The following is a 103,443-nucleotide window of genomic DNA, read 5'->3' as shown; positions in this document are numbered from 1 at the left end:
TTAAAATCATTATTTTCTATACCTATTATTTTATGTAATTTTGCATATCTCAATGCAAGATGTAATATGTATGAGGGATATAACGTTATTAATTGTAACACCTTTTCTGTACTCACATTTTGAACTAATATATTGATTGATTTGATTCCACTTGAATATAAAATCGTCTTTAACCATCATTTAAAATAAACAAAAAGTCTAAAACTAAATAGGCAATAATAAAACTGGGACATAATTTGTTAAAAAGCAGATATTGAACAAACTGAGCCGTGTTAGATAGTTTGAAACATTGACATTGTTGGACGAATATTCATAGTAAAGTGAAAGTTTACAACCGAATTGGCAAGAACACGAAATCCTTGAGTCACGAATCCCACTTTTAGATAACTATTAAAACACCATTAGCTTGACACAGAAGCGTACCTGTCCATATATTATCCTGTCAAAATATTTCGGCGAATCTTCCCATATTGAGAGTTTTTTTTTTATCGAATATTTTCGTGAATTTGTCCAATTGTTGTGGCACAAAGCCTCCACCGTGACATCTCAATTCTCCACAAAAGGAGTCATTTGTCATTGTCCATTAGAGTACATTGTTGGTTAACATTATAATATATTGACCATCGATTGCTTTTAATCAACATTTCTAGAAATATTAAATTTTGGTTCGATACATGTATAAAATTTAATATAATTAAACCGTGTATATTTAAGATTTTTATTCATATCATTAAGATAATGTTTTATTATCATTGTACATTATGTATAACTGATATAACTATTAATATGGAAACGTTTTAAGTATGATAAGTCCTTTCTAGGAGCCCTATACTTTTATTTGTGGATTTGTTATGACTTCATTAAGTGGCAAACGATATCACGTCTCATAGACAGAACAGAGGCATGAGCTGCGAAACTCAAAAGTCAAGTTCAGCTGGACAATTTGTGGAATTGAGATTAGGTAATGAGTCATTATGTTGTTAATTTCCAGTTTATAGCCCTTGATTGACTTTTACAATCTGCACGAGAGAATGGCTGCGACCCATTCTATGTTTTTCTTTCACTACCAGAACGGCATGAAGGAAAATTACATAGTATATTAAAAAACATTTTCCTCCAAGAAAATATATGATAAACTATACACGATTTTCTTTCATCTGATGCGTATTTTATTACAGCCGTTTTATGACGGATCTTGCATTGATAAGGTTTATACCCTCGAAGTCGGCGTCGTTTACTACCCCATAGTATTACAGTAAATTCCTAAAAATGGCGATTCACTGGTTATGAAGTAACGTTAATATTTATAATCTATTTTGGCTTTGTTAGCGGGTCTTTTTTTGTTACTTTTGGCAAATATCGACAAATTGACTCTGTTCTGGAAGCTGAAATGAGGAATCCGTCGCGACAGAAGAAAACCCCACCAATGAGTCTCTGGTAAGCCTACCATTTTTCGCGCCACTTTTTACGGTCCTGTACCAGTCTCAACCATCGCTTTCCCATTACCCAAACGATTTGTGTATTATTTGAGTAACGGGAAATTTCATTATTCACATTTGTGTATCAATCACGATGGATTTCGATGAAAGTATTACTAGAATATAAACCTGGAATAACAAACGTATTTTTTCATCATGAAAGTAGAGAGCAAACGAGTGTTATATACACTACATTTTTAAATTTTTGGATGGAATCCTAAAATTGTCAAAGTTATATTATTTAACTATAACGTTACATATTTCAACGATAAAGGACCGCACAGGTTATTATTTTTAGATTCTTATATTAGAGTTATTTTTAACATTATATATTACCTTAGGAATTTTGAGATAAAAGGTATTCTATGTGTTATTCCAGGTTATTTTCTACCCGTGTACCAAATTTCATAACAATCGGTAGAGTAGATAATGCGTGAAGAGGTAACAAACAAACTTATTTTCGCATTTATAATATTCGTTGGATTGGGGTTAAGTATAACGGCCGCAGAGGTACCTTTGAGGTCTGCCTCAAGGAGAACATAAAGAGACAATCTAAACAAATTTTCAAATTTCAATTTGTCTTGGACAGAGTCGGGTGGAAATGTAAGCGTTTGTCCAGCAGTGGAACAACAATAAAAGAATCCATACACATACGTGGAAACACACACGTAGACAATAGGAAGTAACAACGAATACAGCATGAAATAAAAATCGCATTGTAATCCGGTATTGGGCGTAGATAAGGAGGGTTTGTGACAAGGCAAGAATTATGTGCTCCAGAGGGCAATTTTTCTTTCCCGGGATTTATTCGCGTAATTTATAGAGGATCCGCCTGTATCTGGGCTAACCCGGCCAGCCAGCAATTAAGAATACCTACCTCTGAGTTCATTAAGATGTTGCCAATTATAATAGGTAGTATTTAAATGTTAGGTTACAACCTCTTTATAACCTATATAGTTTAGTGAATGTTTTTTTTTATGATTCACACACAATTGTGAATTATTGTTTTATGATTACTGAATACATATGATTAACTGAATGGGACCAGTAAAATCTAAAATGTAGAATAATAAAACTAAACACTCGATTTTCAAACTTACGTCTGACTAAACACTATGTTATATGACCATGGAAATATCAAGGAAAACTTTTGTGTGAATAAAAAAATATATTGATTATGATAGATAATGTTTATCTTTTTATTTTCTATCTAAATCAGAATAAGTAAACATTATATAATAATATCGTTAGCTAACTTTGTTGAGTTAAGGTTGTGTCTCCACTCTACAAAGTCAGAACAAGGCGTAAAATTTGAGTTCCTATTTAAATTTAGTTACAGAACCTTCCAAATCAGTCCGTAATATATTTTGAAATCATGCGAGAGATAACAGACACATCGAACTCGGTCTAATCTCGCCATCTATCAACTATTGCTCTCGGATAGTTGACACGCAGATTTTTTCGCCGAACGTGCCGCGCCATGAATTGTTGGCGACAAAAGTGTCTACTGGCTGCAGCCGTCGAGGACCCTGGAGCACCCGGTCCCTCCCGAACAGCAGTCGTAAATTTAGGGTTTCATAAAACCAGATCCGAGATAAGACACAGTGTGGAGTGAGCGCCCGGATCAAATGCGAACCTCGCTAGACAATAAAAATAATACTCGCGCATCTGCGGATACCATTTTACATTACAGCCTCGAAATTTGTCGTGTTTACATAAAATACCAACGCGATAACAATCTGGGACTAGGAATTGTGAGATGTCACTTTCTCGGCGTAACACTGGCCGGCGAAACGGCGAGTCTGAGCCGCTAAAAAAAAATAAAGCTGTCACGGCAGCCAACAATGGCGCATTATGATTTTAACAGTTTCTGAATTGCTCGAGTATTATCGGGCGTGTATTATTCCTTTCAGCCAGTGTAAGGGTATTTGGGTGCCTTTGTGGCTCGGTATTGACAAATAAGTAAGATTTACTCCTAAAGCAAAAATAATGGAGGATTAGGGCGGCGGTATAATTTTTTTTTCTTTAGCTTTTCGAGACGATGGCGCCAATGGTCTGATATTGCATTATACTCACGGCTGGCCTCTTGCTGTTGTTAGAAGTTAGATCAAGTGGAAACTCCCAAAGAATGGATCATGGAAAGTAGTTTGCGTAACTATCCACTAGAATGAGTTACAATCCAATTTAAACAAAAAGAAAGCGATTTAAAGAAATCGTTTCTTGTTATGAAAACAAAATACAAACATTCTAATTACTCGAAACATTCTTTGAATTTTACAGCATTGTAGAATGGCATTTGACCAGTGTAATTTTAAATTCAGATTTATAGACGTCACGTGAATTTATACCTGAAGCAAAAAACAAAAGCATGTCAGCGCTTTAACTGGCAGGTGTTCATTGACCGCTATGAATTTCAGAGAGTCACATGACGTCTACAACATTGGCTTCTTGAAATTTCTGGTTCGCATCACAGCGTATTCCGAGCACAAACGGGTTGTAGGCATAACTACGTGTCGGGGACATATATTTAAAGCCTCAGTAGATAGGGGTGCAATAATTTTGACAATGACTAGCAGCCTTACTGGGCGAGGCGTAGGCGCGGGGCGGGCGGGGCGCGGGGGGCAATCTGCGCACTAAATCACGCTACGAATAAAATTTATGGCGCCGAGATAAAAACTCGCAGCTTTTCTCTTTTACGTTCCTTCCCGCCCCGGGCCCCTCCCGGAAAATCCATAGGGATTTTTCCAAGTGTTCGGGCGACGGCGTGTGTGGGGTCCTAACGATTTTGTTTTATGCTTATTGCCGGCTATGTTTTGTTAGCAAACTTGCACTGATAAGCAGATCGTCTGCTCATTGGACGATACAAATAGTTTTTCCTTTTACATTCCGTTTTATACCTCTTGTCGCGTGTTAACCGCTTTTCCACTATTGCCATTTAACATAAAGCTCTGATGACGTTAAATAAACATTTGAATTAATTAGCAATCCATCATAGTATAGCTTGCACGAAATGAGAATAAAATTGAGTTACACGAAATGTTTGATAAAAAGTTTCTGAGGACTGAACTCCAAGTGAGCACATGCATATGCATAAATTAACTCTACAAAAATGTCGATTTGTTATCGTTCACATTGAATTTTCAAAATATTTTTGATTTTGCACGAAATAATTATAAACTGTTTTGTTTTATTTTTTAATTTTCAAAATATTTTTGATTTTGCACGAAATAATTATAAACTGTTTTGTTTTATTTAACATCAGGTATAATTATTATGTATTGAACTTTTAATAAATAGGTACCTACTTATAAGTCTTCCTAAACTTGGAAATATTCTCCATTTGACATTCTAGATGATTTGATAAATAATCAATTAGAGCTCCAGTTTCCGCACTACATTTTGCTTACACATCGGAAGCAAATGGTGATCGATGAAAACTACTATACATGATCCAGGTTGGTATACAGACTCACGTGGCTTGGCACAAGTACAATTCGAACCTGGGACCTTCCAGGTTCGAGGCAGGCCAAGTCTTAACCATTGGACCGCTTCGATTACATACATTGCTTAAAATTAAATAAAAGCTTGTAAAATTAAAATATATTCGTACTAATACCATATAAGCTTTATCATAGGATTTCTACATTTTTAAACGAGCATTTCTGCTAAGTTATATTTAACTTGGTTAATTCTTAACGAAGTGATCGTGTTTCTTATCAAGTGCCATAACATGGAACGATCGACGCCAGTCGGTCTGATATGACGATTTGTAAGCTTAATTCGATAGAAACGGTGTTTACTTTACTAAGTTTGTATTTAAAATATAAAAATATGAATTTTCGATTCGCGTCTTTGCCTATTAGACACGGTGTGAATAATTGTATGAACGCGTTTTTGGTTTCGTCGTTTTTTTTTTTATAATTATGTAAATTATATCAATAAATATCTCCTAAAATGGGTATGTAAGCAGCAATTTTTGTTATTTTAATTTACATTTCCAAAATGATTCTTACGAATTATGTTAATCATCACACATTCGTTGACAGTCAACTATAAAGATAAATTAAAAATTTTATTCTTGACTCCGTCCATGAGCGAAAATTGTTTGGAGTCCTCGACATCTTCATCTAGCTGAAATGGACAAACGGTGCTAAAAATGTTTATTGTAAACATATTAATTAGTATATTATTATTATCTCTTATTGACATCAAAAACTGATGTCTAAATAGGTAAAGAAATGGCTCTAAAAACTTCACCGCACTTTTTCTCTTCAGAGTCTATTTACGTCTATTTCATTCTAACTATTGCATCAAATTCTTGCGTTTTTACGCGATATCTATATAGTAACACAATGATTAATTAGGATTTAATATAATTTAATTGTTTAAAGTATTATATAATAATCGTCACATACAATCAAAAAACATTGATATACATATTTCTAGTTTTTTTCCAAACAATGTGAAATGCGCTAGTTTTTTATTTCGAAAAGTGTTGTGTGTACATTGCAAGGAGAAAATTTTACTGAAACAAGTTTGTTGACATTGTTATTTGAGTAACCTTTCACTTTGATATTTTAATTAACATAAATGATTTGTAGAAGTAAGTATGTATACTTATTTTACTTTCCAAATCACATTTATGTTTATTATAGTTCGCTACTATTATAGCTCTCTACGAAAATCGACAAACATTAGCAGCAGAGTGCATTTAAATGATTGAATAAGTATTTTTTTTAGTTTTTTGTATATTAAAATAATGTTTACTTACCAAGGCTGAATGAATCTCAAATATATAACTATTTTTTAGCTAAACGAACTCCTGAAAATACGTTATTTATTTACGTGCTAAATGCGTTAACACATACATTACCTTATCTTTAGAAAGACCAGTAGCTTGTTTAAAACTACAGCCGATTCTATTTCACAGTGGTTTAATAAATGTAGCAGAGTCGTAGGCGCAGAAACAAACTAATATTTATGCTCGCGATCCCTCAGGATAAGGAGTTATGGATTGCCGCATTCACAGTGCTATGTTAAAAATGTCGCTTCCTGTATTACTGAGATACTTGGATATTAAATTATCGTATTCAATAATTCTTCGGTTTCAAATTGATGACTGTTGTGGGCGTAAAACTGGTCTAGCAGTGGTGAAAAATAAGATATTTACCAGTTTACTGCTCCTACTGTTTGTACTATGTGGTTCTTCTTCTAGTCTTCGGAATATTTTCTTCTCCTTCCCTCATCTTTTATTAAAAAAGGTGCGACATAACCTTTGTCTTTTTTTCTAAAACTAATGAAAGCATGAGTGACGATGTTTTATTATTTTCAATAGATAAAGTACGGGAAAGGATTATTTTGCCTCAAAAAATACAAGGATTTTGTAGGCTACGAGTGTAATAAGAACCCATTAGAACGGCATTAATAAGTCAGAGAGCTACAATATGACAGATGTATATTTAACCAAAATAAATATTACAAAGCCAAAACCATTACAAATATTACAGCTAACGGCATACCAAAAATAACTAAAAAAGTAAAAATAAATAATTGTGGAGAATTGGTGCTCGAGATAGGTATCCAAGGATATAGCTGCGTTACGTTGGGTTAATTTCTATAAATATGCTAAATAATTTTAGACATTAATATATACCAATAATGTCTAGTAAGTAATCATACTTTGCATCAGGAGTTCTACTCAATGGGCTTAGATAAAAACTTTTATAACTATGTACATTATCATCATATTCATTTCCACACCAGTGATTATCATTATATGCTACATACTGAATGCAGCTGCTGTCATCTTCCAAGTAATACTGAGCCTGATGCACCTCGTAATGCGAATAACCACAAAAGCGTCACAGACAGATATACAAAACGCGATTGTCTTACTTATCTGTACTCAATCAGTGTTTACATTATAGTGGCGTGCTCCACGTCAAAATAATGTCCCTATTAGAACACAAAGACAAATTTTTCAAAGAAAAGAAGGCAAAAAACTTGAAAATATTCACTATGAACGCAGAGATTACTCGAGAGCAAGGCCATCTGTGGATATTGAGACCGTCTCACACGAGATAGCTTATCGCGACATCTCGACTCAGATTCTATGAAGAAGAAACGAGAGAAAAGGCTCCTATTTATAGATGTAGAACCATAGAGTTCGGCGGACCCACAATCGCATTAGTTCGCCCGCTGTCGAACACTACGATGATTTGAATTTCCATTGTTTATGGTGGCAGACATGTGTCAAAGTTCGATTGGAATTTAAATTCGGTTCCTTTGTTATTTTTTCTTTTTTTGTCGAGTTGTAAACACGATGCGGTGATGTTACAATTTGGTTACCAGCCTCTGTTAGGCTGGATCCCTGCTTCGGATATTTTTGACGTTGGTATGCTGTATGAATAATTACGAATCATGTTCCAAACGAGCCGACAAACACTACCTACTAGTTTTTCTAATGGACATACCTATGAATATACATTCTCGGAGATAAGTATCTGATTCGGGGCCGTCGTGGCTGGATGTCACAGGCACGTTTTCTACAGACGCAACATCAAAGGTAGAACATCTGCTAAATTACCAAACTCGAGCCGGAGCGGGGAGTGGCACAAAGAGGCAACCATTTTGCTCCGACACTTTTCAAAATTGGAACGTGACGGTTGCAAGCGCTCTCCGGCCAGAGACAATGACATGAAAAGGAAAAATGTAAACGGTCCTATTTTAAATAGGAGTATTGCGGCGCGTATAATTTATAACGCTTTTCACGTGCAAGCAATTTTTTTGATTGATGCTTTCACTGGTGCTACTTTTAGGCTGAGATTCGCTTGGGATTGTGTAGTGAGTTATATCATTGTTGAGGTTATGGCGGTTAATTTAAAAGTGCGTTGTTGAACCCTTTCAGAGGTATTGTATCTTTGTGCGCTTTGTACGAGAGATGGTTTATCTGCGTCGCGGGGTACATAAGTGCTGTTTTTTCATTCTGTAATGCTTTTACATTTCAAAGGGGTTAAATGTTATTCAGACTCGCTGCCCGCTTAGAAAATGTGTGGGTGTCGTGGGGACCGGGAAACAGTTGAAATATGAACAAACATCTAAATTATGTCTTGGCCCTTGCAAACATTTGGTAAATATAAAGTTATTTAAAAATAACTTTATATTTACCAACTACATTAAAAAAAATCTCATATAAAGTTATTTAAAAATAACTTTATATTTACCAAATGTTTTTCTGTAGAGTAATGAAACGTTATATTCTTTTATGACTAGCATAAAAACTAATCATATTCAATCATTAATTATTTATGAAGTAAATTATTAGTAAATATCTACCAAAATACACAGATTTGTCATTAAACCTGTGTTTGAAGTAAATATGTTTATGGAAGGCTATTCTGACAAGCCTTACCCGCATTGCCTTTAATTGTGAACACTTTAATGATTTGCAGCTGCTCCCCATACAAAATGTATTCGATGTATATATATACCGATTGTGTGAGGATTGCTGAATGTATATGAATATAATCCCTTTCATTGTAAATAGGTACTTTTCTTTAGAACTCATATATAGGAGTTAGATCTCCTTTTAATTGATTAGAAATACTCCAAAGTAAGTTGAAGACTTATGTTTTAGTATAATCAAAATTTGTTTATTTAACTTGGAATAATAAATATAGTGATCTGAATACACAATATGTATGTTGACGTCAAAAATCGACTTAAAACTAAGTCAAATGCCAACATCGACCGAAATCGAAATGCAGATGAAGATGAATATTGAGAGACCAACTAATAAGAAGCGGTGGTGCTGCAATGGTTGTGACGCCCGCCTGTGGATCGTAAGGTCGAATCCTACTATTGCCACAAGAGTTTGTATACCAATCTAACTCATGTATACTAGTTTTCATAGACTACCATTTGCTTCTGGTGAAGGAAAACATCGTGAGGAAACCTGCACTCTGGTTGATTACAACTTGTGTGTGAAATGAAGAAAGCCTTCAATTCATCATTCATTCATTTCATAGTAAACCACTCCATTAATACGCCACCACTCCACTCCGTTCCGTTCATTCCACGTAATGACCACGACCCTCAGCCATGAGGAATACTACTATGAAAAAGAAGACTAATAATTCCATTGTGCCAATACGGTCAGTAGGCAGGTATAGGATTCGGAGTACATACGTGTGACGTCATTTATTACCCGTTAACGTGTAGATAGTGCACATTAAGCTAGATTTACGGAGCAGACGCAGAATAAATCACGCAAGTCTTAGACTAAGACGGCCCGGGCTTGGGACTAAGTATTATGTTAATGCTCGAATTTCGGAGACAAGTTTGGACTTAGTTTTGTTTAAGTTAAATATGTTTGGTCAGTGCTATGTATTACTTTATTTGCACAATATAGAATACACGATAAGAATTGAATTGAATATATAAATAAAACAAATTAATAAGCATTCTTCATGTAACAAATTGGTATAAAGAGTTGTATATTTAATGCTGTGAGCATTTTTTATCTGTTAACGATTAAGAAAAAACTTCATGATAAATTTAAATCCCTTCATTCAACTTCGGATACATTAATTATTGATGTCAAAATTTATTTTAAATAATAATAATGAACTTTATTACCCATAAACACAGTAGGTACACAAATGATACAGAATAGGTATGGAGCAAAGGCGGACTTATTGCTCAGCAATCTCTTCCAGCCAACCTTTGGTTAGAGAAGAGGAACACTTTAGCAGAAGGCGGGCCCAGCATCCGGCAGATATCACAAACATAATAATAAATAGATGCAAATTGACTTAAGTAATTGGATACATAAACAAATAAATACAATATAAATAAACATACATTAACATATAAATACTTAAATTAACTCTACTATCTCATAAATTATATTTATTTAATTAATCTTTTTTTACTAATATGGCAAAAATGCTAAAAGCGTATTATACCAGTCAACCTTCGTGAAAAACTGAAAGATAATTCATAGCGATAGAAATATGAAAAAATTAATAATACTAAGCAAATATATAAGTAAACATAGCTAAATTATAACGATAGATGTAACAATAAAAGAAATATACAAACAAACAAACAAATCGGAGAATTGACAATAATATACACTCGTATATAAATGCTGAAAAATACTATCAGGATTTTCAGTTCAGGTCGATTCGAATTAATAACAGTGTTCTATTCTAACGTAAAAAGTGTTCAAAATTTTTGTTGAACTAAATTATTCAACATCAGCAGGCCTACCATCAACAGAACGATTCCAACGCAACTCAGTTCAATTTAGGCAACTAAAATGAATCGTGTTCATACAAAAAAGTAAGTAATTTGCGATGCAGGTCAGTTTAGGTCGTAAAGTGGATCGCGTTAAGAGATGATAGTAAGCCCCCTGAATGTAAGTAATGGTTATCTTCAATTGTTATGAATATTTATTTATTTTTAATTTAATTGAATGGGCATTTTTTTCAAGAAAGAATCATCTTACGTTTTATACGAGAACTAGGATTTACATATTTTCTTGTAGATTTTTTAGGTAAGCACTCTAATAGTACCTATTTATTTGAAATCATTTATTATTAAAACATAATTACGTGGCTCTACATGGGATTGGCGATCGTAAGCTTTTTATAACCTAGAACATTTTGTATTTTTTAATTTATAGGCTTAGATGATTTTATAATATGTTTAATATGTAGAGTTGTTACGATTACAATAAAGCCATAAAATTTTAAATAAGACAATAAAATATATTAGAATTCTACTCTAAATTATATTGTTAAACAGGAAAATCACCTTTGTTATGCTATTTTATTTGCTTCAGCAGACATATTCATCTTGTAGAATTGTAGAGTCAATTAGATGTAAGTTTATCTCATTGAAATACTCAAGGTCCGGCGATGCTAAAACTAACGGCAATTTCATAGCAAACCCATTATTAGCTGTAATAAACATTCTCATTTCAACCCGTTCAGAAATACAGCAATATTGCAGCGTCCCGCCGTCCATCACGACGCGCGAGCGACTGAACGCACACCACTGCACCGCCCAAAAAGAGAAAAAGAAAATTCGAAAAGAGAACACACCCATTCCGCCGCGAAACCCCGCCCGATTCGTCCGCCTGGCGGGGAAAGCCACCAATCAGAAACAGAGTGTCGCCGAAGCGACGTACGCGGCGCCGGAGACAGCCGAGCAGAGCCGAAGCGAGCGTTCACAACAAAAAGTAACATGACGGGTTTAGTGTCGGGTTGCGTCCCATCGGCGCTGCATCACGTGTCGTGTCGCCGCGTATTTTAATATTAAAAACGGACTGTTTTTGTTATTATAATTTTATTTATCATCTAATAGTAACTAGTTATACGTCGTGGCCGGTGTTCGCTCGCTCTCTGACATGAAAATGGACACGCGAACGGGATGGAAATCATGATTTCAGTGTGTTTATGCAATTGCACAGTATTTACAGTGATACCTTGTGATAGTGATCAGCTTTGTGATAACCACCCAGTAAGGACATTACAGGTATTTGTGATTTTTATTTACGTGTTGTTATATAATAAGGTTCGTGAGTTATTTTCGCGGTATAGATGTTGTAAGAAAAGTCAAGTGAGAAATGAGGAGATATATTGTGAATATTTTCAAAATTACTTAATGTAATTAGCTAAAGTAGTAAAAATATTAGGGATTATTTTATATACATAGAAAATATATTATTCTAGTAAGTTTTTTAACGATTTGATCATGACTACATTTTAAAAAAATCTCAGAATACACAAAAGATGGCCTCTGGAAAAATAAAATTATATGTTTGGAACATTAATATAGTAATACTAAATCTTCTATGATTAAACATATTTGTTTAGGTAATATATTCTGATTGTAAACTGCATTAGACCGCGCGGCGCGACTCTTACGTCCGTCGGTAGAACTTCGTAGCGTTCCAAATATTTGAAACTGGTTTCATTAAACATATCAAAAAACAATATTGTAATTATATTTTTTAACAAATATTTATTTTAAATATATTTCGAAATTTATTTGATATTAATAATTTTTTGATAATAGATCTGGCCATCATAGAATCATGTGACTAAATTTCAAAAAGTTAAATAAATATAATATGTTAGTTTCAAATTAATTAAATATAATTAATGAAACACTTCTTGTGTTATGCGTTCATTTAGAATCTTATAGGTTCATTTACATATTAATTATAAATATCGATTAAAGCACGGTATAAAAGACATAAACGGCACACGTAAAATTCACATTCTTTTTAATTACGTACAATATGAAATTATAAGTTTTAAATGGCTGGAATAAGAATACCAATTTTAGATAAATTACTTTCTTTTCTCCTCGCATGTTTCCGGTTGCATTCAAGGCTGTGACGCTCCGAAGCCCGGGTGTGTAAGACAGACAATAAAATTTTTATCGTCACCGCTGTGATTTTATATATTTTACAATTATCTGTATAGTGTTATTATATTGATGACGTCACAATCAAATTGCGTAAAGGTAAATAGGCCTACTATATTTACATTTATAAATTACTAGCGGCTCGTCCCTGGTTTGCTCGGGTAAAACCATAATAAATTATCATAATAATAACTTAAACCTTCCTCAGGAATGACAAAATCTGTTAAAAAACCCGCATCAAAACCTGTTACGTATATTTAAAGATCTAAGCATACGGAAGGACAGATAGACAGCATGTATGTATGTAGTGATGATTATTATACCAAAGACAAAGACTAAAGAGTCTGTCATTTACATTTTATCTTAAATGTATACATATCTTTGATTAAGATTGCCTTTTTAATTGTCTATAGAACAATTAATTAGATCAATTAAAACCTTTAGAATAACAACCAAAATTACATGGATTTTAAATTCATGCTTATTATTATTACCCGAAATGTAACTATTCAGGGTATTACAGACATTACTGATATTGTGATCAGTATTGAAGATATCACTTGTATAGTGATAAGTATTATTTAGCTAATAGAGATGTAAGAAACCGTAAACCTATCAATTATGGTACAGTCTCCGAAATAAATTGCCATTAGAATGACATCTAACAGATAATCACTAATCAAATTATACATTAAAGGAAATATATAATGCTTGTAACATAATGTACATTGAATGTTGTATTAATGACATAGTCTCATATAGGAACACTAGTTTGCTAGTTATATTTATTACATGCTGACATCCATAAGTTGATTTTATTACAGTACCGAATTCCATTCAATAATAGTTTTAAACTAATTTATAATCCAATAGAGTGTACACAGCCTGACATCATAAATTTATTTCAGTCTCGTCAGTCTGAATTGAACCATTTTCCGAATTAAGGGATAAACTTTTATCTAAACATATTCAAAGAAAAACAGATAAGTAAAAAATAGAATACTTACAAAAGTAAAAAACACAATTATTATACTAATTCATTATTTATATGAAAACATATTGCATATTTAAAATATTTTCTATATGATATAGCGTCACACCCCAGTTTCGCTCGGGTAAAAATATAATAAATTCTACGCTTAACCCTTCCTCAAGTTTCACACAATAATTGGATATGAAAAACGCATGAAAATCCATGTAATCGTTTTAGAGTTTATCGAGAACAGACGGACAGATGAACGCGGCAGAGGACTTTGTTCTACAATATGTAAGAATGTAAGGATTTACGAAATATATTAGTAACACATATTAATTACATTTGTCTACCTAAGAATAATATAAGCCAAAAAAAACTGTACATGTCTATGTACAGTTTTTTTTTGGAAACTCATAAACCATTATTAATACGTTTATACCCTAATGAATTCAATAAGATAACAATGAAAAAAAAAAAAACAAAAACGACTCAAGGTGACTACAATAAAAAGACAAACATTTTTTGATGATATTTTTAATGCGTATTTTTTAATTATCCATGTGCTTAAAAAGAGCAAAGATATCTTTTTCAAATGAAATCTCGTGTAAATAATTTCTATAAGATGGAAATCCTAAGCATAGAATGCGGTATTTTATGCAGCTCCTTATTTATTAAGTCGATACATGTGTAGCTGATGAATTAAACAATTTTTCTTTTATATCTGTATGGTTTTTTGTTGATTGGCGCGTTGATAGATGCAGTTATTGGTAGCTATAATAAGTTCGAAGTTATTAATAGCATTTTTTTAGTTTAATTGTGATATGCTAGATCAATTTCGGAATAATATTTTTTTTATCATTTAATAGTTTCACTAAATTGTATAAATATAATTTTAAAAGACAGAAAAAAGACTTACTTAAACAATTACTTACAATATTTAAAAATATACTGCCCATTTTCAAAATTGTCATAATGATAAAATGATCTTTTCCTACATTTATGTACCCATACATAAAGGTTATTAACTAAAATAGACTACGTGATAGGCTGTATTTACGCGATTCGTAGCTAAATATTTACATACAATAAGTACTGATCGTGCAGACCACTGCCAATCAATGTCAATGTCGCCACACTTCGACTCATATCGGCTTTTCGACGGATTTTCGTTGCCTCGATTGGCCGCCATGACAGTTCGCGTTCGAAATTTGAATGCGGACGATGCGCAAGCGCTGATTTATCCATCGATAAAGATTATATGTGTGAGTTTAATATATATATATATATATGTATATGCTTCCGTTGAGATAATAATACTTACATCCTGCTAAGTTTTTATTAATATTCCATGTTGTCATATAACGGCCGACTTGGTGTTGACGTTATAATGGTAATTACATAAAACATAATAATTATAGTTTACTTAAATATTTTTTCTATATACTAATTAATTAAAATTAATATAATTCACTTTCCATTGTAATCATAAATATATTTTTCTTTTTTACTCGGCCACAATTTAAATTTACTAAATCATCATTAAAAACAAAAAGACTGACTTAAAATCTCACCGGCCAGTGTCACGCTGGTAGCCGATTAGATAAACACCAATCAAACGCGTATTAAAAATACATTTTCGATAAGAATAATATATCGATACTATAAATATTCAATCTTCGACTCGTTTTAAAATGCATCGATCACTCCGCCGGTGATTGGCCCTGTTATGTCGAAGATTATTTTTAAGCCTTACTTTGGGACCCTTTGTTTAAATTAAGACGAAGTTAAAAAGTTAAATTTATAAGGTAGTTTAATAATAGGCCATCCCTTGCTGTGGCTTAAAGTTTTTGTTTTCTTATTTTAGATAGGCGATTTTATTGAGTACGATTTTTTTAATATGTAGAAATATGTTGATGTTATACAAGTTTAGTACCTAGTTCATACTTTGTGGTATATATAAATATATTATTACCATTGCCTGGTATGAGACTATTATGACAAATCAAATATTATAGAACTACTAAGTTCCCACAGAATATTATTTAATGTGCGTGCTCAATACAAAGTAACTAGACAAATAATATATTGTGTCTAATGTACCAAAATAAATTATTTTTTATAACACACAAGTATGAAAAGAGAAAACAACTTCACCGTAAAACAAAAACTCGAACTAACTAATAAATATAAAAAAACCCGAGTGTAACACAAATTGGATAGTCTCTACGTGTGAAGGGGCTCTTAATCCCTTTTGTTTTGACTGGGCTAAGGGCCTACCTGGGCTTTGACAAGGCACAAACTTGATCTGTCGCATTACATAGGCATTATATTAAAATTAATAAGTTTTAATGCGAGACTGATTAACGCTAAGTTAAATGTTGAGTTAAGCATTATTGAGGGCTATTTATAAATCTCAAGTTCAAGTATGTATGTAGTAAGTATTAATAAAACAAATAAGTTTTATTTCCATAATCAATATTTTGCAAAACTTTAGCATTTTTGACTCATTTGTCATGTTACTTCACTTTATTCTACCGTGTGAATAATTATCTGCCATATTATAAATATTAACCCATTTGACAGATCCGTACGCTAAGTTTAATTATAGAGAGTTTCAATTCTACAGGCATACTTTACATTGTTTTGAAGAATAGTTTTGAAAAGGAAATGAATAAGTTATCTACATTCCACTCTGTCTTGCGACGGAACATGATGGCTAGCATTCCTCAAGACAAATTGAAAAACTGCTCCAATTAGACATTAAATTTAGTTTGTGCCAGTAAGCAATGCCTGCGCGCATCATTAAAATATAAATAGTTACTTTTAATTCGAAACATATTTTTTCATATAAAATTCAAATTTGATTAAATAAATTTTCTAAATAAATATTTTCCCGTAGAATTAAAGTTACTTTCCTCCAAAGTTAATAGATCCCTAAGGTCATTATTTGGTATCAAAAACTTGATAAAGAATCAAGATAGTGTCGGACACGTTTTTTAGGTGCGACTCACCTTAGGGAGGTCTCGCGGGAATCAATTATTTTAATTGGGAGGCCTAATCTTAATAAGAGGGCCGATAACTGATCCGTTGGTTACATACTCTAACAAGATGACGTGTGTCCACTTAATTTGTTTATCTTCTGGATAAACTGCTTGTTTGAACTCAAACACTTAAACACTTTCGTTTACGCATACGTGTTTTTAGATTTGACCGTCAAACGGGTTTTCGATCATGCTGTGGGAATATGTTTAATTAGTTAATTAGATATCTGTTTGTACTTTTACTTGCTTACGCATATATCTTTAGAGCAACAGTATTTGTTATTGGGTTGTGTTCTCCTTCCTCAGTGATAATAATTATAACTAATTACCATTATGTGACAAAACAGTTGTCGCATTTTGTATTTTAAAATATTAGATTAGGTTCTTTTTATCAAATCGGCTACAATGTTGTAATCATAAATTAACTCATTAACTAATTCATAATAATCTTACCATTGTAGGGTTGTTGCTGAAATATATCAAAGTCGGACATATTTTAAAGAATGAAAAAAAGTGATTTTGTGCAAAGTTACAAATATTCGAAACGAATACTATGATAATGTATCTGTCTTATCTATAGCACGGTATAGCAACACTATTGCTAAGCTAGCGAAGAAAGTATTTTTGAAGAATATGCGCCTTATCGTTAGACTATCTTATGCGTGAGTGTAAAATTACAATGTCTTTCATTGGCGGTAAAATATTCTACAGGCTTATAGGCAATCAGTCGTGATTTATAACTGAAATGTGCTACTGCACTGACGGTGCAAGTGATGTACTCGATCTAGTGATAGCGTAACTCGATCATCGATCATTGCGAGCGAGACGTGAATCGATTGAATATGTTTTAGATGGTGACTCTGCTAGATAGAGCTGTGATTCCACCTTACAATTAAATATACCTTTGTCATATACCTTTAACCTCTCAGATCTCAGATTATGTGGGTGAAGGAATAATTAATTAATGATGTGGAGGCGTATAAAGACACAAGATTTTTACACATAATCACTGTTATTTCCATAAATTAGGAAATTGTTTTTTTAGCATTGTTAGGCTTTGAACGCTATAATAATACTCGTATCATAAGAGAAATCAAATGGCATTAGCAATAAAATAAAAGTAAAATATTTCAAGAAATGTCCAAAGTTGTTAATAAAATGACGTAATGAAATTAAGATTTAAATATTTTTTATTATAATTTTTATTCCTTTCAGCGGTGGCTACTATGTGGAATGGAATACGCGCTATGGCTTTCTTGGCAATATTAATGGAGTGTTAAAAAAATAATTAGGTAAAATAATAACATTTTTTTCATGCATGCTTCAGAAATAATATACTGTAAAAATCTTTCGTTTGTCTGCAAACTGTTTTAACAATATTTCACGACGAGGTTATCTGTTTATTGAATTTCATATTTTAAAGTCCTTCAGAAGTTATAGATAACATCGAGCGCTCAAATAAGTTAAAATCACAGATAATTCCGCTCCTTATCATCTTATCACGTGCATAACGAGGAAATCGCCTAATTTGCGATAACGAACTGATTTTGTTCGACATTTTATATGGAAGTTTTTTTCAGTCGATGGACCGATAGCGATGCGATCGGTGGTGATCGGTAATTGTTTATCTGTGCCCGAGATTTTATTATCGGATTTGTGGTAAGATTTCTAGCATTTATTTTACAGTAGCGGTGTATTGTTTTGTTTACAAATTAAATTTACATAAGAAATAATTGATAACTATTATCTAAATAAAAACATTTCTAAAATCTATATTGAATTAATTTAAGCAAATTTTTGCAACCACAGACCAAATAGTCCGACGACTTGTCGTCGGACTATTTGGTATTTTCCAACAAGTAAAATGAGCATACTCTAAATTGCTACCTATACTAACAATACTAAATGTATATATAATAAGTACCGACCAAATATTAGTCAGTTTTCAAAACTGACTACTATTTGGCCTACACCTTATCTAAATCTGTTTAAGCCAATAACGTACTTGAGATAATTTTGCGATTATATTAATTCTTTAATTCTGTTTCTATGTGAATATATTACATTTATTACGAAATTACTTCATACAAAAATACTTATAAGTTGAAAAATTAATAAGTTCTTAATTATTTTTCATTACAAATTATCAATATTATTTACTACACTGTCTTTCTTATTAATGGATAAATAGGAAACAAATTCGTCTTGCAACATAAACTAATTAATATCATTTAGAGCCGTAAATTGTCCCACTGCTGGGCAAAGGCTCCCTCCATATTTTCATTTGATTTTGAATAATTCCTATCTTAAAAGTTCCCAGTCCTTGTGGAAAACTATCACATATTATGAACTAATGTTAAGTATTCAATAGGAATTTAGATACGATTTATGAAGAACTTTAACTTATAGTGAAATAATTATGTAATTATAATTAATAGATAATTTTTACATTATTACATAAAATATACCAGTGTTTTACAAAACAGTATATGTATGGTGTCATGTGTGAGGAAATAATGATAAAAGTTAAGTTAAAAAACATATCGCGACTATTTGTCTATTCACAATTTTTGACTTATTTCTATTAAAGTAGAAAAATATTAATTGTAGGTACTTAGATACTTACGATATCAATAATACTAAGATAATTTAATTGATAATTTAAAATCAATTTGTATATCTGACACCTTTATCTAATCGGTATAATTAATCTTTAAAGTAACTTAAAATCGTTGGTTCTTTTTTATTCATTTAACTATTTATTTTACCTTTTTTTCATTTGTTATAAAATATGATATTCCGTGTAAAACATTTTCCGACGTCTTTAGACATACCTAACTAATAAAAAAGTTTAATTTTATTTATTTAATTCGGAAATAAAATACACACAATAAAATATTAAATTTTAGTTAATTATTGGAAGAAATATAAAAAAAAGCTCTTATATTACGTTAGGCCTATTTAGTTTTACATGAAACGGACATTAAGCCTACTTATTAAGTAGAAATATAAATGTACATATAAATATACATAATATATTAATATTATATAAATATAGTAATATTAAGTTAAAAGCTCACAAGTTTTAGTTAAATATATAAATTAATGACATCTCTGTTTAAACAATCAAATTAAACACGGCCAATGTTTTATTCATAAATTTTAAGACATAAATGACTTTAAATTTAAAAAAGCGTAGTGACTTTTGTAGAGCTGTATAAAACATTGTTTTTGTATTAACTGGTCGAGTATGCAATGCGATATCTTAAGTTTTAGTAACATTAGCCTCAAAGTGGGAAGTATATCTAGGCAATTCAACAGAAGCTATATTACTATCTGTCGACATCTTGAACAATATCAGATTTTTCATCGAGTGTCGAATAACCGGTCAGACCGCGACTGATATAGTACTTACAGGGATATCTTTAGTGATTTTAGTGTTAATAAAAATCACGGCTCCGTTGGCTAACAACACTTAATGTGCGCTTATCGCTTATCACGGCGGTATCGAGTGTTGTTCGCGCGATATCGCCTAATCAAATTGGGAGCGTATCGATATCTCGGACGTATTTCGATTGTGCACCACTATTATCTTAATTGATTGTCTTTTTTGAGAATATACCGACGTCAGTAATTTCTTTCGCCTTTGATGTTGCGCAAATAGACTATTTTTACTTAAATATATTATATCTTTTCAGATACATGCAATATGAACTGGTCGCCAAGGTTGGAAGTGTCGTCGTGATTTTGATTGCAAAATGCTAAGACTGAGCTCGAATAAACGCATTTAGTGACGAGCGAGAGCGATTCCCAAACGATTGACTGTTGAAATGCGGATAGGGGTGTGGACTTCCAGTGCGTGTGTATAAAAGCGATGCATGGTGTGTGAAGGAGAAGCAGCGGTCATGGATATGAGCGGAGAGGGCGGCGGAGCGGGCGCGGGCGCGAGCGCGCTGCAGCAGCGGTGGTATGAGGGCCGCGTCAACGGCAGCCCGGCCGCCGGCGACGTCACTTCGGAGGCGAATGGAGACGGCTTCTTCCATTCTCCCCTGGAGGGCGGACACCACAGCCGCGCCCGCTACTACCACCAACAAATGCACGCCCCCTATTCATCTGCTGTCAGTTCGCACGGTAAGGAAATCATTTTAATACTTTCCATGATCAAAAACTATTTTCTCAGATATCAATCTGAATTTCTGCGGAAAATGCTTCACTAGAATTAACGCAGTAATTAACTGCGTTAAGCGGATTTCTACCACCGCATGTAAAACTGTCAGAATTAAGCAAATTGCTCCCACGGCCCGGTAGTCCGTCGAGCGACGTTATCGCGCATCAGACGATATCTCTTCAAAACTCCACAATTAATTCCACGGACCCGACCAGTCAAAATCGCCATTCTGTAAGGTGACAGCTTAGGTAAACACGATCTAAAATGGGTCTCTGTCCGTAAAAAAGGAAAAATAATTCCTACTTTTTGTTTTTTCTTTTGAGGTTTAAATTTTATGGCCGCAATAAAGTTTTTCGTGGAGACAGGTGGCTCTTCTTTATATTTTAACTACTTGGATGAGCGCGCTCGAAAGTTCATCTAGAGGTAGGTTCTTAAAGGCTAGTTTTGCGTGTGGGATTCCGCGGGACGATTAGAATTTATTTAGCGGTGCGTCGGTAGTGATGTGACACTTAAGAAACTGTGTCACTTCTCAGAATCGGAACTGGGAATTGATTTCGTCGCGTTCACAGCAGTAATATGTGGTAGTTTATGTGGCGACCCGTCCGGCCCGGGTTTTGGGCTGTTTGTAAGCCTTATCGTGTTGTTACGATACCAGTGCCCGATGCTGCTACTTGTCGCTCTGATTGTATCTGGATCTGGTGAATTTCACTCGATTAGGTTACTTACATACAAAATTATGTGATACACCGATGTTCGGGATGCGATAACGTTATAAAATATAATAATTGAATATTTTCACCGCCGTTTCGTTATTAAATTTCCGTTTAAAGCCATTATTTGGATGGGGCTCGTGGAAATGTGTAGTTATTTGAGCGAACATTAAATGCTTATGTTAATTTTCTTTGTTGGATCGCTGTGTTCGCAGGTGAAGGAGTTGTAAAAAGTATTTTTTAGCGTAGTAAGGGGGTCGTAAAGTGGCTCCGATGACAACTCGTATCGTTTTCACTGCGGCCGCGACTTTACGAGCGAGCGAGCCGACTGCGACTGTCTTATTAACAACTGCATTATTTATTGTTATTTTTATAAGAAACGTAAAGGGGTTTTGAGATAAAAGAGCAAATATTACTACAGGAAATACATTATGTATCTATGAGTAGCCAGGATTCACAAGGCCTCATGTTAACTTTCACATTAACTTTTGAACTCCTCAAACTAAACTTTAGAGAAAAATAAGTTGGTTTTTGAAGCTAAATTATTAAATTAGCCATGTATACCTATGGCTAATTTATAGTATATTTGTTCGGTAACTTTTTTTATATGAGGAATATAAGGACGTAATGTGTTGAAAAAAAAATTATAAAGTTTTAGAAGAATAAATCTGGTCGACCTGGTGACGGGAGACCCTGAAACACGATCCCGGTCCGATTTGACGCCCCTCTGTAATTTACTGCTGCCCAGGGCGATTGATGACATACTCCAAATTATTTATTTCCACGAACCTCTTCTTTTAATAGCCGATTTTTATATTCAACTTCTGTAATTTACACTTCAAGTTCTGAAATGTTATACCTGTTCAAAGTGCCCGTAGAAATAATTCATTGTGACTTAAATTTCGTCGTATTTGGTAGAAAGTGAAAAACTGAGCCCTGATTTTCAAGCCTAAGACATGCTATAATTTTTCGTTAAAAAGTTGCACAGAAAGAATACGCTAAAATAGTAACACTAATATTATATAATTTATTATTATATAATAAATAATTATTAAAATAGATTTGCCGATTGTTCATCCTATTTAGCGATGACAAAAATAATACGTATTTTAATTTGATTCAAACTGAAGTCAGAAATATATATGATAAATAATTATACAAATGTATTTACTTGTAATATATCGGTTAAGGCGAAGTTCGACTTCGTACGGGCTCACCTCAAGTGAGGGCGAGGGCAACTCGATATTTCTTTATTTTGTCAGATATAATAACGAGTGAGTGCTCATCGTCACGTATTCTGATTAGAATCCTATCTCTTCGATGGCTTAAGTTTAATCATTTCGGTATTCTTCCATAATGTTATGATTCGTTATTTGAAATTGTTAAGTGTACGAATATATTTAAGAATAGCTATGCCAATTTGGTATTGAATACGAAGTAGATGATTGGCTGGCACTCTCTACATCGGTTCTATTCCGATAAATATGTATGAAACTCCATCTGAATATAAATCATGCGTGTAGAAATATATCCTGGAATATTTTAGCAGGCTAAAGTTTAATTTGTGGGCACGTTCACTCAGGACACGTCGATAAATTCACTGTTAATTAAATACAGGAGCAATAAACTTCAATTAAATGCCCAACCTAACACTGTGACCTAACCTAGAAATAATCGGGCGTTCAATAAATAATATAAAATATGTAACAGTCGCTGAGGTGCTGGATAATAACGAAGCAATATGTTATTTTTTTCTCCTCATTTGTGAGTAATTATTTTTAATATGCATACAAAATTCATACTTACCTAGTAACTATTTTATGTATTGGGCAAGAAATTTGGGGAGGCTTTTGCCCAGCAGTGGAGCTTGAATAGCTAGATAAAATAACATTGCGCTATACCTACAAGATACAGTCAAAAACATATCTACTTCCTAAAAATAATTTGTTTCTATTAGTAAATTAGTTAGTTAATGTATTAGTAAATGATTGGTTCAACTGTTAAAGTAATAAGTCTTTAGCACACACCCCCTGAAAATCTCTAAATGGTTAAATATTTTTTAGTTCTATGTATATTAATTAAACAATATTTCGCAACCTTCACTACATCACTCTGTCGGTTGACTTGTAGATAAAAGCCCTAGAATTCAAATCTGTCGTTACAAGTTTTGTTTGTAATGTTAAATAAAACTAAAAAATGCTATGTTTGCTTAACAAAAGGAGTCAGAAGAGAATTGTGAATTGTGTTTATTTTTACAAGTTTGACATCACTAGACGGCGGCGCAAATGAGACTTTTTCAATTACCGCTTTCCGTGGGTAAAATAAGTGAATGAAACTGGCAACCCGTTGTCTCGTCACCGCGTTCACATCCATTTGTGGAATTCGTACATTCCATATTTTTTACAAGAAAGAAATTGCAGTCAGCTCTGTTTCGTTTTATTCTTCTTGCTGTGCCTGTATCTGCTAGACAATTCCTAGTAATTTTTGAAATAATTAGTATTTACTTATACTGTGTAGGTATATTTATGGAAGACTTTATTATAGTATTAACAAGACAGTGAAAAAGTTATATATAGTATAGTTTTTATTACCTATTATTATGTGAAAATTACGATTTTACTTTTTTAAATATGCCAGTTACATTTTAAGACAAGAATTTGTAAAAGAATTATGTTTTATTTTATCTTATATTCATACTTCAATATGAAATACTTAGACAGTTGAGAATGTGAACCGGTTTTTCAAAGTGTCTGAGTAAACCTCTCATCATAATCAAGCTAATTTCACTACAATGTTGATCGTCGAGTGACATAAAGTGCAGTATTTATTTTGCAACCGACTTAATAATAACTTAATAGGACCACAGAAAGTCCCTAACAGTTTCATACATTGTCCCAACTGCTGATTGAAATATGAACCTTCGGCGAAGGAACGAAAGTTGAAATTTGATTATGTACCTTTGTTTATCAAGGCTGGTTATCTGATCATGTCCCGTGGATAATTATTTTCCCTTGCATACATAGCTATTATTTAATGACAATGGTTATGAAAATGCGTGCATTTGGCAAATGCATGATCACCGGTGTGTGTCGGTGCGTATGTGCGTGCGGGGTGAGCGTGTGTGCGTGCGACGGGAGCCTGAGATTGGCGCAATTAGTGGCGGGGGGCGGGGCCTGCGCTGGCGCTCGCGACATCTCCACCCAGCCAGACTGACGCACAAAAATAATGTTGCCATGAACCGTTAATTAGGTCCCAACTAAATGCAAATAATATCCCACTGGATGAGTAGATTTAATTGCGCAATTAAAAATGTCAGCTGCAAACTGATATGTGACTTTATAGTTATTAGTATTGGGCTATTTTAGACTTAACATTATCATTAAGATACTTCGTTGCGAGATATCTTGTAGTACACAATATATCACTTTAATTACATTTACGGATGTAGTACTAGATTCGTATTTAAGTGTAAGCAAAATTCCACCTATGACAATTTTCATTATACTTAATATATATATATTTCTAACTGCGATGGGATTTCTTTTATTTATTCTATCTAATTTAGTTAATTAAATAAATGGCACACACGCTAACATTAATTGCCATTTTGTAAGGCAGATGAAGATAATAAAGGGCTTGGAAATTTGTGACGTTATATGGGTTTTTCTCAATTACAAGCATTTTCCTACCAAAGTTCTTGCGATATGGCTTCAATTTCTATTCCCTACATTTTGCGTGAAAGAGCATCCTATACAAATAAACATTACTCTCAGCCCACAGCACATGCAAGCGGAATATTGGCGTAACTTTCCAGACAACAATTGGTCCATTCACTGGTTCCAACGAATCAACGATTGTAACTTGTTATACTTACTTTTAATTGGAAACATACGCGGCTCCGCTCGGAAATACATTCGCAACTTCTGGTGTTTTAATTTGTATGTTTTCGTTACATTTCCTCAGGAAAAACTTATTTTTCTTTAGTATGTGCAATAATTTGTCACTGTTTGTTGTTGATACTTATTCATAATTTGCCAGGTATAGTGGTTAGGTAAATCCTACTTAGACTTTGTAATTATTTATATGTTAATATAAGTATGAATCTTTTGATAACATATACTTACATAACAGACCTTTTTGATGTCACATATATTATCCTGATAAAATATGAAGCATTTGATTAGTAAAATGTACAATGAATTTAATAAATCTTTGAAATAACAAATCAATTTGAATTCTTTTAAATCAAAAATCAATGTTTAAAACATCTTAAGTCTGGTACAGATCCTATGCATAATGCGTATCATGCGTGCACCTTTATTGTATGGAATTATGGTAGGGTGCGTAGATGTGAGATACAACATACGCATACGCATCACGCAGACTGCGTAATAATTAATTCAACTATTTTACAGAAAAAGCTAATGTTACCACCCCCTCTTTCAATCGAGTAACATATCGAATACGATTCGAGTGAACCCGGTATTAATGGTAACTTCGTGCGCTGTCCGCAATTAGAAATATCGATTGTGGCCAACAACTGTTCTACAAAACAACGGTTAGTTTTATTGCCCTTCTCGTGTTGTTACCAACTTCGCGTTCCCTATCGATCCACGTCTGCCAGGACCATTTGACCTAATTAGTTAACTTTTAAATTGAATAGTTTGTTTTTCAATTGTCTATGCTTCTGGGCCTCGAAACTTGAAAGAACCAAACAATAGATATCTAAAATTATACATATAGACTAGATATATATATATCGAGAAAATCAGATTTCTGTGAACCGAAACGTCAAATGTATGACAAGTTCAAAAGAACAGACATAAAAATGACTATTACTGGCAGGAAGCTTGTGACAAACTCCATACACACTGGCCGGAAATATGGTCTATCAAAAGCGAGTGCATAAAAAACAAAAGAATTTCATTGCGTTCCAATCTAATCAACATTTAAATTCGCTTACATCATCATTCTGTACTCAATTTTAATACGGGGCATGCGTTCCCAGCCAGTTTTTTTTCTAATCGGTCATTATTAGGCTCGACATAAAAAAGGTCCCAGTCCACTGCACCCGACGCCGTTCACTATAGAACTTAATGTATTCATTTTGCTTTTATATCTTTCGCGTGATTAACTTTGATTGATTGCATCCAAATATTGATATTTGATATTAAAATCTGGCGACCGGCGTGCGAACGGGACGAGGCTAATCTACAATGAGAAAAAATAAACGTTTTTTCTCGTCATTTGTATGGTTATGTGAAATAATTGCGTCTGAGACATGTTTGGGAGCGCAACATTGAAATATTGAATGCATTTTGCAATTTTTGCACAGTATGTTGTCGTCACATTACCTAATTAGGTATGTGTGCAATTAGGCTCCAGTAATATTATCTTTATAGATCTTAAATTGTCGTTATCTAACGTATATATATAATAAATAATAAATATATTAGGACAAATCACACAGATTGAGCTAGCCCCAAAGTAAGTTCGAGACTTGAGTTATGGGATACTAACTCAACGATACTATATTTTATAATAAATACATATATAGATAAACATCCAAGACCCGGGCCAATCAGAAAAAGATCATTTTCCATCATGACCCGACCGGGGATCGAACCCGGGGCCTCTCGGTTCAGTGGCAAGAATCTTACCACTGCGCCACCGAGGTCGTCATATATATATATATAGTATCTCTACTTTCATTGTTCTTGCCTAGTCTACAGAATTCGTAGCCTAGATTTTTCAATTCATATCAGCATTTTGCTTGTACCTTTTTTGACGATTTCCTTTTCTGAATACATAATACCACAAGTAAATAAGCATGTGTTGTCGATTGCATTGCTGTCAAATTAGAATAATTTTTTCTTCAAACATTCTGTTGACTGAAATAAACGATATCGATCGTCATTGTCTCTGCCTAATTTAGAGGTTAGGAGGGTCTGGTTTCCGGTCGAGCGCTGCGCTGAAGATGACGCGCTCCGAGCTTGATGGATGAAGGCACAGGCATGCGGCTGCAGCGCACTTGGATTCGTGTAGCTATCTACAACAATCATTTTGCCACCGATATTTATGACATTCCTTATCTATACTACCCTATTGCCTACAACATAGAGCTCATAATAGAACGAGAGGCAGTTTTCTAACAATATCATCGGGACAGCTTGCTAGTGTAGATGAGTCGGTGGTTTTGTCACGATTTGTCATACATAGATGCGGTTATAGTCCCTCGAGAATGGCGGACCAAGCAGGAGTTGTGACGAAAATTCCATGGGAATGGTCACTGAACTGTGCGTTTCGTTTTTAATTGATTGGCTCTTGGATATTCCAATAATGCTGGCCACTAAATTTGTGGGCACAGTTGGTTTCTCGGAAGAAAAAATAAAACAGTTAGAACGCAATTTGAGCTGCTTAATCGCGCGGGGTGTAAGTCAAGTCGAAAACTGGGGCAAACGAGGTCGTGTTTTGTCGCCGTTAAAATGTTCAAAGCGGTATAAATCGTCAAGAACATGAGATTTATATTTTCATTAGCGTTTATTTTATTTAAACATTTGGGGCAGAGGGCGTACGCGTTGTACAGAAGGCTATATTCGCAGCACATTACGAGGATGAATGGTTTCCTGGCTATGATTCATTCAGCTGTATTCAGCTCTGGAGGCGAGCGACCAGCCAACAGCTATTAGCGAAATCAGTGAAGAATGGCTACTGCCTCGTGGGAAGGAATTTACGCATTTGTCTTTCTTTGTTGCAATGTCGATTTTATATAGGTAAGTAAATAGATATTGAAGAATGTTTTTTTAATGTTGCACAGAGTAAATAAAGTTTTATTTTCGTATCCCTAGTGTTATTTACTTACATCCAAGTAAATAACACTAGGGATACGAAAAGAAAACTTGCTGAAACTTTTTTTATTTATTTAGTAGAAAAATCTGAGGCAAATTTGGTTACCTACATAATGTTCTTTATAATTTTTCATATTCAAATTATAATAAAATTACACACAGCCAATATCCAGGTAACTTATCAAATTTAGTTTGAAACGAAAATCAACATGATTACAAATGGAAGCGAGCCATAAGAGAATAACGAGTGCAGTCCAAGCACCAGTAACGTAGGTAACGGAGGGCTAGACGGGGGGCCAAACTCAAGGGGTCCATCGGACTCTGTTTACAAGCTATAAATTGAACTAGCGCAAATTTCTTACACTATTACAATACAGCTACATTTATATTGACTTTTATTGATAATCTAGATTACGAGGATTTGAACTACGTCGATTACAGACCAAACGATTTTCAATGTTTTATATGGTTTATTTTTATTTTTTTACCCCGGGACCTTTGTATAGCTAGCTACGTTACTATTGAACACTGAACAGTAACGAGCAGTGCGAGTGTAGTGCTAGCAAATAGGTACAGTGACCCGCACCAGTGGCTGGCCGCCAGTAACGAGTCACAGATAATACCGGCCGGTTCGCGGGCTACGGCGCGGCGTACGCCAAATAACCGTCATCAAACCATAGACTATACTCGTATAGCTTACGTTGCCACAGATCTGATATATTATTTTAATACCTGTCTACGCAACGATTTGCGTTTCGGAATGACCACTACTGAGTGTTGTTTCATATCATTCCGGTAGGGTTTAACTTTCTTTTTATATTTTTTTTTCTCAGTAATATAACAAGGTAAGTACGCATAAAGTAACATTGTCAAAGGGTATACGGTAACGTATTATGATTTTTATTGAAAGGTTGATAAAAATATGAATGAAATATCACCGAGGAAGAGTGAAATAGGATTATATTTTGAAGATATTATCACATCGCGTCATGGTCTATGAAACGGGTATGGAAATAATATGTATTCAGACTTAATTTAGCCAGAGTTAGGATTTTCATTTAATACCTATATATATGCTTACAAGCATTAAAAAACTCTTAATAATAGTAAAGCAATAAGATCTATGAAAACAAGTTTTAGACTAGTAACTATAGTCAGATCTGTTTCTACAGCAACTGCATTATAACTGCAGGTGCACCGTGCTGTATATCACACGTAATTAACCCCTATATCCATTATCTTAGAACTGACTTTCAAATGTAGTCGAAATTCCATCGATAGGCCTACGTTTTGGACTATTTGGACTGAATCAACAAGATGTTTTGCTATAAACTAGTTTGTCTTTCGGAATTAGGTAATTGGGGTAAAATGTTTTCAATTTTTGTATATGCTAGGCGGTTGGGTCCCAGTCCTTGTACTGCAAATGAGTTTATTGGGATCGCAGTGGTTGGAGCGAATAAAGGAGCGGGGTATAGATTGGCACCACGATCGGATATACCCCAAAAAAATTATGTCTTCTCTCAAATGAGGCCCCGATCGACCAATCCGAAAAGTTATAGGGTGAGTGGACACACGATCCCAATGCACCTTTATGTACCATTAAATGGACATGATACCGCAAAACACATGCTTTGTTTCAAGTACTATATATTTATAGATTATATCGGTAAGTAGGTACATACTTTATCACTTCTGTTCTGTGTAATAAAATTTTATGGCACATTTTAAATCAAGTTCTATCTATGGTTCATTAACCATTCGTACTTAAATGCCCTAGTAAAATGCACAGGACAAATTAAATACCAATTCCGATTAAGTTATTACAAAGTCAGTAATTGCATAATTATTCCCTCATACGTACTGACGAGTCACGACGTATAGACACATAGACATACCTACCTTCATACGATAGTGTTTATTGATCACCGCCACTGAATCTAAGAGCAATAATATTGATTTCCTACTAAGTAGTAATATCCCTTTGATTTATTGAATAAGATTATCATGGTACATTTATAGTCATTACTACAGGCATTCAAATTCAAATAATTTATTCAGAAATTAGACCTTCACAGGCACTTTTTGTCGTCAATTTTTATATTTATAGTTTTTTATTTCTATATATATTTTTATATTTTCACAAGCTACAAACATTCAAAAAGTTTCAGTATTTATAAAGGACCTTTTTATTAAGTTCCTTTTATATTTTATCGATTTGAAACATGGAGTAGGCGAAATGACAAACAAAAAACGCTCTCAAAAACATTTTGGACTTTTAATTAGTTAGAAATCGAAGTTTAATTGAAAATCATTTGATAAAAGAAAGCATTTTACCTCTGCGGTATTTTTCCTATTATTACTTTGTGTGAAAATTACTATCACGTGGTGCCATAGTATGTTAGATATAAACGAGCAAATGCGATAATAAAGCCGGAAATGTAACGATCAATGTACGTACACGTACTTTTTTCAAAACAAAAAAAGGTACTCAAGTACACAAACGTAAAACAAAATTGAAACACTATTGTCAGATGAGTATCGTTCAAGAAATGGTAAATTTAAATGAATTTTGTACATGACATGATACAAATAACAATGAATAGATTTTATACAAATTTGTTAATTTTGAGTCAATGCCTACGCATTGTTTATCATGGTAATAACCATGTGATATATTTACGAGATAAAAGTGATATTTGATGATGATTGGCTGTGATCAGTGTGGTTTGTGGTCACAATTAATTTCTTAGTGACAATCAATATAGCCACAGCCGCACATTATGCGATTCCAATGATAAAATCCCACAAACTGTTTCATTGTATTTATTATATTAATTGAATGATTGCGGTTTTTATCAGAAAAATAGCGGCCAGCCCAGGCTTCGCTCGGGTAAAATTTATAAATTATACATCTAAATCTCCCGCAGGAACCACACTATCTATTGGTGAAAACCGCATGAAAATCCGTGCAGTATCGCGAACAGACAGACAGACGCGGCAGAGGGCTTTGTTTTATAATATTTAAGGATAAACGTGTAGATATGTACCACAACTACTTGTTTTGTAAAAATACCAAGTTGATCTACACTAATATTATAAAAAGAAAGTATTTGCAAGTTATGTGGGGGTTAATTTCCATTTAACCGGTAGGAAGCTACATTATTCCTGAATGACATAGGGTAACATTTTTTATCTCGATTTGCACACGGGGACGAAGCACCTATGTTTGGAGATTATAAAAAGTTAATAATGTAATGCACATCCAAAGAAAATATAAAAATAATACTTTTTTCAAATTTTCGATTATCTCTATAGCCAATATGATATAAACAATTGATGTAAGTAACTAGATGTTATGGCATATAAAGTACTTAATTATACAACACAATACAGACACAAGTGACTCACACTAGTGGCTCAAGTCTATTTTGATGACAATTAAAACTCTATTTACACAAAAGGTGTCCGTTTTAATAACCAAAATTTTTCTCTAAATTAACAGTGTTTTTATACGTTTCATCAAACGTAATAAAATTAGTCAATATCGCAAGTTATTAAAAAAGTAATATAATAATTCATAGCACTGAATGAACTTAGTTAAATAGAGGACTTATTTATACAGACGTAGATTAGATCAATTTGATATACGTAAATAATAATAATATTCATTATCTTCCTTCATGTCATGTAATTTCATCGTATAGTTATTATATTAAATGCGAATTTAGATTGAAATTAGTTCAGAATAGCTAGCCCTTTCGTATTAATTTATACACAAAAAATCAGTCCTTCGTCTACAGTATGATATAGTGTTGAAGACAATGCTATATAAATATATATTATATATAAATATATATATTATGGAGGTAGGCAGAGAGTAGGGATTTCCATTTGAAACGACTGTGACAAATCTCACACATTTCCTCTATACTCATCACTCTCTTCAAACTTGGTCTCCGGTTACTATCCACCTAATCGCCTTTCAAATAAAAAATAATTTTTTGGATAAAATATATAATAATTAATTTAAAAGTATCTTTTGATTTAGTGTGTAGTTTTGAATTGAGGCTTTTCCTATCATAATGATAAAGCAAGTATTTTATAATTGTGTACGGTTGGTTGCGTCCTTTGTCAGATAGACATTCTTGGAATATCGTTAGAAGATTGGTATTTTAGTTGCTGAGTTATGATTTAGCTAAAAAATATGATATATGACGTATTTTTATCAAAATGAAATGAATATTAATTATATCATCCGTTTATTATATATGATAAACATTGCACAGGCATACAGAAAAAAAAAAAACAAATGAAGAATGTTTTATTATCAATAGGTTAGAACATAAAAAAGGTAGGTGCGTTCTTTAATTACAAAAGTATAGATGTATAAAACAACTGTGAAGGAACGATATTTCTTGCATAAAAATCACTTCTCCATATTGAGTGTGTATGGAAGTGTGAATGTGCATTTGCGCAATGCAAGTTATGTTTGAGCACACTGTGCTACGGGCAAAAAAAAAGGTAATTAAATGCTTATTTTAAAAATACCGGAAATTATTAATTGATTTTTTGGTTAACAATAGCAAATAGATTGATTCATTATGGCATAGGGATTTTTGAAGTTAAGATGAGATACCAAAGCGCCAAAAGATTATATTTTTTGATTTGCAATTGCAAATTAAAAGTTATTATTTATAATATCTACATACATAGCCTACCGCGGGCGGAGCCGGAGCTTCGGGAAACAGCTTTTTAGTTATATGGCAGGATCGCCATGTTGTAATGGACGACTGAGTGAGACAAGTACTGGTACAAGATTATATTAGATTTTATAAATACCTTATGGCTAATTTAAGACTTCTTCTTTTTCGTAGCTTGACGACCAGGCTAGATTGAGCATAGGACAGTCAGTATCACGACCCAAAAGTTACAATACATTAGGTATAAGCTGATGCATCTAGACTACGGGTTCCTTATCCCTAGTCCCACGTGGCATTGTCCGCGGGACCTTCCTATTTTTATCCGATACCGTAATGCGCGAGTCACGAGCGGTTATGTAACCAGGCTGCTGCGGCGCCGACATTATAACCATTATTACAGGCACACCAGGCCATTGTCAAGATTGTGGGGTCAGCTACATCCTATGATAGGGCTTGTTTAGGTTAACGCAGGATTTTTGGTGAAGGATCATCGAAATATTCGTTGGTGTCATTGTCACACCACGAACCAAAGTCATTTACTCTCTTGAAGATAGATGTGTTTTGCTATAACTAACAAATAACTTAAAGGAACGCAACATTTTAGAGTAAATAAAGTGGGTTTGTCTTTTTAGGCTATAATTAAGAGACCTCTTCTCTTTATAGAGACTTTGAGATCTGTTTCATATAATTTCTTCAGACTCAGAACAACATACTATCTGTGTAGAATTGTAGATTTTCAAGAATTGCCTTGATACATTATTATATATTTTGACTTCACCATTAGGTTATATCCTGTTCTATACATGATGCAACCCTTCCACTACTATCAGTGAACGTCGCCTATCTGACTAAGCCTTTATCCAAGACAACCGAGTAATTTCACAATTCCTATAACCCAATAAATCGTTGTTGTAAAACAATTTGCTCAGCCTAGGGAAGCTGTTGGCTAGATCACGTCTAATCATAGTCGTGCGCGCAGCTTGTTAATTATGGAAATTGTGACCGCTCATATTGGCTCATATCGTGATTTGTGGAAGGTTTTGTTGTCGTGATGTATTTGCATCCTGTTGCTACTTGGAACTGTGTCAGTAAGTCAAGTTTTGAAATTCAATTTTTTTATTGTGAATTCGAAATGCAAACTGAATATGGCGCTCCAAATTCTACATGTGAGAGTGACTTTGCATTGCTTCTTAATGTAAATTAAATTAATTTAAATTTCAACCACAACAAAGTAATAGGATCAATTTGTATAAATAAATAATAAATATATTAGGACAAATCACACAGATTGAGCTAGCCCCAAAGTAAGTTCGAGACTTGTGTTATGGGATACTAACTCAACGATACTATATTTTATAACAAATACATATATAGATAAACATCCAAGACCCGGGCCAATCAGAAAAAGAACATTTTTCATCATGACTCGACCGGGGATCGAACCCGGGACCTCTCGGTTCAGAGGCAAGCACTTAACCACTGCGCCATCGTCGTATGTTGTTATAAACATCAATTTGTGTTGGTTTTGTTGATAAGACGTTTAAAAGTTACCGATATCATTGGATTAGAAGAAAATGGTACATTTATGGTCGCAATTTCTGCATCAGTGGATTAAATTATTAAATTAGAATTACCAACCGGTTATCTGAATCTGGGTGCAACCTCCAGTTGAACTTTGTAGGCCAAGTCTTTATGATTGTGCGCGTACGACCTTGTGGCTAGCTCAAACGTCCAGATTATATTATTATAGATATTAGCGGATTTAAATCGATTGCTATTATAAATCGAGTGTCGATTATATTCGATTGTGCATTTCCTATCGTATAATCTAAAGATATAGTAGTAAAAAGACAATGCGTTGGTTGCCATTAAGATATAAAATTTCAATGAAGATAAATGTCTTTCTTACAAAGGTCAAGTACAAATTACACGAGATAATATTGTTAAATTCCAAGATTAGTTAATAGTACCTTTATTTACGTTAACAGACTTATACTTTATTTAGGATTATCTTTTTTAACTGCTTAAATTTCCCACAGGAACAGTTAGGTATTTTTCCGGTGTCCTATGTCCTTCTCCGTATATCAAACTACATGTACCTATGTAATATTCAAAGCAGAATTCTTAAAATAATAAGAGTCTCCGATAAGAGTCGAAGATTCATTATGAATTTACAAGCCATTATCTCTTGTTTTATCTTCATTTCTCTATGATGTGTTGCTTCTTCTTTTTCCTTACGTTTCTGTAAATGTTGCTTTTTCTGCTGATGGACTGAAAGACATCCCTCCATGGGATAAATCCGCCGTTGCTATCAATAATTCTTTATTTACTATTTACGTATTTTCTAAAAGCAATAAATTTATAACAGACTTTCATTCTGGGATTTTTAGTAAGAACCAGTTAAATATCTCAATTAGATGGCACACAGTCCGCAGCTGTCAAATCGACGTAGTGGAAAGTTCCTCAGGTTGCGATTGCTACGCGGCCGGCATGGCAAAGAGGCTGTCCGTTTCTTGCGGTATATGGCGGCATCTTTGATCCAGTGATCACAAGTGTAGCGTGACATATCCGAGCTCGCGGTCGCGGCGTTTTTACGGATCTATGAACTCTCGAGTGGCACGATTGTAGCGTGCTTCTCTTTATAGGCTGTTTGCTCTCAGTCCGACCCTGTCAATTTTCTCTGTGACGTTTCAGCTATAGTTATTGTCAAAATTTAGGTTAAATATCGATTTCAGGAAAGTATTGCTATCGAAAACTATTAGTCTGTGACTTAGATTTTTTGAGCATATCATTCATTTGACAATTTACATGATGAACTCCATTACCATGCCACTACAAATCAACGAGCTTCATACCGCACATTGAAATTCAATAAACGATATCATGCGTTTTTAATAACAAAATAATCAACAACAAAAGCGTAAACTTCCTTCCTCATTACTGGGAACAAGGCGAGAGCGTCATCGACATAGTATTAAACAATGAGAAATTTATTAAAATACCATAACAATAAAACTCATGTCCGGACATTAGCGATGGTAAATTATTCTCCAAACGCCAGTTAATGAGAAGTGATGGGTTCGTAAGAAAATAAAATAAAAACAATGCACCCTACACGGGTTCCGATGAGGTGACTTTTGTATGCAGCGCGCGTTTCCTTGAAATTTCATGTCCTGTATGCAAAGAAATTTGTGTCAGTATTGCATCTTGGAACGGGAACAAATCCAAAATATACCTACGCGTTAGGTAATCACTAAGCAGTGCACTTCTACAGTGGATAATACAGGGCAAAACACACGTATTTAAACTGTGATCAACAAAATAAGGGAGAAACTTATCCAAATTGAAAAAAAAAACGCCTCTATCACCACCACACAGTGGTTCCATGCAGGGTACTTGCCATGCAGTAGATTGTACTATAACATTTAGACACCCGCGACGAAAGCTATCGCTAATCCCGGCTTAGTAACTTCTGTCGCAACCAAATCAGATTGACATGCTGGGAATGGGCACAGGAGGCCAAATTCAATGAATCATCTGAATTTTAATAAATTTACTGTAATTCATGGTATGGTTAAGAATTTGGTTACCATAGTCTCTCTCTCTCTCTCTCTTTCTTATCTGAGCATTTTCCCGGTTTCTTTTTCAGCCGTTGAGCATCGGAGCGTTGCATTCCTAGCCATCTTGAAGCAATCATAACCATGATAGGATCATATAATCTGTACTTGAGTCTGTACTTTCGTTGGGTAATTAACCGCATTTCCCACAGCATACGGCGCTCTCTGCAACCTAATTATGAAACTATGCAAATCGATTTGGGCTTCGCATAACACACGCACCGCGCGCTCCAATTTCCACTTCAAATATTCAAAAATCGTGTTGCAATTATTAACGTCGGAAAAAAACAGGGTTTCGCAACTCATGGAAATTTTCATTATTAAAATTAGGCCATTGCCACCGGATATGCGGCGTTGAATATTTAAACTAATGAATTAATTATAAGTAAGGAATAAGATATCATTATTTTGTTTAAAATTATTATTGTAATAAACTTACATATAGGTATGAGAATGACGCTTAAAATAACCATTCTAATAAATAAATTTTTATAAAATTGATCACAAAAGTATTTAACAATATCCAATATTATAATTATTTAATTAAAGAGTACAATATAAATAAAAAGAAGCTCAAATGATTATCGAATCGAGTATTATATTTAGGTATATGTGACAGTTAAATTTCCTTACAGATTAGACACAAGAATTTAGGAATCAAAAAAGAAGCTAAGAATCATGGCTGTCGATGACGCATAACAATCAAACAAATAAATCAAATAAATTCAATCGACAATGTGTGTGTCTTGTCGTACACATAAATTTCTAATTCCTTAACTGCCGTACACCCAAAAATATTTTACGATAGCCGCGTTTGGAATGGTAAACGATTCGATCGCACACCGCGTTGACTCTGATTGGATTATAATGCTTTTATATTACGATTCTTATTAAACAAGTGCTACTGAGCGGCGTGCGACAGGCGACGCCGGGAATAACAACTAGTGTTGGCGAACGGAAGGGCTGTCGACTCGATGACATTGCTAGGCCTCGATCGATTCGAAAACATGGTGGACTATATTTTTTATTTGAATATGATATTCGATTTGAGGTTGTCTCATTGAGTTTTATCGTCTTTATGATTTCCCAATATCAAAGGGTCAGTTTGTATGACTGTGGCGTTGTCCAATCTATACCTTACACTGTCGTGGTAAATCCAACTGGTAAACAAACAGCAAATGCAAACGACAAAGCTAATAAAGGACACATACTTGTCTCACATAATATAAATATCCATGATGACTCGAGAAGATGAAGAAGATAATATGACCATAGGATGATTAAAAAAAATCTATTTCATTCGTTGATTTAAATTCCTAATTTAAAATGGCTAATTGTCGAAAAGTTGAAGATCTTTTTTTATTCAAAAACAGGTTCTGTGTATATTTGTAATGCATAAGTGGCCATACCCTCAACAAAACAAACAGCTTAAGATGAAATGAGACTGCCAAGGTACGCAGTCTGTACATTTATTGCCGCCATAAATGCAGGACTCAGGGGCGTCGGTGCTTTGTGCACCACATCAAAATCATCATTCCAATTCCGCCTTGCATAATTCCCACGTTAGAGATGCGTATATTTAAATACATTAAGCCTTAATGTCGAAACGGGAAACTATGCCGTGCAACGAGGGAGAATGAGTGTAAATAGTAATAATACTTATAGTATTCTACAGATTTATTTCTTGAAGTTACGAAAAAGCAAATTGATGTTTCAGCACTCCGAAAAGCAACTGTTTGATTGATTGTATATTATTAAGCATATAACAGCGAAAATATCATCAATATGTTGCTCAATCTTTGACGCAGAGATTCTAATTAGGATCTTGCTACTTAAAGATTTAGAACGAATTATTTTATTTCATTTTATGTTCTCCATACCTGTGGCAATTATTACTTTGGAACAAAAGGTGAATAAACACTTTAAAAGCAAAGCGTTGCAATGTTAGGCACCTAAAATACTCGGCGTCGATACGACGATCAATAAATTAAAATTAATTCGGCGTGCGAACGGAGATCCGATACGCGATACCGACGCCTACATTTATCATTCGCTAACACGTCGGACATTCAGACAGTCACAGGATTGTGGCCTTTATTACGGAGATATAGATGCCAGTGTCCCGATGATTGAGCACGTAATGATACGGTAACAAAGGATAACACGTCTAAAGACAATAAGTGGAAGGGATAAGTTGGTTTGTATGTTGTAAAGCTGTCGACACACGTACGGCGCGACACGTCGCTCGCATGCGGATACCGCGGGTCGCGAGTCTGCGGCAGACTGGACGACGCGCCCGCTTGACCTTGAATATTCCATTCTCACGTTGCTTTTATCACTAACAGCCTTTGCCACACGTAGCCTTTATCTCATATTTATTATAATGTCTTTCCTAGACGAGATTCAAAGACTACGTTATGAAGCTAGAATCAAATATACAGTAAGGACATGCAGTCTAATAGTCTATCGCTTAAAATTCATTAAACAATTCATTGATTTAGAATCTGCGCGGGAAGTAAAATAGCTGTAACATTGTTCGTTTTTCTATCCATTTACTATCCCTAATAGATCCGGATATGTAAACGAAAAGTGAATATAGGTAATATAACCATACCAATTTTAGGGTACCGTTGTCGGAAGATATCCTGCTGTGCTCTATTAGGGTATATTACGCATATGCTTCAGTGACTGCAGCGACCCTTTCGCTGCAGTCAATCGCTTCAATTTTCGTCGCTAGTTAAGAAAAGGGAGTTCGATTCGATATGGCCACGCCTTTGAATTTTTTCGTCAAATGTAGGGCGGGCGTATGAATTGAGTTTAACAACCAATGTTGTTTAAGTTATAAAAATGTGTTATTCGATCAAATATAGTTTTAAATTTTATAAATTTTAGATTTCGCTGATTTAATTTTTGAAAAAATATTCACATATTTTTGAATTGTAAAATATTTACATATTTTTTTCAACAAATCCAAACAACAATATAACATTGTATCATGCTATGTTCTTCGTTTTTCTTGTCACTTTTTACTGAAAATCCTCGTTCAGAAAAACATTATATGACAACCAGCTGTTCATTATTTTCGTATAAAAAATTAAAAAACCAAAAAGGGGTTGTAGAAAACCGTTACAGACAGTAAACAAGACGGGTGTAACATCGGCGATTTTAACAACACTTGCAGGACCCTGTGGCGCGGTGGTGATAAGATCTCTCGCTGCATCTGCCTGTGGGTTCGATGCTCGGGGTGCCATGGGGGCCGGGCAGGGGTTCAATTCCGGTGTTTTGTTTCCGAATGACTGTGAGAACTCTAACTCGATTCTGATTGGTTTATGATTTGTTTTCATATCCCATAATTACCTTCAATTGGCCTTAATTTTTCTTATTTTCTGCACTAATGGATTGTTCAGTTTCAAGGTTTTCAAACATATATTAACAGACAAACGTACTCAAAGATTTTAAGATAACGACATGTATATCCTAATTCAATTTCAGTTTCTAGTTTTTGTTTTCTATTAACCTTTGCTTGTTAAACACGAAATCCCCAAACAATCAGGCTTAGTGGAACACCGGTATCTGGTACAATGGCCGAAACTTGCAGCCCTGTAATGAATAAAAAGCGCCGGTGGCCGCCCGGTACTGCGTTGCACGAAGCGATGTAGAGTTGACGATTTGTCGTCCGTTTTCCGCGTGGAGTTGAATTACAATTGTCGCATGAGCTAGGTTTCGGGCGCCCGTGGTAGGGGGCAGGTAGGGCATGTGGCGAGATGGTGCGATAACAGGAATTATTCATACGCGGCTTATCAGGTCCGCCATCGCGGGGGCTATTGTGAACGCGGCCTAACGCGCTAGGGGTGGCTCCCGGTTGTCGCGGCCGCTGTCAAAACGTTGTTGTGTGTATTCGGCTTAATGCGACGCAACCTGGATTGATTATTGTTTTATATCGTGCTGTTAATATAATGTCGTCAATTCATGATTTTAATTACAAAAGAAACGGCCATTTGATGTTTTTTTAAAGAAATAAGAAAGTTCTACGAAAAACAAAAAAGTTGCTACGAGGTCTACGGATGTGCTACGACGAGCGACATTTCTTTTTTACTCGACTTTTATTGATTTATATCTTACAGAATAAATTGTATGATATTTATATGATGATATATAGATAAGATATTACGATGTGATTATATTATTATCATTGATATTAATAACACATTCAAAGTTACTGTATTTATGTAAAAAATTATAAAGATCTCATGACATCACAAAGTAGCAAACTTATTGAGTAACAAACAAAATAGTATCAACAATGTAGGTATCTAAAATTTTAAGTAATTAATCAGTTTCGACGTTGCCGCACACAGTTCGTTCCCCCGCGCGGCCGGCAAGCGCGCTGTACGGGCGCCCTTGTGATAACCATCGATGGTTATCGAACATTGCGATCGACACCTGGATCGGATGATGCGGGTGTGTCTATTTTACCTATATACATGTGAGGCTTTGTGATTCTCTCTCGTTATGATTTTCATAAAACAGATAATTTTAAAATGATTTGGATCAGACTTGGATTAAAAAAAAATACTGCTTTATTTATTTTTTAAAATTGAATTTTATGTATCACAATGGTAGATCATAGAAAGAGTAATATAAAATAGATATCAATGTACAATAGGTTAATGCATAGTTATAAATAGCTTGCTAGTTTTTAATACTGCAGAATGATTTTATTAAATAAAATAGGTTTATATTACACTAAAACTCGCCTACCCTCTCTGGGAAGGCGTGATACTATGTATGTATATAAAAGTATAAAGGTGCAAAATTATGAGATTGCTAATAAAATCGTACAGCTGAGGGTTACCAGTAAGTAATAATTAGCACCCGCGGCGCACCACAGGGTGCGCAAGCGCTCCGCGACGCTCCCCGCGCTCCGCTCCTCACCCCTCGACTCACAAGCCAATCCACGCCCAGACAACTACCCTCCGAATCAAATACACCCGTACATATGTTTCCTTTCACTTATAAATAATAACCGTACATCACCAGTCAGCCAAATTAAAAAAGGGGAGCCACGTTGCGTGTCTTTAGAATATGTAAAATCATTATTACTACATTTACTTCGTTTCAAAATTAAATATATCCAGTTTATGCAACATGTTTTATTTAAGTCCAAAATAATAAATATCGCGGCAAATCCATTAAATATTTCGCAAATAATTACGCTATACAATTAAACAGTTCACCAACAATACACAGAGTACGTAAACAAATCAACATAGTGTATCATCAAAACTGACACTTCTATGCTCATAATTAATGAAATTTCCAGCTGGCCTACTGGTTTAATTGCATTGTGTTGTGACACGGCTTTTGAAACATTTTTGGAAAGAGCCAGTATTCATGGACGCAGCCAGCGAAACCCACTGAATAATAATAACCCATTATTTGTTTATCAAATATCCATTAAGATTAGAGAATATTCATGACCGTGTTTACTACGTTCGTGGATGAAGATGTCGTGTGAAAGACCAGTTGTTAGAAACAAATGATATTAATTTAGGTAAGCGCGGGCGGGTACGCAGACGCCTCCAAATTGTCCGCTTAATGACGGCAAGTTTCGATGTTTTGGACTCGTGTTACAATGACTCGTATCTGTAGATCTCTGTCAGCTGTATAATGGTCACTTAAACGCTCGTAAACTTCGAGAATATCAGGGAATCAAATGACTAATGTCCACAGAGCAATTGTGGAGAAATCTATCACTGTTACATAGAGCGTGATGATCTGATATATTTATCCATTCCCCATTTTTAATAGTATTGTTTATTGTTCAGGTCGGACGTTAAGCGGCAGCAGCGGGCAGGTGTGTCGGCCGCATTTCCACACGCCTCTGCACCCTTGGCTGGAGACGAAGGCCCTAAGTGGAGGCGCGTGGGGCGGCGGCTTCCAGCAAGATGGCGCGCCGGCCGACAAGCCCCTCTCACCTGCGCAGCACCATCATCCTCACCCCCTCTTCTCGTTCCCTCCTACGCCGCCGAAGGATTCCACGCCGGACTCTGTCGCGGCAGCGGCGCTGGGCCAACAGGACTACCAGGCGGCCGTGGCGCACGCCACAGCTATGAGCGTCGCCTTCATGCAGCAACAGCAGGAGCTGCCGCTCTGCGGGGACGTCAAGCCCATGATGGGGGCGCCGTCGTCGAAGCAGCGCGAAGGTGCGCAGCCGGACTCGTGTCCCCAGGAGTCGAGCCAGCCCTCCGGCGAATACAACGCGCAGTACAACGCCGCCGGCGGCGACTACTACAACTACCAGGGGAAGGGGTTTAGTGGGCAGCAGCAGAATAAGCCGCGGCCCAACAAGACGCGGACGAGCGCCGGTGAGTCCGCGCGGACTGCACTCTCTGCACTGCAATGCGATGCACCGACACACGCCCGCTTATCCGATCACACCACCGTTCCCAGCTTATAATTAGTTGCTGAAGAGCTGTCCCACACGGACCAGCTATCTGCGATCTACTCGTACGTTTTCACTTATAAAATTCACCGTGTCTAATCAGTTAATAAATCAAATACGGCAAGAGCCGTTCAAGGCTCGTTAATCGAAGCCTAACAAAATGGCTGCCACGATAGTGGCTGCGTAATTAGAATCTCAGTGCAGACTGTCTCGTCGACAATAGCGATTTATTAATTCGATAAACGGCAGTAGATTAATATTCGTTCGGTATTTAGAAATGGCATCGTATTGGGAATGGGAGATGTGTTCGGATAAGCGAGGTCCTCGCACGGGGTTGTGGCCACATGTCCTCATGGCAACGTTTCGGGCTTGGGATCCTGTCGATGTTGACTAACGCTTTCTAACTGTTATTGGTGGAGGATTTACTAACTGGATTTCTTTGCAGTTCTCACCTTCAATGCGTCGATGTGGTTCTTGTCTATGAATATGCGAGATGGCACTCATTAGCTGTATAATTTTCAGTTTAATCACAGTCTAATACTAGTTATCGCGGTAGGTTGCGCCTGCGCAGGCGATTGTTCTGGGCGGTGTGAACGCGGCCTCGACTGATGTTGACCAAGCTAAGCGGAGTGGTTTCTCATTATTTAATTGTCGCATTGTTTCAAATATCCGCCGACGAACAAAAGCTCTTAAGTAGATTTCTATTAATTTTCCAGTCACTTTTCTAAATTATCTTAAAAGAACTGTAGACTCATTTACGTTAATTAAAAACACCTAAATGATGAAAGTGCGAAAATAATACATGTGTGAAAAATATAATAAACAAAACAGAATAGTAATATTACCATTAGGTATTCTGTTCGTGCTATGTTTTTTGAATTTAATTAGATCTAATCAGAGAATAGAATCTGCTACGGCGAAAAAAATCTGAATTTAGTTTTTTTTCGATTTAAATGCGTCGTCGAATATCATACAGGAATCACATAAAAGGTATGCATTTTGATTCAATCACTAAGCATCACAATGAGATGAATTTATTTTGAAATGAACTAATTTCAAACTTCGGGTTTCCGCAAAAAAAAACTTGGCCGCATTTAGTGCCCATAAATTTAAATAACTTTTGCACATTGTTTTCGGTTGACCTTCATATGGTTCACCCATGCATTTTCGCAACCTCACGACAAATATAATATTCAAAGTGTTACTCAACAGTTATTGTATTAACACCACATAATGCCGCTTTATTTTATATTTAAAAATGTAATTACGACTCCCATAGTTAACTTTGACAATAGACGGGAACCAAAAATGCTTATTGTCTCTTATTAGAGTAATGAATAAGCTTTATGTAGAATGACTGTTAAATAGTCAAAGTAGAGTTACCGTTAAATTTGTTTGTTCAATATTTTGGGTAATTTTAAGTGCCCATTCAATTACACGCTCGTGAGATGTTCTCAGAGTTTAAACTTTATCGGAAAACAATAAAGATTTTAATTACAACGAAAAGAGATGTTAACATACTCTGTTGATCTTTTTCCTTATTTTGTTAAAATGAAAGTGCGCTATTTTATTTTCATACAATAGAATTATAATGAAGTTTTGGAATGTTTGTTCGGATATTAAAAAAACTGAGGATTTTAAATAAGTTTAAAATCATTTTAATTTTCCGCTCGATGGCATTCTTAAGGCATGTTGTTATGATGACCCAACTCTTTGGCCCATTGAGGTTTTAACGACTGAAAATATGTCCCTTAAGACTAAACTGTCTAGCTTTTGGTTTCAACCATAGACATAGAAGAAGAAAAAGTATCTTTTTCTCTATCTTTATGGTTTTAACATCGATCCGAATTACCGTTCCAATTCACACACCTCGTTAACTTTTTGTAAGACTTTAATAGCAGTAAAAACTGTGCGTAATTGGAAATTGAACTATCAGCTCATTTATTTAATTAATTGTTCATTGTTGCCATCGTAAAGTGAACATTACCTACGTAATAGTGCACTTCATGTTTGTTTTGTTCCAAACAAAAAGAAAGAATAGGATAACCTATTTGTCTATCACTAAATGAATATGAATATTTGTTATTCAACTAGCTATTTACGTCCATTTGTTAAAAAATAATCGAAGTTTGCCTAGTTCTTACTTACTGTTCAATTAAGTCAGTTAAATCTTTAGAAAAAACTTAATAATTACATTTATCTACTCTACAACTAACCTACAAAATCTAGTACAAGTATAGCCTAGAAAATAACGCATACGGCTCATGTTACAAGCTAGAATCAGATAGCCATACAAATTGGTAGCATAAAACATGTATATAGAAGTGTTGGTGTGTCGGTCAGGCTGTTCCTTGGTGGAAACAGTATTATGATAATGCCAGGCCGGATATGGCCCATTCCATTGTTGCGATCGTCTGACCTCGAAGCCTCCAGCGGTTATGTAAAACGGAACGGATTTTAAAACAAATTAAACTAAGATATGATAGTTATAGCTCAGTAATGTCTATCACCAGTGTTTTTAACTTTGACGGAATGAGGCTCGTTAGAAACGCTTAAAAGTTGTAATTGTTGAACGGAACTACAGTGTTTTTAATATTAATACGGTAAATGAAAAACTGTCATATCATTTATCATATGTGTGTTTTCCCGATTTCTTCCGCAACCGTATAAGCGTCGGAGTACATATTCCGCTAATGGAAAACATGATCAACTTAATTAATTAAGCTACATATATATCTAGTCAAAACAAATACAATTGCAATTTAATCTGTACATATCAATTAATAAATTGATGAGCGAATTAATTATGAGTGGATTCGATATAATGTTAATCAGTTGCATACCTAAATATTTAGACGTGGCACAAAAAATATAAGAATTAAATCGTATTCAATTTGGCCAACATTAAAAATCGTGACTATAACTAATGAATGTATTTCATAAAGAACGCAAAGGGCAAACGGAATACTGGGCCAGTTACGAACCAGGGCCCATTGTGCTTGTTATTCAGTATTTCTTAACAGTATCCATTCAACACTTTCTAAAACAATACAACGTTCACTTCAAATGGCATTTAAATTATTCTACAATTTTATTAAGTACTAATAACGTTTAGAATTGAGTATTGTGTGCATTTAAAGCAGGTTTGACTCCCGTAATTTAATATTATGGCGAGTTTTTGTGCATTACGTGTTGAGAATGCGTCGCACGCGACTTGTTGCTGCAACACATTGTTGCGCAACCAATTAGTGGCGCGACACGGACGGGCGCTCGAGCGGTATGAAATAATAACGTCCAACACTGTAATAACACAGTAATTCCGACAAAAATCTAGTCAGAAATCTATTAATACTAAAAATCGCGAGTAAAATAATTTATGATGTTACAATTAAGCTTGTAAAAACGTAATTTTTATAAGTACACATAGAATAATCTTATAGCAAAGTCATTTAAAACACTAATGAGTATTTTCGTGCTGTGTATAGACAAGTATATATTTATGTATAGTAAATTCGTCGCGGTCTGTCGATTCACAATGTGGGATACAATTGCAGTCCAAATTTGCATTTTACGTTGGACATCCGTGGAACTTTAGTGATTAATTCAATTATTAAACAGGCATTAGAGGACATTGTACTTTCGGACTGTTTATGGATAGCCCGGACTTTACGACTAGTACCAGTGATGTTCCATTGTTTCCTATTGGATTCGCATTTGTTTACCGTGTATTTTTTTTTTGCGTGAGAAATAAATTAGGCGATTTCGTACTATTGAAATATTTATTCTAGTTTTTGGTAGCATTTTTTATAATAATAATGAATACCAATCTTTAGAACTATTTCCAACTTTACCTGACTTTATATCGATGAGACACGTCTTTTTAAACTAGTATCAAGGAAGGCCAGAAGTACAGGTTTGACTAGCGAGATTTATGCATGTTTATCATTAATTTAATAGTTAAATTGCATCCGAATAACGTACTGTGTCCGACATCACATGATCGGCACAATAATTACATCTGGTTATAGAGCCGCTCGTCACGTAATTATGCTGCGCCATGCTAATATCATATGCAAATGTGCATACTGCAGAGCGCCGGCCGGTGGCGATCTGAAAAATGGCTTCATTCCAATTTGATCATCGTTCTGTCATTGCCAATAAAAAGCAAAAAACAACTCTAAGTCTTATCGTAGTTTTTGCACAATCTAAAGCACTTCCTGGCAACACAATGCTCAATAAAAACGTAGACCCCGCGCGAGACCATCGGCTACCATTAAAATTTTCTATTTGCATACAGGCATGTAATTAAGGCGTAATAACAGCCTCTGTGGCGCAACAGAGAATAAGTTTTGAGCAATAATTTAATGGTTTGTATGCAAAATAGCCTCACCGTTACGTGTTGATGGGCCGATGCGCCGAGAGCGCGTCACGGTACACGGGAGCGAATTAGTCCTTCATTTAAATTACATTACCCCAGTGCACATTAGTGTAATACGTGACTACGGAGAATGTTTTTACGCTGTGGTTTCATTGAGCACTAACGGCGCTGGCTCTGAACGCATCGATAGTTCTTACAGGTCAACATCACTCGAACCGCATTTTGCACCCTCAGCGCTCTAGTGGCAATGTTTTCCCCACGCTGGCCGGCCGTGTGAAAACTTCGTCCACTCCCCGCGACTGTACTTGTCAGGAGACTCTCGAAAAATAAAAACCGCCCACTCGGCTACGTAAATATGGCAGATGAAAATCTTTTATCGCGGTCACGTAGAGCCGCGTCACGACCGCACGTCACTCCGGGCAATAAAGAGCGAGCCGCATTCTAATTTTGAACAAACACAGGAATTTTTGCTCAGACATACTTTCAGGATAACCCTCGGTCTGAAGTACCGCAATGCGCTTAAGAATATATCTTTATTGTCGGTCGAAAACACGTCCGGTCGCGGGACGCGACGAGATTGCTCGATACTCGGAATGTCAGGGGGAAATGAAGATATAACTCGCGGTGTGAACGTTTTAAAAGTTGTCGGTATGATTGAACCGGCCGAACAATTATATGGTGTGGTAATTAATCAGAGCCACAGTTCTGTTTAATAATACGTGTAATGTCGAAGTACGTACGAGAGCGGGGCTGTAAATCTCACAATCCGCGCCGCCCGCGGCCGCGCTGCTTTCACAAACGTTTTTACCAATAGAGACGTTACTATTGAACTGAATCACTCTCCATGCTAGAGACACTCATAAAACATGTATGATGGCCGATGTAATATCCTGTTATTTTTTCCTAATAATCGTTATTGGTGTTTATTTATTACAATCTTCGGAGCAAATTACAGGCTATAGCGCAACAAAAAATCTAAAGGGTTAGTCCAAAAAGTGAGTCGTCGGTTCGATCGCAATAAGTTTTCGATAAGGTCCGGGCGATTTAATTGCCGGTTGTGATCTGGTTTTACATAAAAAAGATGAATGGCCCGAGTGCCTAAAGCCGGTAAAGTATTTTGGGTCCAATAACGTATTTTTTCTATCGGACGGAGCACTTTCACCTTCGCCGGTGCGGTCACCTCGCGTATTATTTATTCAATGCGGCATCGTCTGCCTCGGGAACTCAGGTTATCAGATTCAGATGCTCACATGATATACTTTAGATACATTCCGATATGCCCGTGATCGATCATCAGTACACGAACTCGTTTTCGCAACGATTTAATTATTTTTTATAGTTGTTCGTTGCCGGTTATGCATTTAGGTACGTGAAGACCTTTAAAGAGAAGATGGGAAGGTGTAACGAGCTTCTAAATTCGATCTCAGTAAATCATCGAAGTAATCGAGTTTAGAGAAAGATTGTGGGCGGTGCATCCCATATGTGAAGTGAACATCCTCTCACTAAACACCTTACCCGATGAAATTGCTTGTTACGTTTTATAATATCACAAAGTTGATACAAAAGGTTTCCCGGAGGGCTGCTCAATACTCATGGGGTCTGAATATTTTTATTTACAGCATGACTAAAACGCATGTCTAATTAGTATTTTATCAATTGGATAATCTTTCGCTTCATTAGTTTGATTTGTAAGGACGAAGTAACATACTGCGTTATTTTTATTCATATTACGTTTAAAATTTACGAGTCTTAGTGTTCACGGATGAGATGTTGTGGCTTGCTTGGAAAATTGTTTTACGTTTTAGAGTAACTATGTATCTACAGAACGCGCAGTTCTATTGCTCATGTAGTATGTAAGAGCGATTGCTTTTTATTTCGATCTTTTAATTTAATAATTTACAATACATTGATGAAAATATATATCATCGGATTTGATCGTGATGTTTAATACAATCAACTGTATGTCGAGTTATCCTGCGCTGCTGCGTTAATATCGTCGTAATAATTATGGTATATTATATAATAATAATAATATAATAATTTATTATAATGAAATTTAATATTTTTTGTTAGTTTGATTTTTAATGACTTAGGTATCTTTCGTTATTCAACGCAAGCTAATGATTTTCTCTTGAGTTATATTTATTGCGCGATCTACGTAGTAACGTAGAATGAATGCTCTACGCTTTACGTACATACTTACACGTGTGTACAATTACAGCAGAAATTAACATGTAGGTAATAGTTTACTTTATGCCCGGGTTCTGCTCTGTTTCTCGCTCGCTCTCGAATATTTTTGCAACATCCATTTATTTTATAGCTCGGTCGATCATTTCCCGCCAATATGATAGTGGCTATCGGCTTTTTTTTCGAAAATTAGGATTTCCTCTGAGGAAATTTTGTAACTTTACGAGATAAAATTAAGAGATTATGCCAGAATTATACAATAATAATTTGTTTTATTATGTTTTGTTAGCGTTATTTAGTGCTTTGCATGATAAATATAGTATTTATCGGCAGTCAACAAATTTTCGCTGTTTGTAGGTAATTATAGTTTTTTGGCAATAGCCATAATTTATTGTATTAAGATTTTTTGCGTGATAAAAGCTTTTTTAACGAACATTCATCATAATTAAACATAAGACAAATCACACTTAATAATTTAAGATTTCTGATTCCAAATCTCTACGTAATGTTTCGGCGATAATTATTAGTCATAAACTTTTTTTATCGATGCGCTTCCATACCATAGACAAAAAGTTTGCTTTATCTTATTATTCTTCCTATATGATTGCATGTTATATAAATAATTATGTTAGAAATGGTTAGTGAAAAGTGTTTCTTGTAGCTCGTAGTTCATTTAACAACTCCATAAAACTATGTGCTAAGTGGTTGGTACTTTCACCAGTTTTTCTTTGCGTGTAAAAAATCTTGATATTTTTTCATCGAGTGAAACTCCGTCGCTTTCCCTTGCTAATTGAATATTTTACAATTATTCTTAGTAATTGCAATTATCGTGGTAAAACTGAGGGATGTATGCATTTTATGTAATAGATGTAGCATGCTTTGTTAGTGAAACTTTAACCGTATGTTTCTGAATGTATTCTGTCGTCTTCCGCAGCCTGCCAGGAGTCAGGTAAATTGTATTGACTTCGCTTTTTCACCTTATTTCTTCTCCACTTTTACTTAATTGTCACATTTGTTGGTTTGCTTGTATATTACGTTTTGGTTCATTGATTTATGCATTTTTTACTTCATGATTATTGATGATTGGTATATTTCATTGGGATGATCGTTTATAGCTGCAATAGGGAAATATATAAATTCTAACAATAGTTGAACATTAAAATCTTATCTTTAACTACACGTGCTTAAGCTATTATGTTTGTTTTTACCTTTAGTACTAACGAAGTCCCACATTCGTTAATATTTTAGACTTGCTTTCAATAAAAAAGGCACTTTCTTACCCTAAATCTTAGTATCCCAAAGAAATGTATCTTATCCTGCAACTATTATTAAATATTAATTTCCACTTTCACACACCAGAGGGTCGGGAGTGCGTGAACTGCGGGGCGACGAGCACTCCCCTGTGGCGGCGCGACGGAACGGGCCATTACCTCTGCAACGCGTGCGGGTTATACTACAAGATGAACGGACAGAACCGGCCGCTGATCAAGCCCAAGCGAAGATTGGTGAGTGTAAGAATCCGACCAATTTACGTTGTATGCATGCTTGTACAATTGGAGTTACAGTTGGATTTTTCAAATTTTTCAATGAATTAAGTGTTTTCGTCGTGGAACACTGCTCTCGAAAGTAGCAAGTAGCATCATTTGGGTTTCAGTAATTGTCCTGGATACCACCTGCAATGGTGTTGCTACACTGCGTCATTATTTTTATACATGTTACATTGTTAAAATTCAAAAACATCTTGGAAATGACCAAATTACGCTTGGAACTGTCTTGTTAAACTGACTTTTTCATTGCGTGACATTAAGTTCTAGTTTTTGGGCAGTGAAATAGAACGTATACTTATTACTGCGACTTTTATGTGCGAGATAACATGCCTACGAGTAGGAACCGAGACGATCCCAGAGAATGGGTGTTGTTTACAGTTAAGAGGCAGCAATAAAAAGGCGGGGCATGCACGCCCGCGCACGACACCGCTTTAACTGCTCACACAAATTGGGCACTTATGAAATTTTGAACGTTTCCCCGAAAGAGCTGGACTGCTAGCCTCCATAAATCTCCATGTTAAAGTTTAATCTAAGGTCGTCGCACACGAGACAAGCGACAGTTGTCCATCACGTCAGCACTAACGAGTGCCGCGTGCGGGCAATTGTTGCTGGTCGCTCCAGTTTACCTAATGCCCGCCTCAAAGACATAAACTAGCAAAATGGACTGCAATATTTGTCGAATTACGTAAAGCCCAAGCTTCCATTGCCTTTTCGTATTAGCATTTGAAAAGGCGGAACTAATGGCATTGGTTATGAACCCGGATATCTCATATTCAAAGTCACCGTTAAGAAGATTGAATTCGCAGTTCTCACTTTTATTTCCACGCTGGGAAAGGCAGACAATGCGCCTCGCCAGTGCGTGCTAGCTAATCCTTCGGATCGCTCGCGATGACACTTAGAACTAAGTTCAGTCGTCACTATGAAGCAAAAACTGTTTGACGAGTTTATTAATGCTACTGGGAATTAGCAATAAAGAGAAGAAAAAACTGCAATTTCCCACCTGTCATATCGTTGTCTTTATTTGAAATTAGAGTAGAAATTGTCTGATATATTTTTTGGAAAGTATTGCAAAAGTATTTTTGATACGTGTCCGAGTTGTTGGTAAGAATTTTATTGGTAGTTAACCAACAAATTCAGCACTGTTTGGGTTCGTCTTTAATTTGAATATAAATATTTTCAAAGCAGAAATTTTAATAAAAACTATGAGTCACAAAAGTTAATAAAATTTGTAAACAAACATAAATTACGGTGTTTGTCTAAATCAAGTGGGCGAGCGATAAATCGCAGATTAATATCGGAAACACACGAGGCTATATTGCACCAAACATTATCGCGGAATCTCGTACGCATGTGACGCGTTATTTAAATTAATTAGTTAGAATTAGTCCAGAGTAATTAACTCACTCATTGAGAGTTGACCTTCTCAGACAAAAGTAGACAATAACAGTCAAAACACAAAAGTAAAACTTAATTAGACTAGACGAATTATAGTCGGCGCCTGCGCACTTGACACGGAATGGAAGTGGGAATCCTCGGACAATCAAACTTGGAACAATTGGAAAATGTCTCGTGCAATAAAATAATAAACCCAACCTTGTGAACATAATAAATTGTTAATTATAATAGTTGCGACCTTTTGTCACAGAAGCCACAGGTTTGAACAGTTCATAACATGTTGCAGTTCGGGCGTTCATTTGCATACAATATACACATAATTATATTTTAATGTCTAAATGTTTTTATACAATATTTTTTGAGAATTTAAATGTAATGATACCTACAGTGCTTAAATTTTAGCATATATCTTATGGCTGTAGCTCTAAATTCTATGCTAAAAATGAGTAAATAATGTAGCCTTACCGTGGTGACCTAAAAAAGGTTTACACGTGTAAAATTTAATCTTCCGACCTCATCTTATTGCCAAAATATTTAAAAAATCTACATAAAGTTAATACCATATTACAATATATGTAAATAGAGTAATATCAGGCGTTGGTAGCATACGTTGTAATTAAAATGCGTTTTGCCACCATCTCGTTCTCGTTGAGCCAAGATTTTGAGATAATAATTTTATTACACGCGCATTTTCGTGTTTAATTCTTTTGGTAAGTTTTTTATTTTTATTTTAGATAAAAAATTTATGAGACTTAACTTGCGTATGTAACATTAATGGGATAGATATTAAAATAATAGAAAATTCCAAAGTGCAAAGAGTAGTAGCTGCAAACAATTAATTTTAACATTACAAAGAATAGGAGACGTTACATAACTAAACAACTTACTAGCTGTTTCCAGCAGCTCCGCCCATATTAGCCTATAAGATCGACCTCGGATCATTACCTATAATCTTTTCCAATTTTCATTTAAATAGGTCTAGCAGTTTAGCGATGAAAGCGTTGCAGATAGGTAATAGACTTTCGAATTTATAAAATTTGATATGGATTTTGATATATGTATAGCCGGTGACAGGCCTACAGGATTTATACATATATTTTATTATAAACAAACAGCATTGTATGCAGATTTTGTATTTTCTAATGTCTCCGTATTTCTCACCGTATATCCGTCTGCGAAATAGTAGCAATAAATAATGTCGTTTCTAGCAAAATTGTCTAGAATATTGTCATAAAAAATTTCTAGTTTTTGCTATGATTTAATAAAAATAATTCTATATTTGTCAGACCATAAAATCCAGAAAGTAGAATTCTTAACTTATGTTAGTATAAACTCATAAACAGATGCAGTAATCTCTTAACGAAAATACATTTAAATAAAGTACTCTCACTGAATTTCATCTATAAGATGGAATTATTTCTAATTATTTAAACGCATTTTAAAATGAATATGTAAATAACATTTAAGCGTAGTGTTTTCTACATTTCACATTAGTACAATCAGTCAGAATCCACTCTGATAAATTAGCCATTATTTCGGTTATCTATTATACAAAACTACAGCAATACATTACATATAATTGCGAACGCATTATGCTAACGAGGCATTGAATGCATCCGCAACAGTTCCGCAATCCACGATCTAACAAACAGTATTTGCAAACAGATTTCAACTTTTAATTAAACTGCATCCCAATGAGGATCAATTTATTTTTTATCTACATTTTATTTCAAAGAATACAATTCAAAACAATAATACTCTATTGCACAACATAGTACATATAACATAACTAGATAGATTTCCCACGGGAGGGCTTCTTTCTCGATACTTCAAACTAGGTACATGTGTGCAAAATTTCAAGAAGATTGGCTGAGTAAGTAGATAGAACATGAAGATGTAAAAAACAAACTTCGCATTTATAATATTAGTAAAGAAGTAAGGATAAGCATTAGGATACATTGTGCTTGGTTGGATTCTTTATCGCTGTAAGCAATTTCTTCCAGACAACCTTTTGGGAAATTGCTACAAGATGAAATATAGTAATGCGGGTCGGATCAAACTGAAAATTGTAAAAATAGAATAACAAAAACACAAGACACTTTAGCGTATAAGTAGGACATTTATCATAAGAGCCTAGTCCTATATTTAGACGGCTACCGCGAAGCTTTTTCTCAAAGCAATAATATTTCCCTTATACTACAGACACGTACACTGTCGAGCTATAAAACTGCACTTCCAGTAGGCTCTATAAACCGCGCTATGCGTTACGAGATTTGCACAGCAATATATTCAGAAAAATAAACACTCCGCGCGTTTATTTGTATGTAACGTTTTGTTTCTGCTCCATGCGAGACTTTTGTTTTTATCAAACTGGATTTTTAATGCCTTTTTTGTTTATGTTGAAAGTTAAACCTGACTTTATATTCCTTTTTTGCCGTTTTAAATGGGAAGGCTCTCGTTCTGTACAACTAAAAATGAAATTTTTATTTTGTCTATGAAAAAAATTTTTGACGTAGTTAAATTAGTTACTTTCCTTGAATTATTTAATAATAAATGGAAAATACAAAACTAATCTAGTAATGAGAAACTCATAGTTTAAATACTAAATTTTCGAATGAAAATTCCGGCTCTTAAAATGTCTGTCCGTTTTGCAACAGCTAAATGTGCAACAGTAACTAAAAATACAGAAATAACATATTAAGACAAATCCAAAACATGTTTGTATAACCTCAGGTAAGTAAGTACACACACGACTAGGCACAGCAGGTGCTCGGCCAATTTATAGAGCTAAGTAGCCGTAGTTTATTCAAGTATTTAAATTTTACGCTCATCAAGTTAACTGGCGGACTCGACAAGTTACTCTTAATGCTAGTACTTACATGTAACATTCAAATAGAGGCGGGCGGTCAAAGAACTTAGACTATTTGGCATTCACCAGCCAGTGCGGTGCCAAATATACTAGCACAATACGAATTATGTGCCTTACTCGACAGGTACCTACCTTCGCTCCCATGCTATCGATTTATCTGTAATCGGTATGACATAATTCGGGGCTAATGTATGCGTAACCATATTTGTTGAGTCACGCATTTGCAGAGGAAAGTACGCATGAAAGTTTGCTAATAAAAAATGTTCAATCCAAATGTTACAGTAAAGGATACTAACACACTTTGTAATTAGAACGGCTTTTATATATATATAGTGAAAGTTGTTCCTCGTAATTACATTTATAAATAAAATTTTCAAAGACAATAGATTGTTATCTTTGTAGGTCTGCAAACGTCTTCTGAGTAAAATATTACGATGTGCTGTGCAGTAGCGCTGGCCGCCGCATGCACATTCCATGTGAAGTGAGGCAGATTGAGACAAATTGATATTTTAATAGGGTCAGTGATAATATCTTACATTAATTACGCTTATAAGTAATTAATTTGAACTTTGAGTTTGTTTTAATAACAATTTTAGTCTACTAATACAAAAGAATAAGAGACAAAAAAAACGAACGAGTCAATTAAAATAAATTTAAAATTTGGAACGTAGTATATATTTTTTTATATTTGGAACGGTAGTGTACGTTGTCTCGGTGGCCGGGACAAGTCTCACCGGTCATCGATCACGGCGCGCCGTCGAATAAATTCTGGCCGTTAGCGTGGTGCAAGGCATGAACAAAACGCGTTTATTCGAAAGATAAAACTTTTTGCTCATTTGTATTCACACTGGCCACATGCAATTTGAAATATTTAGGTTCTTTGTAATTAAAATTGAAAATATAGGACATTTTCTATGTTTCTATGGATTTTCTAAGCAATAAATCTTCAGAAGCATATTACTTAGGCATCCACAATGTGTAACATCGATCAAATAAAACCACAATCGAAAGTTGTCGTGGAATCATTGAACTGTTACTAAAAATAAATGACTCATATCATGTCACTCGGGTTTGTGCCTATGCTGTTGGTCACTCACGTTTTGCGGTCACATCTACCGCGATAAAACTGCAGCTGATTTGTTGATTCATCTTATTGTTTATGATTGAAATTACGAGTTGTTGAATTAATATTGCCGTTTAAGATAACCATCGATTGTCTAGCTGAATCAAAATTCATTATGTCTTTTGCTAGCACGCTTTTGAACTGACAAATCACGACACAGATACTATGCACCAAACGTATAATTATTCTTGCAAAAATACAAATAGATAAGCGTTATCAAGATAAACACAAAATTGATTTACTGAGAGTTGCCTAAATTGATGGATTGCTAGCGATGATGGAAAGCGTTTTCCATATTAATGACGGGGCGGAGTTGTGTTAGGGCGTGTCCTATGGATTTATGGAGATTTAATTGTACAATTTGTATTCATACGGACGCTCTCTATGTGTCGCGAATACCTCATGCCAGTTCGTTCTTTTCCCACACGGAAATACGTTATTAATGTTTATATCCTAACAAATTTTTCCATTCTTGCACTCTTCTCAGGTATGTTTTACCTATGGTGCAGTGATCAGGCGTACAGGTGTCGGGGTTCGATTGCTCGTTGAGACATTTGGTGGTTGTTAATAAATCATCATTAAGATTTCAGTCAGAAGTTATCTTAGTAGTCATATAAATATGAAAATAAAAGTTATAAAATTAATTATATATTTGTACTTATTTAATTTTATTTATTTATTTGTACACGTATAAAAAACGTATAAAAAAACTGTAATGTAACACTAAAACATTAACTGTGATTGAGTAACAAATACAATATTGCAAAAAATCGCGCAGGCGAAACTATAGTAGAAGCCAATAAATCATTGATCTATTATATTATCGATCATGAATAGTGAAGTTACCGCGTGTCAGGCTTGCGCCCGCGCACCGTAATCGTCGCTTTTATTGCATTTCCATAAACACCGACCCTTTTTTTCATCCCACGGCTTGGGACGGGGAAAAAATTCCGCTTTTGTCAACGCCTTGATTGATATGGTAACCTTCCCTTGTTTTAGCAATAACCCAAAGTCTTTAATTTTTTTTCATCCCATTGCCTCGTACATTTTTATTTGCTACGTCGAACAGGTTTGACATATCACTAAATTTTGTAAGAAAAATTACTATTCTAACTTTTATACCGGTGGCCGGGTAGCGGGAGGTGTTATAAATTCTCGTGTTTTTTTTCTGAGTCACCTTTCATTGTGAAGGGAATTGAATGTTTTTGTGTATTTTTATAGTTTCGTGCTCTACCTGTGCTAGGCGCCAGTGGCTGTGACATTTATGGCCAGGATATTGGGACAGTATTAATGTCCATATTAATAACAAGGAAACAAGCCTAGTGGGAGGTCATAAATTTCGTAGTATGCGCCCATATTCCCATGTCAAAATATGGACTGACATTTTTTCGTCATGCCGCCCTGGAGAGCATTTTTTCTAAGAAATTATAATTGATTGGTTTGATTAGTGTGTCTAATAAGCGTGCTGGCTCAATATTATGTTAAGCTGGTAGCGTTATAGGTTGTGTAATTTAAAAAGGGTGGGCGCTAAACGAATCAGCCGGTCGACTAAGCGGGGCGATCGATTCGAAATGAGAGCGCGCGCTCGATTTCACGCGGCAGAGCGAGGCGAATCGATTCCTGCCGACTACGTGCTCTCATTCAAGGAAGTCACATCTCCTAGTCCTTACGAATTTTACCTTATTATAACAACAAATAGTCCCATGATTGGTTATTACGACAAACATTTTAACAAATTAGCTTGAGGGTATGAATGCTGATGGAATATGCTTATTTCAATGTTAAACTCTCAGAGAATGGTGTGGTTTAAAAGAAAACTTGCAGTCAGAAAAAATAGGAATAATTTTTGATACGTCTGGAGTCGGAAAAGATCTTTATAATAAAGAGGTTAAAATGTTCAAACTTCTTTTATAATGGCTTAATGTACTTAAATGCTTTTTCGCAGATAAAAATTAAAGATTCCCTTGTTACACTAATCGGTCGGTACGGCGCGAGTGTGGTTATTTATCGGTAGCCGTGTGGCCGTCCTTCCACCTTGATTTAAAGCCTCAAATTGCATGGCTCGGAATTACGTAGCAATCTTCTCGATTCAACTACATGTGCAATCAACACTTCGCGGCTTTTTATAACTCGTTCCACATTCGAACAGTATGGAACTCATTCAGCCAGCATGAAGCAATTTTTAAAAGATAATGAGCATGTCAACTTCTAATAGATATTCGTGGCCAATAGAAATCCTAGAATGACATCAGGTGAATTAAAGTAGTCGATGCTATGGTCAAGGAGTTAAGAACCAAATTAGCTTGATTAGAAAGTTTAGCTGTATTATTTGTTAAGACGACGGCCACACGCAAATCTGTACGTATAACTTAACTTATGACAGACTTGCGTCGATCAGGATAGATCATTAATCAGTAGCTATTGTATCATTGACTGCAGTTTTTTTCTGTCCATAGCTTATCTCACTGATATAATATGTGTAGTGAAGTAAAAAGATTTTGTCGGTGTCGCCCCGCAATTAAATACGTTAAGCAATGATTTGAGTGGCATCAGAGACAAGCAAACTACCGTATTACGTTATAATCTGGGCTAAGCCGAGTGTCTGTCAGGCAGTAAGTGGCCAGCTACCGAACGTGACGCAACACAACACAAATAAAACTCGATCTAATAAATAATGCGATGCGCCCGCGCTTTGACTTCCTCTGACAATTAACATGGCAGGAAGCGAGGCCTGTCATTAACCCGTCAGCGGTGGCCAGCGCCAAATGTTCCCAAATACGCTCCAATCACAGTAATCACAATAGTATTTTAAATAATCATGTCATTCTATATCGATGATAGCTACTTAAATTATATGGAATGGACGCAAATCGAAACTCACATTTTTTATTAATTTTCGATTAATATTTGATTTTAAAACACATTTTGTTAGAATTATTGGAAATCTATTCACTTTTTATTTATTACTTTCTAATAATCTATGGTCATCGTGTCAAAAATTTCTTATACATTTTGTAACTATCTATTACTTTACATGCTTATATGGAGATTATCTTATCTTAGATCCTATCGTCATAGTAGTCAGATAAATATATTCACAATTAACCAAATATAAATATAAAGGATACTAAAAATATGACTCTAATTCAGACTTCACAGTTCAAAAGTAACAGGCCATATAAGTAGTAGCAGCGGCGGAACCGTTACATCACTCGACTAAATCACGGTTTACGCTCCAACGTAATTAGGATCCGAATGCTTTATAAATACAAATAAATAAAAGGCACGGCGCGAGGTGGCAGGCTGCAATTTAGCGCGTTGTGGTCAAATTGCTGGGTTCCAGAGCTGTGTCTCTGACTAATGACGTAACTCCTGCACAATGCCAACACCGCGTTATGAACGTATTTAATAATTCCATTTTCAATTATTTATTCCACTACCGCGAACATATGCCGCGGGACATACGAGCGTTTTGTTTTTGTTTATTGTAAGATAAATGTTTTCTGTTGAGTAAATGGTAGATCAGTTCAGTCTGGCATTGTAAATAGCAAAACGCAGTTAACATTTTATGACATAAACATAAATAAACATGCTTCTTTAATTAAATGTAATGTGTCGAACCTTCATTACACATTAAGATGGTAGTATTTTATTCTAAACACCTTGCATCCATACGTTATTCCAAAGCTACTTGGATATTAAATTTACGCGGATATAATATCTATATACTGTTTACAAGGAAATGTCCCTGGAAAATGAAATGTTAATATTTGAGACTAGTTAGAGGTCACAAATAAATTAATTAGGTACATGGTGTAAGTGCTGTGACTGTACTATGCAAATCATACCAGAATAGATTTAATTGTTTCCGTTGAAAAATTGTGCATTAAATTACTGTTTTATACCTAATCGAAAAATATAAATTGATTTATCTTTGTTTAAAAAAAAAATATTTCAGGTAACTAAGACCCATTTAAAATAAATGATCTTTGTCTTTGTCATAAATTGATACAATATAAATAAGGCATCGTTATAATAAATAACATTATAAATTAAGTACAATAAATTATATTCAGATTACATTATTCAATTAAATTATATCAAATTAAATTATTTCAAATAAATGTATTTACATTATGTCAATATACTTACCTAATACAATTGCTTGGCTTTGCAGCATGGTAAGTGCTTGTCTGTAGTGCAGCACTACTCACTAGCACGATATGTGAGCTGTCCCGCACCAGGCGCATCAACTATGGCAACACCAATGCGACATTTCAATATTTCGATTTAAAAGTTTAAATGAAAATGTTGCAAATCAAAGTGTTCTTAGTTTAAATTTTCCAACGACAGAGAATTAAATATATATGTATATATATAGGGCTAGCTACTGTGTGTTTTGTCAACGTGCAGTGTCGTCGTCCCACGCGCTTTGGAAACAAGCTGGCTGGTTAGAATCTCACTTCCGCATTTCGTATCCTCTCCAATTGGAACGTTCAGATTGGCGAGTCAATCAGAATATCATTTTCGATCCGATTTTGACCATTCTTCAAAGTTTCATTGATCAATTGAAAACACAATACACCTCATTTAACTACACATAATACCTAATTATTATAATATCTATATCCTTAAAAAGGATAGACCAATTACACATAAAATAAAAGTCTCGTACGGAATAATATAAATATAATATAACAATGATAAATCCGAAACTTGATTTCCATACGCACTACGGCTGTGTCGGTGCTAGTTCAATATAAGGGTCGTTGCATACAATACATTTGTATGTATCGCGCGATCGCGGATCAGTCGTAATTGACGCGGTTCGATATTATCCCCGATGTAAGATCACCCATCGCTGCGATAGCCTTATCGCCGTGACAATATTTAACCACGTGAAATGTTTAATGGGAATAACATTATCATAATTGTTCTTGTTTATTTGACATTGTATGCTGCTTTTCCGATTGTGGTGTATAGTTAATATACGTTTATATACTACACTATGTTTATTAGAGATATATAACATATTTAAATAATTACAAACTTTGAGGAAAATAAATGATTTACTGGTACTTTGCTCATTGTAACAAATATTTGTAGCTAATGAAAAATATTTTATAAGAGTATGTGTTTTGGTATTAAGTGTAAAAATACAGCATGGCATATATAGAGTGATCATTGTCCGAGCGTGTTAAAGACCGGTTGGCCCCGAGTGGTATCGTAACGAGCGTTTCGTATACAATAGACCTTTTAGCGTCATGTGGACGCATGTCAATCGCAAGTCGAGCGTCAACCCGTCAGTGAGTGCTCGCCTTTATATCGTTTCGGTTGCTCTGCAGTCATCTAAGGATCTAGTAATAGAAAAAGTATCGTTGTGTCTCTCGAAATTAACTTTGATTTTTATAACATTGAAAAGTTTCGGGTCCACATGAGCATAGACCGGGAGTAAATATTTTGCACGGCAGAAACCCAATTGCTAGACGTAAAACCAGAAATATTCAGGATAATTTTGAAATAACATTCTGGTGGTCACTAATAGACCGTTTGATAGTTTATTAATAATTATAAGTTTTATCTCCAGCGAGTAAGTCGGGAAAGTAAATAAGAATAGGCACGAAAGTGACTATTAAGATACTTATTTAAGTATCAAAGCTAATAAATACAGCCTTAAGTAGAAAACTATTCTCATTGGACATGTGAGCCGGACAACGGCTATGATAACAAAAAACACGAGAGCGAGTCAGTTCAATTCGTATGAAAATAAAACATATATACCAGCGACTGACGTGCGTCCGGCGTCACTTAGCAGCGCTGGAGTGATGTGACAGCCCTTGCCGAACAGAATTCCTTTTTGAAATTTTAAAAATTAAAAATAGAACAAAAAATAATCAACTTTCTGTGTCTGTTCCATTGTGTTCACCTTTTGGAAAAATTTAAATGACCGAATGCTGGCCACTTTTTTCGTGAATTGGAATCTCGGAATCGGCGTTTAAATACATACATTTTCGAGGTTTAGCGCCATGTTTTTTCCATTTTCTGCACATTTTGGCGCGTCGAATGCGACTCTTCGGGGTAGATTTTGTGCGTTTGAACACTGGTCGACAGAATGAGTTGTTAATGGTGACATTTCGTTAACGCCTTCCCTGACGTGTCTCTATGGCCTTAGTGGATAACTGATAAAAGGTAAAAAAGATACAATTAGGTTGTAATTTGAGATTTTATAGTAAGTTTTATGTACCGTCACCAAACGGTAAGATGTTTAGATGGCAGAGATACGTGTTTGATAGTAAGTAGGTAGATGTTTCTGAAAAGATTAGATCGTTTTTTAATGTGAAGAGAAAATCTTGATGAAATTTCGGTGGCGATGCGGGGAAGTTTTTTGCATCGTCGGTATTCTTGAAGCGTAGAGGCTGAGAGCATCGATCTCAGATATTTAGAGTGGCAATATGAATGTATTTATTCAGACTCTGGCGGCCTCCGCCTAACAATGCTACGCTTGTCGCAGTCGCAGCCGCCGCAACGAAGTGTAGGGCTGTTTCTACTTTCATTAAATTTATTATTATGAATTTAAAGTAAATACATACTTCGATATGTCGCGAAAAATACTAAATATGGGATGCCGCAGAACGTGCGAAGTGGAGAAGAACATTTAGGAAAGCGACGTCTTTACCAGCAGCAGGCAAAGAGTTCAGGAAAATGCTCAGTTGAGAGATGAAGAGATGAGGAAATATACTAATGAGGAGTCTTTTAAAAAAGATTATTTAGAACTGAAATCGAACTTGAATCGGAAATTTCATGTATCTTATTTATCAAACAACACACTTCAGCCCAAGAAAAAATGGTAGGTATCTAATCTTTCTATCTTTGAAATCGATATCTTCGAAAATATTCATCCATATATCACAATTAACAATTCACATAATTGAAAATAGGTTTGAAAGTGGCAACCCTAGCATATAGGGCCGTGAATCAGGGCTGACACCGAAGCCTGGTGGTCCGCGTGTCAGCGACGCGCGTGCGCCCGCGCTGTTCACATGTATTTCACTACTGTCAATTTGCATAAAGAATAAAAAATATTAAGAAAAATCTCAGTTGCTACCGTATGAATTTTTGTAATAAATACTTTGGTTCATAAATAAATCTAGTTGTTTTAACTATATCTACACTACAGTTTCAGATTTGTGGGTACAACCATCTGTTATCATACCAAGACGATATATGAGATAATCATTATTACTAGCGGAATAATAAAGCTAATTAATTAATTAATTTAATTGAAAAAATGAATCTTCGTTAGGCGTGTTTTCTTTTTTTAAAATTACTTTAAGTTTAGTCCAGTTGTATTTAAATTTCGGTATAGTTCGTATTGATACTATTAATTTAAGTAATGTTGGCTGTTGCCTATTATACACTGTATAAATAAAAATATTGCAAAAACTGTTCTAAAACCATTTTCACGCGTTTAAAGTGTAGAAACAAAAAAAATTTCTTCCAATCTGTGGCTGAAACGGTTTAAAAATTTTGAAATTAGAACGCGTCGTCCCGACGGTAAACACTGCGGTTCTCTCATCCCAGCATCGTCGCACTTTTGTTCATTTTGCGTCATTGTGTTAACCGCGCTTACCATTGTTCCCAGTCGATATAAATTGGCCGTCGTACACCGACGACAGGTATATTTGAGTCGATTTGGACCGATAATTAATCGGTATTGTTAACTGGATTTAACTGGAACGGGCCACCCCATCGGCCTACCTTTGTCTTTAATTTGGAGTATGTTCGCCGATTTGCTAATTGTCTTTGTTCCTGTCTCATATTTTTGCATTTCAAGCAAAATATTTCAGAAGAATGGTAGTTTCTTTGTTTTCAGTGTTTAAGTGAAAACACTGAAAACAATCATATTAAGTGTTTTAATAAAACATATACGTATTTATGAACTTACAAATAATACAATTCTAATACAATGTATACCCACTATGTTTAAGTTCGATAAAAAAGGAGGAATGGAATAGTATAAATATGCCACTATTTTCTACCATATGCATCGCAAATGTAGGCCACAAAAAAATAAATCAATAAAAAGTCACCACGACAAGGTAACTTTATTTCCGTTCCCCCGGAGGCCTGCGATCGTAAATGGCAGAACGTCACAAACCATCGCAATTATTGTTCAATTAAAACTGATATATTCCGCCATTCACACACCATACACACAGCACTGAATGCATGCAATCACATAACTGTGTAGCCAATTCTATTGCTCATACCTTATTATTGAATTAGCAACAAAAACTGATATCTTCAAGCTTTAGCGCTTTCTCATTAGGTTTGTCTTTGTGAAGTACAAACTTACGTAATTACCGTCACTGCGAATAAAAAACGTGCATACATATTTTTACATTGTAGCATAAACTATAAAATGTAGAGCGCATAGGATTCGCTTTCCACGTTTATGACTTTTCGAATAAGTACGTATAAATTAATTCAATTCAAGGAGACTAAACGTACACCTATACGTTAGTATACAATTTTATTTCTACAAAAGGAACAAATGTATTACATTTGTTCCTTTCAATTGTATCGCACTTTATTAATAAATATAAAATAATACATTTATTTACTTAGACCTGTTATATTTGATCGGGAGTTATGGCAGACATAAAGTAAGCTTATTAAAAAACAATGTATAAGCAAGCTTGTAAGCAATTGTCTTTTTGTAAGCATTGTATTTTTGCAATGTTATGACGATAAGTCTACAGGTATTTGGTACAACACATGGTATTGATGCTACATATGCTAATTTGTACGTAAATAACTCTTCTGAGTTTTCCACATTTTATGTCCTAGTGCATAAAATGTCGTTTCACGGTTGCTTAAAGTTCGTTCTCTGCACGCAATTAATACAATATATCGACCATCGCTACTAGAAGCGTGTCCTTTTTTGCCCACAATTATGCCCAACTATGGACAGAGTTGAATTATGTAATTTATGTTCAAATATCGCGTGTTTCCAGCTTTTAAGTGAATGAAATTGTGGATGTGTCTGTCGATGGATTGTTTGTTAATTTATATTTATTTCATAGTTTTTTTTTAACTTTTTTTACATTTTAAAAAGGTTGTTACTGGCAAATGGATGCCAATTCGTTTAGTCGATGTTATTAATGGATAATAGCCACCTGAAAGATTTAACATGTAGGTTGATTTATACAATAACATAGATCTTATGAGAGTTCTGAGAGAATCACAATAAAATAATATTACTTATTCAGTGAGATGGTAACTGATCGGTAGTTTTTACATGATGTAAGTAAGAGTTTTATTTGTTGATTTAGAAGGGGTTTTGTCACGGAGTGACTATCAATAATGTGAGTAAGAGTAATTTTACAATAGGAAGAAATGTAGGAGAAAAGAAATATGTCAAACCATTTACACGTTTACGTCGAAAGAGACAATTTAAATATTTTGTATTTACGATCATACATGTGTTCAGTTACTTATTTAAAAAATAGTTTGCATTTTTCTTTTCAAATAGTAGCAATTAAAGTACATAAGGATTAAAGTGACACCTAAATACCTTAACTCTCCAATCAAAACCGTTTCTTACAAGTAATAACTCAGAACCTAACTGGAAACCTACATTAACCGTCTTCTTTCATTTAGTCGATAATAAAATAGGCCCTTTAACTGACAGGAAGGATATTGTATTTGAAATTATCATTTAACCACTGTAGGGTCGGACAGAGAAAGCACCCGGCCTTGTTTAATGTCCGTGTATAAATCTTTTCCATTCTCTTTTGCTAACCATCTCCATGTCTATTTAGATATTTATATTATTATATAGCTATTGGCCTTCCTTTAAAAAAAGTTACATCAAATAAACGGACATTGATTAATTTTCCCTAGAGGTGACGTACTTAAATGTTATTGTCGATTGTCAGTTTGCCACTAGTAATTTGCAATGTATTTGTAACTTCCGTACATTAAAAGTGAATATACCACACATTTCTTGATGACGAATTGATGGCTAAAACGCGTCGATTGGCCGCAATTTGTCAGTTTGATATCGTCAAGGACATGTCGGTGCCAATAGTGTTGACAGCTAAGGATGCCAAAACCCTTGAGAATTGGAGTATAATAGGAACAGTTACAAAGATGAACATAATTGTTTTTCGTAAAGCGGTTGTAGTTTAATGGTTAAGACACCCACCTGTGGATCGAAAGGTCCCAGGTTCGGATCCTACTCGTGCGGCATGAGTTTGTATACCGATCTGAGTCATGTATAGTAGTTTTCATCGACCACAGTGATGGAAAACATCGTGAGGAAATCTGTATATTGCTTGATTCTCAACTTGTATATGCAATAGAGAAGGCAATGGCAAATTACTCCATTAATAGTGCCAAGAAAGTTGTTGTGTGTAATGACCACGACACTCAGCCATGAGAAAATACGACTATGAAGAAGAAAAGAATATTGCTAAAGTAAAAATTAAAATGGGTCAATTTGACACCCCACTTTTAGCCTGGTCCATTGCCCATGGGGACACAGGCCTGACGACGCGTCCACCTTGTCTTCTTTCACCTGCCAAGCTTTATGACCTATATTATGGGATTGCTGATTCGAATTGCAATTAGAACATGCTATTTTATTAGCTATTGCTATTACTGTTGGTATTTTAAATGCGGTTACCATGTAATAAGAGGGTATTTGCGAGATTTTATGAGATATTATTACAGGGCTGTGAATATATTAGTAAGCCAGCCGTTAAAAATAAATTAAATAGAATTTATTTAACATAATCATTTGTCTTCACCTGACTGTCCGATGGTAGTTATACTTCTGAATTGTAAGTAAATTTATCGGAAATTGATTTTCCAAAATTGCTACTGGCACTGACTTATATCAGAGACTTATTTATTGTGATAAAGAAAACATAAATTATAATTTGCATAAGTTAGAGTATTTCTTAATAAACGTAGGTAAGTAGTTTAGTGTAATAAAACTTATGGTTATAAACAAGACGGCATACCAGATTATATAATATTGTAATAAAATAATATAAAAAGTACGTACCGTAACGTTTAGAGCAGAAGTCAACCGGTAACCGCTCATCCCGCTTTGATCTTACTTAGGGTTGTCACAAAATATGTTACACAGAGCAAAAAAAATTATTTATTTCTAAATTTATATTTTGTGAACGTAGATGGAATGAGCTTATAAAAAAAAATAAACAAAACGTCAGCGACTTCTGTTGTTTTCAATTTATTTTGCTTGTGAAAGGTGAATTTAGCATTTGACGAGAAAAACGTCTGAAGAAAAAAATGAATTTTTTGTTACAACTTCTTGCCTACTTTGTAGATGCACAACACGTAGTAATTTACTTTCTTTCATTACTGCTACTTATAAAAGCAACCTTGTTGCAACCCTATCTTTCTATGTGGCAGCATTGACGTCGGCATAGCATTATTAAAAATATACCAGTCAACATTACGTCGGACCGTATGAGGGGCTGTCAGGGCAGCGACGCGTGCGCAGCTAGCAACTGGATTTGTTGACCCGGGGTTAGATTGCCAGCTATTCAGATTCTGATATTGAAAGTTGAAAAGTAGGTATGGTTCCTGACGAACTTTACACCACTCATGTACTGTTACTTTTGTTATTTTGAGCAATACTTACAAAATTTTAAAAATATTGTTGAAACTTTTTACATCTTTGAGAAAAAAATCACAATCCTTTTCATCTTTCTTCAAGTCACAAGTTTTAATAGAATCTGTAGAATCAATTTCCTGCTGCAGTATCCTCCAGAACCTGCAAGAACGAGTTTACAATTTATTGTAAAGCCGGCAACTTTCCTGTGATGCCCCCGGTAAGTCAGTTGCTTCTGGGCAATAGTGATCACGTACCAACAGGTGACCCATTTGCACGTTTGCAACGTTTTGTTAGTTTCGTTGCATAAAAAACAAGTATCCACACAGTAAATAACTACAGAGATAAAGGTGAGATCTAAATCTATGTGGTATATTTTTAATAAGCTACACAGAGAGGTAGATAAAGTTCTATTTTTGGTTGCACCCAGTTATTATGTCTTAATCAAATCTAAACATTACTTATTCTGCTTTAAAAATTTCAGATGACGAGTAATTTATTTAATTGCCGTATATTTTAATGTTGGTATTACTAATGTGGTCTTATTAAGCTGATAACCGCGGCAGCTGAAAGTTGACGGGCTGACAGCCGGCCGCCACCGGCGCACGAGTTTAATGCCTGTCTAATTTTGAACCAGAACGGGCCTCAGATGCACCTCTAACGGGTTAAAATGTAAGCCTTGACCGTATTCCTGTATCGTTACTATAAATAATAAAAAAAATGTACTCACAACGGGTTTCCTTCTGAATCTCGTTTTCGTAGAAAAGCGAAATATTTTCCGTACTGAGAAGCTCTCTTTTAAAATTAATAATTTGCATAAACAGAGGTTTGTAACTAATTATTATGGTTATTCGTCAATTCCCCACTGTTTGAACTTATTCGCGACTTCATTAATGGCTGAAAATGAAGATTTCTTTTATTTCTAAAATAGCTTCATAAATACAGTATAGAACATTACAAACTCTGGGTGAGCCGCTTTCGGTGGTACGGCCAAGTCTTGCGTAAACTAGAAAATTACATAGGAAATGAATACCTGGCTAATCTGCCCCCTAATCCGATTTGCTGGCGTCAAGGATGTTATGCATACTAATGGTGATAACTAAAAATGCTGAAGACCGTGGTAGAGAAGTGGATGAAAAAAATTTGGAAAGCAGCCCTGGGCTCTGATGCTGGCGACGGAAGCAATCGAGAAAACGCAAAAGAGAGATAGAGTATAGAGCATGTTTGTGGTCGACTTTATGTCACATAGTGCTACCGCAATGTCTCGCAATTAATTTGCACGCACACTACGCGTAATAATCTCATCGCCAACCCTTCATCGCGGCTTATCGTTTCTCGTTAAAAAAATGATCCAATTAAACTCCTCCCGGCTTCAATAAGTTACCTCAGAGTTTAAAATCTTGCGCACACCCATAGTAATAACGCATGCGCCCTCAATATTAAATTTTAACAAGGTATTAATTAAAAAAACTAAAGCGAAATATCTTTAAATTTTCTCAGGGCGGACGGCCCCCTCTTGTTTTATTTTTAATTCATTTTATTCGTTGGGAGAGCGGGGTCCGCCCATCGGTGATTTAAAATTTTGATTTATCGCAGGTCGGCGCGGCGCGGTGGACGCTGGCCGTTGCGCATGCGCATGATGGTAATTATAAATATGACGCGGTGCTAAACGCGCGGGTGACCCGGCGACCCCGCGCGTCTGCAATGTTGCGAAGATGCATCCTTGCATAGTTGACAATGAGATAATCTCACGCATTCTACATGTATGTAATAATATATTAGATTCTTGCGTCATTGATGTTAATATCTTGTTGGTAAATAATTTTATTTTTGATATACAAACGTCGCGCTGAAGTTACTATTTACTTTATATTTCTACGATTTATAGTCTTTAATAAAAAAATGATTACTTTTTCTTTCATATTCTAACTGGAACCACTTAGTAACGCAAATTTCATTTACGCAAATTGACTTTTAGGCAAGAAATTAATACATTCACTTAATTCAACTGCTTGACGGTTAGCTTTCCCCTCCTTATCAGGTGTTGACTCACCGCTGTGATCCACCGCTTGTCTAGTTGCAATATAAATGTAGGATATCGCGGACGAATGCAGAAATGCATATTAAGTACATCGGTAAAAGGCAGCTGCCGTGTTTACGACTTCCCCGTACGAACCAAGCCGCATTACAAAATAATGAGGTTGTAGAATTGATACCGCGCGATGATGTCAATGCCACTACACCACGTATAGATATATAAATAAAGAAAGGGTTTTTCTCAGGACCCGTGACGAATTTCATTAGCATGTCGTTGAAAAAATACATCATATACCGACATATTCACAGAATATTATACTATTTCAACTTGATGTAAAATTACTTGTAAGCGATTCAATTAATAAGCCATATCACAGTCGTGTTAGATTTATCGGTATAACTAATTTATGTATATACCTAAACTTAATTACACAATATACTATAATGTAAAGTACAAGATGCGAACTTATTTACTTTTGTTACCAACATGATCTTTTCGTTAGGCACAGTCATAACTCTTACTATAAATAATTATTGTCGATGTTGATTATTTCTTATAGTGCTTTACATATTACAAGAAATAATCACAAAATATGTCTTAACGTTATAATTATCAATAAAAAAACGTGACACTTCTGGATCATTTTATTTTACGACAGCGGCATTCATTCAATGCACCGAATGCACCTGTTTTGTTTGATTAATTGCACCGACCAATCGCAGTGTCGTATAATTCTACTATTAGCTGCTCTAAAGCCATATCTAAAACCTAATAGCATTAGTGTCGGCACTATTAAGCAGGCGACTTTTAGGTTATCAGTCGGTAGAAATTAATAAAATGTAATTTTTCAAAAGCGTTGAAAAGTTTATTGGTTTAATTAGACTAAGTAGGTTTTATCATCATATATAGGTATATATGTATTGTTAGGTAACTATGTAACTACACGTAAAGTTTTCTTTTTTGTCTATATCTTTACTAATCCATTTTAACATTACAAAAATATTTGTATTTTTGCTAACCCTAACTAAACTAGTTATAATGAAATTTGGCACAGATATATATTAGACCTTCCGGAGTAACTTTGCCTATATATCACCGTGAACGACGTCGCAGGCGACTGCTTATTTCGTAAACCAGAACAGTTTGTTTGAATGCATCTCTAGAATGGCTACCAAGATATTATAGAAGGTACATATACATCAATGTATAGAAAAGTAATTATTTGTGGTAACAATTTTTTTTTCTCTATACTTTGATTTGATGTTCAGTCATATAAAAAAGAAATCTATATGTGCTTTTTAATAGCAGTAATATAAAGCTTATTCCCATGTATTGAAGTGGGGCTGACGATGTCCTTCCCATTGAATGCAAATTCACACGTTTTGAAAAGCTATAGGGACCGAATTACCTGCGTTTAGTTGCGTACGGAACACATTACAGACTTTGTAATTCACGCAATCGACCAATTTAAGGAAATTTCTCTTCGTCATGTATATGGTATACGATTTGCTTATGTTTTTTGAGGGTGATCGTCGAGTGGACGCTATATCATAATATTGTGTGTCATGAATGTGGATGGATGGAGAGGAAGAGGAAGACCAAAAAAGGTGGCAGCAAAACGAACGATATGAAGTATTAGAGTGGGTTACACCAGTTAACTTTGATCTTAACTTTTACCTGCCTTTTTTTTACGGCATGACAATTAATTTATGATTTTACCAATTACTTTCACGAAGAAAGAGAAATAGGTAAATCTTCTCTGTGAATTCGAAATTTTTGGTAAATACTACCAATACCTTCGAATACAACTAAATGTGGACTTTTGTAACACTTAGCTCTGTCTCATTATATTGTATTTCGTTATGCATCTGGCAAAACCAACACATTTAATCAATAAAGCATGGTGTTTTAATAGCATAAAATGTTATGAAAATACTCGTGTAATTAGACTCAGCGTCGTATCCATCATTCTGTACCTTCGTATCAGCGGTTCCAGTTCTCATCCATCATTTGTATAATTACGATGTTATCATGTGCACTAGATAGTTTTATTGTAGGCTGGTGTGTATATAGATTTATTTTTCCAATGTTAAAGCATTTGGAAATAAGGTCTTCAACTTCAAAGGCACTTGTTAAGTCAAATTGTAATATATCTAAAACTATTGGCGTCAATAACTTAAGTATTTTGCGTAAATTTTTCCCATCTGAAATTTTCCTCATATGCGGTTCATGAAATTTTCCATAATACACGAAAATACATTTCCAGAATGCACGGGAACAATTAGGAAATACTTTCGGCAATTTTCTTGCAATATTTCTGAGAAAGTCCATTAGAACATTTTCAAAATAAGAAATAACCGAAAACAAAGAATTTTTCGGCGGCACATCATTATTATATTATTACATACACACACGTAGTGCGTATTTATCATATTTCAAAAATTTGCGTACCCTATTTATTTTTATTTATTCTAATATCTAAGTCTGTCGCATAGAAATAAGTACACATAAAAAAAAAACAAACAAACAATTTTTAAATGCATAACCAACCATGAAAAATCAATATAAATGCAAGAAAACTTTTAAAATACCTGCAAAATTAACCATCGATGGTATCATTACGAAGTCTGCTCATTGAGATGATGTACTATCTCCATTCCACTATCCATCATGAGGGCCACTATCCATCATGATGCCTATTCTTTAAATATTTTTGCAAAAAATAAACCAATTGTACAATTTACGTATATTTTAAGTTTATAAACTAACGCCTTTTTGATAAAGCGCATGGTATTTATAGTTTAAGTGGATTATTTAATTACAATGCAAGTACTTCATCATATTTTCATTTTATGTGGAACTTTTTTAAACATTGTAAGCACACGAAGTCGCCAGTGCACCTTTGACGAAGTTTGACGTGCATGAACGTATTTTTCATTATATTATACTATCCAACGAATAAACAGTTATTTCACACGAAATAAATTAAAGTTTAATATATTTATTTCATTATAATCACCCGCCTATCACCACTTTATGTGGTGTAAGGTTGCCTACCTTACACCACATAAAGGTCGCCTCCACTTCTCTTTGTCTGATGTTAACACTGACCGTACTGAAAAAACTTCGACCATTCTCCATATAAACAATTATAAAAAATGTATGTTACATAAAATTACACAAAAGTGACATGATTGCCTAAATCCCTTATTAAGTCATAAAATTAAAAAAATATTCGTGTATGTAAGAAAAATTAAATTAATAGTGAAATTTGTGCATAGTAAAGGGAAAATTTTTGCGTACTCTAATTGATAAAATTGTGAAAATAAAAAATAGGTCTTTTGATTAAATAAGGTATGATTTCCGATGTTCCTTCAACTTAAGTTTTCCACTCCAGTAAAGGGCAAAAAATTAAATGGGGTCCATACATTATGTTACCCAGCCAGCACACTTTTATTGTCGTGAAACAATTTACTCGTTGTTTTTTAGTGCTTTTTGCTTGCTTGTTATGCACTGTCTTTAATAAAGCATGCTTTTTAATTGACCATTTATCAAATCGGATTTTAAGTAAAAACTTATAACACTATGAACAAATAGGTATACCGATTTTAAAATATTATAAATAAATATACCGATTTTAAAATTATTTACAGCATGGACTGTAATAAAACGAGATTAAAATGACTTTGTTAAATCTCACTATAACAATTATGCGCATAATAAATCGCTACAAAAAGTGAAAATTCTGCGATGATTTTCCGTGAGCGATCTTTGTAGCGCGATTTCGTATAGTGGCGCCATCCATCAACGTCCGCGCGAAGTAATTGTCACGTTGAGTCTACAATGAGATAATAAACGTATTTCAGTTTTAAGCTTCCTTAGATTCCTTTCTTTGAAAGTTTAACGTGAATTCCGTCCAGAGCCGCGTCGATTACAGCTCGAATGTATTTCGATGGTATCTCACCGGCTGGCAGTTTGATGTGTCAATCGGCCGCTCGATCGGTATCGTTCGATAGCTCCTATTGGGCAACCGACACGCTTTGTTATCCTAACGGACTTATAAAATTCGAGGGTCCATGAACCGACGACGGACAATGGCTTTCTTACATTTCCGCTTTCGATTTGCATAGATAGAAGTGCAATCTCGCTCGGATGATGTTCACACAGTTCTATTTCTGTATGTTACACGGCGAGGCATCCGCGGCCGGCTTGCGTCGAGATCCGTACACAAATAAATCGTTAGTTAAGCGAATTTCCCAACATGGCTTCCGCGGGCGAGGGGCGGGGCGGCGGGCGGGGACGCGCCGCGCTGCATCTTCGTGTGAAAATTTAAAAAATTACGAGCATCGCATTTATTTTTATGATCAGCCGAAGATCGAACGCGTACACGGCCGCGGTGCGCGAAATTAAACGCCATAAATAATCGACACGCGTCAAATAATTTCGCAATTGTTTTATTCGTTTTTGGATAAGAACTTCTAGATTTGACATTACAAAGGAAAATTCTCTAACTAATATAACTTTGCAGACGAACCATGTTACAACAGCACGTTTAATGATGACGTGAAAGATAAAGCCATCATAACAACTTATGAATCATAAACTTTCTTGAAACCTTGTTGCTATATTTTATTTAATATTTACTAACGCAGCTCTAAGCCATAATTTACTTATGAATAAATAAACCACGATAAGGCTTCCAAAGACTCTGCCCATTACATCAAAGTTTTGTCGACCCTTGCTTTATTCCAAGAGCCCTCTTTACATCTCTGCTCTCTACATCGACAACATTCCTACACATACAAACAAACCACTTCATTGCTGTACGACTGAAACTAGTTCCACTGTGTGCGTGAACACGATGAAAATCTTTATTTTCACGCTCTATCTCTCTTTATCTAATCGCTTCGGTCAGATAAGGACGGAACGCCGGAAAAACTGGCGCGGGGTGAGGGGTAAAGGCTACATCGATTCCGCGCTTTCACTGCTAGGGGCCGTGTAAACCTTTAAAAACACCGGTTTTGCCGCGCGATTGTCATCTCTAACTGTGTGAGGATAAGAGGGAAATTTCAGTGTAGGAATCGGTCTGGTAAATGGATTGCCTCCCCCTTGGGGGTTCTCATAGTGGGATCTAGATGGCGTAGATATGCTGATAGGGCGGCGATGTGAGCGTGGCGATGTGACTGCGATGGTGTGAGTGCATAGGTTTGTGTTTTCCGACTAAACACTCGTAGGTATGTAGCGCTGTTTCCGGGTAGGTTAAATTTTGCTTGTGTTCGCAAATGTATGAGGGGCTGGGAGGTATCCCTTTTTGTAATATAATTTTATGTTTGTGCATAGATAGGTAGATAGATTAGGGAAGACGGAGGCTGTGATTTGATTTGATTAGGAGGTGTTTGCGAGGGTCGAGGGAGATAAGGGTGATTGGATCGGGGAGCTATGGAAATATGTTTTTAATGTGGGCGGTTATTGAATTAGCGAGCTGTGTGAACCGGCGCGAGTGTAATCCGTTTGATGTGTTCCGTACTGATAAAATTATTGTTCGCTCATTGATTCATTAATAAAATTAACAACATGTTGTTCACACGGTTTATATTGAAAACTTCTCATATTTGAATAATTTAAATGGTTTGTATAAGTCCTAGTCAATAAGCTAGCTTGGTAAATGGTGATCTTTACATTTCTAGATTACATTTACTACATTTCGAAGTTGGCTATCAATACAGTAGTAATTATCCCAATGCACTTACCGATTTATTTTAATAAAAGTAAATTAAAAATCAGTCGTAAATTTGTTGTGATTAAATACAGTCGTAGCAGTCTAGTTATTTGTATTTTCGTTTTCTTCACCTTCACATTAACCTTCAATAATTTCCATATAAACAAAACAATCCACAGTGAAGTAAAAACAGCGCTTAACACAGTCAATACGACATAAACACATCGTCGAAAAACAACAACAAAGGGATGTTTTGTCCTCTTCACAAAGGACCACTGATGTTGTCACATCACAGCGCATGCTCTTTGAATTTACACTAGACTGAAAATTAAAGTACCACAACAATATGCCCTGAAATTGTCATTTGTTCGGCCTTTTTTATCTGTGTCGGCGTTTCTGTTCATAGTCCGTTTTTTCCTCTGTCCGATATTGATCGAATGCCGGTGACAGTGAAATGGGTTTATTAAACCTCTCAAACAAGTGTATACTCGACATTATAATGTCAGAGAGACGTTTTTTAATACTCTGTATACAAAGAGTGCCATTGGGAGTCTAGTAGTCAACGCTGTCTGTTCGCTTTCGAAGCTGTAACTTTGAAACTATTTATTTATATTGAAATTAAAGTTTAAAACATAATATCAATTAAAACTCTCTACTACAGGTAAGAAATTGAAAAATTTCTGCATATAAACAAAGTTTCACAAGAAAATTTAATATTATACCATAGATGGAGACATTTGAATTGTTTCGATAAACTGTATAATTACATTGCGCTGTAACAACTAATACCGCTCAACTCACACTTGGCTCCATTTTTGGTGAACGGTCACCGTACCGTGGCTGTGGATATATAGCACCAGCCATAAAGTTTACGACATTTTCCAGCCATTTCAGCGTTTGAGGAGCGAAAGTAATTCCCCCATAAAATTACGAGTAAACAGCCGTTTTTCCATGGAAATAAAACCTCCCCCGACGGGCGGTTGACTTTTGTAATCGGCTTATACAACCCTCCTGATACAGAGGGTCCCCGGGGATGCTGATGCACTCCGGACAACTTGATGGGAACTCTTATCGGCAGATTATAAAACCCGTTGCGGGTAAGTCGTAAAGTCGGGCGATCTGTTTAGCAATTTGATTAAACGGCTAGCTCAGACACGGCTACACTTCTTATTCTAGAGCTAAAAATCTGTTTAGCGAGAAAATAAACCATTGTTTTGTTTTAAGATGTACTTACCTATATTGTCAATATTTTATATTCAGTAACACCAATAATTACACTATACATTGCTACATCAGGTCTTACTATCCATGTTTAATGGCATTTGCCACTAAAGTTGTAGTCAATGAAAAACTTCGATTAAGACCCTTGCAAACTAAATGCGTTTGTAGCGTATGTATGCATATGTTAAAATTCTATACAATCGGTGTGCACGGGCCTTTCTCCATCTTGGGATGTATTTAAATACTACATAGTGAACACAGCGAGAATTTAGATTTCAAGAAACTTAATAATATACCATGATTGCATGTAATTACTCCAGATGTAAATAAACTCTCGCCTTGTATGAAAGAAAACTGCCATTAGTAAGTGTTGAATGTTATTAACTTTGTTAACAAGAAAACTATAGGAATGCAAAAACAAACCAATCCCATATACGTAAGCTTAGCTTCTTGCGACTACAATTACACTAATTAACACTACCATTAACATTTTAAAGTGAGAATTTGTTTGTAAATATATACTTAAGTTTATATAAAAAAAGGTAATCCTGAGCCTTTAAGATGTCAAACAAAAATTGACTGTCGCGTCGTAAATGGAAGTTGATGCAGCGATGTGGTTTGTAAGAAAAAGTGTTTGGTTGTCGGGGCTAACTAATATGGCGAACTAATCTCATTGGGCACAAAGGAGCTGCCATGACGCGGCAGATATCCACGCAAACCATTTAATATTTAGGTATTCTGATATGTACATTTGGAGAGAAATGTGCTAGCTAGGTTTATTTAATGAGTTTGTATGTTGTTTCACAATTAATTTTGTAAGCAAAACTGTTTTGCTTACCACATCAGTTGAAAAAGTCTTTGATTTTTGGTCTAGAAATTAAAATAATTAGTTTCAGATTTCTGCTAAATATTGAAGTGATACTGAAATCAGAGTGAAATGGATTTGACCAGTAGTAAAGAACAGACAGATGGGTTGTATTTTCCTCTCTTCAAATATAAATATGTTCGGTCTAAATACTTTTGACCGCGAGTGTCCTCCGAGACAGTCACTTACGATATTAAACCGGACAATACCGCACAGTTGTGCTGCAGTCACGATAATCTTCGAAACGAGTGCTATTCGATTCTAGTTACCGAGAACATCTCGAATACTCGACTTATGTTATACGACCCAGCTTTTTGTCCGATATATGACATGACAAATTAATGGATTTATTATGAGTCGGATTGCGTCTGTCTTTTATTTTCGTGTCGGGTTAGGACGAATGCATTTTTAATTGAGTGAGGCACTTTTGTGGACTGTATAAAACGGCCACCGCACAGTGGTATTTTTTATTTGATTGACGGGTAGTAATGGGCAGGTGTGTGGGAGACGTCGGCGATAGCTACCTCGCTTTTTCGTATCGATGTTCCAATATTTGGTTTTTTGTCCAGCCGCGCCGTTTTGCGATGAAATGTTTTATGTTGTTTTTAACGTTAATGGCCCACTAAATTTCGCCATTGTGCGTGCATTCTTTTTATTTTCATAACCTGATGAATTGCCTTGTAAATGTTGACGATGGCGGCAGGTGAATATTGAAATAAAAATTTAGTGAGTGACTTATAAATTAACGAACAAAAATATTTACTTCCATAGGTTAACTACAAAACTTGTTTACTTATAAATATTTTGGAACGGAAGTCAGATATTATATTACAAAAGTTATTAGTATTTTATGTATGTGATAACGATGTAAACATGCTGTGAACAAGTCTCGTGTTTCTTACTAATAACACTTAATTATTATAGCATCCATAACTTGTTACATATTGGTTTTATTGATTGTAACATTTGCATACAGAATCATTATGTCTACGAAATAAGCCGCTACCGCAATTACCACAATCCATTGATGATATTTTCTATTTTAAATGCATTATATTTTGTAGATTGATCCCCCCTATTAATTATTATATATTATTTCGTAGGAATATATTCATTAAAAAAGGTTAAATTCTATATCTTTGCGTATGAAATTTAAAAAATTGTGATCTATTTATTAATTAATCTCTATTTATCATAGACTACATATTTAATTTTGACATTCAAAATATGTACTATTTTTCAGTCGCTGCAGAGCGCAGCACGGCGGGCGGGCACCTCTTGTGCGAACTGCAAGACGACAACCACCACGCTATGGCGGCGCAACCAGAACGGGGAACCAGTGTGCAATGCCTGCGGACTGTATTATAAGCTACATAATGTAAGTACTCATCCCAACTAATATTATAAATACGAAAGAAAGTTTGTTCGTTATCTCATTACGCTTTTTACGCATAACCAATATTCTTGGAAATTTTACTACGAAGTTCGAGAAGTATATAAGTACGGAGAAGGATATAGGGTACCTTTCATCCCGGAAAAATATTCCCATAAGAAAATAAGACAGGTCTTTATTAATAACTAGCTTTTGCCAGTTCGCTGCGGCTTCGTCCGCGTTTATCTATATAACTTATTATTGTCAATATCTTAGGTTCTAAGTAACGCAGATTTTAATTTCAACCAAAGAACCCCCATAACTATTTTTCTTATCCGCTATGTACATACAATAGCCCACTTACAGTTTTATTATATGTATAGTATTGTATAGATGTGATTTTAGAACGATTACCTCTAGGGCAGGTTTTTAGTCCTTTTATTGGTAAAAAATTGCTTACTAGAGCACTGCTATGGAATCAGCACGCAAGTTATACATAAAAAGTTCAAAACAGGAGGCAGTCTTCGTAGATACTTATATTAGAGTAAAGTAGGTACTCGCAGATATAACTTGACAGCATCAGCTTCAAGTTTTAAAAAGTAATTACCAACCGAATGATAAATGTATATTGACACCATTCTAAAAGTGATTTAAAGAGTCCAAACTCTCCCCTTTGGTAATCCGGGCTCTCCCCAGGGATGATTTGACGGTATCTCGGTGACAGATAACCGGACCCCCCAGCTAATGTGTCATAAAACCAAATACGATTGCCACAAATGAATTACTACGATACAATCTAAATGTTAAATGAAATGATATTATCTAGTGATACTAGCGAACAATGATTAACTTTTGCAACCGTTGCTTCTCTATAGTTGATGGTTTATTGCCTAGTGTAGCCAATAGATGGCAATGGCAAACCTTTAATATTTGCCCAAGAAGCTGTTGTGTGTAATATTCCTCGGTCATGAGGAATAAGAACAAGAACCATTATTCGACCAGAGATTGAGATGAACCCTGTTATTCATAAAAACGTAAAAGCATACTTTAAGCTAAATAACATTTTGTCTCGTTCTGTCAATGTTACTCGTAAATATTGTAAACTGCGATAGTGACAAAACATACTTTCGCTTAAAGTATACTTTAATTTTTAATAACGGTGTTAATTTTTTGTTTTGTGGATTGTGACGTCAGGATCTGCAATTCTCACGCCTCTCGAAATCCCGTCGGAAAAACAATAGCGCTAGCCCTCGCCGATGTTGCCGATACGAGAAACGCAACAGAAGGCACGTAACAATGACAAAAATTAACTGTCAAAGACCCTTCGCAGAGAGCTCTCGATTTTTTTCTCTTGAAATGTATACTTTATTGCCATAGTGAGCTGAACAACAATGCCGTTTGCTCTAATTATTCGGAAGCGGTTACAAAAGCGAATGGGAGTGCTCCTTGAGGAATAACGACGGCTGTACAATACAGGAATGAACCAGTAGCATTGTCAAGGGCAGTGCACGCCTCCTCATACATATTTATACAGTATCGCTTACCGCCTGCCTTCAGCCACCCGGCTCCCGTGCACTCAATTTATCTAAATTCATTCACTGCAAATCTCGAATGAATAAGCAATTAACTAATATTTTGTCTTGTTATGACAGACTTGATGTTAAAGCAATGTTTGCAACTCTGTATTTTTGACCTTTGCAGCCTGTTATAGGGAGCTACAGTAAAATAAACTTTGATTATTGATTACAGTTTAATTGCAACATATGTTAAAAGCTGTTTTAGACGCATCTTAATTTTAACTGATTTTTAATTGCAAATAAAACCGAGGTTAGTAATCATTCAATTTGTTGTATAGGTAGTTTAATGACATATTAAAATATTCTTTCTACTTATTACTGCCTTATTAAGTCTATTATACTACTAGAGGCTCGTCTCGGCTTCGGTCGGGTAAAACCGTAATAAATCATATACCTAAAACTTCCTCAGGGATCACACTATCTATTGGTGAAAACTGTACAAAAAAAATTCAGTAATTTTTGAGTTTATCGCGTTCATATAGACGGACGCGACAGGAGACTTCTTTATATGTATAAGGTTTTGAGCATTTCAAGGATCAATATATTCCATAAGTAAATTTAAAGCAACAATGTGTAAATAAGTGCACTGTAATAGCATGTTATTCAAAACGGATACTCTGATCGATTTCAGAAAAAAAAAGAAGAAAAAACGCAATTCATACAACAAAGCACAGACGTATTGTGATTTACCGACGTCACCCTCTGCACGCGACCGAACCAACTTGATACTGGAAAGGTCGGAAATAATGATGAAGTAGGATGTAAACTTAAAACTGTCAACATAGAAAATGCAAATCCAGGTTTTGCATTACAAGCAAATAAATTAGAATGAAACAAAGCTTGCCATAATAGCACTAACCATAATAATTTCAGATCTTTATTTTTTGTAACTGCACGTTTCACCTAATTTCTTATTTATTACCCGTGTAATTTAATAGTGAGAAATAAAATGGACTTTTTTGAGAGATTATTATATATACAGATATATATAAAACATGCATTATTGGGCATAAAATATAGATCAAATATATTAAAATGTAAATAGAAATATTTTTATAAAAGCATCAAACCATAACGATCGCGTTACAACAATCTTCAAGTATGTTTACTCAAAATATCCCTGAGTCCCGATTGTGCACAAATGCTTATAACATTTAAAATTGGCCTCATAGAGGCCGTAGTACTTCGAGAGCTCTCAAGGATCTTGTTCTTTTGCTCGCTTTTATATTGTTTTTATTTAAAACATTTTATTGCTTGTGATTGTGATACAGTTTGTTTGATTTGATTGATATGGGAATGTTTGGTGGTCGTACGTACGCGTTATGAATTTCAATGTGTTTGCAAGTTTCCGAGCTATATATAGAAGATGATTTAGAATTTTGGATCCTTTATTGTTACTGCTATTTTGTTTTGAATAACAATTTAAAATACTTGGTTAACATAAATGTGTCTAATAAAACTTATGTGATTTTGCACTAATTTATGAAAACTCAAAAGTATGGTTCATCTCTATTGTTATCTTTGTCACTCTTCAAGTCTTGATTTGATAGTCTGTGTACTAAAAGAGGTCTGCATCGTTTCGGTGATCCCACGGGAGCCCATTTCACATAGATGATTGGACAATTTCTCATATTGTTAACAAATCTTCTGGCGGTAATCTAACTGGGGGCCTCGATTGAAAACGATTGAAAGTAAATTATTTATTCTACCACAATCGGCGGTTAATAGGATTACAGTACATGCGTGGGTTCGATTCCCGGCCCGTACCTGCCAACCGCAATAATAACAAAGCGCCCGTCCGTCTGTCCGTGTAACTTTTTATAAATTTGTTTATTTAATTTATCACGCCCGTTTATACGTTACTTCCTCCATGTTATACTCGATTAGGTTTTTGTGGTTCTTTTTCATTTTTTTGTTTCGACCTTTGAGGTCCTGATGAATTGGTATTTTTTTTGCGATCATTTGATTGTTTTCGATTTTATTTCCCTTTTAAATTGTCGGTGAGGTTACCACGGCTCATTAGTTATTATTAAACGATACACTCCGTTGTACAAAAAACTGTTCGCATATCAGCTACAAATAGCCCATTGGTCAAAAGATAACTAGGTAAGTGCGTACTAATAAAACAAATAATTCAGATTCCCATTAAGAATTATAGAACGAGGTCCGGCACGTTTCGTTCTTATACGTACAGCAATAAAACACTAAACAAATTAAGTTCCAATAACACATCGGACCTTCTGGTTCCAAGTGTCACCGTTAAGTGCCTCCCATACAAAAGTATTGGATTACCAGTTTGTATAGACCTCTAGAGAGAGCCCATAATAACAGCTCAAATGATACATTTGGAATACAATGGGGCGATCAATTCAATTTTTGAATCGAGAACGCTCTTCTAGTTTTCTTTTTTTTTATTTTTTATTTCGTCTAAAGTGCTGTTTTGTTCAGCCAGCATCCGAGAGAATTTGACAGTCACTGTTTTTTCTCCCATTTTTCTTTAGCATTACAATTTAGTTATGGATACATTGTGCCTTTTTTTTACTTTACATGCAGTATTTAGCAAGTTTTTTCTACTTTTACTCTACTTATGGTTGAAATATACTTATCTTTACTTTAAAATTAAAAGTAAGGTATTCGTAAAATATGTTATAATACTATTTTAATGCTTTAAATTTATATAATATACACTTAGAATTATTTCTACATAGTAGTGTCTACGCAATTACAACTCATTCTACTTTCAAACAAAGCGATTCGACATGCCCACCGAAGCAAACATCTAAACGAAACGCGAGATAAATAAAAGACGCTGCGTTTAATTCACTCATTACATTAGATAGGTACGTTACAAGTGCCGGCACTGGCTGGCAGCCAAACGGTCGAATGTTATAATGACATCAATTTGAATATTCACCACGAGACAGCTATTCCATTTACATAAGTTCGACGTTGAATTTTGTGGCGATGCAAATGGCTCGCGCTACACTAATTGCGATGTCCGCAATGTGGTGGCAACAGCTCTTTGTTTAAATATTTTACCCTTGTTCAGAAACTTGATTAAAAATTTAAATATGGAATAGTAACGGACCGACTTGTTTTATTTTTAAATACCTATGCGATAAAATAACTCCTCAAAATATAGTTAAAAATAAATTTTGCTTAATTCTAATGACGTATGTGTACATGTTTAACATTTAATCAACTCACTTAATCATTTGATTTTACTATGATATGGCGATATGATATAAAATATCGCGATGGTTGTATTACATAAAATATTTACCTTGACTTTAGTATAAAAAATGGTCACTGTATACTTTTTAGATTGATACGTAATAACGTCCTACTTGTATATTTGAAATCTTTTCAGGTCAACAAAGCTACTTTTAAATATTATAAAAATAAACAAGGTTTATTATGCCTCAACAAAAGCGTCTAATTTTGCCAAAATGTGATCGCATACATAAAATAAAGGGAATAAAAGCAGGCGTCCGCGCAGTAGGCCGGAAAGATTTTATCTGTTGGCAATACAGAAAAAATGGCGCCCACCGGAAGTGTCCGAGCGGCGCACGGCGCGTTACTATTTTTTCTTTTTTGTTTTAAATGGCTTTTTCCCGGCAGCGTTCGGCCGGAAATGCGTTTGCGTAGAACTGACCTCTGTCGCCGAAAAGCGGTAACTCTGCTAAACTTGCACACGAATTTAATTCTTACACCAGATAAATTAGAGTATAATTTCTTACAACTAAATTCGACTTGGCACTGTTTCTTCGTGCCTGAAGACGCAGTAAGCATAGCGCTAAATAGGATGTATTTATTCATGAGGCCTTAAGCTCCCATTTTGTTTGTGCGGGGTCCCAGCTGATTTACTGTTTTCGTAATAAATCTAACCAAAATGTAAAGATTATTCACAAAGCTTTATAAATGTAATTAAATCGTATTTAAAACATTTTTAAGACGTCAATTCGGATGGATGTTAACTGTGAGCTTGGAGCGTGACCCATAATTTTGGAAACGTTTAAGCCGGCATGTCGGTGTTCAGGATACTAACGAATGTGAATAAATTAAAGAAATAGGTATTTCTCGCAATTTCAATAACATTGCGAAGTTGCTGAATTAAAATAATTTTGGAATTTCGAAAATACGATGTGAACAAAGAAAACTGGTTAGTCATAAAATTATCTAAAGTTCATACTTAAAGAACATACTCTTTTTTTTCTAAAATATACTTAACGAACTCCTATAAGAAAATAATAGAAGTGGCTATTAATTTTAAAAATTATGTCATACTAGATTTCATCAAAAGCTTTATTGGGGTTTAGAAAACTAGCAGCTGCAAGTCACTGGTCGATGTAGGTCGATAAGCGACGTCCTTCCACTAAACAATTACTGCTCGGTCGATTGCTCGCCATTTCTTTGTCGTAAGTCACTACGATTTCAATACCCATATAGAGATTTTATTCATATCGTTATCTCGGAATCTCGAATAAAATGTAACGCAAACTTTGATACAGATATTGATTTTTTATTTTCATTATTGAAGCGATTAGAGATGTAGTAATTTAAGATTAATAACAGTATTATATAGCTACAACTAAGGAATGCGCGATTTGAAGCGTTATTCACTACTCTTTGTATTGAAGTGAGAAAATTTTAACGTAAACGTTCATTATATTGAATAATTATGCTAATTCTATATTCTTGATATAATATAATTCAGAAATTTATGTGAAAGACTTGACTTGAGGCGGAAATCATAATAATAAAAATTGTTAATTTTGGACGTGTTATGATTACGAAGATTTTCGGTGAAGTTTAGGTTAGCTACCTTTAATCTTGTAATTAGCCACTGAGACACGATTGATAAGATCTATGATCTGTCGCTTCGCTATCAACGCCATCTAGCGTGATCTATGGGCGAACAGAAATAATACATTCTAGCGGAATAAAAATAATTTATAGAATAACTTTTTATTATTATGTATATGTGTGTTAATAATCTTAGAAACAAATTAGCATGCTGAAGACCATGTAAAGTAGGCAAATGAACCTTGCGTTCCGATGCTTTTGTGACTAAGGATGCATACTGAAAGGTTTCAAATGTCAAAGAGAGAATACCTTTTATTATTCAGATTTAAGTTTTTGAAATTGCATTACTAAGTCTGGGCATCAATGATGTTAAAATTATCTAGCTTGATGATGTTATTTCAAAGCTACTACAAAATAAAATCGCGTTTATGCTGATGAATTTTTAACATAACACTTTTTAATAAAAGTAGTTTGAAAATTTTTATTTTTACGATGGTTGAATTAATTTTAATAATTTTATTATTCTTTGAATGGACTTTCCAGTCAACTTTAAATATTCGTTTAATGACCCAGCAGCATTGTTACAGTCTACGATTTATGACGAAGGTCTTAATTATATCTATTTTATCTAGAACATATTTTTTATACAATTTTCTGACCTTGTCGTCTTATAGCTTTTTGACTGAAGGCATTCAGCTTTATCGTTGTAACTTATGAATATTGTAATACTCACATATAATGTTGCACTGTATATCACTTGTATGATAGTTAGGTCTTGTTATAGCCAGTGAGTCACAATCACAGATTGACTGTAGATCTGGCCCATCGCCACGCTATCAGCGCCATCTCCCGTGATCTACCGACAACCAGAAATAATCTTTACATTCTCGCCATCTATACATTCTGCAGACTAAGATCAGTGCCATTTTATATAAATTAGAAATTTTACAGTCTCCTATACTTCTATAAAGGAATACAAACCTAGATTTAATAAAAAATTGGTGTTCAGAAGTGACCAATTTACTATCAATTGATTTATTAAGGGTATTTATTAGTTATTATTATATTTAATATTATATTTCATTTTAGTTTTATATTTATTATAGTGTTATATTTAGATATTAACATAAACATACATAGTGTACTATCAGTTCAGTTCAGCTCTTGCTACCAAATGCTATATCATAGTGCTTCATGTCCATTGCTTGCAGTATCGCGCAAGACATTAAAAAGATTGAGAGCATTAACAACCTTGAATATCGTAAAAGCACTCATCGCTTCTCAGAAAAAAATCACTATATGCGGTTAAACTGACTTCAAGTAGCGGCTATTAACAGACAGACAAAGCTGGTAATTAAACTGACGAGTATCAGCCATATTAGTGTAGTCGGTTGATCGGTTCGGGAGAACTCGGCCCTGCTCGGAACATCTGTAAACATTCCGATAAACATCTGACGTTTGACACAAAGCGCGGTTGCGAGATTTTATCTAGAACTATCTCTGCCCCCCGCACCCCTCTCCCGGCCTCTAATTATTTATTTATACCCTATCACGCCATCTATGCGCTCTGGTGCAAAACCGCGCACTTTCCTCCCAACTCATATTTAGCTGAGAGCCTTATCATCTAGGTGATCTCCGTCTCATCCCGAATTAACTCACACTATTACTGTCTCAACGACAAGCACAAAACGGACAAAGCATTTGTATTTAAATATTTTTCTCTTGTCCTTTATAGTATTATCCTTCGCTACAATGCTAAACACTCGAACTAACAAAAGGTTTAATCCTGAATTGTTACGTTGTTTTGCTTTCCATAGATTTTATTTACAATGCTAGATACTTTTGCTTAACCGCCACAATACGCTTTTCGTGGATCTGATAAACCGCGCCTTAATATATGTAGCGATAGCAACGACAGCTGAACTTTTAAATATAATTCATAAATTTCCGTTTTACACCGTTACCACACCGGCGAGTCGGAATAATTGGAAAAAAAGTTTATGACATCTCACTCGTACAAAGTGGCCAGGCCAAGGTGTAATTTGATTGAAAGCACCAAAAAAGTCTTATAATCATATAATAAGTGGAGGAATAATTACTAGGGGCTTAGGAGCAGGTGCCATGGTGCGCACGCGCCTCCGCCGGCTTTTACAACTTCGGACACGAGAATTATAATGATTACACGAAATATAGGTACGTATTACTTTAAGTAAAGTTATTTCTATCGTTTTATCAAGACAATGCATCAAATATATTAGTCTAATATATAGTTACTAGATACGAAGTATTTGGTACCTACTAAGTAATGTAAAATATTGATATTTGTGTAATAATTTTGTTTGAAAACAAACTCTATATACAATAACGTGCTTTTCGAAAAAATAAGTATTTATCAACTGTCGTTATCATTATACCAACCTATTAATAAATTTTAGCATTTTAACTGTTTCATATCGGTCAAAAAAATGTGCGCTCGAGTTTGAACTTCCAGATTATTACACACTCCGTTTGTTTTATTTCATAATTAACTTTATTATTCTCTTTACGACTGTACATGTATATGAAAAGAACTACATGCAATTATTATACATTAATAATTAACTGTGAGTAGATAGGTACAGCTATAATTAAGTTATATGTCTGATATTGTTTTAGCAAATTGTTATTGAATTACACGAGACAACTTGCAAACTTTATGGACCTTAAAAGAGCATTATTTCTGTTATTATCACTGTAAACAAGAACAAAAGAAAACTGATGTAAAATATGTTTAAAAAAATATCTACGTTTTTCATTTTGGATAAAGTTAAATAGCAAAATATCTATCTTACTCATTTGAGAGATTTCCCGGTCTTTTCCTTAGTCGTTAAGTGCTGGAGCTCATAGTCCGCTGAAAAGAAGAAAATATTTAAACATTGTTAAAATAAAAAGTGAAAATTTGAATTCTATTTTTAAACATAATCGCGTTCCCACAAAAGTCACTGCGTTAGTGTTGCTGTCACAAAGTTATCGATAATCGGGGAGCTGCTAAAGTCGATGTCGATGTCGACAGTTACGAGCTGTGGAGTCGGCGTGTATGAATTAGTGTAGTGTAGTAGCCACATGAGATTTACGGACGCGGCCAGACTCTAATTGGACCGGGTTCGATGCCACGGGCGCTAAGCCCAACAATTTATTGTTTTCCATAATTGTTTTTGAGTTCTGTACTGGGTGATGCACTGCCACCATATACTATCTTCATTACAAATATGCTACCTGAGAAAATATCACCACATAGAAAGGAAAGAAAAAAAATCTACATCGGAAACAATTTGAAAAATTATATTATAGCAAAAGCCTCAAAGATAAGGATAGTTTAATGATATTTCAGAATTATAAATTAATCAAAATATGCCATTAATAAATCATCTGAAATCTTAGTACCAAGAATGCAATTTTACCATAAAAATTACAAAAATACTCAAGTTACTAACAACGAATAGAAAGTAAAAGTATCAAATTACACCACATTGAAATTAAAATAATAGATTAATGTTAGATAAGCATTGCAATATAGGATAAAAATAAAATATTGTAATACAAAATAATTGCAACAAAACTCGTGTAACTAGATCAAAAGGAACGACATTGCTAATCTTTTATTCTTCAATAAATATCAAATCAAAGTAAATGTTCGTTAGAATTAAATCTGAAATATTGTTAATTAAACAGATTTCAAGATAACATTTACAATTTCGGTAACAGTAACATGGATTACATTTCGTTGATCTCAAGCCAATAATTGAGTAATGACATCTTAATTACCATCGGTTTAATTAGAGTATTCGTTGATTCTTTTTGTGGGATCTTGAAGAATGTAATGTATAGGACGCGCTCGCACTATAAATTGAGTGTGTCGATAAATTTGGCGGGTGTATAAATCGTCATTTCAATTATGGCGGAGAGCAGCTGTCTGCGCGCCCGACTACTGACCGTATTTATTTTAATCACGAGAACACATCAAACATGCTGACTGCTTTATCGATATCTCTAGTGCATCCTTAGTTTTACTTTTTTATTTGCGGGCAAATTGACTTAACTCTTGGGATTTATTTACAGATGCAAAGATAGACCTTGTGTGAATTAGGTACTTACCTTTAGACATTTTAATTTAGATATTACAGAGGACGTTCAAATTCTTGCAAAAATAAGGAAGTGTGCACAAACAGAGTTATCTATCTCATTGTTCTTTTGGGCTAAAACCAAACTGTTATTTCATATGCTCGGAATTGATATTTATAAAAGTCGACAGATCCCATTTAAAATTTCCATCTGCACTCGGGCGCCAGTGGCCCGGTCGCGGTAACTGCGCGGAACCAATTTAAACCAAAAGCAAGCGCCACTCATGTCATTACACCCGTCAACGAAAACGTCTCTGGTAACTAATGTCACCGCGATTGCGTTGCTTTCGAACGCAGCTCAAAAAATGGTACATTTGATGCACAATTTGAGCCAACCCTTTTTGAATGCGTGGTATGCATCAGACCGTATCAGGGTTAGGCTACACGTGTCTCTTTCTATTTTAAACAAATTTAATGGAACATCACGTATAATTTTGACAAAATCGCAATTGAAGGCATTACGTTCACTCACTGCGCTGATCTAAATTTAAGAGTATTCCCTCCAAACTCCTTTTGACCTCTCCCAAAAAGTGTTTAAGCGGCCGTAGCACAAAAATCCATCGGTTCCCCGTAGTGTTGCGTGTGGCGGCCACCGGTGTTGCCCGCTGCGCCCAATTGCCCACACATCGTTTATTTGCCTCCACGCCACATCTCCCGCCAACGGGACCATTTCGCCTTTTAATTACATCTTTCGACACTCTGATTTGTTTCCAAGTATTTATTTTAGCAAAGGGTGGCCATTTTTGTGAAAGGCGACGTTGATTGTGTTTTTCAAGATTGTCATTGATGATAGAGAAATCTAATTTAATACTGTCATTAATATGTCAAAATGTTGTCTAGTTGAACAACTTTATCTAGATCATCATCACATCGTATTACGTAATTATATGAAATGTTTACCTCTTATTGTAGACCATTGTCACGGCGCGTTAATTTGAATAATCTTTAACACTCCTGTCAGAAATGCAGTAAATAAGAAATTTGTCACTAGTCAATATATAGTAAAAGTACAACAGAATGAACTAAATAATAGTGGAAAGTAAACGGTAAAATATTAGGTTTAATATTTTTAATGTTATAATAACGTAGCGTTATAACACGCAACGCCATAAAATGTCATTTTCAGCGTGAAAATGGTCTCGTGTGTATTGTATGTTGAAAGCAGAATTTTCTATTACAGATAACACATATTTATGCCTGTTTTTAATATTTATTTTAAAATACACACGAAAACTATTAAAGACCATGACAATTGTTGGGAAATCTTTATATCCTTATTATTTTGTCTAGGACATAGTCAAAACTAAAATATATTTATTCGAATAGGCAGTTTATAACATTTTCAAATGATGAATTGTATATGTATTAATTATAAGTTCAATGATAAATCGTCAATAATAATAAAGTGTTTGTTTCCCAAAACAAGCATGAAAGTACAAAAAGCCTATGTACGCGTAGTTACAGTGTCAGATCTGCGCAAATAATGGGTGCAAAATATTTGCTTTAATAATGAGCGTTATTCGTTCATTGTTAAAGTAAATATTGCCTCCAAAAACATATAACAGCACTATCAGTTTCAATACAGCCATTCACTGGCTTTTCGTGTGATTGCCGCTCATTTTTTGTTCGATTAAGTAATTGGTCAGTAATTATAATTAATAATTTTGTCACGTTACAAGTCTATCGATAAAATCTTTCGACGCTTTTTTGTCTCATAAAAACACCAGTTTTTTTGCTAAATTATAGGCTTCTAAGTATTGACACCTATTGTGTTGTGATGCATTTATTAGGCCTAATCAGACTATCTGTGTCTTAAGATTTCTTTATACTTGGCTTCTTATAAATTTTTTCTTGACATTTACTTCTTTTTCGTGTGAATGTGCAACCGTATTTGGTCTTGTCTAGATCATAAGTCAGATTCAATTAAATCAATATTTTACCTATCATGTATATTATAGTAATCTTTAAGCTATAGCAATTTTGACATTATTGCGTCAAAAAGACCTTGAGAACTTTTGTTCTCAAGGTCTTGTTAGCTATTGCTAAAGATGCTAGCCCAATAGGCTTTCTAGGAAAATGGCGGGCTACTGCATTTTCCATCGCATTGTAGTGAGCCTGTTATTTTCCCATTTGACTGGTTTTATGGCTCTGTTAGTGTTGCCAGATGGGGGCAGATAACATAATAATTTGTGCTATCTCCGTTCTAGAAACCTAACACAATTATTCACACGCACAACGAAAGGATCGCATATACGAATATTCACTGCTTATAAAATTCATTGCCGCTTTGCCATGTTACACATTAATTGTTCACACTATACAGTCAATGTATGTGTAAATTCAAGAGCTTGCTTACTGAATATTAAGTGCTCTACAACTTCTACGCACAATGAATGCACTTTTGTGGATATCAGCGCATCTGTCTGTAGTCCGTGTGATGTCTGTTTGAGAATATTTATATATTTCCCAGGAGCGGTTAATAAACTTTCAAGCTATTTACTGTCATATTTATAAAAAATAAATTTAGAGATCCTTGTTGCATAGGTAAATAAATAATTCTACGTTTTTTTTAGATTCCTATAAATTAAGGGTCGATTGCACCAGTTTACTTTGACGTTAACTTAAACCTGCGCGCCGCCTTCATTTAGATAAAATGTACGTTTAATTTGCGTTTTTCTGCGCAGGTTAAAGTTAACGTCAAAGTTGAGAGTTGCAACTTACCCAAAATAAACAGCTAAGATAGCGTAAATCTTCAACTTATCGACCAGAAGTTATCAAAATCTAGTACGTACTTCTTCACAATAATGACCTCTATATACACGGTGCTACATAGCAGCAGAATGTTGCATGCCAAGGCCGCATATGCCAGCATATGCAAGTCGGATTCATAACAACATGGCCGCGATTTTGTAGCTAATTATGACCGTGTTATGGGAGCTTTAAATGTTCGGCGCTACCTACTGCGTCGTATATTAGTTAGCTCGTTTAAATTTAGCTTCTACATTTTCATATACTTAATATTGTTTTGAAATATGGTTTGAGTCTGTTGTAATTCTGATGTAAGTTTACTTAGTTCTAATATAATCTTCGACAACAATTAACCCTGACACATTTTAGTTTCTTAACAGAAAATTGGAAATATCAGGGATTAACGAATATATAAAATAAAAACGTAATAAATTAATTGTTACTAAAGATTCCTTAATTATAATTAATATTTATGAATAACTATACTATTATTATAAAGAGGTAAGCGTTTGTAAGTTTGTGACTTTGAGTTTGTATGTTTGAGTCGAAATCTCCGAAAATCCCGAACCGATTTCAAAAATTCTTTCACCATTAGAAAGGCTACATTTCATCTCAAAATTCTCACGGGAGCGAACCCTGTTCAACATCTAGTAATTAATATAATGAAAAACCAAGCTATTTTAATCAAATAATGATGAACCTATCTACATTATAAGTATTATAAAGGTCGATAGTAGGTACACTTGCATGTATGTATGTCCTTCTCTGATGGGAATGGCAAGTTGTAATTAACTTGACATAATGCATGGTTATTACGCAATTCTGAGGGATAGGTACTGTGATCGTCTACTACATCTAACTTACGTATATATAAAGGGTACAATAGTATCTAATATATAATCATATTGATCGTACATTGTAATCAGATGATAAATCTCCCCCGAAAATAACTTTTTGTGAACCTAGATTTATAAATGTTCTTGCTTGCTTCTTTTAACTTAACATCATATATTATAATGATCATGATTCACTACGTATCTAACTTAATTCTATTTTGACGTTACATGATTAATGATGACAATAATAGATATTTACCATCATATTCCACTCGCAATTTCTCACAGACCCACACAAAATCATAGACAATATCCACCTCCACGAAGTGGCGTAGCTAAATAAACATAGGTCCTTGTGCAAAGAAGATCTGGGGACCCGACCTAAACAAGTTTAAGTTTATTTTTATTATAAGTGTGCGACAAAAAAGCAGGTCGCTAGGCCGGGGTTCCCCTAAGCTTCAGAGCCCCGTTGCTCAGTACCAATAAGCCTTTCAATAAATGCGCACTTGCTTCCATGTGACTTAGGCTTACATTGACCCAATTCTCGTAAAATCTGCCGCCACATGCGCCAGCGCAAATGTTAATGCATTTTATATTGGGTAAATTGGTAGGGCGACGGCGCGGTATGCGATGGTGGGCGATTCGCAGTAGCGTATTAGGGACAAATTGACACGCAGTGATAATAATAACTTCTGCTGGAGAAAATTGTGCACTTTGTTCCTCTGTGGATTAAACTTGGACATTTATTGCGAGTGCTCTAGCTGGATATTTGATGTGTTCACTACAGAATATGAAGAGTTGTTTTTTTGTCTGACTTAGGTGGTTATTACTCAATACCTATATTAATATTCTACGCGAGGGACGAATTCGTATAGGATACTTATTTAAGATAATGATCTTGGTTTTTATATATTTCAAGTTGGTCATTTAGTTCTGTTAAACTACTGTTCTTTCTCAAGCCTTTGCCCTTTACAAAAACCATCTCAGTCGCAAATTGTCCAAAAAGAAGCAGGAACCAGGTCATGCGCATGGCTGGCGCGGCGAGGCACTGCAATCGTGCGTCCGCGTAACGCCGGCTTCTTCCATGGAAGGCGATGAATAACTCATTGTCCGTCCGTCCTGACGCACGCTTCTCGGAAACGCAGCGATGCACGCCAGAAAGTGACCGAGATGTTTGACCCGCCACTTTTAGAGAAATTGCATCGCAATGAAAGATTAATTATAAAGTTCCAGTCTGATTTGTATGCAACCGTTGTGTGTTTTCCGACGGTGCTTATGTGTCGCCATTCTTGCCTAACAATTAGTTAGACTAGAGGCAGCAAATAGTCAAAGACAAGCAAAGCGTTTTCTTTCATTCAAATAAAATAGTGTATAAAACAGCAGTTCATAAATTTAGTAGCTAATTTCTAATATTCAGTAGTGACTACTTATTGAGTATTTGCAATTATCAAAGAGAAACATGAAGGACCTTTTGCTAGTGTAGTTGTACAATCGTATGAAGTGGGAATTAAAAATGGCTATTAGAACTGCTTACAAGACGCGATTCAACTCTGTCCACTCGTGCCAACTAGCGGAGGCCCGGAGGAAGAGGATAACCAGCAAAGTCCCTTAACCCCGCGCTCGTCACCTTCGATTCCCACCAATGTGTGCATAGCTGCAGTAATTAGGATGCACCGCGAGTCCGCTCACAAGTCGCCGCTCCACTCCGAACAACAAAATATTCGCACACGACTATTGTGGCCACTTTATGGTTTCGGCGAGCCTTTATACTCACTATTTAGCATTCCAAATTGGTGCCGCTTACGTTTTTTCGTAGCTAAATGTCATGTCATAGCAATAAAATGGAATATGACGAACGGGAAAACTCGTGATTCAACATGGGGCAATTATGATCATACCCGCATGGAATACTGCCGGGGCGTGATTAAAATTTATGTTTGTCGCGAATTGCAATTTAGCTAATTCCGGCATGTGAAATGAAGGAATGTGCATTTTCAATATAATCATCTAGATAAAACACCCATGAAATGAGGCTTTGGAAACCATAACACGTCGTTTCTCTGCACGACGGGTCTGAAATGATGACGGATCACCATAGTTATAGACAGAGGTCTATAACTCTGGTAGTATGGTGAAACTTTTATAAGTCAACAATACCACTGGCTAATAATTAAAGGTTGTTCCGAGACCTGATACAAAGGCCTAAATTTGCAAATAAATTAAATATATGACTTTTGTCACCAGGTAAACCGGCCACTAACGATGAAGAAGGAAGGTATCCAGACTAGGAACCGCAAGCTGAGCAGCAAGAGTAAGAAGAAGAAGGGGGGTATGGGAATGGGAGGAGGGGGCGCATGCGCGTTGGCGCTCGGTGGCGTCATGGGCGACATGATAAAGCCGCTCGGAGACGCCGCTAAGGGCTTCGGTGGCTCCGCCTTCCCCTCAGCCATGGATTTTGGTAAGAATTTTTAAATATACTCTTCAATACTAATATTCCTTATCGATTCGGTGTATTATTCATTTGTTTCTGCCGTGTTAATGAGCAATTAAAATGTTATAATTTCTACTTAAAAATTCTGTGCTCCTTCAAGTGATTTTGGCAGTATTGCCTCAAACGAAACAAGTAAACTAAATGAAAATATTTTATTGTCACAAATAAAGATGATTTACTAAATCACTTTTCGTCCCACAGGTCAGCACCAAGTAGGCCTGGTCCACCCCGCCGCAGCGCACATGTCCCATTGGTACGGCGCGCCGCACCAGGGCTTCGCCCCCCCGCCGGCGTCACACAACCCCTATCATCACCACCACCTCGCGCAACTAAATTCTATGGTAAGTCTCAGTCAATTCTATGATCATCAGGTCTCATTAGTAGGATCTGTGTCCTATTTATGACCAAATTGTTCGTAAATCCATTTCTGAGTTAGATGTTAGATCTTAATAGTTATCCAACTAGAATCAGATGAATAATTTACTGACGGCGGGAACCCATAATTGTTTTTTTGTCTAGTACTGAGATTGTTGTATGCCGTTGGATCTATTTGAAATATATAAACAAAATAATAAGTATTTGGAAAAATGTAAAGATAGTACTAATATTGTAAATGCGAATGTTAGAATGTATGTATGTTTGTTGTTGAATCACGAAAAATCTTCATCTTAAACAATTCTGTGGCAGCTGAGTTAATAATGCTTAATTGTGAATTTACAAATGCATAAAATTAGTTGTTGATATCATGACATTTCACGACATTGGAATCTGATACAATGCGTCCGAAGGTCTTGGACTTGCACAAATATTTGCGCAATCATCCAATGACTATCTGGAAAGTAGGCTTTATAATAGGGAACACTTTAGATCTATCATCGCCTCTTGATCCTACTCAGTATTAGGTATTTATAGTTTCGAGAAAAAATTCATTGCTAAATAAAGTCCAGTCAGTCGATAAACTATCATCATAATAAATAATGATAGAAAGATTATCATCAACTTACGTTACTTATCATTTACAGTTCTCATCATCTCTGGCAAAAATTGTATTGTAATGTATCTTTATTTTTCTTTACAGACGGGCTGGAGGAGTGAATACACGTGATAAGTCAACCAAACTCGATCGCAACCCACTTGGATTTATGTAGATGTGTATTAAAACATACGAGTAACCGTCCTGTTGGGCGCACCGAATTGACCTACGTGTGTCGGCACCAGTCTCCGACACTATACGCTGTGATTCAACTATTACTAACTCCAAGACTCAAGTCTACGATACATCACACATTATAAGACTGTTTAACAGAATTGACGTTTATACAAACTATTCGAATTCGTACATATCCGATTCGAAACATTTATCCCAGTCTGACCCATTGAAGACTTTTTATCCCGTGATCGGTCCCCTAACAAGTATTAAACTAAGTGTGTTTTACATGAAGTAACTAGCGAAATTGTACAGTATTATAATATAAGGTCGAAATCGGCTTATACGATAAATAAGTATAGTTCAAAAGTAAAAATAATTTGTGTATTTTGTACATATCTTATTAAGTTATATTCCGTTCCTGTACATTGTTTTGTATTTCTTTTTAATTATTTAATTCGAACGGTTCGTTTCGCTATAGGAATTGTAATGTGTTCAGAGAAAATATTCCCAGAGATATTTTTCTTTTTGTACATTTTATTTTTGTAGTTTGTATTGAATGAAAATGCAATAGTAATTTATGTATAGTTATAATCATGCGAATTGTAAATAAATAGCTGTTTTAATAGTGACGTCACGCGAACTGAATATGTGGATATCGACATTGTCACAAGGGATGGTCAAAGCAGGTCACTGAATTGGTAATATCATCAGTATTATAATTGTAATATTTGGTTTAACACAAAAAATGAATTTGTATCGCTATACCATTTTAAAATTAAGATAAATGAGTGGCCATAAATTGTTCAAACATATTTATGAATAGAGCGACTATGACAAAAATATTAAGTTTTTATGATTATCAATAGCTACATTCATAAACATGGTTGGAACTCCAAAACGTCTACATATGAAATGTAAATGAACCTTGTAGAGATAAAAGAAATCATTATAAGACTATCGAAATAAAGTATAAATTAGTGATCACTACAGAACAGCCTATAACGATATCCCGTACCTAAAATTTTTAGTTTTTAAAACAAAAATTGTGAAGTTGTGTATTTTAAATGAAATTGTGAATAAATTATCAATATTGATATTATTACACGCTTTTGTTTCACGACCTTTCTTCCCTGCTATAATAGAAAGTACGTACTTATTTAAAAATATTTTTTGCAATTAACAATCTAAAAAGACATTAGAATAGGTATAGTTTTGGTTTCGACAGGATTATTTATGACAAGGCAAGCAATGCTTAGGTAAGTCTAAAACAATTCAATGTAAATCCCCCCGGATTTAAACCAAGGGTCAGCTTTATGAGTTTCGTTGGGGTAAAGAAAATAAATTAAATTTAGCTTTACACCAGTCAACTGTAAACGCCCCTGAATAGAAAGAAGATTTCAATGGGCATCCAATTACCCCGTCTTAAACATCGTCCACCATAAGTCACTGGATCAATTCCGCCATTCTCCAGAAAAAGTCGTCCAAAAGTCGCGCTTATCTCGCGGCAAATTGAAAATGCAGCCGCCCGTGAGATTGTGACGCAACGGCCTGCCTGCGACATACGGACCTATTCAATTTTAATCGCATTTCAGAAGAATGGACATCGGATAAAAGTACGTATAAATGCGGCCGTCCCGCGACGATAGCCCACTTAATAAGCTGGTTTTATTTGCGGTTACACCGCGCCGGATTTAAGGGCGGCATTGTTGGTGCACAATTCGTGTTTGCGAATCGTCTTTTTCAGTTGCCCTTCCTGTCTATACACTTTCACGGTTCGCTTGAACAAGTCTAATAGGATTCAAGTTTTTCGTTTCTAAAAATATTTGCTTGAATACTTTTTAGGGTGTATTTTTTGCTATTTAAGTCGCAAATAAAGATTAGGTACCCGAACCGGCGCGGTATTTCAAGCGAGCACTTCAGACAGAGGGGCATAAGTCACCGGCGCGCGGTTGGCGTGATATATGCCTCGCTAGCGCGGGAAAAAATGTCTCGCGACAAAAAACGCGGTATCACTCCTCCAGATTTATAGCTGGCTACACTGCGGAATATTTGAGAACACTGCACTCGCGGCTGGCAACACCAATGCCCCCCGATGTGATGGCACTTCGCACCTCTCTAAATTACGATGAGTATTCGGGTATGCCAAGACAGGAATCCGTACACCTCTCTTCATATCTTCATAAGTCTTCGTTACTTCATCATCACACGCACATTTATTATTGTAAGTGCTATGCCTCCGGTTGTATCGAGATAAACATATTCAAAAATTCTTATTGGATTGAAATCAATCGGTTACAGGTTTGAACAATAGTTGTGTATTATAATAACAAATCACCTTGTCGAAATCACTTTCTCGACTTGATACCAGTGTCTTGACGCTAGCGTACATTGGTATGAATTCATCAAATGAAATTTATATTCAAAATGATGAGTTCAAATATATACTTTAATGTATTTTCGTATCCAATATCTTCTTTAGCTTGGCCATTTCTAACTTAGGAGCACTAAAGTAAGATAAACTATAACAAGGTATGATGCTATACAAAAATATAACAACTGTTAATAAGCTATGGTTGACATAAAAAACATACATAATTAAATTAAAATCAAACGATAAACAAGTACCTACATTAGATAATAGTATGATTGTATTAAAATCACATGAAAGTGCACTTACAGATAATCGGGCAGATCTCGACACCTGAAAGAGTTCCCCACGCTCGTGGCGCCATCTAACGAGCTTACCTTGAGAAAACTAATGCTATTGTTCCTTCTTCTGGTTTCCACACTTCTGGGAAGCACTAGGATCTCAATTAGCAACTGCCATTTTGTGTTATAGAAATGGTAAATAAGTTATTATGATATATATCTGGCAATTAGGTTGTCACAGATCTTGGATATCGCAGTGTTGTCATGTTAAAATAAAATTATCGTAATCACCAGGTTAAATTATCGTTTTTTTAAATTAGAAATTAGAAATCGAGATAAGATATCATAATATAAAAAGTTACAGTGCTTACATAGATACAGGTTCAATATGCATTGTCTATTTTCGTTATAAGGTTAGGCTTTAGTCATAAGTAGATTATGTGATATTTGACATTGGTAATTTTAATTACTTTATTTATTATGTATGTACCTAAGTCTTATATGTCAAATAAAGTCATTAAACTTAAAAATGTTTTAAGAGAGTTACCTTTGATAAATAGATTTGATCTCAGAGCAGCAACAATATATTACTGTATAGTATAATATATATCACGGCTTATCCGAAAATTTATCACATTACAAATAGTAGTCCCCATGTCCATCTGTCCGTTAGTACGCGATAAACTCAAAAATTACCGGACGGATTTTTGTACGGTTTTCAGCAATAGATAATGTAATTACTGAGGAAGGTTGTGGTTTATTATAAATTAACAAAGATTCATCTAGATATCAATTTTCAAGATACCTAGATATGAAACTCGCAAAATCAAATCAAAATCACGTCCCTCCGTTAAACTAAGAATGACCGGCTCAATATAAATAAGTCGATTCAAAAGTGTCCAAGAGCAACCCCACAAATCCTATAAGGACGCAGTCATAGCGCGCAGTGAATCGTGAGTAAAGGATCGTCCACACTCGAGCACCCCGCTATCCGCTGATCCGGGAATCAATCTCGTACTTTACTTGTTCTTATCTCGTTGACCCCGCGCTAGACGAATGTCACGACACATTTGACTTGCTCTTCAATTTTAGTGGCCATTCTTTACGGACAGTGTAAGGATTAGTGTCTGTAAAATAGTTGGATTTTTATCTTGCGGTGAGGCTCACATGATTGAAGTGTATAGGCATCATCCGAAGTTGAATGAAGGCATGGACCGCTGTTATTGAAACTTTCTCTATAAACTAAGCAAAATTGATAAAATGATACTTCTATATAAAAGTAACAAAAAAAAACGATAGATGGATTGACGAAGGGTTTGTAAAGGGCAGTAAAACACTTGTTATTCAATTCGCGGATTCAAAACAATTCATTATATTTAATCGAATGGGATTGGCTATGATCCGAGCATCATTCGGCGGGTTAGTGCCGCGACCTGCGACCCTCTGCCGCCCCGCTCACCGCACCGCCGCCGCCACGCCGCGGCGCAGCGTCTCGGCTTAGAGTTGGGTGAGCTTCAATCAAGTGTGAACGCGACTTTATTACTATCGTAAGACTAAAGGACAAAGATTATATTTTGGTGAGATTGCAGTTTGGGCAATGCGCAGATTATTGGTATATGGTAATGTTGAGCTTACTTAACGATCAAATCATTATTTGATATAAGAATAATTTTCGATACCAAATATTTACTTTGAATTTATTTTCTCTTGTGAAGAAAGTTTTCCCACTGCATAAAATACAAAGTTATGTCATAAAATCCAACTGAAACCACTAAAGGTGCTGTTAACGATTTTTCCGAAAACTAATGAATATCTTAGCCACAGTGTCCGCTCATTGTTTACAGTTATTCCGTCTAAACAAGCATTAAATTTTTAATACATTTCACCCGATCATTAACAGAGTAATAAACGGTGACGGAACCAGTCCCATCTCTTGTTAGAGTCACAGAATATCTTCTGGGAAGTACTCCTATTAGATAACAGATCACGGATCGTTTAAATTAAACAAGAACGATTACATACCAGTTTGGAATCCTACACGACACGGGATTAAAAATGAAATAAAAAATAAATGAAATGTGCTCACATCATACGTTGACATTTGAAATGTATATATGCTGTCGAGTTTTATAAGCGCGTATGATGCTTCTGTACCGTAAAAAATATCTGGTTTATTGACAGCGAACGGAGGCGTCAGTTCTTAAATAATCGTTAATTAGCTTGGTAGAAATTAACTGGCGACCCGTTTCAAGGTTATGGTCACAATATCGAGTGTACCTGCCGGAAGAAATCGTTGTATTATAAAGTGTGTTATTACTAATACTGGCGCACTGGTGTTGTACTGTATTGAAGTTGCCCGTAGGCATCTGACATGACTTTACAAATACCGCCATCTAGAGACAGTAGACGCATAGATACGTGAGCTTAACAGCCTACCAGTATGCTGGTTTCACCTGAAGCATATAGTAATATGTCATAGTGTTATTTCTGACGAAGAGTTAGGTGTATAATTTATTATATGATTTTACACGAGCGAAGCCGGGACAGCAATACAATAGAGGTGATAAGACAAGATCAAAATATAATTACGTACCTAGGCATCTTGACTATATTTTACAAAACGGGCTTATTTATTTATACATAATAAGATTTAAATTTTTAAAGGAATATTACGAGTACGAGTATTTTATCAAAAAACACTGATTCTTTAATCCCGTAATAAACATAATCCATTCAATGTCCTGGAGTAACACAATAACGCTGTGTAGCACCTGCCGATACACCCTTGTTTTAATATTATAATGTATACGAAGGACTTAATGCATTCGGCAGACGAAACGCCGTAATTATTATTTGGTGTAAACGTATTGAATATTAAGTTCAGTATTGGGGCAAATAATCTTTTTGTGGAACAAAAGTATGCTAATCGCGGCTAACGGTCGAGTGGGACAGGTGACTTGACAAAAAGTGACGGAATTTTGATAAACTGCTGGACGAAACGTACGTTATAGCATAGGTTTGTACAGGAAGTATAATTTCTTTGTCTTTGATAAAAAAATAAAGGGAGTTGTCACACTTGTCACTCATTGGGCCTTTTTTATTAGTAGATATGTTCATTTCTAGTATGTATTTGAAATAAATAATGTCTATTATGACACGACTTTATTTGCGAAACATGTACTTATTATATGTGTTATACCTTAATATTATTTTTTATTCAAATATTACCAGGTGTTTACAATG

General features: G+C 35.0%; 1 protein-coding gene across 4 annotated transcripts; it reads left to right on the top strand.

The window, feature by feature from the left end:
• Positions 1 to 11,739: 11,739 nt before the first annotated feature.
• Positions 11,740 to 98,650, top strand: LOC128670751 (GATA-binding factor C-like). Of its 4 annotated transcripts, none has more exons than XM_053746710.1 (8): positions 11,740 to 12,020; positions 20,633 to 21,065; positions 42,806 to 43,183; positions 51,347 to 51,498; positions 79,655 to 79,789; positions 96,155 to 96,368; positions 96,603 to 96,742; positions 97,480 to 98,650. In XM_053746710.1, exons 2-8 carry the CDS (start codon positions 20,813 to 20,815, stop codon positions 97,504 to 97,506), a joined length of 1,299 nt encoding a protein of 432 aa, XP_053602685.1. In that variant the 5' UTR covers positions 11,740 to 12,020; positions 20,633 to 20,812; the 3' UTR covers positions 97,507 to 98,650. The 4 variants fall into 4 exon arrangements, with proteins under 4 accessions (XP_053602685.1, XP_053602684.1, XP_053602681.1 ...); XM_053746709.1 differs by having other exon boundaries at positions 42,806 to 43,345; positions 51,347 to 51,492; XM_053746706.1 differs by having other exon boundaries at positions 42,806 to 43,345.
• Positions 98,651 to 103,443: the final 4,793 nt, after the last annotated feature.

This window comes from Plodia interpunctella, chromosome 6 (genome assembly GCF_027563975.2).
Source record: "Plodia interpunctella isolate USDA-ARS_2022_Savannah chromosome 6, ilPloInte3.2, whole genome shotgun sequence".
Lineage (NCBI taxonomy): Eukaryota > Metazoa > Arthropoda > Insecta > Lepidoptera > Pyralidae > Plodia > Plodia interpunctella.
The sequence above is the reverse complement of the archived record's forward strand: the minus strand, read 5'-3'. Positions and strand labels throughout refer to the sequence as shown.

Bases quoted from the DNA above. Each gene is read 5' to 3' on its own strand.
- LOC128670751 (XM_053746706.1), top strand. From the start codon at position 20,813: ATGGTGTGTGAAGGAGAAGCAGCGGTCATGGATATGAGCGGAGAGGGC. The intron at 43,346-51,346 runs GTGAGTCCGCGC...TTCACACACCAG, and splicing joins CAAGACGCGGACGAGCGCCG to AGGGTCGGGAGTGCGTGAAC. The intron at 96,743-97,479 runs GTAAGTCTCAGT...TTTTCTTTACAG, and splicing joins TCGCGCAACTAAATTCTATG to ACGGGCTGGAGGAGTGAATA.